The sequence below is a fragment of the Podarcis bocagei genome (assembly GCF_964188305.1).
Source record: "Podarcis bocagei genome assembly, chromosome: 5".
Taxonomy (NCBI): Eukaryota; Metazoa; Chordata; class Lepidosauria; order Squamata; family Lacertidae; genus Podarcis; species Podarcis bocagei.
In genome coordinates, this window is record NC_138129.1 from 48,855,315 (window position 1) to 48,969,686 (window position 114,372).

The window sequence follows — 114,372 nt, forward strand, 5'->3', positions numbered from 1 at the left end:
CGTATTTTTTAAATGAAAATTCACAAGATGCAGTCTGCTAAAACAAAACTAAGAGCCTTGTGACACCTTAAAGACTAACAAGTGCCATAATGCATACGTTACTTTAAGATGCAATGAGATCTTTTTGGTATATGTGTAAAGGTACTTTTAATTAAGGGACACGGGTGGCACTGTGGTCTAAACCAGTGTTTCCCAACCACTGTTCCGCGGCACACTAGTGTGCCGCGAGATGTTGCCTGGTGTGCCGCGAGATGTTGCCTGGAGGGAGGCGGGGGAGTCGGGCGGCGAGAGGCGGGGCGGCGGCGGCGAGGAGAGGCCGCCCAGCGCGGGGCTCTCGCCGTCTGCCTGCCTGGCTGCCTGCGAGCTCGGTGGGCAGCGCCTCCGTCTGCAGCGCCCGCCTCGCGGCTCTCATTCCCTGCCCCTGCCAAAGCTCACCCAGCCAAGCCGAGCTCTCCTTCCTGCCTCGCTTTGCTGCCTCCCCCCCCCCACCCCCAAAGCTTGGAGGTTCCCCGGCAAGGGGGAGGGAAAAAAATTGAAACTTACACTTTCGTGCGTCCCTCCCGGCGTGACGCTGCGCGCTGACGTCACGGGGCTGTAATGGTGGTGTGCCTCGAATTTTTTTTCATCAAACAAGTGTGCCTTTGCCCAAAAAAGGTTGGGAAACACTGGTCTAAACCACAGAGCCTAGAACTTGCCGATCAGAAGGTCGGTGGTTTGATGACTGGGGTGAGCTCTCGTTGCTCGGTCCCTGCTCCTGCCCACCTAGCAGTTCGAAAGCACGTCAAAGTGCAAGTAAATAAATAGGTATCGCTCCGGCAGGAAGGTAAACGGCGTTTCTGTGCGCTGCTCTGGTTCGCCAGAAGCGGCTTAGTCATGCTGGCCACATGAACCAGAAGCTGTACGCCGGCTCCCTCGGCCAATAAAGTGAAATGAGTGTCGCAACCCCAGAGTCGTCCATGACTGGACCTAACAGTCAAGGGTCCCTTTACCTTTACCGTTACTTTTAATTAGGCCTGGCACTGAGCACAGTCAGCCCATCCACTAGAAAAATGTGTGCCTCTCAGAATGATGCTCTGCAGCTGACATCAATCAAGCTCGTGTCTCTTAAGCCTATACCTGTTTCACAATCACAGCTCCAGCCTAGTTTGATTGGTGCTTTTGCTGAACTTAAGGTAGGAGGAATATTTTTTTTTTGTAGGTGGCATCATCAATCTACATAAAAACAACAGACTCCTGTGGCACTTGGAGCTTTAATACTTTCCTCTTTACTTTCTGAACACCATGCTGTTGTTGTTGTTTAGTCGATTAGTCGTGTCCGACTCTTCATGACCCCATGGACCAGAGCACGCCAGGCACTCCTGTCTTCCACTGCCTCCCGCAGTTTGGTCAAACTCATGTTTGTAGCTTCAAGAACACTATCCAACCATCTTGTCCTCTGCCGTCCCCTTCTCCTTGTGCCCTCCATCTTTCCCAACATCAGGGTCTTTTCCAGGGAGTCTTCTCTTCTCATGAGGTGGCCAAAGTATTGGAGCCTCAGCTTCAGGATCTGTCCTTCCAGTGAGCACTCAGAGAGAGACCTTAGACCTAAAAACTAATGAGGAGGAATGACTGCTGGGAGGAGCACAGAGAGAAGATACACCATGGTGCATCTGCAGCATCACAACCAGATGCCTTTATCTGCCCTAGCTTCAAGAAAACATGTCTCTCCCATATTGGTCTCTACAGCCACAGCAGGCGCTGTAAGCTTCCCACAGTTTGACTTCACCACCAAAGGCACACCCCTCCATTGTTTCCTGAGGCAGATGGATAATGGCAGATGGATAAGGGTCACTGGATGCATTACCTGGCTAGTCTGGGCCATTCTTATGAGAAGGGAAATACCTTAGTTCTTGAATCCAGGTCACAGGCCTACCCTGTTCATACACTAAATATGCTCATTTGGAGAGGTTTTTCCAAGATATTCCCTTCTGCAGAGGAGTATTTGGGATCATTAAGAGTAAAGATGGTTTCAGGATTGCTCTCCTGTACTATTTCAGACATGTGGTTCATATACTTATGTATGTGTTTTTACCTTATGCACTTATGAAAATTCATTTCATGACACCTTAGAATTCTTATAAAACACCTATTGCACACCATCAAATATTTATTTCATCCTATCTTGAAAGATGGCCCATTCCTTCCTATGTATTGAGATTTACTGTACTGTGATTTGTTTGCAGAGAGGTTATACATTGTTGCATGAAGCAATTGTTATCTAACACTTTCCAGTGCATTTTCTATCACTCCATCCTTATTGCCTAAAGCCCAGTTTTCTGGGGAAGCAAGTTTGTCACACAAGAGACCCAAATCAATGCTAATGGTACAATGTGAATTTGCCAGAATGTGATTGGATCCTACCTAAAAATGTCAACAGTCTTGAAGTGCCCTTGGAGTCCTTGCAGGGAATGTTTGTTCTTGCTAACAGACAAACACCCTCCTCGCCCCATCTGAAGCAACTCCACACCAAAAGTGGCCCACTTCACAGAGATAGGAAGCTAAAACTCCAGAACCAGCCTCTGCAAAAAAACTCTGATGCAAACTCGGAACGCCATATCTATCTGAGTAATAGCACCATTATGGAACCAAACAACACCAATCATACCATCAAGGGTTCATTTGCCTGCACATCTCCATTCAAACTGAACTGCCTCTACACAATGGGCACAAAACAGATGTTAAAATGATAAAATCATTTCAATCCCCCTAGTCATTCAGTAAGAAACAGATTTGCAAGCCGCCGTACTTCACCATGATGAATGAGATTTCAGTGGGAAACTACCAAGTTGGGATTCATATGCAGATTTGACACTATCAGATCTGGACTGAATAGAAACTGGGAGTGGCTAGCTCATGATGTGTTTATGTATACTATTCATCTTGCTTTAGCTTTCCCTTATCACTTGGGGGTGCGTCACTCCCACTCTTACTGAACCTTTTCTCCTTTTCAGTTGGCCTTGATTGCATTTAACTCTGCATCAGAAATGGGGCACACTCTTGCATTGCTGGCCTGGTCTCAGGGATTTATTTCCTAAAACTCTTCGCCCTTCTCTTCTTTAGACTCTGCTCATGTAACCACCACTCATGTATGTACTGTAAAAGTGACCTGTGAAAGCTAAAGCTACAAAACCAAGGCTACATACACACAAAAATCTGCTGCAAGTGTCACTCTACATTCTCCATAGGACAAACCTCCCAGTCACTATGGAGGACAATAAACATCTACAAATCTGCCATTAGAAATGACATGTAGGAAAACATCTCAAGCACTCAGTACACTGTCCTTCTGATCTGAAGGTGACAATACCTGAGCAAAGGAATGTCAAAGGGAGGCTCCAATGCGAAACTGCAAGACAGCTCATCAAGATCTTTTAATTCTATTTAATTAGGCCTGAAGAGCAACAATGAGTTCACATCACACACTACAGATACTAATTAGCACAACCTTTTAAAGTTGATTACTCCATCATCTGTCACTTGTTGTCAAAGGTTACTGTGTTTATTTTGTATACATTCCAAGCTTAATTCAATTGTCACTGGATACTTCTTGCCTTTTATTTTGTTCTTATTTCACTGCTTACTGTCACACACACCCATACCTGTAAACTGAGTACTTCATGTATCTGATGAAACTGGAAGCTATTACATAGTTTAATTTCTTCTAGCTCTTTTTATATTTTTTTGTAAACCACTTTGTGAGGCTCGCCTGAAAAGCAGCATATAAATATCTCAAATAAATAATAACGAAACAAACCGTGCACTCCTATGCATGCCTTATTCCCAGGCAAGTGAGTATAGGATTGCTGTCAAAGCCTGCAAGTCTAGATGCTTTACTTGGATGCAATTCTTATAATTAGCACACAGTTAATAGGATGTGATTGGGTGATACTGAGCTCTGACTGGGCAAATCCAATATTGCACAAGCAGATGTCCACTCATGTCCTGGGACTTCCCCTTCTTCTCTTGCCACCCCTTGCTCCCCTCAAAACTACTCTGGAGGGTCCCTGACCCCTTGGAGTAGATTTAGAGGACATGCAAGGGGAGGGGAGGGAAAGGGAAAGTCCCATTGCATGAGTGGACATCTGCTTGTGCAATATTGGACTGCTTGTGCAATCTGTTCTTCTTCTGCATGGACACGACTGGATATAACCCCAAACCTATAGTCATTTGGTTAGGGCTGGGGTTGATGGGAGTTGGCACTGAGTTGGCAAAGGAGAAATACATAGATGGAGGGTGTGTGTGTGTGTGTGTGTGTGTACAAACACACGTATATGATACAAATAGGTACCTATGGGTGTAAACACACAGATCCCATTCATTATCATCATATGGGTTTCATGTACAAATCGCACAAGTATGTGTGCCTCTTCCACACCCAGCCAGACCTCTCTTTCCTCACCAGGCTGCAGGAGGTTTTGCTTGTAAACAGCAGTCACTTAGTAACACTCTTAATCGGTTGCCGCTGGACGATTATTCATCCCAGGCTAACCTTAAACCCTGCCCCTTCTCTGCAAGGCACCCTTAGAACAGAGGAAATTCCACAGCTCTGAGGTGATGTGAAACAAAACATGAGCTGCCATCCCAAATCCCAGCCAAACTCTCTCTCTCCTCCCTGCCCCCCCCTCTCTGACACTTTCCAATAAAGCAGGGCTCTCCCTCTGCATATCCACCCCTTCCCCCCTTCTTCATCCTTTTCTGGTTTAGGCATTGTAACCCGATAGGCTGGAAATGCAGTTTCTTTCATCTTCCATTTCCCACATCCTGAGAGTCTGGAGAGAAGGAGCCCACCCAGAGAAAGGAATTCCAGGCATGTGGCTTCCTTTCCATCCCCCAACCCCCCATGTGGCTCCATTCACAAAGCAGATTAGCAATGGCAAGAAGGCCTCCATTGAGCCTCTCCCCACAACTCTTCCCTTCCCCCCTCCCCCTCCCCCCCCAAAAAAAGAGGAGAGGGGAAAAGCACTCTATAGGAAATATCCCAGGTACAAACTATGCCTTTTCTGCAGCGTCAGGGCAAAACTTCTCTGTGGTCCTTCTTCCATCCCCGAACAGGAAACTTGGCTTTTAAACTGGGCTTCCCCTTTTATCACAAGGAATGGAATTCAGAATTCTTCCTTGGTATGAATCTAGAAGGAAGAATCCTGAAAGGCAAATAACAAGCATTCTTACACACCCAACAAATAATATAGTGGTGGCATCATGATCTATGGGAGATCTCAAGGCATGCAAAAGGGTGGACAACTACAAAAAAGTGCAAGTCCAGAAAGTTCAAAGCACAGCAGCAGTACCAGCAGATAATCACTCTCATTAAAAGCACATTGGTTTTTAAGAGCTCAAGCTTAATGCTTGCGCCCCCCCTCGCCCCCCTGTCGCAAAAGAAAAAAAGTAAAAAAGTGCTGTGTATCCATAACTCATGCTGGCCATAGGGAGTTCTGTGTTACCAGCACCGAAAGTGAAAATATGTGGTGGAGAATCTGTGAGTGATTAAGTATGAAGTCTTTAGCATATCATCTCCTTGAACTCAACTTCCAAACAAACATGCCAGATTGGGAGACGGATATTCATCTCCTCATGCTCCACAGACAGAAGCTGAGGAGTAATTACATTTAATGGCTTCAAAAAGTTTTAGTGGTGGTGTTGGGTTCCTGGTCGCTTGCTTTCCTTCCCCTGGGCAGCCCACATCTCCTTGATGTCAGTTGCAGATTGGAAGACTGAATTCAAAGTCTAATATAGGGATGAGGAACATGCAAACACTCCAGGTGTGGAGTTACCAACTCGCATCAGCCCCAGCTGACATGAGCCGTGGTCAGGGATGAAGGGAGATGAAGTCCAGCAACAACGGGAAGGCAATAAGTTCCATATGACTGCTCAAGTCTGACAATTGCCCATTCATGAACAGAGCTAATTGAAGCAGGAAAGGAACTAGGATGTGGGGGAACTTGGTGTTCTTCCATGTTCTCCTGCAGATGTATTGTGCCACCTTTAGCCAGCTGCTGCTCAAGAACAGCTCACACATTACTCTTGCATTCACTCCCAGGCAAGTGCATGGTGTTCACTCTGTTCTGACACTGCTCCAGAACACCCTGAACACAATCTGTTGACATGAAGGCCGGTTGTTCTAAGTCTAAGGCAGAGATGGCCAGAGTCTGTGGTTTTGAGAGGCTAGTCTACCCACCAGAGCATGGTATATTTTGCTGCACCATCTAGTTCTTCTCTGGATGATCAAACTGTATAATAACGTTATGCTAACCAAAGTGTTACATATAAGCCAGCAACATGCAGTGGAAAGAGCTGGGCTAGGACTGGGGACCTCTAGGTTCAAACTCCCATTTAGCCATGAGGCTCTCTCAGTGACCTTGGGCTGGTTGCTCTCTCTCAGCATAGCAGAGTTGTTTTGAAAGCAAAATAGGAAGGGAGGGAGCCAGACATGCTGTCCTGACTTCTTTGGAGAAGTGGAATAGATAACGAAAATCAAACACAAATTTGAAAAACAACTTCCTTTTTTCTGACAGGTTTAAATGGTGGGCAAAACTTTTACCTAGCTTTGGGTCATCTCCAATTAAGTTCTACTCAGAGTAACCCATTTAAGTTAATGGACCTAAGTTAACCGTGTCCATTAATTTCAGTGGATCTATTATGAATTTAACTATTGTTGGATACAGTTTGGGAAGCCTGCAGAGGTTTGGATGGCCTTTATGTAGCCACCACTGTTCTAGGGCAATAGCAATAATTTGCTTGCCTCTATCTGGCAAACTGACAACCTCCAAGTTAGTACCATTCTAATACCTGAATATATGGTCTCAGAACAGAGTACAGTGCAGCAATTACCCCACATAAAGGTGCTGTTAAAGCGGCTTCAGACTTTACCTTTGATATTTAGAAACCAGCTACCCAGTTCAAAATATACATGTGTGTAGATATGCAAATGATGTGCAGAGACATACATTGTGGTTTTAGCCCACGATCAAACTTGAGCAGGGGCTCAGCCCCATTCAGGCAGCTTGTTGATGTGAATCATGTGAGCTGCAAATTATGTGGATGGATGCCTTTCATCAATGATGTGTTTATTTTGCCAGCCTACAAAATTGTGGGATGTGTTCAGCTAAGCCCTACTCAGTATACCCACTGAAATGAATAAACCTAAGTTAGTCATGTTCATGAACTACTCTGAGTAGGACTAGCATTGCATACCACCCATAATGTCTGAAACAGGCTTAACCTCTGTCTCTGTTTCCTGTGTACAAGCAGAGGGGGGGGGGGAGCATATTGCCTTTCATTCAGGAACAGCCCAAAATAAACATACATATGTGTTGATATTTCAGCAGCTTCAAACAAATGCTGTGTTATGTACTCACAGTCTCCTAGGAGATACAGAAGCATTAACTGATTTTGCTGATGAATGCAATACTCCGGATATCGCAAAAGGTACAGTGACATATGACAGATCACAGAGCAATCAATGATAGTCTGGGGATAAAACATGGATCTTATGGCTTCAGAGAGGATGCACCGACCCTTAGCATGTCCTTCCTCATTTCTATGTGTCTAGCATTTTGGGGGCTCTCAGCCTTGTACTTCAGCTACAATTAACTTCCTTCCTTTGCAAGAGTAAATTAGAAGGAATGATACCCTTGATTGCCTGGCCATGGAAAATCATTTAGAACACATCTAACATGTATTGACTTTTGCTGAATCCAAGGCTCAAGTTTTTATAATGTTATGGTACCAGACAGAATGCTCATATTTTATAGCATGCACGAGCCTGCTTGAATTATTTTTGTTTTAACGCAGAATTTAGTAACGAACCCAGCAAGCTCCCAGGACAGAATGCATTCCAAGCCCAGTACTGACAGCCAAGGAAAGACACTCCAGTTATTTGTGCTCAGTGAATTGAAACCACAAGCTGGTTTTGATACCAACCGTTAAAAAAAACAAAAAACACCCCACAAAAAAACACCCTGATTCACTAATTATAATAGTAGAATCCCAAGAGAAAGAAGGATCTAAATAAGAGGAGGGTGAGAGAAAGTTGGGGAAGAAAGAAATATGCATGTAAGCTGAGTAAGGGACACTGCAGTTCCAAAGGCCCAGCACAACAATCAAGGGATAAAGCAGTAATTAGGCCTGATTATCATGCAAGGCAGCTCTGGTTGGATTGGAATGCAGCTGAAGAGACTGAAAAACTGGATGGATTGTTTGCAGTGCTGGGGACTGACCCTTTGTGCGGAGGCTGCTTCTCAGCCAGCAGAGCACACTCTGGGCCCCTCCAGAGGTCCTCTTTTATTGTGGATTTATGGTTATTTGTTTTCATGATGGTATTGGGGTGGTTATACATGATTCCACTTTCAATACCATTTGCCCCTGCAGACGTTTTAGGGTGGCCAAGCCGCATCACTTTCAATCAGTGCATGCGCCTTAGCTTCCTGCTGAAATCTATGACTTTGTATACAACCAATGTTCTGGGTGTGTGTGTCCTGCTTTTGCTGCACAATAGTGCAGGAGTGCGCCTCCAGACAGCAACGATGTGGTAACACTGGGGATTGCAGAACTAATCCAGCAGAACGAAGTGTGTACCGCCCATTATAAACCCACCACTAATGCACTATTACTGCATCAATTACATGTTGCAAAAGGCACCCACAAAAATAACACCAGTCTAGAGGAATCCAGACAGAAAAATTAGTTGCAAATGCAAAATGTGATCTTATACGAACACAACATATTGCTAACAGAGCAGGGAGAGGATGCTGGCTTCTGGAATAGAAAAATGTTTTTTCACATGCCCCAGAACCTAACTTTTCTTTTTATCTTTCATTCTACTCTCTTTCTTTACAGGTTATTTTGTGCTTCTTCTGCCAGTCTCAAAGTGAGAAGGGTTCCAGTTTGCACCAGCGTGAAATCAGTTTCCATTGGCAGAGCTCTAGATGCTTGCTCCAGGTATGAGTCTGAGAGAGCAAAAACTACAAGCAAACTTTATGCACAAGCAAATGAAAGGATTCCTACTGGCAGAAGTGCTGATCTTCAGCAAAGCAGGAAACACTTGCAGGGGTTACAACAAAGTGGTGTGGCTCCTTCCTGCACAACTAGTTCATTCTTTAAAGAGAAACCAGAAGTGAGCAACACTGGATATCTTGCACTACCGACACTGCACTTCCCCATGTGTGGACCAGGGGATCCATTACAAAGCCTGAGGTTCCGCAGGTGTGCTCTGTGGACAAACAGAGAATCAAGGCAGATTAAGCATGAGCACTATGTGGCTTCCATCTCTCAAGTGCATTGAATGAATGCACACGAGAGCCAAAAATATAACTGCAAAGAAGCACTCTGCAGAAGAAGGTGCTAAAGTGAACTACAATAACTAATGAGGAACTGATATCCTTGGCAGCTTGTACTGTAACTTGAGGTGATAGTGGGAGGAGGGGTATTTGATATCAACTGGGAAAGTAGGTTACTCTAAACAAGCACAAGAAAGGAAGCAAGCTGGAACCCCCCCCCCTTCTTTCTTTTTTTACATCTGGAGTATTCTAATTGTTTAAACAAGGGAACCATGAAACCCAAAGTGAAACGAGGGAAATATTCAATGAAATCAAATATGCTTTGATTTCTGTAGAAGGAGACATTTACGCACAATTGATTCCATGTGGGGAATAAAAATACTTTTTTCTGGTAACAACTCTGAAGAAAAGCCATTGTATCAGGGACAAGAGACATGTAACAGTGTGATTTTGCTAGGCCTGTGCCTCCCATTCCTCATGGATGTCAAGACAACAGAACTTCCCCTGGGTCGCTGACCAATTTGCAATCATTTTTCTATAGTAGCTACTGGGATCAAATTTCAGCGGAGAGCTTTGCTGTCTACCTGGCTAGATGTGGTGTCACAAGCAAGAATGAGTGCTCACTCAGCGTCTTCGTGGGGCGGGGAATATCACCATTTGGTGCCTGTGTGAAAATTGACTTCCTCGAGAGCTTGTTTATGCAACCAGGGATATATCTGTCAGTGTTTCACAGCTTATTGATTTAGGGGGGTTATTTTTTCTGGGATAAGCAATGCTGTATCATGTTTATGGCTGTGGCAGTGAATCCTCACCGCAAACAGTGCTTGGGTCCTGGAGGAGATTGTGGCAGGGCAGGGGTAGGGAAGAGAGGGGGGGGAGAGAGAAAGGATGAGAAGAAGGTAGACAGAGATGAGGAGGAGAGAAAGGGATGAGCAAGAATGTGTGTGTATATAAGTATGTGTGCAAGAGACCGAGTCAGTGAGATAAGACAAGACACAAGAGATGGATGGGAGAAAAAGATTGAAGGGAAAAAGTGGCAAGGGAGACACCAAGATGAGGAAGGTGTTGTGGGGGCAGAAAGCGCCACAGGAGAGGAAAAGAGTGCCTCTCATTGATTTGGAACTTAGATGGCAAATGGGGATAGATGCAGGAAGAGAGTCACACACCTCAGAATTTACTAGCCCAGCACACCCTTCAACACTTCTCTGATGAAAGTAGGGCCATCCTATTCCATGATGATGATGATGACGACGGCAACAACAACAACAACTTTATTATTTATACCCCGCCTATCCTCCTAGGTTGCCCCAGCCACTCTGGGTGGATTCCGACATATAACATACTAAAACATCAAACATTTAAAAACCTTCCCTATACAGGGCTGACTTCAGATGTCTTCTAAAGGTTGTATAGTTCAGTGTTTCCCAACCTTTTTTGGGCAAAGACACACTTGTTTGATGAAAAAAATCTCGAGGCACACCACCATTACAGCCCCGTGACGTCAGCGCGCAGCGTCACGCCGGGAGGGATGCACGAAAGTGTAAGTTTCAATTTTTTTCCCTCCCCTCCTGTGTAAAGGGGAATGCACTCTGCTAAGTAAAGGCACTTGCCACAGCAGCGTCAACGTCACAGCACCCACCGGCACCCAAGAGAGAAGGGGTCTCAGCAGCCCTTTTGCCAGGAAGAGGAGCAAGAACGAGAGGAGGAGGAGGAAGAGGAAGAGAGTCCCCCCCAAAAAAACATTCTCCTTTTGATCTTCCTTATTTGCAATTCCTCATTGCAAAGCAGCGGTTGATATACAGCTGATTTTTTTGTTATTACAGTCCCCACCCCCTCACCTAGAAAAACACCACCTGTCAATTTTTTTATTATTATTATTATTATTATTATTATTATTATTATTATTATTATTATTATTCCCCGCCACTCTGGGAGGCTGAAGCCCTTTAAGGCTTCCTTCTGTCCACTCTCTGTGAATTACCTGCCCGGAGCGGGTTTCGGGGGGGGGGCGCTGCTGCCGGTATCCTCCCCGTCGAGTCTCGCCTTGCCCGGCGCGTGGCGGCCGCCCTTTCCCACACTCTGCCGGCTGCGCTGCCAAGCCCCGCGGCTCGGCCTGTCAGCGTTACCGGGCTCGGCGGGCGGTAATTCCCGAAGAAAGCCGGCGGCGCTTGAAGAGCTGGCAAGCCCCCATTTGCATGTCTGTTTTCCGCAGCCCTTGGAGAGGATTAAGTTCCCTCCTTCCTGCCGGGGAACCTCCAAGCTTTGGGGGTGGGGGGGAGGAGGCAGCAAAGCGAGGCAGGAAGGAGAGCGCGGCTTGGCTCCTCGCCGTCGCCGCCCCGCCTCTCGCCGCCGGACTCGCCCGCCTCCCTCCAGGCAACATCTTGCGGCACACTAGTGTGCCGCGGAACAGTGGTTGGGAAACACTGGTATAGTTACTTATCTCTTTGGCTCAGAGGTCGCATAACTCCATACTCTTCAACATACCTCTGTTGAAAATAGGGTCGTCCTACCATACCCTCCAATATTTCTCCAGTGTAAATAGGGATGCCCAAAGGAAAAGTGGGACATTCCGAGATTATATCAGAAACCAGGACGGCTTCTGTAAATCTGGGACTGTCCCTGAAAAAAGGGACACTTGGAGGATCTGGCCCAGACCTTGAATGCAGGCCTCTAATCTTTATTTGCATGGGAACTCCATGCATTAATCTTGCAATCCTTGGGTAAGCACGTGGATTTTGATATGCTGAAGTCCTATAACCACCTCACCTGGGAGGAAGTTGGGACACCTGAGCAGAGTTATATAGGATTGTGCTGACAGCGTATTAGCTGCATTAATCTCCCAATAAGAAACCACTGATTTATATAGTCACATAACCCACAGAAACAGAGGAAATTTTGAAAACCATAGATATCCAGGTATTCTTTCTCTTGCTGCATTCTCTGATCAATCCATCAAACACCTCAAACAAATCTGAGTCTTAAATTATTGTTCTCCCTCAGGACAATTATGTATGTGAACAAGCCCTGGGAAATAAAAGCCTGGTGTGAGCAGCTAACCACAGAAAACCTGGCCTTCAGTGAATGGTGGGAATTAAATGCACAATTTGCAGTTACTTCCTTCAAGCCGGGGATCAGGAACCTGTGGTCCTTCAGATTTTGTTGGATTATAAATTCCATAATCTCCTACTATTGGCCAAAATAGCTGGGGTTGATGGGAGTTCAATAACATTTGGATGGGCAAAGGTTAGAAACTTCCTGCTTTAAGTGCTGAATTTCAGATTCATTCTGATCTTTGTGCAAACAAGATGCAAAGGCTAACATGCTGGGCAACTGCTAGCATTGTCTGTTAATAACAAGCTTCTGTACAGCTGCATCTGAAACTAGTGGCTGCAGCTGGGTCAATGCCCAGAGGCAATAAGGCCTTGGGGTACACAGACTTCTGCTCTGCCTGTTGCAAGATCAGTCTAACTGCATGTCCTTCAGCACACCAAAGCCCAATGATACCAGCCACAAATTCATTCTAATCACTTGTCTTATTGAAATCACCACTCCATGTTGACACAAATCAGTTTCGACATATAGATCATGGAAAGAGTCAGACAGCTTTCGGTTGATTGTATATCCCTGCAGGTTAGACGATGCATGTTAATAGGGCAGCTTTGTCCAGTGTTTGTAAACAGAGAAGATTAGATCTAGGGCTGCCAGCTTGGCACCTTATGCCATCAGTTTAAAGAATTCAGCGATAATCCATTCAGAACAGAATGCAGGCTTCTTAGTACTAATTCACATGACTGCTGAGTGCAGCGCTGGACACTTTAAATAGCAGATTGAGGTTTGCTTGAGGTGAACGGGTCATGTGAGGCCCAAATCTCCAGAAAGAGTGTGGAGACATGCGTAACTGTGGTGTGGACTAACAGCTGAAACCCTTCTCACAACCCCATTCACCAAGGAGAAAGCTAGAATCTAAGCAGAACTCAAAACAACCAAATCATTCTCGTTGGTAATCAGCTAACAGGGGAGGAAATCTCAGTCAGCAGGACAGGTCATTTAAGGAAATAAATGTTTATCATTTATGGTTGTACCTTTTCACTTAAGAAAATGGAAGGGGGAATTTGTCAGGATTGAATGACTTTAGCTTTCAGGTTAATTAGTTCTGATCCATTCTTGCTGGGGGTTTTTAACCAGACCATAATGAAAGAAGGGGACGAGACAGAACATCTGCTTCCAAAATGTGTCTGGGGAGACGGTTCCTTTCTCTGTAGAGGCCATGCACGGTCTCTTCTTCCCCTTGTTTTCTGTATGTCATGCTCCCACACATTAAAAATAATGTTAGAAGTGGGCACTCTGGACCAGGGGAGAAACTAGCTGCCTGGATCTGTCAGAGCTCCTTTGTCTTTAGCAGTTTTTGCCTGTGTCAGGCAGCTGGTGGCAACAGAAATGGAGCCGCTACTGGTAAACACCAAGGTGCAAAATGAACCTGAGAAAACAGAATATTTTCAATTCTTTCATTTACCATTCAGATAGGATCACTAGCCCCCAAACATGCTAGGGACTGTATACAAGCAAGTGAAATTCTGAGAAGATTGAATGAACGCTGCTGCTGAATAATACTTTGGGTATTATTCAACTAAATATGTGCAATAAAACTTTCCCTGCTCTCCTCTCCGCGTGCATTCCCATATCTGCTCTATAGGGTTGGGGAAACCCGAAGACATACTTGGCAGTGGGAGCAGAGAGAGATAACATTCCATTGTGCAAGGAGGAATGCTTGCTCTCACAGAATGCTCTCCTTAGAACTGCACTGAATACAACCCTCGTATATTATTGCGTTGGTGTTTTCTACAGAGAGTATGAAAATCAACAGTCACTGCTATCTCAGAATATACATTTACATTGACAACCAAATTTTTATATTTTTAGAAAAAGACTTGGAAGTGATAACAATAAAGCTTGGGAGTGGGATCAACTACCGGTATTCCCTTTTAAACTAGGTTGATGGGCCAAGTTCAGGCAGGGGAAACAGTTCTCTCTAATCTGAAATGGGGACTCAGCTGAGGTGAGGAGGAAAGATTGACCCCTGGCTGAGCAGGGCTGTCTTCCCATCCATCCTTTCCAGACTAGAAACGCATACATATCATAACTGAGCCTACATACCAGACACAAACCCATTTCTGCCATTTATCCATTGAGAATAGTAATGATGATAATAATAATAATAATAATAATAATAATAATAATAATAATAATAATTTATTATTATTTATACCCCACCCATTTGGCTGGGTTTCCTTCTTATTACCTTTAGGGTCATTTTCAGACATCTCATTTACAGTTTTGCTAGGGCATGTAATAGATCTCTTTAAAAGAGTCTTTTCCCACCCATTCCAAGGCTTTTGATAGACATACTGATCAACGCATTGAGCACTGATTGAGTCATGTCTCTTGCACCTCATTCACACCCTCAAATTGATTAGATTAGAGTTGGGGCAGGCCAACATTTTAGTATGCCTGGGGCCCCTTTAATTCCTGGATCCAGCAAGGGTTGAATTCTAATGGAGGATTCAATTGTTGGTATAGTCAGGCCAGCTTGAGTTAATGGCCCACTAAATTTGGGTCCTTAGGGTAACAAAGAAAGTGGCTTTGTGCCAGAGGGCAAATGGGTGGGTGGGCCTCCCTCCCAAGCTGTTGGTGAGAAGGGTCAGAGTTGGGTTAAAAGCAGATTGCAGGCAGAAACCTGAGAGGGAGAGAAATATTTGATTTCTGCTTGACTCCAAGGCTGTGGCTACAGGAGAAGCCAGACCTTCTTGGGGTGTTAATGCTGTGAGACCCTCCACCATAGGCTCAGGTTGTATATATGTGTAAATAAACCATATATCCTAAAGACACCACAGTCTCCACTGCCCCTCATTCAAGCACCTGGACCCCTTGGGGTCTTGCACCATTTGAAGAGTGGGGTGGCATGCAACAGTATGTACCTTTGGCCACAATCATAGAATGAGTTGCTGGAATTGTCATTCTGCTTGTTCAGTGTCCTTCCCTTATATGTCCTCAAGTTAAATCTCCTCTCCCCCCCCCCTTTATTCTGTCCTTCCTCCATGGAGCTCTGGAAAGTGTATATGACAGCCACTTCCAAATTATCCCGTGATGTATTTTAAACAGAGAGGCAGTGAGATTGGCCCAAGATGACACAGCAACCGACACAGCTACATGAGGGCCTGAAGTCCTAGGTCAGATATTCTAACCATTACCCCACATTGATGCTCAAATCTCTGGCAGACTGGAGGTAGGGTTTGTCGGGATGCATGTATAACCTGCTCTTTCATGTCCTACAGTGAGATTCTTTGGAATAGTGGATATTACAGGAGAATTATGTTTTCCAAGTACATAATTTAACCACAGTTACAAATGACCTCTTTGCTCTTGAATGATTCCAGGAGAGGTTGCTATAAACTAAAGAAATAGTGCATGAAGCACTATGCCACTGTTTTCCAATGTTGGAGAATATGGAATCAGTTCTCTTTGCTCTAAGAATTCATATAAATGAGTTGTCCATACATAAACCAAGGTACAGTACACAACTTCCCAGGCCACCCTTTTATAGTTGCCATATTTCTTTCCACTAAGAACAAAAAAGCCGATTGTGTTTTTTAAAGAACTTTTCAGCTAAAAAGGAATATGTTTCCAGAAATCAGGAGTGCACTGAAAGTTATTGGAGTTAAATTTGGCATATGCAGGGCGGGGATCCCTGACGAAATGTAGTGTGAGATGTATGTATCTTAATTAATGGAAAGAGCACTTCTTCCATTATCTACCTATCACATGTTTTCTCCATTCATCCTATCAGAATATGAGTCACCTTTTATAGTTGCAAATGTTCCAAGAGGGATTATATACACAACAACTCCCAGGAATGACTCTTTTGTTATCTGTGTTCTTGATGACTTCAAAATTATATATAGACGGATTTAAACATTTGCTTCTCTGCTGTACGTAATAGTATATTGATTAGAGACAGAGTGTGGAAAACATGACATCTCCATTGTATGTGTGTTTTTTTTCACTGTTTCTCCTGAAATCTCTTATGGAACAACAGTGGTGTCTGAGGTTTGAATGCCAAGTTCTGTGTGAATTTGGAAAAATGGTTAGATACTTTCAGTTCACAAGCAGTCTGAACAGCTGTGTGGGCACAACTTAAACATTGAAACTACAATCACTAGAATTTCCAGTAAGATCCATTAATTCCAAAGCAATTCACCTCCCAAGTGTGTGGGATGCTGGGAGCTCCCAGTCTGTTTGGGAGGAGAAAAGAAGAGAACACAGATTGGCGTCTTCTGTAATAATTTAGAGGCTACTGGCTGTAGTTCTTTGCTCTAAATGTTAATAGACTTGAGTAATCAGAACCCACTACTGGTAAATTATTTATAATATCTTTGGAACTCAGGAAAGCAACTCATCCAGCAACTTCTATAGAAACATACTGTTGAAAGGTACTTTGGTCAAGAATTCCCGGCTGGAATTTTTACTTTTACCAAGGAAAGAGGGTGTGTGTGTGTTTGGGAGCATGTGCAGATGTAGCTGCCAATGCACATGTTTTCAGGAAGAGATGAAGTCATGACAAGATTAGCAGAAAAATTCAATTAGGGCTGACTTCACCATGGCAGCCAAACAGGTCAAGTTTGGGACGGTGACGAAGGCGTTTGTTATTATCAGAAAGCCTCTAGTGCTTGCCAAAAGTAATGTAACTTCTTGCATTGAAGCCTGGATTTGAGCCAATGAAACGTCAATCTACTTTTAACAGAAGAACTTCTTCGGAGAAGCTGTCAGCCATTTCTAACAGAGAAATCCTATACGGCCACTGTGCTGGGGGCAGAGACAGGCTGCTGCTCTGCAGGCAACACAGACATTGTACGGAGCATCTTTTGCAAGATGGGGGCAAGTTGCAGTACTTGTCTTTACATATGTATGTTGCAATGTGCAGACACACAGTCACATGCATATATGTATTCTATACATTTAATAAACTTTGAGTAAGAAAGAATTCAGTTTTTGAAGCATAACTGTGCTTTGAAAAAGTTGTGGGACAGAGACTCAGTGGTAGAGCTTATGCAAAAGCCCACATTCAATTCCCACCTTTTCCAGGTACGAATGGGAGTGACTCTGTCTCAAATCACTACCAGTCAAATGTAGACAATACTGAGCAAGGTGGACCAGTGGTCTGACTCAGTATATAAAGCAGTTTCTTTACATGGGCGTACCCAGGATTTTTGTTGGGGGGCAGGACTTTGGGGGGGGGCAGAACCTACACGATTGGTCAGTTAGTTAAGTATCTCTATTGTTTTACTTGATGGGGGGGGGGGAGCTGCCTCCCTGCCTCCCCTTGACTACAAGCCCATGGTTTCTTATGTTCTTATGTAGAATGTGGAGCTCTCTGGGTCATAGAAAAAACACTTGTCATTCAAGAACGTGTTTTTATGGGTCCAGAGAAGGACAGCATCGCCTACAATATTAGCCCCAAGGGAAGCTGCATGTGATTCGTAGCCTATCAATACTACTTGAGGGTAGCAACCTATATCACACTGGGCAATTGTAATCACCCTGCTTCATTCTGTCATTTTTTTCTTAGATGCCTTCTGATAAATTTAATTCAGAAGTAAAGAGACAATAAGTATCCCAGCTATGTTCCTTTTACAAATATTGTCACTTGCCTATTTTGGATTGTTTTATTCCTTTTGGGTATGGATATACCCATCCTGGAGAAGAGTGACTAGTGGGGTGCCACAGGGTTCTGTCTTGGGCCCGGTCTTATTCAACATCTTTATCAATGACTTGGATGATGGACTCAAGGGCATCCTGATCAAATTTGCAGATGACACCAAACTGGGAGGGGTGGCTAACACCCCAGAGGACAGGATCACACTTCAAAACAACCTTGACAAATTAGAGAACTGGGCAAAAACAAACAAGATGAATTTTAACAGGGAGAAATGTAAAGTATTGCACTTGGGCAAAAAAAATGAGAGGCACAAATACAAGATGGGTGACACCTGGCTTGAGAGCAGTACATGTGAAAAGGATCTAGGAGTCTTGGTTGACCACAAACTTGACATGAGCCAACAGTGTGACGCGGCAGCTAAAAAAGCCAATGCAATTCTGGGCTGCATCAATAGGAGTATAGCATCTAGATCAAGGGAAGTAATAGTGCCGCTGTATTCTGCTCTGGTCAGACCTCACCTGGAGTACTGTGTCCAGTTCTGGGCACCACAATTCAAGAAGGACACTGACAAACTGGAACGTGTCCAGAGGAGGGCAACCAAAATGGTCAAAGGCCTGGAAACGATGCCTTATGAGGAACGGCTAAGGGAGCTGGGCATGTTTAGCCTGGAGAAGAGGAGGTTAAGGGGTGATATGATAGCCATGTTCAAATATATAAAAGGATGTCACATAGAGGAGGGAGAAAGGTTGTTTTCTGCTGCTCCAGAGAAGCGGACACGGAGCAATGGATCCAAACTACAAGAAAGAAGATTCCACCTAAACATTAGGAAGAACTTCCTGACAGTAAGAGCTGTTCGACAGTGGAATTTGCTGCCAAGGAGTGTGGTGGAGTCTCCTTCTTTGGAGGTCTTTAAGCAGAGGCTTGACAACCATATGTCAGGAGTGCTCTGATGGTGTTTCCTGCTTGGCAGGGGGTTGGACTCGATGGCCCTTGTGGTCTCTTCCAACTCTATGATTCTATGATTCTATGATTCTATGATTCTATATACAGTTTTATGGCTACAGAATAATAGAAGCACTGAAAATGGAAACATAAAAACAATATTATGCTATGCCCTCATCTTGCACATTAATTTATCTTTCTTGATAATAGCAAGGTTTGAGGACATTTTATGCACTTCTGACTAAAATGTTTAAATAACTGAAGATACAAACCAGGAGTAAGTATTTGCTCTTTTTCTAAGTCAAGCTGCATTTTCTCTTTGAGTTTCATTTACATGACAAAAATCTGTCTGTTTCACTTGTATTTATAGAGAGTTTCACTTTCAGATTACAATTGTTGGCTTCCGAGGAAGTTAGTGTTTGCTTGTTTTTTAAACAGCTGCTCCCTTCCACTTCACAGGAAAGAAAAATGTTGCAAAATGATTTGCTGTTTTTAATCATTTCTGCAAGCTTACTTATGGAGAATAAAAACAAGGGCAAAACTTGTTCTGACAGTCACCCTTTAACAGGTTGCATTTTTTTTTACCTTTGTACCACAATATACACATATCATCCTCTGCCAGAACAGGACAAAGGTTGCAAAAATCTTTACTGGGAACAGTGTCAGCTGTTAAAAGCAGTCAATAAAAGGAACTTCATGAGATTTTCTGCCAGGTGCAATTACAAAATATTGCATACAATTACATTCCAACAGAATTGGAATTCACGCAATATAGCATAGGAATTTATGAAACTTTTACACTTGTACACTTCCAGTGTCACCACAGTGCAAAGTGTATCTAAACAGTTGCTATGCTCTTGTTATGCTAGTTTCTCCAAAATGAAAGATCAAATTTAAACAAACTTCTGTTGACAATGTGACTCGTCCTTCTTGAAGTATAGTAATTCCTTTCCTATGGGACATACAGCCAGTATCAGATGAGATGTTAATACTCTGCTGCTTTAAACAGAACACCTCATGGCCTAATTGGCTGCTGTAAGCATGTGTTCTAATCTTACCTTTATCTCTACTATCATTTAGCACTTTCTATTCCAGAGACAAGTGCTTGAGCTCAACTGATAGTGTATCAGGAGTTACCTGAGAAAATAAGAACATAAGACCAGCCCTATCAGATCAGTTCAAAGGAGTCCAGCATTCTGGTCTCACTGTCCAGCCAGATGCCTATAGGTCCTGCCCACAAGCACCCTCATGTTCCCCAATGACTGACATTCAGAGTCATGGTGCCTCTGCTCTGGCAAGTAGTACATACAGCCAACATGATCAGTAGTCACTGATAGCACTGTCCCTCCATGAATTTGTCCAATGGCCTTTAAAGCCAGCTGCAGCCATCCCTACACCTTGCAAATTCCATCATGAGCTGTGTATAATAGTACAGTGGTACCTCGGGTTAAGTACTTAATTAGTTCCGGAGGTCCGTACTTAACCTGAAATTGTTCTTAACCTGAAGCACCACTTTAGCTAATGGGGCCTCCTGCTGCTGCCGCGCTGCCGGAGCAGGAGTTCTGTTCTCATCCTAAAGCAAAGTTCTTAACCTGAAGCACTATTTCTGGGTTAGTGGAGTCTGTAACCTGAAGCGTCTGTAACCTGAAGCATATGTAATCTGAGGTACCACTGTACTTCCTTTTTGTCTGTCCTGAATACCCCACATACAGCTTTTTCGAAGGTCCCTCCAACTGAATTCCATTCTGCATATTTGGTAATTTATGTCGGAAGGGTTTGATCACTGGTAAGGGCCGATATTTGAACTCAAAACCTCCCGTGCCTCATCAGTATCCATGTCCTGTTGGCTGTTGTTGTTTTTAATTAATTGCTGGACCAATTATCTTGCAAATGGCCCTGTAATTGTTGTTCATAATGTATCTATCAGTCTCGTGCTGGAATCTCTCTCTCTCTGCTACATTCTTGTGTAACCAAGAAATGAACCTGGGAAAGGCTTATGCAAATACAGGACCATTGTTCCATTCATTTCGATGGCAAAAAGTACATGTGTAGCAATGCGGAACATGGAACAATTTTCATTCCTCCCCAGGCCTCGGAGTAACCAGGAGCTGGTTTGGCCACCACGCCACTCTCTCCAAATGCACACCCTAAGCCCATCACATGGCTGCCATTCACTCCCCAGCAGCGGGGGAAGCGGGCGAGGGGGAAATCCTGCACTTGAGCACGCTACTTATTTATTTCGCAGCTTTTTTTGAACAACTTAATCATGAAAAAACTGTAGCGGTGGCAACATGATTGGCAGTCGCCATGCTTCCCGCCCCCGTGAAGAGGCATTTGTGCTTGAACGGGCTGCACGACAGGCAGATATTGAAAAGGCTGCCAATGAAAATATTGCAACGATAGGGAAATCAGCACCTGCTGAATTTCTGCCTACCATGCAGCGAATGAATGAATGAATGGCGCAGGTGGCAGTGGGGAATTATTTCCTTGAAGGAGACCAACGCATGGGAGATGGAGGGCATATTATATCTGTGGCGAGCAGCGAGTGCCTAAGAGAGGAGGACTGCCCTTTGCCAGAGCGGAGCAGCCCCCGGGGAGCCTGTCTGGCTCATTGTCTTCTCCCTTTTTCCCGCCACAGGTCCCGAGCAAGCCTCGCGCCCCCCTCCGCCGCCCCCTCCTCCTTCCCCCCTCTCTTTGGCGCCTTTTCCTTCCCGCCACGTCGAGTCTCTTTCCATTCTGACGGAGAGCCGAGGCGCGGGCTGGCGGCTGCGGCGCCGATTGGCCGGCTCGGCGCCGGTGGGCGGAGCTTCGCCGCTGTTGGAGACCTGCCCGCCGGCTCTCCCCGGCTCCGCCCCAGCGCTGCTCCCTCCCACTTTACTACAGGCGGCTGAGGCCGGGGCCGTCGCGCCACACGGGAGGGAGCAGGCTGGCCCGGCACGACCCCGCCCGCAGCTCCCGCCCGTGCCTCGGAGACGCCAACCCCGCAGCAGCAGCAGCTGCCTCAGAGACGCCGCCGCCGGTCCCGGCCTGCTTGGAACACGCGGACGGGGCGGGAATGTTGCTCTCCAAGATCAACTCCCTGGCCCACCTGTGCTCCGCGCCCGGAGGGGACCTGCACCCGGTCAAGCCCCTGCCAGGTCAGCCACACCGGAGGGGCAGAGGATGGATGGGGGGGGGGGTCGGGCGGCCTGCAGGCGCCCCTCACGATCGGTCGGGGTCGTGAGGCGAAGGCGGGGCTGGGGTGGCGGCCAGGGGTTTGTTTTGTTTGGGGAGCGGCTGATGCGGAGAGATCGGGCGGGAGGGAGAACAGCGTTGCTGAGGAGGCGCAATGGACTGACCTCCCCCCCCTCTCCCCATCCCTCGTTTTCTCTCCCTTCGCAGGAAAAGAAAAGGAACCCCTGGAGAAGTTGTACCAGGTGGGCCCGCTGCTCGGTAGTGGCGGCTTCGGCTCGGTCTACTCGGGGACCCGGCTGGCGGATGGAGCCCCGGTGAGTGCTTGGCCGCGGGTGGATTGTGCCCCCATTTGCTCCCCATCGCTCTCCCAATTCGTTTTCCCCTCGCCCCAATTTTCTCCAAAAAAATACCCCTTCCATTCATTCCAGTCCCCCCTCCCTCCCCGCCACCCATGGCATTTCTTTCTACCGGTCCTGTTCGCTCACTCCATATTTTTTTTTAAATCTTCGTAGGTGGCGATCAAGCATGTGTCCCGCGACCGGGTTTCGGAATGGGGGGAATTGGTAAGTGTTTGGGCGGAGGAATGCCCCCGTGATGCTCAAGAGAATCTCTTTCAGCTTTCAGTGATCTGCCACAATGCAGGTCGATTGATTCTCCTATTCATGAATCCTGTTTTCTCTCTCTCTCCCCCCCCCTCAAAAAAACCCCACATTGCAGCCTGGTGGAACGAGGGTACCGATGGAGATCTTGCTCTTGAAGAAGGTTGGCTCTGGCTTTCGGGGCGTAATCCGGCTCCTGGATTGGTTTGAGAGGCCAGACAGTTTTATTTTGGTTTTGGAACGGCCTGACCCCGTGCAGGATCTCTTTGATTTCATCACGGAGCGGGGTGCTCTGCCCGAAGACTTGGCTCGCAGCTTTTTCCGTCAGGTTTTGGAGGCGGTTCGACATTGTCACAGCTGTGGGGTTCTGCATCGGGATATCAAGGACGAGAATATCCTGATTGACCTGAGCAGTGGAGAGCTCAAACTTATAGACTTTGGATCTGGAGCGCTGCTCAAGGACACAGTGTACACTGACTTTGATGGTGAGTCTTGTCAATTTCCATTCACTGCTTCGAGCCAGGGAATTTCCTCTTTGAAACACTGTGTTCCCGGGGTTTGAGTGCTTTGCAGCAATGGAACATGTTCTTCCTCTGAGCTGTAGGACTTGTTCTTCTTATGAAATACATTTTATCCTGATTGCCTATTGCCTACACAGTGTCTGTTGATAGGCGATTTAACTCCAATCAACTGCTAGACTTTGCTAATGGTTTTTTTATGAGCCTGAACCTACTGTCTTATTTGTGGTGTGAAAATAGAAAGTGAAGGAACCAGGCAGTAAATATGTTGTAAATCTGAGTGGCTACTAATTCACTTGTAAGGGAGTGCAGAAGTGCAAGGCTGAATGTAAACATGTTTGCAGGCATGCTGTTCAAAACCTTGAATGCTAATCAAAATCTGTAACTAAAGGGAAAATCTTAAAGTACGTGGATTTCTATCTTTCTAAAACTGATAGATGACTGAAAGGGTTTTGTAGTTTGTCCCTACGAAGAGCAGAGTACAAAAAAGCGGAGGAGGTAGTTACTAAGATCTGCTGCCTCTGCCACCTCACTAAATTAATCATTTTAAATGGAAAGTTGCTTTTCGTCATGGCATGAATGTTGTGAAATCTAATCTGGAAGAGATCTGTTTACATTCATCTCACTTTACCTTCCCTGCTAAGAAGCACAAATCAATAATTTGTTTAACAAAATGTGCATGTGGGGGAAAGGAGATTCAAGTATTGAAGATTTGAATAGAAATGCGAGCTGCTTACAGACATTGTTTCCAGAAAACAAACCAAGCTTCTAGCCGTTGCTAACGACTCTTTTCATGAGCTGTTGACTTTCAAAAAATCACGGCTGGCTTTCAGTTTGGTTTGTTTGTGTGTTTTTTTGCCTCTGGGTTCCTGAGGGGCATGAGCTGCCTTGCATTTTTTGTTTTGTTTTTAATTTAACGGTTAATGACCAGGGGTGGGTTTGCTCCTCCCTCCGTAGCCCTCTTTCTTGCACAATTACTCAAGCTTCTGGTGCCCCCTGGTGGATCATGAGGATTTTTTTTACAACCCAAAGTTTGTAAACAAGAGTCACGTGGCTGGAAACCAGACTAGCAGCTCTGACCTCAGTATCCTTGCTTCCTGCCAGCAAGGAGGTGGGTGGGGGAGAGAGATCAGATACTGCAACAAAGGGTGCCAAGAGCTACTGCAGTGGTGCAAGTAAGCTGCATCTCAGCATCACCACATGCAGAACTAAAAGATAAAGCCACCCCATCATACTGTACATTCAATCTTTGTCAACATCTTAAGCAGCTTGTCTTCAGAAGTCCATGCCTGGTTTTTACTAACTGCATTGTCATAGTTGAAAACTAGTTCACTTGATGTTCCTGGTCCTTTGATCAGTGTGTCCAAGCGCTGAAAAAAATCAGCTCTGAGGTGATTTGTAGGAATTTTAAACCTCATGATGAGACCTTCCTCTTCTTTCTCTTCTAGGGACTCGTGTATATAGTCCTCCAGAATGGATTCGCTACCACAGGTACCATGGTAGATCTGCTGCCGTCTGGTCGCTTGGAGTACTGCTCTATGACATGGTCTGTGGTGATATCCCCTTTGAACATGATGAGGAGATCGTAAGAGGTCAAGTTTATTTTCGGCAAAGGATTTCTCCTGGTAAGTGTCTGCTGCTCTTATGAGATAGGGGATAACTTAGCGGACAGGGCTCATCCACTCTCTGCTTTGAGGGACAGTACTTGGAAGTATTTCTGATGATCCCCAACATCTTTTATATTAGATGTTACTGCTATATGCTAAAGCATGCAAGTAGCACTTCAGCTGCTGAGGGGGGGAAACCTAGAATTTGAAATTAAGTGGTGTGTTACCATCTAAATTGCAGAAGCAAGTGTTCCCAAAACACTGTTATTGGGCTTACAGTCAGATTTTGAATCATTCCCTTGATGTCAAACTTGAAGCCAACACACCCTGGTATGAATAGCAAAGCAAACATTAGTTAACCATTGTTTCAGCCATGTAAAACAGTCTTGTTTTATAAGCAGGTTGAGATTTTGTTGCATCATCAGTGTCCTGTTTTGTAGATTCTCCTCAGCAATGCACCTATTTCAACTTTGTCCCTTCTTTTTGCAGAGTGCCAGCATCTTATTAAGTGGTGTTTAGCTCTGAGGCCTTCTGACCGGCCATCCTTTGAAGACATTCTGAACCATTCTTGGATGCAAGAAGTTCTCCTGTCTCAGGAAACAGCCGAGATCCACCTGCACAGTCTACTGCACGAGTCTAGAAAATAGCAGTGTGTCTCATCCTTTTGGGGTGCAAAACAGAATTCTGCCCTACTGATTCTGGCTGAGTGGGGATTTTTACAGGAATACCATCATCTCATTGCAGACACAGGCTGCCTGGAGACATTTCCAAGCCTGAAAAAACCATCTCTCCTGGTTGAGTGGATTTAAACTCTTTGGGTCCCGCTTTGCAAACCTCCTTGCCACTAGATGACTTGAGCAACTCCATGCGTGTTCATAACCTGCTGAATCCTAGAATATGAAACAAGTGGAGCAGACAACTAGAGCAGACTCTCAATTGGGGGAATCTGGGATGGGGAAACACCGATTTGGACTGGCCCCTGTCTTCACTGTGTCACCATGTTCTGAGTGCCTTCAGTTGCAACTGAGCTGTGCTGGGGGAAAGAAAAAACTTGAGCGTTCCTTCCTTGCTGCTGCCTCAAGATTTACCTGGGTTTTGGTTTGTTCCACCTTCTAAAAGAACTGCTTGAAAAGAGGCTGTGGGTGATCCACTGGCAAACCCTAGCTCTGTGCTGTCCAATATGAACTCTGAGTTGGCTCTTGCCACCTCTCACGTGAAGGCATCCTCAAGTGCACAAACAATGCAACCCAATTAACTGTAAATTTGTACAGATCAATACAGGAACAAAGCTTGGTGTACAGAAGATTGCAGTTTATAATGTTTTTACTCCTGTTTTTTTAATTTATTTCTAGGGTTTTTTAATGGAATATCCTAACTTTAGGATCTTATTTATTTTATTTATGAATCATGTGGGTTCTTAGCCTACACTTCACCGCTACAGCTGCTGACCTGATATCCTGTCACATTGCCCCTCTCCTCCCCTTTCCCAACTTCCTTCCTCCTTTGGGTTATTTTCTGCCTATTCTGCTCTGTTTGATGTCTTGCCACTGTATGGAGTAGCTGACCTGCCACTCAGCCATCTGTAAATAGTTCCAGCTGTGGCTGTTCAGCCTCCCCGAATGTTTGAGACATGTTTTCACAGGTATTGGTGGGGGGAGGGCATATGTACATAGTACTCTTCTTACTTAAAGTGGAGCGAGATACCCTGGACTTCAACATTGTCAAGCTTCTATAAGTAATTTGGTGTGTAGTCTGCTGGTTTTGTTAATAGCTAATACTGTACAGGGAATTCAGAATTGCTATTTTTTTTATACATGCAGTTTTAAATAAAAATTAAAACTTGATTTTAATCGGATGTCTGGCTCTTCAATGGGCAGTACTAGACTTTGGATGTGCAGTTTGTTTCATATTCACACTGTTACTGCAAAATGTTTAACTCAAATTTTTTGTAGCCCTATTTCCGGCTAGAAAATGTCAGCAGAAAAAAGCCACAGAAGGTTGCATTAACTTGCAAATGCTGGGTTAATGGTACCAATAAACTACATTGGGTATGGATGTTTCAGTTATATTGCAACATAAATTCTCCAACCTAGAATGTGGATTCTAGTCTTGGGAGAAGGTGGGGGTAGTTAATGAGTCAGAAGAGAAAGTTGGGGAATGCCTTGCCTATTTAACCCTACATTTTCCTCACTTTCCCATATCTGACGATTTCTGCTCTGCCACTACAATGGCCAAACCCATTGGACTGTCCCATTTTTGTTACTGCATGCATGCATGTGTGACTGGAGTTTTTCACATGGGTTATGTGTTAGTTACACCAGCAGTTGGTGTTCTATTTAAGTTGCAACCTTAACTCCATTTCGGCTTAGTGAAGTCCCCTGATTTCCAGGGGCCTTACTCCAAGGCAAATATTCACAGGCTTATATCCTGAAGGGTGTTTCTGTACCACAGTTACCATTTGTTTTGTGAAGAGGCAAAGCTCATTAAAAAAAAGAGCACACAATCTTTTGCTCTCCAAAATATTGATAGTTTTAGCTGCAATTCTTTTTTAATACATTGACTGCAGGAGGTGCAGATACAGGTTCAAATACAGATACTGAGCTTCCAGTGCTTCCTAATTCTCTTGTGAACACCAAATTGGTTTTCACCAAATCTTACAGCAGGGTAAATGGCCTTTATATACCACTTTTCTTCGGAGGCAAACTTTGCAAAATGCAAAGTTATTTGTGGGCTTTTAAAAAATTCAATTAAATACTTACTGAGCAGTTGCCTTCTGAATAAGAAGGGGTTTTAACCCTCTCCCGGTGCCATTTTTCCAAAAGGATGACCTTGCAGTTTCAGTGGGACAATTTTGGGAAAATGGCACAGGGGAAAAGGGCTACTTACACATAATACCATGGCTCTGAAATAAGCTGCAATCCACTGCAGTTATGCAGTACTCCACTTCTTAAAATGTCAGAAGATCTGATCATAGAAATCTCACATACCATGTAGGGTGGCCCTTAAATTAGTTCAGCTATCAACACCAGCCTGCTTGCCTTCAAACATTTGCCTCCTAAATGCAATTCGTGGAAGCAGGTCCTATGAATTTCAATTAAATTTGTGCTTATGTGTGTGAGTGAGACTGCCATAGGCCCACCCTTATTCCCGTAAGGGTTGGTTGACTGTTACTTATTCTGAGAAAAACTTCCCACAACGGAGACAAAGTGACCAGAAAGTCAAGCTGCACAGAGGCTGATCCAGTGATAGAAACAAGCCACAGTAGGAAGTTGCTATCTTCCCCCACCCTTTGCTATGTCAGTAAGGGAAATGACATGAGTCTCCTCACTCAGCAAGGATCCCATGGAAAATGAAATATGAAAATTACAGCACATTGGGCCCTGCACTGCATATGTAAGTAAGTACATACACATTATTTTCAAAAGCTGAGGCCCATAGAAGAGCATGGAAGAAAGCAGGAGGTTTGAAGTGGATTTAACTTTGTGGGTGGTGAACTATGAAACCTTATTTGACAAGTCAATATACACTTGTGGGAGCAGCACAAAACATGACATTTGGCTCAAAACTTTGCCACAGGTTTTAGGGGGGAATCTGGGATCTTTGGTGCAGTGACCTGACAGCATTCAGCACATCCTGTCTCCCAGCCACAGACAGCAATGTGGTTGCAGTGTGTGTATGTGTGTAGATGTCAGGGAAACACAGGACCGTGACACAACCTGAATGTTAAAGTCGGGGAAAGTAGACATGCAGCATCTGCCGTCAGCCACCATCATGCAGTTAATGTACCGCCATCTTTGGCTCAGTGAACATAACAATCCTACGAGCCACCAGCCACCTTCCATGCACCCAACCTGCACTCTGGGTTGCAGAATGCTCATTGTTTTTTAGTCAGAATTGTCTATCACAAGCACAAATCACAAGTTTGCATGGAAACAAAATAAAAAAATTCCTTCCAGTGGCTCCTTAAGACAGTGGTGTAGCGTGGGTTGTCAGCACCCGGGGCAAGGCAAGTAATTTGCGCCCCCTAACCCGTGGATTTGCGCCCCCTAACCCTAACCCCCAGATGTTGCGGCCGGCCCCCCCTGCACCCCCCACGCAACGCCACTGCCTTAAGAGACCAGCTAAGTTTGTTATAGGTATGAGCTTTCATGTACCACTAACAAACTTTGTTGGTCTCTATTTTGTTTCGACTACGGCAGACCAACATGGCTACCTACCTGTAACTAAGTTTGCATGGGTTTGTTCACTTATGGAGGTAGGCATACAACACTATAACTATGATGGCATGGGCAACCCTGTTGCTATGATTATCAAGCACACCAGAAAATATGGTGTATGAATTAAAGTTGGCCTAAAGTACGAAAGGTTTCCACAACACAAACACTTGACTGACTTACTCATCTTGTCTAGATCATGTGGGCATTCACAGAAACTTCCCAAAATTGTAGTCTTTGCGCTCCAGACTGCAGTGCCTCTATTGCTGTTTACTACCTTCAAATATCTTAAGGGCTGTCACATGGAAGAGGGAACATGCTTGTTTTCTCCTGCTCTGGAGGACAGGACTCAAACCAATGGCTTTAAGTTACAAGAAAGGAGATTCCGACTAAACATTTGGAAAAACTTTCTGACAGTAGGGGCTGTTCGGCAGTGGAACAGACTCCCACGAGAGGTGGTGGTCTCTTCTTCCTTGGAGGTTTTTAAGCAGAGGTTGGAAGGCCACCTGTCATGGACGCTTTAGCTGAGATTCCTGCATTGCAGGGGGTTGGACTAGATGCCCCTCGGGGGTCCCTTCCAACTCTAAGCTTCAATGTTTCTATTCTACTTTCTGTGTTGGAGAGAAAAGCTTTGAATAATAATCTGAAGGAGACTTTAACAGGCAGTTATAAGCAGGACTAAGGAGGGGAATTGCCCTCTCATTCTTTCTCCATGTATGGCAATCAAGGACCAATGACCATTGCGTTTGCGTAGGATGACACAATGAACTTGGTTTCTAATTACTTATATGTAGTTCACATCCATATTCAATTCAAATTCAGATTATTTTTGTATCTCTGAATTGAATGAACAAGTTGGAATAAAGCAGCACCCTTTAACACGGCATATAGAACCTTAGCACTGCTTGCATTTTCTCCCTGGGCATCATTGCATGTGTGTATTAGTTCTAACAACGCATTTTGATGTGGCAGAAGCAACACTTCCTAAACTGCCCCACTGTCAAATCTAAAAATATGGCTGCTTGCTAGTGTGTGACTTTTAATCATTTTGGGGGGGGGGGGAGAATTATGCTCATCCAAAGGCTGGGGCATCTCTTCACTGGTCCAGATAGATGATTCCTGACTCACCTTGTAGCAGTGGGGTGGCTAAGGCAGATGTTGATAGGATGGGATGCTAAAGCCCCTCTCCAACTCTTGAGTGTTCCTGCCACTCTTATAAGACTCATGGAGAAATAGCCCCTCTCAGCAAGCATACTGCCAAACACCACCAGATGCAACTGCTATCGCTATGCCTATGAGATGAATGCACTTTGTGTTGACAAGCATGTACAGGAAATAGAAGGACCAACATTAGCACCATGCAAGGTGTTTGCTTACTGTTACATAGCAACTGGTGTTAGGAGTCCTGACATTCCCAAGGTGTTTTGTGAGACATACTCCCATATGTATCATTTTGCTAAGGGCAGGTACCTCATGAAAGGATGTTTGATCTCACAGAGTAAGGGAGGGCCTATGTTCAAAGAAATGCAGTATCTCCTGCTTTGCTTGGGATATTCTTTCAGCAGGGAAGAAATGCATGAGCCCAACACCGACTCCTACTCCTCCCCAGATCTCTGTCATTTGAACACTGTTATGTATCATTTGAACAGGCAAAGAGTTATCTGCAACTCTATACAACAACTAACTCAACTTATTTTCTCAATGAATTGGGAATGGAGAGTGTTACCCTTTCCCATCTTTGCTAGTAATCAATCTAGGATGATCAGTGCTGGCTTTATAGAAGAGTGGCAGCTGTATATCCATTAAACGAACAAAATTTAAAGAGGACAGGGTCTTAAAATGCCTTTCAAACAAGAAAAATAAGTGCTGTATGAGTACTGGGGTCCCACAGGGGCATGAAACAATATATGAAAATTAATTGCAGGTAATGTTTCCAAAACTACATTTCTCATCAGTCAGCACAGCAACGAACCTACTCTTCTCAAAGCAGCTTCCCAAATAGGCAGTGTGTCAAATTATATGTGAGAGTTGCATGATTGGACCACCTAATACTTTTTTAAAATATATATATATGTAAATGCCGCTGTGGCTTGCTTGTCAGCTTGAAATAAGCCACAGCACTGGGGGAGGTGATGTCTAACCCTGTGTCATTTTCCTGATCAAATTCCCTCCTCTGTTGCTATTTCCACTTTCCATAGCTGCTTTTAAAACAAAACAAAACGAAACGAAAACTAGACCCATTTTAACTTTTTACATGGAAACAGCACCATCTGCTGGCTTGTTATGGAAGCATAATGTAACCAACTTTGGTGCTGTGTGGTGTTTCGCATTACTGTATATAGGAAACTTCATAGACAACCATTATAGAGTTACCTTGTGAAGAGAATGCTAGAGACTTGTGTTTTTATGTATCTGTTTGCTACAAATTTGTAGGCTGAGCTGGAGTGGGTGGGTGGGAGCAGGCTAGTACCCAGACAGACACAGTTTTAAAATCATCACCCCACAATGCAAACAGCATGCATGCATTTGAATTCCTTCATGTTTCTTCTTGCCAGCCAGCTGCAGTGTTTCAAACTGCCAGATCAGTTTCAGTTGTTGCAGCCTGTTCACATAGACAGAACACTCCAGTGAGGCCAGCTACCTGTTCTCTCCAACTCTGTCCATGATGGCTAAAACTTTTTGTAGGGGAAGGGATTGATTGGATGAATCCAGGTATTGGTTAATGTTTCATTATGAGAGGGATTTATGTCCACCACCCAAGGAAAGGTAGTGGTAAGGCTTGTACTTGAAGAGACAAGGGTTTTAAGAAAACTACTATTCAGTCTCTAATAGTCCCTTCTTGAGCAAGGTGGCTGACAGGGTGGCCACTGGCAGGTGCAGTTATGCTTGGACGAAGCAATTATCTAGATTCATTTCAATCTGGCTTCAGCCTCCTTTTACCACTAAAACACCCGGTTCCCCCGACTAATGACAGAATATCAGGAGACAATTGGGACCATAGCCTTGTTGGTTCTCCTCAGTCTCTCAAGACTTTTGACACCATTGACCATGGTCTCCTTCTGAACCCAGGGGGATGGAAGTTGCAGGCATTGTATTACAGTGGTTTAACCCCTACCTGCAGAGTCATGACCAGAAAGTAGTACGAGGGGGGTCCTACAAGGTCCATTTTATGTCCTATGCTATCGGACACCTATCTGAAACATCATCATCATCATTTTATTTGTATGCCGCCTTTCCATTGTTGAAACTATGCTCAAGGTGGCTTACAACATGACAAGATTTAGACAATTAGAAACATAACAGAAGTCATAAACAATAAATAAAACACATCAAAAAGTACACAACCAAATGGAAACAATTTCCACATAAATGGTAAGATCTAAAACTAAAGATACAACAATAATATCAATAACAGCAACAGCTCTCTCAACCCCCTGTAAACAATACTCCAGCCCAAGAATCTGTTCAACGGCTTCAGCTTTTGTAGTTGGAGTCAGTCAGCACTCCACTCTCCCAGGCCAGATGGGAAAGGGCCAGCAAGGCAGGGTGCAGGTCTTCCAGTTGAGAGCTGTGTTGTCTAGGCATTTGTAGTACGGTGCCATCAGTGTGCAAATGACACAGTTGTACCTCTCTGTCTTGTTTTGATGTAAAGGAACCTTCCACAACCTGATCATTGGCTGTGCTTGATGGGGCTAAGGCGAGTTGTAGTACCTCTGGCCTTTGTATAGTGGGCAACATTCAAGTCATGCACAATTCAGAGGTTTCTATACCCACTTCTCTCCATCCAGGTAAGAAGCATTACTGCAGTTCGAGGACACATTCCAGCCAGGTGAGAACACACAAGGAGTTAATGGAGTAGGGCCAGTGAGGAGTGGGGCCTGGGAAGGGATGTGGTCTGGTGACAATCCTGGAGGACTGCAGTTGGCCCCCCAGGGCTGAGATTTCCTAGCCATACACTAGAGAGTAGTAACTAATAGAGAAACATGTCCCTTGTGGTTTTTTGAATTATGCTCTAATTTCCACAACTGTTAAGATGAATTATTTGGGTATGAAACCAAGTTGAACTGTCACCTTCCTATTTTTCAGTGCCAATTACAATATTGTTTTTTTAAACACTGTTGCTAAAATGTTGCCAAATAAAACGGCAGTTGTTAAGAGGCAAGTGGACCTGACTGCCCAAAAACATCATTTGATAACAAAACCATGTCTATGAAAAAGATGGGGAAAATCTATACCTCCAGAGATTGCACCACTGTTCCGCTCCTTCCCCAGACAGACACACACACACACACACACACACACACACACACACACATCCGCTTTGGTTAAGGAAATGAAAGAAGCTCAAGAAAAACAACTACTTGACTTACACCAAACTTTGCCAAAGTGTGTTTGCTGAAAAACGTGAGTGTGGGATTGTGAGGTAGGCATTGCCAGGGAAGGAGTGTGTGTGTGTGTGTGTGTGTGTGTGTGTGTGTGAATGCTCTATCCTTCCTCTTCCTGCCACTTTCTCCCTGAACTCTCCCTAGGCTGACTTTTCTGCTTCACCAGGATTCTTTTAAATCTTGGGACCAGCTACTGGGGAAGAGTTGTGAGTGGTTAAACACTACCAACTGCTTTCCTCCTGCAAAGTCCCCATCTCTGCATTTGTATTACCGTATTTTTCGCCCTATAGGATGCACCGGCCCATAGGACGCACCTAGGTTTTTTTTGGGGGGGGGGAATAAAGGAAAAAATATATATTCCCCCCCCAGCCACGGATATCTGCCCGAAGCACGGGGCGCTCTGCTTCAGCGCACCTTGCGCTCCGTGCAGCAGGCTGCGGATGTCTGCCCGAAGCGCGGGGCACTCTGCTTCAGCGCGCCCCGCGCAGCATGCTGCTATCCACAGCCTAGGGAGCCCTGCGGGAACTAGGCTCTCTAGGCTGCGGATGTCTGCCCAAAGCACGGGGCACTCTGCTTTGGCACGCCCCGTGCTCCGGGCAAGCAGGCTGCTACCCGCAGCCTAGGGAGCCCTGCGGGAACTCCCCCAAGTCATAGGTTTGCTGATAGCTTCCTGAAGCTTGGAGAGCGAGAGGGGTTGGTGCGCACACTTCAGCGAAAGCCTGCATTCGCCCCATAGGACGCACACAGATTTCCCCTTCATTTTTGGAGGGGAAAAAGTGCGTCCTATAGGGTGAAAAATACGGTATTTAGTAACCTTGAGGCAGTGTGTCATTCTGGCCAAAGAAAGGGAGCAAACACTACTTTAAAAATAATAATCTAGCAATAAATAATCTTCACTGTGACATTTCACATCCAAGCACATATGTTGTTAGAGACATCAGCTTTTTCCACGGAATTTCATGATCCCAGTTTTCCACAGCCATATCATTGTGATTATATGAGTTAGAAAGGAAACTATTGCCTTGCCCAAATATTCTGATGATAGTTCACATGTCTTCATAACTCAATCAGGCAAAACAAGATTGTGTGTATGTGTGGGGGGGGAATAATACAAAATACAATGGAGAGGAAATATATGTTTATTAAGGACATCAGGTCAATCCAATAAGGTAATAAGAATTTTAAAAAAACCAAAACAAAAGTCAAACCACATGCAGCACCACTTAGAATGCATGAATTTATACACCAGATTTGCAACTCTGGCAAGACAAACCCATGTTTTGCGGCCCTGCTGAGTGTTTGACAATCCCTCTGTTCTTGCAGTTCCAGGCAGGCAACAATAACCAGAGGCTTTTAAAGCTCCCAGTGGCCAGCAATACAAGGTTGATGAACTGTACTCATCTTGCTATGTCCCAAGCATTGCAAGCCTGCTAGTTTGCACAAATTACCTGACAACTCTTATTGAACTCTCCTAGCATTGATACCCAGCCTAAACTTGGGAGGCTCTGACACACGTCTTGATATCCGCCTTGTCTTCAGTGACATCCTCCCTGTGCTTCTGCCTTCAATAATCATCAGAAGATATGTTATGATAAAGAGAAGCCAAAAGCAGTCTGTGGGGATTCTGGTGGCCAATCCAAACCATTCCAAGTCACTTATTGAATAAAGAGCTGCCCTTGCTGTTAGAACTACGAGGACAATGTTGGCTAGATCATAGAAGATGATCCAAACAATGTAGATAAACAATCCTACAGTGTCTCGCCTCTGGATGGATAAGAGGAAGTAGAAACATATAGGATAAGTTATAACAGCCAAGCCGATTGCAGTGTAATAGTAATATGGGATGACCCACATAATTCCAATTGAATAATTTTCTTCCTGATGCAGTTGTATCAGAGCTAGGGAGCGATTTAGGTGGCCAGCCTCAAAGATCAGGTACATATTGGTTGTCAGAATCATGTAGACACCAGCTAGAAGGGATCCTGCTTTTGGAGCTACACCACAGATACCACCTGCAAACAGGATGATCATCTGCTCACTTCCAAAAATCCCCTGAAAGGCAAGTAAAACTGAATTAGTAGTGCAGGATATGGAAAATGTTTCCAGAATTCTCTGAGAAAGCTTAAAGATATGTTCAAACTAGAGATGAATACAAAACATCAGAGTAGGAGAGAATGCAAATATACTGATGCACACCTAGGTTGCTTCCAGACTGTCCTGTCTTGTGGGCGGGATTCAGTTGTTTACCAGAAATACATGTTACACAATTTAAGTACATTATGCACTCTTTGTCAACAAATCCACTTACACACTCACCCCTTTTGCTATAAGGAAAGTGATGGGAACATGTAGGATAACAGCAGTTGCTTAACACAATGTTGTATAACCTTCCAGCAAAGAAATCAGAATGAATGCGCAACAAACAGTGGATGATTTATAACTACCTCACAAAAATTGTGCAAACAAATCAGGATGAAGGCTCAGAAAGCAGGTCACATGAAGGTGACCTTGGATGCACAAGCAACAGGAACATATGAAATTGCATGTTTGCAGCATGACTTCAAGAATCCAAAAGAGTGCATAGATATCTGCAGAGGCAGAACCATCCCACCAAGTGTTATGTAGCACCTCTAAAAATATCCAGGTATTGCTATGATAGCCTGCAACTCAGAAATAAGTTTGGCCTGGAAAGGTCTTCCTTACAGAAAGTCACAATCTCAAAAGATTCCTGGAAGTGTAAGGTTTAATTTTCCTGTTTCTTCTGTGTGATTTTTAATTCTCTTCTCTATTTCTGTAAATCTAGGTTCTAATTGTTTTACTGAATTTGACAGACTTACTGTTTTATTGATAATCTCCTTGTCTCTTTCCTTCAATGAATTTCTTACAAAGTATTCTACAGCAATCCATTTTCCTCTATAGTTTTTAAAATAGTTTTGTGCTTTTTAAAATAATCACCTTCAAATTCTTTAGTAAAAAAATGTTTTAATTGTTCTAGTACTGAGCATGCCACCTTCTCTATTTTAAAATCTGTTTTACCCATTTTGAAAGCCTGTATTTCCCCCAGTCTTAAAATGTGCTTCCATCTCATTTGTACATTTTCTGCTTGCTTTTCCAGCACAATTGATTATAATATCCAGAAAAGTAACTAATGCAAGCTTGCTGATATCATTTAGTTATTAGCAAAGAATGTTGAACCCAATAAAAGTTAGAAAGGGAGAAGAAAAAAGGTAAGGGGGGGGGGGAAAGAAATCACTAAGAAATTCATTAGTCAAATAGGAATTAATTATTAATTATTTAAGCAATTTCATTACTATATTGTTCTTGACAGACTGAAATCTTACTGTTTCTAAGAAGAAGTTCTAGCAGAAAAATAAAAAGGGGACAAGCACAAGGAATACAGCTGAAGAAATGAAAAGGTGCCAGACACTGTGATAGGATTCTATTGACCTCTGGTGGTGACTGATGCTCTCTTTAGTTCAATTCATTGAACCTTATTTTCTAAATGGTTGGTTATGTGTTACTGCCTCAGTGCTATTATTATTATTAGTCCTTAAAAATAGTGTTGCAGTTGCACAGAACAGCTATCAATCACTCTCAGTGGTGCAGCTAGGACTGTGTCTCAAGGCTGAGGTTCAGTGCGGCCCAGCCCCACTGTGCCCAGTGGCAGATTGCTAGTGTGGTGACAGACAGGCCTTGTATAATCATCCTTTATTTTTCATTTTTAAAAGCACATTTTATGGCCACAGGATAGGCCGGTGGTCATGTACATGTTTTGAGGTTAATGGGAGATACAGTTCAAAACATTTGAATGGCTTGTGGTTGCAAAGCATAGAATAGCAGCATTGATGGGGAAGAAGATAAATGCTAAAAATGTGTTTCCCAACTGAAGTAATACACATGACTGAATTGTGGCAATGTGGTCACCACTTCCCTCTCTGACAAGCAGTAGAAGTGCACTGGATGAAGAGCACAAGGGAGCAAGCAGCCTTGGTATGTTCTGTACTTGCTTTGTACTTGCACTTGTATTGATGTTAACTGCTGCCAAAGGTAAATCATACTGCACATTTCTTCTCACCATTTTGAATCTGTTCACTTGATCTCTTGTGACCCCAGTTGTTTATCTCTTCCAAGGATTACTGCTGCATCAGAAAACAATGCCACTTATAGCAAGCTTCCTGTGAAGAAACATTAGAGGAGTAACACACTTGAAATATCCGTATGCTGATACCTTATCTGTCCAAGTGGATAGATAGCTGCCTCCCCCCTCAAGTAAATAAATACAAATACTTAACTAAAAATAGAAATTGTAGAAAGATTTTGACAGATTTTTCGGAGCACTTGGGGGCAAAAGGAAGTAATTTAAAACAACTTGTCGTTGTGACATTTCATTCCGAATCTGCTAGACAGAGCCAGGAAGATGACAGGTGGATGTCCTGCCACGCGCCAACATAAATCCTGACTGTGCCCACAACATTAAAGGAACGAACATGCCAAAGTTAAATAAGTTCTTGCATTCTCTCTCTCTCTATTGAATAAGCCGGACTCATTTTGATCTGATGGGTGTTCTGTTCGCACCAATGTGCAGTTTAAAATCTATCCTTGTGAAGAACAGCATACCTACATTAAAAGGGAGGGCAATCTGAGGGCTTCTGAGGAGTTTCAGGTAGGAGCTGAAGGTGACTTTGCTGAAGAAAGCACATAAAAGTAGCGCCTCTGCAAAAATTGTCCTCTTTTTAATGGAAGATTCGAACCATCAGTCTCCCAATAATTAATGAATTTTTAAAAAAGTCTGCCTAGATATGAAAGTGTTGCTTACTATTTTCCTCCCTGAGAGAGGGGGCAGCCCCCAGCCTGCCTTGGTTTCCCCCACTGGCTTTCCGCTCCCGCTTCTCCGCGAGGACGGCCACTTTTGACAGTTAAACCGCCTCCCGCTTCGACCAAACTGCACGTGGCTCCCCCCGCCCCCTCGCCGCAGCCTTCCTCCTCCCCCGCCCCCTCCTCTGTGCATCACTAGGTGAATCGCCCCGCCTCTCGCGCGTTGCGCGCGGCTCCTGGTCCCGCCCTCCCTTCGGCGGCGCCCCCCCCACCTCGCTTATGCTTCACGTTGCTTTAGGAATCTGACTCAGGATTGGCCAGCTAGGGGGAGTCTGGCTCAGGCAACCAATGGCTGGGCTGCGCCCGCCCGACTCCAAGATGTCGGCGCTGAGGCCTGGCAACGGGGCTCCCGGAGGGAGGCGGTGAAGCGGCCTCGGCCGGAGGCTTTGGGCCCCACCGCTCCGGCTCGTCCCCTCCCTCCCGGAGCCGGCGGGGTGCTCGGCCTCTGCCCCCCCCCAAGCCATGGCCGCGGAAAGCAGCAAGCAGTTCTGGAAGCGGAGCGCGAAGCTGCCGGGCAGGTGAGCGGCCGCATGAGGCTCGGTCTCCGGGGTGGGCGCCCACCAAGCAGCCGTGCCCCGGGAAGGCGGGAGCCGGTTGGCGGCGCCGGTTCCAGCGGGTGCTTCCCCGCCGCCATTCATCGCAGGGAGGTGCTTCGTGGGGGCTCGCGGCTCTCGTCCTGAAGCCGGTTAGCAGCCTCCTCGCATCTAGAGGGAGCAGGGCAATTGGGGAGAGGACCTCTGTGGGTCCCCCGATGCCCGTGAGGTGAAGCTCGGGATTGCGGTCGCGCCACGATTGCTCTCCGCTGCAGCGCCGGCTGGCCCAGTTAGTCAGCAGCAGCTGCAGTCAGAAGCCCATCGCCAGCCGGAGAGGCGAGGCTGGCAATCGCGGGGCAAATGGGCTTTGCTAGGCTCCCATCTTCCTAAACCCGCCGTGGGGAACGACGAGACTCGCCGGTGCCTCCGTCCTCCCTTGTCCCGGGGCCGTTTGTATTTCGGAGCCAGCCAGGTTGCTCAGCGGACAGGTGCATTGGGTTGCTACTTTGCCCAGGAGCAGAAGTCACTTCCTCATTTGCATAGGTTAATCGGCGTGGGTCCGTATGGGCTTCCTTATCGTGCTGGCGCTTAAACGCTCTGATAGGAGTGAACTTCTAAACCGGGTGGCGAAGAGAATCAACCAGGCTTTAAAAAGCAAACACCAACTAATTACGCCTATTGCAACTCGGCAACTGAGAATCTTTGCTTTGTTATACCAAGAAAACTCTCTGGAGAACTTCAGGACACACAAGGCTGGCTTTCTAAATATGAAAGCAGAAGTCCTAGACTTCATATTCCGGAGACGATTTCTCCTTAATGTGCCCACCCCCAAAGCTGGTGAACAGGGAGTTTGCAGTGCTTAAATTACAAAGGGGTGATGTGGAGCATGGTGGGATGCTTCCCATATTTATTCCTTTTAGCATTGTTTGGGGATGTGTGTGATTTGGCTAAAATGGATGAAGTTAGAGGTAAGGTGTGTGGATTTTATAAAAGCCCCCCCCCCATTTCTTCCATAGTTTAAACCATGGTGGTGTGTGCATCCTTTTGATAAGTCTATCAGTGATGGCTATAACTTATCTCCAGTATCCGAAGGACCATGCGTCATATTCTACTTGTTTTGGAAGACAAATGTTAGAGTATCTTTGCCCTCTTGTCCTGTGAGAGCCAGTGTGGTGTAGTGGTTAAGAGTGATAGACTCGTAATCTGGGGAACCAGGTTCGTGTCTCCGCTCCTCCACATGCAGCTGCTGGGTGACCTTGGGCCAGTCACACTTCTTTGAAGTCTCTCAGCCCTACTCACCTCACAGAGTGTTTGTTGTGGGGGAGGAAGGGAAAGGAGAATGTTAGCCTCTTTGAGACTCCTTAGGGTAGTGATAAAGCAGGATATCAAATCCAAACTCCTCCTCTTCTTCCTTGGGCTTCCCATAGGCATCTGATTGGCCACCAGGAACAGAATGCAGGACTAGATAGGTCTGACCCTGAAAGGCTCATATGTTTCTCTTCAGCACCGCTCCAATCACTTTATTATTTGGAAACATGGCTGCTGGGGAAACTGTTGTTGGCGGAGGGTTCTGGCTATTGTTGGACAGGGCCAAGCTGGGATGATCTGCTATCAGCCTTGAAGAGAGATTTCACATCCCACCCATGTGCAAACTCTTATACTTTTAACACTAATTATATTGGAATACATTCTTTCTCTATATACTTAGTGTTCAATTCTGATTAGGTTTCCTTCCTCACTCATTAAGAAGGCACTTGAAAGCTTGAGGAAACTCTGAACAATTGTTTGACCACTCTGAATGAGATTGAGCGATAACTCTCCTCTTTTGATGATTCAGGAGCATGTGCCCCTGAAGAAAGTGAGGTAAGACCTAAGAGATGATCTTGGCCTCAGGTTTGGGATAAAGGCTGTAGAATTCATGAGGCTATTGCATTAGACTTCAAGCTTTCTAGAATACCAAGGTTCGCAACCAGAGTTAAGTGCACTTGGGATTAAATAACTCTGAGCTGAGGAATTTGTTTGGAATACCATCCTTCCACACAAAAATCCACTTGTGGTTACCCCCCACCCCACCCTTCAGCAGTGCAATGCAGAATCATTTTGCTGTTCCCACTGTTAAACAATTGGGAGTCATAAATCCTTGCTGATCTACTTCAGATCTCTCAGTAGATCCTAATTTATCTTCTGCTCACCCCTGTGTTATATTGTTCACATGCTCTCTAACCTCATATTGACCCTGCTGTCCCAAGCCAGTTCACCACTGCAAGGCCTCTGGAATGCTTAGCTGGCTTTAAATCCTGCCAGGCTAGTTAATTCTCTGTTTCTCCCTCTAATGTCATCCATCTCTCCGCCTGTCAAACTCTACCAACTTTCTGGGGTAGTTTGGATGTGTGGGAAAAGTACAGCTAAAGGTCTTATAATACGTACTTGGGAAGAAAAGAAATAACAAACATTATTTCTGCAAGTGTGCTTGTGCCTCACTATCTTAGCTTTCTTATCTCATTGCCACATCCTGCTTGCTCACTTGTGTGTTTCTGCCTCTCTAAATCAAGATGTTGTTTCCATCTATAGCTAATTTAAACAGTGAAGTTGACTAAACCAGGTAAACCGGTTTTGGGAAAAGAATAGATCCAACTTGAACTTCAGCCCAACCAATGAACTTAAGCTTTATTCACTGATGTGTACGTTGCCTGCCAGTCAGTAGGCTGCTGTGATAGCTCAGGCCAATGGAAGGGGGAGGTGTGTGCACATGCTCTTTTATTTAAATAGTCTGTAGCCTATGTCTTGCCCTCTACCTATTTCTCTGTTCTGAAGCACATGTAGCTAGAAGATGAGTGAAATGAGGGCTAACTCCTGGGGCCCCCTCCACATAACTCCCCCCCCAGCTCAGTTGTCTGAATTGTTTGTTAGGAGTACAGTTTTCCTAACCTGTGCAAGTAAAGTTGTCCTTGTGACCAATAGCCCTTACTACCCGTTCTTCACCCCATGTGCTGTATAATCCATGCTGAGAAGAACAAGCACTAAGATTGTATGTAGTCATGTGGCTTGGCCTCTGTTAAGTCTGCAAAGAATGATGGAGATATTTTGACTGGGGCCAGAGGGCAGAGGAAACTCTCAAAGAGCTGCTTATCGAAATGGGAAATCTTTCTCATGTGTGTTCTTTGGACTGGCCAAAGGGGATGCCAAGAAAAGAATTAGGAGGGTGGGTTGTCAACATTGTTTTTGCTTTTCTAGGTAGCAGATTGTGTTTGTTCCTGTGGTTTTGATACCTAGGAGTCATTGACGTTGCTTGTATGTGGCCCTTGATACATTCACTGCTGAGGCTAGAATACTTGCTCACAAATCACTTGAGTCTCTTGTTTCCCCTTCAGCATTCAACCTGTCTATGGAGCTCAGCATCCTCCACTGGATCCCCGGCTTACTAAAAAGTGAGTAGCTTCCCTGGTTCTCAGACCTTTAGAACTCATCACCACATGGTGCTGCTTTGCCCTGGAAAGAAGTCCGTTTCGTTCGTCCAGTTATTTTGCTCACTCCTGTGGATTACCAGCCTCCAAGGCCTCGGTTTAGTTGGTGATCACAGGAGCTATTGCAAAAGGAGAAAAGTGGGATGGAGAGAAAGGGAGCAGCACCAAAAATGCTGAAAGTGAAATTTAATGGCTTAACATACACTGCTGTGTTGTTGGAATTTTACTAAGTTTTACTTACAGTAGACCCACTGAAATTAACAGACTTAGTCAGGGGAATGATGGCACCTTGTACACCTCCTTCCAGCCAAGCTGGTGTCAAACGTATTGCTTTGTGGAGTCTTGTCATCTGGGCAGCCCAGGATCTCCATACACACTGCCCAGGCTTGCACCCCAGGGAGGTCACTTAGGTGCTGCAAATGCAACGGTTTGACATCACCCATGGAGGTGCACTCCATTGTCTCTCGAGACAGACAGATGCCAACAACAAGTCATGTTCATTAATTTCAGTTGGTTTACTCTGAGCAAAACTTAATTACCGTATTTTTCGCTCTATAACACGCACCAGACCATAACACGCACATAGTTTTTAGAGGAGGAAAACAAGAAAAAAATATTCTGCATGAAATAGTGGATATATGATTTTTGTGGTTCATGCTGTGGCCACAGACATGTGATCTGACAGTGAGTTCGGAGTAGCCCAATGCAAAAATCCTGAGGATCCATGTGGATCCATGCTTTGTAACCACGGAGGAGGGAAGGAAGGAGAACCATGGATCCTCTGCTCACGACTGCAGCAGATCCCCACCACCACCCGCAGGCATTCGCTCCATAACACGCACAGACATTTCCCCTTACTTTCTAGGAGGAAAAAAGTGAGTGTTATGGTGCAAAAAATACGGTAACTACCACCTAATGTGTTTGAGCTAAACACAGGCATTGGGACCAAGAATTACAAACTACACGATGTCCTTTGTGAACTAAAACTCTAAGGAAGAACTTTTTAGAGTAGGAGAACTTGCAAGTATTGCCTCAATGAGGGATGTTTTGTTTAAATGCCTTGGATGCCATTTGTACCAATAAATTCCCCATCAGGCACCAATTTGAGCTTTACCTGTTTTTTGGCCCTTGAGTACTGGGCATGTAATGAGTTGGTGGCCCCATTATTAAGTCACTATGGGAAGACATTCCCATCACAATTGTTGCTGTTATATCCCAAGGGATTCATGAGTCATGGAGTCTAACCTCCTTGTCAGTCTCTAGAGGGGATTCTCCAAGGGAAAAAAAGGAGGGCAAAGACTTTAATGCTGCTATCCAAGCTATGCAGAGCCACCCTAGTTTATATGTTGCTTATCTTTATATATAAGCGATTGTGGCAGTTTACGATTATAAATCTAACATGTGCCTTCCCCTGTGCTGAACATCTTGCTCTCGTCATGCTATTGTGGAGTTTATAAATACATTGTTCCCTAAATCACAATGTTTGCTAATACTGATGCATTTTGATAGCGGTTTTTAACTGTTGACTATCACAACCCTATATTCATTCGAATCAATGACACTCTAGCCCAGTCTGTTTGTTTTTGAAGGGGGCCATTGCAAGATGAATATAAAATTATAGAACAACTTTGGAGCCATTTGTCTATCATAGATTCTTCTTAGTTAGTGCCAATTAAGAGGGAGGGATATCTTGGGAGTGAAGACCACTTCTCTGGATATCTTGACTAAAAACCTTTGATAAGAATATGCTAGATTAATTGAGTCTGATCTTAAATTTCTGTTGTTTTAAAGAGTGTATCCCCTTCCTACCTTGGGAGGTGGAGAAGGGGTTTTTGCAATCTGCCAGTGAAGCCCTGTTCCAGGTGCCATCTCTTTCAGACATTAGATTGTTGTCAGCTAGAAGCAGAGTTTATTTTGTGGTGGCCCCTGAATTCTGGAACACTCTCTCCCTTGAGGCCTTGTTTTTAATTTGACTGCTGTTGATTTTAGTGATCAGCTAGGGTAGGCTTAGTATTGTTGCATCTGAGTTCATTCAAGCCTCTTATGCAAACAGATTATGTCCTGATCCCCTTCATCAGAAACATTACTTTGTGAAAGTTTTACCATTTTCAAAGCATATCTCATGGGTCTGAAGATCTCACTGCTCTTTCTGCATTTGAATGTGTGGCTTATACTCATTAATCTCTTTTCAGTGCCTATTTGGACTGACTATATAAATCTGTAAATTTAAATGAATGAAACATTGTTAATGTCAGTTTCTGCTGATGATATTTTCTTATTTTTGACACATTTGCAAATAAAAATTCTAAGAAAAGGTGTAACTTGGATGTAAGTGGTCCCCTTCAACAAAGACATCTTCAAGGAATAGCATTAGTTTTTCTGTATTGCCTTTGTCTGGCTTACCTCTTGAACATGCTGTTCTTGACCAGGCTTTCTGAAGTAGTTTTGAGACATTTCCATTTTCTTTGTTCTCAGCTTCTCTCTTGGTCTCCTTAACCTTGCTGGAGTTCATGTGCTTTCTGAGTTTCTTGTTCGGACATGAACTTTCTCTTTATAGCACAAGGACTTTGACTCATTTAACTGAGAACAAAGCAAATGCAGCTTATGAAAGAATAGTTGTGCCTGATTATGCCTCTCTTCTATGTATATGTTAACCTGATAGCAAAGCAGTATGTTATTGTGGCTACTTTCAAATTGTATGCCTGCACTTTTACTGTTCTCCAGGATTCCATATGTGCTCCCTGAAGTTGAATCCAGTCTCCTCCTTTGCTTTGCTTGCCAAGCAATACTTCAGACTGGCAACCTTTCTTCATCGAGGCATTTGGCAGAAGCATTTCTCCTCACTGTCCCATGTGCCAAGACTGCAAAGTTCACTGGTTCAGACATTGAACTTTGCACTTGGTGGAGAGCTTATAGGAAGACTTTGCATTCCTTCTCTTTACCCTGACCAGACGAGAAAGGAACTGTACCATGGGATGGAGAAGTGGCAGTGGGGGCTTGACCTGCAGAGGAAATGGAATCAAGTAGGGCAAATTAGGCTATAGGCAGGGGAAGGTGCGATGCAGAGTTTGACCACATTGCATTAATGCCAGCTTCCTTTATTTTGTAGCTTCATCAAGGAACGGTCAAAGATCAGCGCGCTACCCATGAAGAATAAGAAGGCCAGCAGTTTTCACGAGTTTGCCCGCGACACCAGTGACGCCTGGGACATTGGGGATGATGAAGATGAGGACTTCCCATCTTTCCAGACTTTGAACTCTAAGGTGGCCAAGGCCACAGCAGCCCAGGTGCTGGAGAACCACAGCAGGCTGCGTGTGAAACCCGAGTGGCCCCAGGTGGCTCTGAATGAAGCACCAACCAATTGTAAGGTCATCAAGTCCAATAGTGAGGCCCAGCTGTCCAGAGCGCCTGGTAAGGGCCCCCTGGCCTTTTTACCCTATGTGATCTTGTCAAAGGTGTGTGGGTTCTACAGGTCTGCACAAGGGTCACTTTGGGAGTCAAGTGCAGAACTTAGCATTCTGAGGATCTTGAATTCTAGCCAAGGAATGTGGATGATCTCTCTCTTATGGCTGAAAAAATAGATTTGAATATGCATGGTCAATTCCTGTTGACACCTTGAAAGCTGGTGAGGGGTTGAGTTAGTGCTTTATGGAGCTCCCTGTTTGCCTCATTTTAGCAGGAGCAGAATAAATTAATGCTGATAATATGTGACTTCTCTTGATTTTCATAACTCTCATTAGTGGACACTGTTGGTTGGTTTCTGGGATAGGTGAATCCTTCGTCTGATCCAGTAGCATCCTTCTTATTCAGCTAGTAGAAATTTGCTTTCGTTGGCACAGACTATATAGGTTACCTTGGTGTAGTTTTACAACACAAATACTTTTGCAGAGTATGCACAGATCTGGTATACTTCCATGGGATAAAAGCCTAGTGTCCTGTCAAATCAGGCCCACTATTGGGCACAGTTCTTGTGTTACTCCTTTTGCAAGTGATTGGGGCAAGCTTTCTATGAGTAAGCCTTCTTAGTTAACAATGAACCAATCTGAATAGGGTTTACTGGATGGGGGTGGGTGGGACCTAGAGCTTTGCACTAAGGACTTTGGAACAGGCATGCAAGACATACTCAAAATAGTTTAGATAATATGGACCAGACCTTTTTGTGATGGTGCTAGTGGAGTAAGCAAAGCATACTCTACTTTTTAGCTCTGAGAATGAGCCTTCCTATCACAGAACCACCACCAGATGGCTCCAGAGTCCATGTCTCACCTCCAGTTATCTGCTGGAAACTGACTGGCCACTTGGCATAGAGGTGTCAGTGGAATTTGGGATAGTAAACTGCCTTTGTGTTTTTCTGCTTCCTCCCATATGTGTTGAGTTGTCTGTCCAGCATGTTAGAAGAGGAAGGAAGGAAGGAGAGCATGAAAATTGGAGCAAAAGGATTGACCTTGAGGAGATGATGGATGGAGAGCAGTGAGAGCCTAGCTGTGTTTATTGTTGGAGGACAGGTCAGATGAATCTTTGCCTCAGTAATTATGCAACAAAAATGCAAACCACTGAGTGATGCCTATTGTGGATAATGTGGTATTTTCTTTCACCACTGCTTATTAGCCCAGAAAAAGTGAGCAGGACTCCGAGATCACTACTGTCCTGTGCTGCTAAAGCATTGTTCCAGTTGAACTGAAACTCCAAATATTACATTAAAGGGATTCCTTCTGTTGCACAGAACGTGCAGTTGAAGCAGAGTAGCTGCCCAGCAGGAGTGCATGAGTTTATATTTCCTGCTCGTTGAGGTTGCGTTTGTATCTTTTTAATAATAGCGTGGCAGGAAAAAATTCAGTTGGTGGAGCTTCTGTCCCCATTCAGTGATGGGGGGCAAACTTCACAAGTGTGAAGCCTTTCTTCGTCGTGCATGTTTGTGAAGGTGTGCAGACCTTTTTGGGAATGGTAGTGGATTCTGGAAGCTCCAGACAGTGCTTGCTGCTGCCCAGTATGCTCATGGCCTGATGGACCTCTTTAAACTCTTTTAGAGGATGCCTGTGTGCGCAACCCCCTCCACAAACAGCAATCCCTCCCACTCCGACCCATCATTCCGCTTGTTGCTCGCATCTCTGACCAAAACGCTTCAGGGGCTCCTCCCATGACGGTGCGTGAGAAAACTCGCTTGGAGAAATTCCGGCAGCTTCTGTCTAGCCACAACACAGATCTAGGTGAGTCCAGGCAATAACCTCAGAGGGTCCTGTTAGTTTCAGGGATATCACCAGAGGGGAGAGAAGTGTGCTCCCCGTTTGGTTCCTTTCTCTTGTTTAGAAGTAGTTTTGCGTTGAAACTGTACTAAGTAACTGAGATAAGTGTGACACTGATGTCTTGTTTTGTTGAGCGGCTAATAAGCACTGCCTAAATTGGGAAGTCATCCCAGGCATTGCGGAATACAACTCCCATAATCTTTAGTAAGTATGGCTAGTTGTCAAGGATTATGGGAGTTAGGTATCATGGCATCTGCAGGGCACCATATTGGCTGCCCCTGGTTTAAAGAGCGGTGTGCGACTCAGAATCAATGGAATATATTTATTTTAAAAAAACCTTTTCCAGTGCTCCAGGCTGCTTATGCCATGTATTTGAGCCACAATTCTACACCCCTTTATCTGGGAGAAAGCTGTATTGTAATCAATGAGACTTACTTCTGGGTAGACACGTATGGAATTGCAGTGCAAGTTACATAAATGTTTGATAAAAATACAATTAAAAACCTATAATTACAAAAAAAGAAAGAAAAAAGGAATCATAGGCACCATCACCATAGAAACCTACATATCTAGCAAAAAAGTCTTTCTCGTGGTTCTGGAACCTGCCAAGCTGACAGGAGTTGCTTTTCCTCCCTAGTGTAGAAATGCCAGCCAAGATACTGCGTGTGAATAAACTTAACTGCTCTCCATTTGCAGATGAATTGAGGAAATGCAGCTGGCCTGGGGTCCCCAGAGAGGTCCGGCCTGTGACGTGGCGACTTCTATCAGTGAGTGCTGCTTCCCTAAGCTAAGGCAACTTGCGTACATTTGTAATCTATAGAATACATACAAACGACAGAGCTGGACTCTAGGGAAACATGTCAGCTATACTAGGCCCCGGTTGAGTTCTTCAGGTCTTTTTCAGCCTAGACACCTGGGATCCTTTAACGGGAGAGGAACGTCTCCCTCCCATAAACATGAGAGAATATTACCTTTTAAAAACTAGGCATCAAAGCAATGGAGACTTAGAAATAAGATTTGCCTGACTTAGAAATAAGATTTGCCTGACTTAGAAATAAGAGTTGCCTGTACGTTGTGTTGGTTATACCTGGAAAAAACAAACATGCTGCTGGATTCCAGAAAGCCACTTCTGCAAAAAGTGAGATATGATGATTAGCTTCAGAAACTTTTTTTTTGTAGCATCAAGTGTTAAAACTAAGTTTGTTGGATTCTATGCAAGGTAGCCTTGAATGCCCGTAAGAGTGATGGGGGGGATTCTGGCAGTTGCCACTTCTTCCACCACACTTGGATAGAAGGAGTTGCCTTTGCTTAACCTTCTATGAGATTCTTACATGGCTCCATCTTTTCTTTTACTGAATCCTGCACTCCTGGTTAGAACAGTTCCCCTGCAAACTACTTTCAGGCATGCATTTGTGTAGGGAAGTTGAGGACTTTGAGCACAGCAGAGGAAAAGGAGACTTGCCTTGACAGGCTTTTCTTTCTCCTACAGGGTTACCTCCCTGCCAGCATGGAGCGAAGGAAGCTGACTTTGCAGCGCAAACGAGAAGAGTATTTTGGTTTCATTGAGCAGTATTACGACTCCAGAAATGAGGAGCACCATCAAGATACATACCGGCAGGTACCCAAACCCCCTACTTCCTGCTGCCTGCCATTTCTTTCGCTTAGCATCTGGGGTACATTAGGATTGCATGGCACAGGGCTTAGTCATTCCACTAACAGTGGCAACAGTGTGCTTTTTACCTGTAACCTTGCCTCTTACCGTGGCAGACCCATCCTACACAAAACAGTGTTTGTGGGTATTAGTGGTCAGAAGTGAGCAGATGTTAACTCTTGGACCTGCCAAGAGATCCTAGAGAAGAAATACTTTAAAAATTTACCCAGGTATTTGAAGTGGCCTTTAAAAGGTGTTCTGCTTTCAAGCATTCCAGATACTCTGCTTTGTGTTCTAAATGCAGCCTCTGTTGAAAGGATTTTGGATGATAGGCTAGCATGTTCTTTTTTATTAAAGAAGGAGGAGCAAAACAGTTCTTCGGGATTTCTGAATGAGTCAATATCACCTCTTCCACCTTAAGTCATAGTTCTGCTTTGGCTTGAGCCAGAGAAATATTGCCTCTAGTGCTGATCAGCTTGGCAACCATTAATGTTCTCTGATACATATATATTTTACAATTGTCTTTCAGATCCATATAGACATTCCACGGACGAACCCCCTCATCCCTCTGTTCCAGCAGCCACTAGTACAGGAGGTAAAAGGGGCCTTTTCTTTTTAGCTTTCCTGCAGTGTGAGTTGCCAGCCTGTGTTGATGGGCAGGAAGTTTCTCCTGCCCCCCAAAAAAATAACTAGCATTTTTTCCCAGTCAGCTGCTTTCTGCTGTATGCATGGGCTTTTCTAAAAAAGAAAGTCATAGCTGATTTCAACCCTAGCAGTGAAATTTTGTACATTTCATTCCAAAAGCAGAGTTGCCACCCATTTCTTAATTTGGTATCTTGTGCAAATTCTGTGCTCAAGCTGAACTCTCAGCTGAAATGCAAGGTTTTTTTTGCAGGAGCAACCTCAGTTTGCATTCTTTACTTACAGTTCCCTAGGGGTGGCAGGAACTGCCCTTTCCTTCAAGATCCACACCTATCTGGAAACGATAGAACTAGACGTTAGAGGTGATGTGTGGCTGTCCCTGAGATTCAGCCTTGAATCTCATTTTCCCTCTCTTTGGTAATATCTGGTAATAAAAAATATGTGACAAGACTTCACCCCATTATTTTTCCTTATCCCCCTACACATCATTGGATGCTGGTTGCAGGGATGTAGAAACTCATAACATGGTGACAGCATGTCCTATATTTTGTGTTACTAGATGATGCAGGGAACAGAGGCGGGAAAAATGTGGGACTGCTGTTTCCATCTGCAGGTATGCAGTAGCCATAATGTGTAATTCTGGGCTCAGTTTCATAAGACTCCACAATTTGAGTTGATGTCTCCTAGGAACAGAGACTGCCAGCCTGTTACGCCAAGTGTGCTTATGGCAAGATATCATCTCAATCCCAAAGGCACACTATCAGTGTGTGTGTTGCAGAGTTGTGCATGAAGTTTCGCAGCAACAATGTGACTTGCCAGAGGCTAAATAGTTTGTTAGTGGCAGAGCCAGGAATGAGCTACAGCTTCTGTCTGAACCAGACAGAATTGCAGGAATTAATAATGAAAACTGACTTTTGCAGTATAGCTCAAAATCCTTTGACCGACCTAATCCTGTTGAATATTTACTGATGCTTGCAGAGCATGCCAGTTCAGTCAAGTCTGAGTGGACTTAATCCAAGTCCCTTCTGCATAGCGGAGAGGCAGGGTTTGCAAAGAACCGGTAATTGACTGATGTTGGAGTTTATGAAAATTGATGTCTAAAGCCACAGGCCCTGCTATCATGCAAGCTTGATTCACATTTTCTGGTTTTTGGAGCACAGAAGCCCACAGTGTGTCCCATTGGGGGGGGGGGGGACTCAACAAAGTCCTGTGCTGTTGTCTTGAAATTAATAGGTTCATGACTGTTCTGAGCTACATTGTCATTGCTACTGTAATATGGCTTGTTTGCTGGTGTATGCCTCCTTTCTCCTTCTAGCGGACAATGGCTCATAGATTGGGGGTTAAAGCATTGTTCAGCCTGTGGCTTAAAGCATTGTTCAGCCTGAAACCTAGAATACTTCATTGTTAACGTAGGTGGTAGTGCTGTAAAGCAAACTGTCATGCTCAGAGTATGATTAACGAGAGCTGTCTATTGTAATTGTGCTGAACGCCATTGCAGACCAATCTGCTAAACTGTAAAATGAATATATGCAGGCTCCTTAAAGGAATTTCCCCCCAAGAAATGTATGTCCAAGGTAATGAGGATGGCACCCGTCTTTATAACAGTTTTGCAAGGGTTTTTTGCAAATAGCGGCAAATGCCCTCCGGATCTGTTCTCTTGTGTTTTGTTAGAGGACAAGTCTTTAAATCTGACATTTTGCTTGCCTGCAAATTTTGATCCTAGTGGATGCAAATGGAATGAGGTGCTCCAGCCAGCAGCCCACCAGTGTTCTGAAGGCAGGGCTCCTCATCTTTTGGAAGTGCACATGTAGGAACTGTATGAAACTTCAACCATAGCTTAGGTTCTTGTGGATTTCAGCTTTCTTAAGTGAAGAACAGCATGTTCCTTGCCCATGGTTGTGGACATAGCATTTCAAAAACATGCAAGCCAAGGCAACTAAAAACAAGAAGAAAACAAAATCCCACCCCATTCCAGTGTTCAGAATGCACACCTTGTATGGCTGCTAGTTCCCCATTGCCCGTTCCCCACTGTACTTTCTTATGTTCCATTATCCATAACAATTACTGCCCCTTAGCCATGCCTGATTCCTGCCGTTATAGCCTTTTGCATTCAGGTAGCCAGCTCAGAATAAAACATACAAAAAGAACATCTTCAGGTGTAATTTTTGTAACTTTGCTGTGATTTGTTCTCACTCAAAGGATCTGTTTTCTTTGAAGAACTTGGACTTGTGTTTCTTGACACGTGTGGTAGCAGATGACTAAGGGTTGTATTCATCATAGTGCCAATGAGATAACTCCACCAGTACAACAAATTACTGCTTACCCAACAAAACAATCTCCCCTCTCCTCTCCCTCTGCACTGTCTTGGGGGTTCTCCTGAAGTCCCACTGTGGTGGCTTCTGCTAACAAAGCAAATTAGCTAAATACAGTATGGCCCTAAATATATTGGCAGCGATTTGGTAAGGCTGACTTGCATGCTAGAGGGGGGTGTAGTATGTCGAACTGGGAACACTGGGCTATTACCAGGGCAGACTTTTTATTCATTGGGCATTATTTCTCTGATAGCAGCTCTCCAGGGTTTCAGGCAGAGGTATTTCCTACTACTTGCTTACCTGATCCTTTTTTAAACTGGAGGTGCCAGTGACTGACTCAATGGCAGATCACAGTGGCATGTAGTCATTTCTCTAGTTTAACCATCTCTCAAGATATTTTCTGCAACAGAGTGGTTTGAATTATAGAAAAATGTGGCATGTTATGTTTAGCAAAATCAGAGGGAGGAAGCCTAGGTAGTGGGTGGATTCAGCTCTTGAATCTCTAAGTGGAAACCGGAATGAGGGCTCCCACTAGCGCAACAGGGTTTCCCCCCCCCCTCCTCCTGTGTCCCCAGCAGCCCCTGAGATTGGCTCTGTGGGTGTCAGGAGAACCCCAGAGCAACATGCAGGGGGAAAGGGGAGGGGACCATTCCATCTGGCAAGCTGTTGCACTGATGGAACACTTGCCGTGATGCTGTGTTGATTTCCTCCCAGTTCCACCTACTAGAAGCACCCTTTAACTAGTTTTGGCAAAGCATATTTAGCAAGCTAATCCATCCAAAAGCTGTAAGGTCTGGCAGCTAAAAGCTGCTCCAGTTGCTGGGCTACGAATAAAACTGCACTTTGAAATCCTGTTTATCCATGGCATTTTTCCTTATGCAAACGGGGATAAACCTGTTGCAAGCACTTCCAGCTGGAGCATGAGGTCTCAAATAGCCCGTAATTTGGGTAACATCTCACTTGTTCCCTTCAAGCAAGACCACAGATATGAAGGAGATCTTGAAGAAAATCAAATAAATGAAAGCTGGCAAAAAAACTGTGTGGCATTGTGTCAGGGCAACACTGGATAAATTTTTATTCTACATATGCTTGTCACCCTGGGATCCTATGGGATAAAGGGTAGCTTATGAATATAAATAAATAGAAGCTCCCTTTTTACTCTGTGCTTGGATGAACTGCTGTCTGTATGTTTCTCTTTCTTTTTTGTTTAAGAGATGGAAACTTACAATGCTTTCTTTATGCAGAACTGAAAATTTAAATCTCTGGGAGGGCACAGGGCTTCCCTTTCCTCCCTGTGGCTACAGTTATTTTGGGGAGAAAGGGAAGGAAAAAAACTTCTGGCCTACCATCTGCCACTATGTGAACATGGTGAAAGCAAAGTTAGATAATACTCAGACTGCATCTCGTTCCCCTCTGTTTTGATGGCAGAGCAGTAAACGGAAACATCTTTCTGCAGTTGTTTTCAGGGCAGAGAGCTCTCATGGAAAGGATGGTAATTCTGACTTCCCACTGGCCTACATGCAGCATCTTATGCTGGTTCATGTATATCCTGGCTGGCAAACCCCCAACATGAAGGTGTTATCTAGCTACCCAAGCAATCTTTCTGCCCCCCCTCCAAAGATCCCAGCAGTTTGAGTGGCAGTGGCAAAAAAAGAAGCAACAACCCTGTGTCCTCTGTGTGTGCATGCATGTGGGAGTTTAAGGTGGTCATACCCAACACTGGTATGTGGTTTTTGGAGAGTTCACCCAAGAGTACATGTGGTTCTTGGGCCCCAAAAGTGTAGCCACTCTGGTTGTAGTCTATACTTCATACTGGGTCTCTCTGCACCTTAAGCTGTGTGCATTTCTAACTCTTTATCGCACACTCTTCCCCCCTTGTGCTTGTCAGCCTTTCCACTTCTGTCTTTCCCCTGGGCATGGCTAACTCGAGCACCTGGCTTTCCTTCTCCCTCTCTAGATCTTTGAACGAATCCTGTTTATCTGGGCCATCCGACACCCAGCCAGCGGCTACGTGCAGGGGATTAATGACCTGGTCACTCCATTTTTTGTCGTGTTCCTCTCTGAATACGTTGGTAAGCGATGCTGGATGGCTGCAATGTGCTCTTAGTGCTTGCTGATGAATACTCAAATTGTCATCATTGGGTAAGCTCTGTCATGCCAGAACTGCTTTGCTGTTGGCTGCTGTAGAAGCTAGTAGTGCATATTAATCTGTTCTCACTTCTGCCCTGGATTAGCTTTCGTCAGTTGCATACTGTGCTTAACAGTGAAAACAGGTATGGTTTTGAATGCATCTCTAACTGGGATTTCTAGAAGGGCAAAACAAGCCATTAGTGTCCGAAATGCCACTAAGAGAAATAGCTAAGCTGTGTCAAAAATATTTAAATACTTTGCCAAGGATGCCGGCATCTTTCAATCAGGATGCTTTATGCATTGAAACGCCTGCATTTCTGTGGTCCAAGGCAAGCCGTTCTCATTCTCCTGTAATTTTTAGAAAGCTGACAAAATGACATAATGGCCAAGATTATTTTCCATACTTATGCACCTCTCATACTTTTATCCCAGGCATTTTTGTGTTGTGACACCTGTAGATGTTAACTCATTTTGTCTTGTACAACGGCCTCATATGGTAAGCCAGTTACCATGATCTGTCTTAGGAGCAGAATGTGTTGTCTGCCCCCTCCCCCCAAAACCCAATTAAAGCCATGTTTTTCAAATGTTTTGAAGGGGGGCCTTCCTATACACTTAACCTTCAGGACCCACTTGTGTACTACTAACGCCGCCTTTGAACCTTGCCTTCACATTCTGTTGCAGAAGCAACAAAAGAACATCATAATGTTTGTAGTTAACATCCATTTTCAATGCTAAAATCATTTTTAATGTTAAATCTAGAGATGTAGGTATTTGAATAGAATTTATACATTTCAACCACCAACAGGATCCTAATACATAAAAGTGTGTGCATTAGTAAATATTTGGGTTTTGTTGGTGATGGAGTTATTTTGTGGGGACCCTTATTGTGTTAAGAATTGTATCCTAAAATTTAAGCATGACATGAAGGAAAGGAGTGAATGAGCCTGTCTCGTAACATGTCTTGCCCCATACATGCCCATTCGACTGCTTTGATCAGTGAAACTTGGACTTTTACAAGTGCGACAGAATGTTCGTTCAGCATTTATGAGGATTCTTTAATTTTTAGCATGGAGCAGCTGTGCTTTGGGACTCCCTGCCTATTGACATTAGGCAGGCATCCTTGCTATATTGTCTTTGATGCCTACTGAAAACGTCCTTATTTCAGCAAGTCTACCCAAACATATAATCGAATTACCTATATTTGTTTTGAAAAATTTACTGGTTTTACCTCTCTGTAGCAGTGATAATTAGTTTATATCTATTTGCTTTTTCAGTTTTGTGAGTTTTAGCTGGGTTTTATCTAAAATTTTATTGTGTACACCATTTAAAGAACTCTTTGATTATGTGGTACGTGAAGCTTTCCAAATACAGTTTAGAAATAAGTTAAAGAGGTTGCATAGCAGTAATAATTTTTGGGATGGGGTAAGCCTCTGAAAATGAAGGAGAACCTCCATGTTGTGTGACCCACCTACAACCCATCAGAACCTACCTACCTGTGGCTTGGGCTTCTGAGTTTGAGAATTTCTGCTTTAAAGGCTTGAAGGTAGGAACGCTAGATTGGGTTTTGCATCTGAAGCAAGGAGCTGGCTAAGAAATATTGGGACAACAAAGCCATGCTAGACCGGTACTCTTGCCCCTTTTGGGCTCAACTGCATGCCATTCCCTGTACTTTTGCTTGTGGATGCTCCTACTTGACCTGCTCCTGCTAGTCTTGATAGCTGTCATGAACCACCTTCTGCTGCACACGAAAGACTAGCTTTTTATAACCTGGAAATTTCTGTAGCTTCACGGTGAGAGCAATAAATTATGTATTTTGCAAATATTGTGCAAACATCTGAGCACAAATGAGGCCATTGAATATTGGTAGAGATGAGGATTTGAGGCCATGTTAGATACTCCACCCTAGTTGTAATCAGAGGAGAATATGAAATGGAACTTCACAAATTGCTGGTTGGTAAGTAAGTAAGGGCAGGGGAGTTGGTAACTACGGCAAAAACCAAGTTCCATGGTTATTGGTGCAGTTGGCCATACAGTAAATAGGCATCCTTGTTGATTGCTAATGCTATAAATGTGGATACTAAAAACATCTTCAGGTTTTCATTATGTTCTTTCCTCCCTGTTTTTTATATTGTCATGCTGACTTCACTCATCCCAAATTCAGGGATGAGGAACTCATAACTAGCCAGATATTGTTTGACTCCCATCAGCTCCAGCAAACATGACCAGTTGTTAGGATTGATGGGAGTTGTAGCCCAGCAATCTCTTTAGAGCCACAGGTTCCTCATCCCTGATATAGATGTTGAGAAGCATGGGAGACAAGATAGAACAGTATGGAACCCCATAGCATTAATGCTATAGGTCCAAGCAGTATCCCCTCATCACCACCTTCTGGAATCAGCATTCCATATATAAATTGAACCAGTGGAACACTACACTGCCAGGACCCAACCTGGAGAGCCTGTCTAGAAGGATATCCAGCTGCCAAGAGGCCCAGAAGAATTAGCAGTCACATTCTCTTTGTCTCTCTCCCAATTTGGTCATCAATAAGCAGCCCAAGCCTTTCTGTGCCTGATCCGGGCCTGAAACCAGATTGATTCTATTGATCCATTTTATTCTCATCTAGAGTTGCATCCATAGCATCAGAATTCAAACTGGTGCTCCTCAGTTCTAAATACCAGCCGCTTCCCTGGCAGCTCACAGTAGCAACTTTTTCATTTCTTTTTTTTCTTTTGGCTACTCTTGCCTGTAACAGGCTTCCTTAAATAGCTGCTTCTTATCTGTGGTTTGAGCTGTTTCTGTACACATCCATCCCCTAATGGCACAGCCTGTAGCATAGATGGCTGAGTCAGCAAGCCAGCAGGATCTCCCCGGGGAAGCATTTTGTGTGGGAAATGACTGCTTTGTTTGGAGGCAGGAGTTCTTAAGCCCTTATCTCCAAATAAACTCTTGCTTATGCATTTGTGCTGACACCTGTGCCTCTTAATATTGGATTTACTGGTCTCTCGTAGCATCTGTCCTCAGCAATGCATTAACCTTGGTCTGCCCAGGTCACTGCCACTCATTAACCCCCCACTGCTGGGGGTAAGTGTTGTGTTCCCAGCTGATGCCCTCAGCCAATTTTTGCGATGGATTGAGAAGTGTCTCACGGAAAGGTCTGCTTCTCAATACATGTGTATGGCCAACTGTTGCTTTTTGGTGGGGGGACAGTCATTCAAGAGCCATACAAGGAGTTTGAAGCACACACAGCTGGGCAACACGGTTCAGTTGACAGAAGATGGCATTTTGGAAAGCACCCAAAGATATTGGTTGTTGTGGAGCTTTTATCTTTTTTTATATATATATAAAATATTTATTAAAGTTTCACAAATTATACAAACAAACACAACAATACACACAAACACAAAAAAAGAACAAGTATAATTTCAGACCCTTGTTTTCTTATAACTTATTTCTCCGACCTCCTCATACCTCCCCTTTCTGCATTCCAATTTCAAATTTTAGTTCAGCAAATCCTCACCTTTAAATTTATCTAATTTTTAACCTTTCTTTTAACTTAATCCTTACAACTGTAATCTACTTAATTTCTAAACCAGCATCATTCTAACATTCATTAATTTTACAATGTTTCTTAAGATAGTTCTTAAATTTCTTCCAATCTTCTTCCGCCGTCTCTTTTCCCTGGTCTCGGATTCTGCCGGTCATTTCTGCCGTTGTGGAGCTTTTATCTTTTTTTTAAAAAAAATATTTTATTCAAATTTCAAACATAAAATAGAAAATCACATAGCAAACACACAAAATCCCTTCACCAAAGAAATAACAAACGAAAAAACCAATTATACCAACAAACAATATAGAAAAGAAAAGAAAAAAAAAACACAACTGTTCATAACATTTTTGTATGACTAACTGGACTTCCTCACATCTCCCTACCCTGCATTCTCTGTAATAAAAATGCCAGCAAATTATTACCTTCTTTCATTTCTTATTTTATACCTCTCAAATGTTATACTTCTAGACTTAAAGTAATTTTTATCAATTAGTTGTAACTTAGATTAAACATAATATTACTTTAAGTTTCGACCTTTTCTTACATATCACTTAATTTTCTATATCTTTCAGTCGAGTTACTGGAACCATATTTTTCTGAATCGTGCAATTTCTTAACATTCATACAATTTATACTGTTTTTGTAGATAGTCCTTAAACTTTTTCCAATCCTCTTCCATTGTTTCTTCTCCCAAATCTCGGATTCTGCCAGTCATTTCGGCCAGTTCCATATAGTCCATCAGTTGCGTCTGCCACTCTTCCAGTGTGGGCAAATCTTGTGTCTTCCAGTGTTTTGCGATGAGTATTCTTGCTGCTGTAGTTGCATACATAAAAAAAGTTCTGTCCTTCTTTAACATTTTCTGGCCGACAATGCCCAAGAGGAAGGCCTCTGGTTTCTTAGTAAAGGTATATTTAAATGCCTTTTTTAGCTCATTGTAGATCATTTCCCAGAAGGCCTTCACTCTTGGACAAGTCCACCAGAGGTGAAAGAATGTCCCTTCAGCCTCCTTACATTTCCAACATTTATTATCAGACAGGTGGTATATTTTTGCAAGTTTGACTGGGGTCATGTACCACCTGTATATCATTTTCATAATATTTTCCTTCAAGGCATTACATGCCGTAAATTTCATACCGGTGGTCCATAACCTTTCCCAGTCCTCAAACATAATGTTGTACCCAATATCCTGAGCCCATTTTATCATGGCTGATTTAACTGTCTCATCCTGAGTGTTCCATTTAAGCAGCAAATTATACATTCTTGAAAGTACCTTGGTCTTTGGTTCTAACAATTCTGTTTCTAATTTCGATTTTTCCACCTGGAACATTGTGGAGCTTTTATCAATGAGATATTCTGCGTTGTGAACTGGGCACATCTGGATGCCCTCTTCCAAAAAGCACCGGAGAAGATTCGGAACAAGGCAATGGAGCCATTGTCCTTAGACACAACACACGGAAAGGATTCTAGGAAGTTCTGCCCTACAATATAGACAAGTGGTCATGGCTGCTTTCACCTTTCTGAAATTGTGTTTCCATGATTCCTGGTGAGTTGCCTGACCGCTGACCTGCAGCAAACTCTGTCCCCTGTGCATTTCCTCTTTCTCTTGTATGCTGCCTCTTCCAAAGGAGAACACCATTTGCTTGCTGCACAAGCCCAGCTGTCTTTGTGAGATGGCAGAACACTTCTGGGCCTCTGCCAGGGACAGATCTATATATGGAGTGTCTGATGCTCCCATCAGATCAATGGTTTTAGCCGGAGATTGCTGAGCACTGCTTGTTTTAGCTAGTGCTGTCTGACAGGATGGCTTATGGGAGTTGTCAGGGCTGCAGCTGCAGAGGATATTTAGCATCCTACAGGTTGAGCTAGTGCAGGCTGCCAAAGGTCCTAAACTGGCAGGATAGTGGTCATTTGGAAGAGATTTTAGGGTTGCCTTAAAGAGGCATATATAAGTGATCTCCAGCACAGACAGCATCTTGCCCAGCAAAAGCAAGGTAGGCCTGCTGGGATATGTGTGTGTTGGTGGGAATCAAGGACTTGAGTTAATGGGCATTAAAATGGCAAATGGTAATTCACTATAAGCAAGTGTAAAGTAATGCACATGGGGGGACCCCACCCTTATTTTGCATATATACTAATGGAGTCTGAAGTGGCAGTGACTAACCAAGAACAAGACCTTGGGTTTGCAGTAGATAGTTCAGTTAAGATGTCAACCCATTGTGAAACCCATTATGAAAAAGGCAAATTCCATATTAGGGATTGTTTAAAAAGCAATTTAAAACAAAAGCGGCAATGTCACTATGCAAACCTATGTTGAGGCCACACTTTAAATGCTGTGTGCAGTTCTGATTTCCTTATCTCAAAAAGGATCATGCAGCATAGGAAAGGGGGCACAGGAAAATGAGCAAGGGGTTGGAGCAATTCCCTTTTGACGAAAGGGTTACAGCATTTGGGGCTTCTTAATTTAGAGAAAAGGCGACTAAGAGTCAACATGGTAGAGGTGCCTAAGATTAGGCATGGTGTGGAGAAAATGGATAGGGAGATGTTTTTCTCCCTCTCTCTTAATACTGGATGCCAGGGTCATTCAGTAAAGCCAAATCTTGGAGGATTCAGGACCAAAATATAGGAAGTGCATAGTTAAACTATGACATTCGTTCCCACAAGATGCAGTGACCGCCACCAACTTTTATGGCTTTGAAATGGATACCAGCCATAACTGTTTTGCCTCTGTTGTTGGAGGCAGAATGCATCTGAATAACAAATCTGGAGAGTGCTATTGCACTCTGCTCCTGCTTGTGGGCTTCCCATAGGCATCTTGTTGACCATTGTGAGAACAGGATGCTGAACTATAAATGACTCTTGGGCCTGATCCAGCAGGGCTCTTTGTATGTCTTAAAATGTGCCTAAATGTAACACTCACTTAATTCAGCTGTCTGATCCTTGGGGAAGAGTACAAAATGTCCAGGTTTTCTTCCCCCAAAGCAACAATTCAAAGAATCAGGACTCTCTTAATGCCCTTTTAAATTACAATAATTAAATGCCAGTGCAGCTGAGAATTAATGGCTTTTTGTGTGTGGTCCATGTTCCGCCAACTCCAGATCCCATAAATTCTCCAATGTCTCTATAAAAAAAGGAATATTTGTGACCGCGCAAGATGCGAGAATGTAAAAGAGAAGAAGAAATAAAATAAAATAAATTCCCCAATCAAAGTACTATAAAGAAGAGAATGTTGCATTGATTCGATCTTTTGTTTTTGGGTGGAGTGGGGGAAAGCTGAGGGACACTGTAGTGTATGGAAACTACTTCCTATTATGCATTTCTGCCCTCACTGTTACTTCCAGTTTGCTCTAACCACCTAATTGTGTCTATAATTAGAAACTGAACACTCTTAAATTACATTTGAAAAGTCAAATTCTATTGTCCTTTCCTTCTTTCTGGTAGGCACAACTATCTGCTGCTGGTGTACAGGACAGGTATTAATACTAGAATGACAGCTTGCCTGCCTGTATCGCTGTCTCGGTTCCTGCCCATCTGGCAGCATCCTGAGCCATCACTTTTGTTCAGCACTTTTGTGCTGAACTGAAAGTAAACAAAGCCAGCTGAATCGATGCCTTCAAAATGCAAAGATCATTTTAAAAACAACATACGTATCTGTGGCGATGTCATAGTCTAAATGAGCAGTGGAGCGTTCCCAGTAAGGCAGGAAGAAATACAGTACAACCTTTCTTTGGCAATGCCCTGTATGTTTTAGAAAGCTGGGCTCTGGTTCTGGTGTCAGTTAACTCCACTTGCTAGTTCCCAGCATGATCTTTGGGCTTGTTGGTTGAATCTGAGTCCAAAGAGCTTTCCTCACCCTGGCAGCCACGTACATTGTGAGCCAGAGATGCGGATACTAATTTACTCCTAACCTGGCTGCAGCGTGCCCTGTGATGTGCTGTCAATCATAGCCCCATTAGACACTTCTTCATGCCAGCCTCGAGTGACTGCTGCAAAGCTGTTGGCTGCCTTTCAGCTCCTGTCGGAGCCATATGTTGGATATCCAGGTTCTTTATGTGGGACCTGTCGAAGGGTCTTACAGAACAGATGTTCGTGTTGAGCAATATGCTTGAGAGAATTTTCCAAAGCTCCTCATTTGCCAGGACTCTTGGCTCAGGTTTTTCAATGCTGATTGTGCTCTTTGCACTGATGGCCTCTGTTGGGGAGTGGGGAGCTCAGATGGAAGTGAACTGCAGCATTTGTCTGTCTTCCATAAACACCACTGTCACTACTTTCAGATTTCACACCAAACCATGGTGGTATATCATGAATAAGGCATCTAAGTGCTGGGTGGAGATTGGAAGGTAAAGACAGTCCCTGCCTGCAGACTTGCAATCTAAAAGACACAATACAAAAGAGTTAGAAGCAAGCAAATTGAGGCAACCTGTTCTGAAAGTAACAAACATTAGCCAGTAGCATCCATTCTGGACAGGTAGACCTCCCTGCCTTTATACTCACATGCACAAACAAGTAGCCCTTGAACCCCTAGCAGATGATAAAGGTCCAAGTTGGCTTCGGCTCTCAAACCAAGGTTTGCAAATGGCTACCAATTTAAGATATCAAGTCATGTTTTGAAGCTGGTTTGCATGAACTGTGGTTTTCCATTCTATTTGAATTCACAAAGCGTTGACAAACCACATTTATGACCCATGCTCTGTCTCAAGAGGCTACCGCATCATGTGGAGAGAGGTGTGAACTGAACAAAGATGCATTCTGAGCAGAGAAAATGAAACCAGACAAGGAGCTCTCCAAGTAATGGTTTGCCTATTGTAGGTTTAGAAGCTCAACCCATGAAGTGGGTTTTTAACCACCATAGGTGTAGTACAGCTATGTACCTCCTTGTTTTGCTGACTACCTCTTTGTACTGATAACTGGCCCATTTATGTTTTTTTGATAGATGTTTCCATTGATTAAGATGAAGAAGATGATACCGGCCATGTTTGAATAAGATAGGCACAATGTTTTTGCTTACATATGCAGCCCCACCTCTCCTCCCCTTGATGCTTGTAGGAATCAAACTGGGAAGTAATTTGAATCAAGAAGCCCTGGTTACCGGATTTGGAACAAACCAGGATATTAAATCTCCAGGGCACAGTTTGACTACAACTCCCTTCATCCCTGACCATTGGCCATGGTGGGTGGAGGTCTGTGGAGTTGGAGTCCAACAACATCTGGAGGGCCACCTCTGATCTAATGGTTCATTTTCACACTACACGTCCCAGTTTCTTTTGTCCTGTTCAACACATTCTTAGATTTAGCTTCTGGGCAGGCATCTTCTAAACTGATACAGAGGATCTTTCTTTACCTACTACCATGAGGAATTTTGAATTTAACAGGTGATCCATTAAATCGGGGGTGGCCCTCTAGATGTTGGGAGTTGAAGTCAAACCCCTTTCTTTGAGACGTAATATTTTGTGTTTGATACAGCTCTGAAAAGTCTGGAAGAAAGGGATTCCACATTCCCTGGGAATTTTAATTCATTGCAGAGCTCTCCTTAACAGTTAAGAAGGTTATATGCATACATGCATATCTTTATCTATCTATGTAAATCTGCTTTGTCATTTACTCATTTTCTCCTGTTCACTAGAGCAGTGTTTCCCAACCACTGTTCCGCGGCACACTAGTGTGCCACGAGATGTTGCCTGGTGTGCCGCGGGAAAAATTAAAAAATTCGAAAGATTTTTTTTTTAAGTCAAATTTTCGATTGGGGCGCCGTCACTAGATGACCCCTGGGGTTCCCTCCCTCCCTCCCTGCGCCTCCCTCCTCCTCCTCCTCCTCCGGGGAGGCCCTTCCTGGCTCTCGGCCAAGGCTTGGCTGCTGCCACTCACTCACTCGCTCGCCCACCCGTCCCTCCATCCCTGCACCCGGCCTCTCCCCCTCCGTCCCCGGCGCGGGGGCTGCCGGGATCCGTAGTCCCCTCGCCCTTGGGCTCCGCGCCCGCGCGGGGTGCACAAACTACGTTTCCCAGCGTGGCCTGGCGGGCCGGGCGTTTTGTTTGAAGCGCTCTTCTCCCGGCCATGGAATGAGCGCAGCAGCGGCAGCGGCCAGGCAGGGGCTCTTCTGCGCAGACCCCGCGCAGCCTGCCTGCGCCCCCGCGGAGATCGGGCGGCAGGATGGAGCCCGGGGATCCCCACGGAGGCGGAGCGGCGGAGGCGGAGGCTGCCCCCCAGGTAGGGCTGCGTCGGGGGGTTTTAATTTTTGCAATGCTGCATCCGCGCCGGAGGGGACGCATCGGACCGCGGGGAGACCCCTTGGCGGGCGTGCAAGGCAATGCATGCGTGCAGGCGTTGCATGGAGTGCAGTGCAATGCAATGGCAACGCGGCGCCCTGCATGCATGCATGCAACTTCCACCGGCGCTCCGGACTTGGCAGGTGAGGGGGGTCCCCAGTGGGCGGCAGAGAGAGCCGGGAGGGCGAAGGGGAGCCGGGGGGGAGCAGCGCTGCTCCCCGAGCCGAGCCCGGGGGGAAACTTCGGCGTCGTTGCGCCGGGTGTTGGAAGCGGAGGCTGGCGGGGGCCCCTCACCTGCAAAACCTGGTCGCCTCTCATATATTTCGTGCATTGCATTCATCGCCCGCTTTCTCCTCCAAGGAGCTCCCGGGGGCGCGCGTGGCTCTCCCAGTGTTATCCTCGCAACAACAGCCCTGCGAGGTGGGTCAGGCGAGTGGCCCAAGGGAGCACCCAGGAATTGTCCTGGCCAGGTGGGGTGATTTGAACCCTGCTCTCTGCCCGGTCTTCGTCCTCATTTAGCCCCCACATGTGCATGACTGTGCATGACTGAGGTTTTCCCCCCTCGTCTTGGCTATGGTGTGAGTCTGTCCTGTTAATTAATGGGGTTCTGCCTTCGGAGAAGATGAGCCAGCCCTCAAGGAGGTGATTATGTAATTTGCTAGCAATTCATGTCCCTCCCGGCGTGACGCCGCGCGCTGACGTCACGGGGCTGTAATGGTGGTGTGCCTCGAGATTTTTTTCATGAAACAAGTGTGCCTTTGCCCAAAAAAGGTTGGGAAACACTGCACTAGAGCAACATTTGAGAACAATTGTTACCCCTCTTCCTCTGAGATTCTTAAATACTGAACACCCAAGCCACTTTCCTTAACCTTCTTTTGTGTTCTCAGGCTTTCTGCTTAAGTAGTCTGAAAAGACTGTAAAAGGAAAATGGCTTCATTTCTTTTCAGTGTTCTTTCTAGCGCTTTTTCGTAGCTGAAACATTTTCAAGTTCTCAACGCCTTTGTTAAACTGTGATCCATTATGGTGAACACAGCACTCCAAATGAAGCCTTAACAGTGACAAATGGAGTGAAGCTGATTTCTTGAGGTGTGGAAACCATGTTCCTGTTAATGCAGGCTAGCATAGCCTTGGCCTTTTGAGCCAATGCACCATATTGTTGGCTTGTGTCTCTGTGCAAGTTTTTGTTTCCAGGAAAGTATAAAATGCAAAGTAGTAACAAAGAAATCAGTATGTCTTAACCATTTGCAGCTGGAATGAAAATAAATAAAAATGCTTCTTCTGCTCCTGTTTAAGATGTTATTCTGAGTTCTGAAACCAAAGTTTCTAAGATACTGAACATTTTTTATTTATAGTCACCTCTATAGCTGTATTCTTTGTGTACAAATTCTTAAATAAGGCAGTTCTCTATTTAGAATTAATAAACTGTTGCGTAAACCATAGTGCAGAATATTATAAACCTTGAACATTATTGGGTTTTAAAAATAGTGATTTAGAATGCTCTTAGTGCTCCCTACAACTGCAGCTCAGTTATATTATCCCCATATTTCATATTGGGGATGGTAGTGGTTAAAACTAATCATGGAATTCAAAGTAGCACTAAGGAGATCACTCATTCCATGCTAGCATTTCTGCTTGTCTGATGGAACTGTCACCACCTCCTCCCTCCACAACCTGTTCTACCAGTTCCGCAAACACTCCAGAGCTGATCTGGTGGGCAGGGGAATCCCTGCTGCACTGTTGGGACTCATTGTGCTGGCTCCTGCTAGCACAACGATTTAATTTAATCTGGTCCAAAGAGACTGGTTTACCTGAGATCACCTGGAAAGTTTGTGGCCGGGCTATGATTTGAACCAGGGCATCCTGTTTCATGCTTTGCTACTATTTTACACTGGCAGGCAACTTTTGTTCGCTTGAAGAAGATTTCATATGATCCAAGCTTCCACCAGAGCTGGACCCTAAAACTCATGAAGAAACAAGCGAATGCGCAGAAACCCTTTTCCTTACTAAATGCAGAGCCAATAAATCCGTTAATTAACCACTGCCTCCACTTTTTAAATTAAGGGAAAGAGATTCTGGATAGGGGTGGACTCTTAAGATTAAGGGCTGCTCCACTTGTGTGTGCATCTCTATGTATGTAACGTGTGTATAAAGTGTTAAGGAATGTGGCACACATCCCCTGCACACTTGGAGATGCAGTAGACACGCACTAGGGAACCGGGAGCATCCGTGGCTCCCTGTCAAGTGTTCATGGAGCGTTTGGAGATGCACAGCATCACTTCCCACCTCCTATGTGTTACTTGTTTCCATGACAAATGCTGCTATACTGCAGTAGCCAAATAGGGCATGTGAAGCCTATCTAAGCTTTACAGTCCTACTGCCATGGGGCTTGTTAATTCAGGATTGTTACCTTCACTCAGGTTATTGATATGCTGCACCCCAGCTTTGGGGGTCCCAGAGTAATGTAGCAAGTGTAGGTCCACAGAGCACAGGGGACTTGGAGACATACCGTGTGATTTATTTGCACTCCTGGGGGTCTTTCTCCCCATAGATTGTCAGGACATTCTTCCATACATCACGCCAGATGTCTAGATGAGAGATGGGACCCCAGAGCGCTGGGTGCATATTGCACAAAGTGCCATGTGGTCCCTGTCTCATGGATTAATGGAATAAGCTATGAGTGTCCATCATCTGTTCACCAATGTCATTCCTTGGCCAATGATGCTGCAGTAAGAAAACAGCCCTTGATTATTTTGTGGCCCAGTTCTTACAGACAATAAATGTGGCAGTAAAGCTTTCAGTGGACTGAACTACTTCAGGCTACAGTTGGGCTCACATTATGAAATGCTTGATCCTTCATTTTTTTTAAAAAAAGTTAATACATGTCAATCAGACATAGCATGTTGGAGGTAATATTCCTGGGCATGCTAGCTTTCTCTGTGTAAGGTTTTACCATTTTATTTTGCATAGAGGGAGCATCCCATCATTTGATTTTCTTGTCTGCAGTCTGAAATAGTACTGACATAGTTTCCCTCTTTGCCTACGGTTTGCCAGAGCCCACGACTTAACTTTAACCTTGGATTTGCCTGTATAAACAGTTGTGATTAAGTGTATTATTTATTAATTAAATTTATGCACTGCCCTTCATCCAAGGATTATATAACATAATAACAAACAAAACAATAATGCGCCCCAAACACACACAGTTTAAAAGGCCATAGAAAGGTTTCAGAGAAGAGGAATGTTTTTGCCTGGCTCCTAAAGATATGTGAAGAAGGTGCCAGGCGAGCCTTCCTAGGGAGAGTATGCCACAAACCAGCAGCCACTGCAGAAAAGGCCCAGACCTCTTGTGGTCATCAGATGATTGCCGGATCTGGGTCAGTTTGTATGGGAAGAGGTGGTCCTTGAAGTATTGCGGCCCTGACCCTTTTAAATGATGCTGAATGCCTGAAGGATGGTGGTACAACCTTTTCCTCCTCTGAAGCCCCATTTAGAAGTTATACTCAATGCAAAAGAGCAATGCACGAGAGTGAGGTTGCACTGAATAGCCTTGGCTCCTATGTTGCACACCCGCTAGTTCCTACCTCTTGGTATCCATGCACGCAGCACAGATATTTGAAGAAGGGAGCCTCCTCTGCAAAGAGGGGGATGCCAGGGGTGTGTGGATGCCATGTCAGTGTTGGTGTGTATTATGTCAGGCAGTGGGGCTCCTTAGCATAGTCCTACTTACGCATTAGTCCCACAAGTGAGTGTAACTGCTGAGCAGTGCTTGGAAAGTTCGTTTTAAAAATAAATTGGTTCCACTTTACCTCCTCTAAAAAGGAATTAGTTCCCATTCCAGTTCCCATCCTCCAGAAAGGAACTAGCTTCATTCCCACCCATTTCATAGATAGTCCGTTTGGTCCTTTGCAATTTCTTTTTCAGCCTATGGAATTTTACAAACTGTTCTGCTAAAGTCTAAAATATACTTCAGACAAGTAAGAAAAATACTCTGTAATGCGATCAATTGTTTTATTTATTCCCCCCAACAATTAGGATTTTTAAGCTTAAACAGTAGCATCACTTTTCAGAGAGGTATACAAATGGTAATAGCAATGAGAAGGCAATGAAACCCTTACATATCTAGATTTACAGTACATAAAATTATTTACTCTCTAGGCTCAGTGCTTTTTTTCTGGGGGGTTTGCATACCCCTAAACATTTTGTGAATCTTTGTACTTTTGTCCATTTACTGTATTTATTTCCCCCGATTTGAACTATAAAATGGTGATTTTCTTGAGTCAAAATGAGAGTGCCCCTAAACATTTTTTTAAAGAAAAAAGCACCGTCTAATTACAAAATTTATCAAATGCATACCTAATATACCACCTTATCAGTCATTTTTAAGCCACTCTACAGGGAGGCTTACCAGAAATAGACCACAAGGCAACTGAGAATCTACTCCAACCTTAAAGGGCTAGAAACAGCAGTCACATCTGTACCATACATTGAAAGCCACTTATATCACTTTAACAGTCATGGTTTCCCCTCAAAGAATCCTGGGAAATGTAGTTCATTAAGGGTGCTAGGAATTGCATTCAGTACCCTTAACAAACATCTTTTCCCAGGTTTCTTTGGGAGGAAGCTATGACTCTTAAAGTGGTATTAGAGTGTGTTCAGTGTGCTGCTGGCATAGAATGATCATTTGCTTCTTAGCCACTGCACTAACTACTAACCTGAGTCTGGCTTCATTCTGCAGGAACATCTGACCAGCAACAGCCAAAGGTTTTGGTCCCAGACTCAACAAGGTGCCCTTAAACCACTGTGGGGTCCTGCCCATTGAAATAATTGAACCAAATTTTAAGATGCCTGAAGTTCTACTTGATAATTAAGTGTGCAAACTTGAAAATTGCAAACACAGAGATCTGTGTAAATTAAAAGCTTTTGTATGATTTCCATAAGACATTTCAGTCTGAAATAGGGCATCACATCAATTTTCTCTCTCTCATTCACCATGACAGCTCTCTTTATTTCACAAATAAACAGAGAGGAAACAGAATGAGCTAAGTACAGTAGAGTATAGAGTGTAAACCAAGAATGAGAAACAAAGAAGTTTGTGATTTGCTTGAGATCAGCACATACCGTATTTTTCGCCCTATAGGACGCACCGTCCCATAAGGCGCACCTAGTTTTTTTTGGGGGGGGGGAATAAAGGGGGAAAATTATTTTTTCCCCAGGCGCGGGGCTGGGGCAGGGGAAGCCTGAGCTTCCCCCGACCCCAGCCCCCAAACAGGCAGCTCTCTGCAAGCCGTGGGAGCCCAGCGCTGGCTCCCGCTGCTTGCTGAGAGGTCCGCGAAGCCTGGACGCGCTGAGCTCGGCGCGCGCAGGCTTCAGCATGCAGGCAACTCTCCGCAAGCAGCGGGAGCGCTCCCGCTGCTTGCGGAGAGGCCCGCAAAGCCTGGAGAGCAGAGGGGTCGGTGCGCACCGACCCCTCTCACTCTCCAGGCTTCAGCGAAAGCCTGCATTCGCCCCATAGGACGCACACACATTTCCCCTTCATTTTTGGAGGGGGAAAAGTGCGTCCTATAGGGCGAAAAATACGGTAATCATCCAGTGGGGAAGTTCAGCTTTCAATAACATCCTGCCCAGAATCCTTCTCTGTTAGGTTTTACTACCATCTCCAGCCTTTTTTCAAAAGAATAGGACAGTTTTCCTAAATACTGTTGGTCATTCCCTGTGTTACATATTTAAGAGTCTCCAGTCTTTTAGCTGATTAAAATAAACCTTGTAGTGTGAAGTTGCCAAAGTTTGTTCCACCCTAGAATTTTTTTTTTTAATATATATTTTTCCACCCTAGAATTTTGATTTAAATGGGAGCTTTTTTTATTATTCAGAGGGCGTCGATATTAATTAGAGTAGATTTTTAATCCATGGAACTGTAAGCAAAGGGTGCACTTTTTAATTTTGTGAGACCACTTTGATTCAGGTATGTTACTGTATTAGGTGATGGAAAAGAAAATATGAAAAAGGGCCTTCCCTCCTAACTGTGAGTAGTAGGCTTTTTGAATGAAATCATAGTGTATGTTCTCTCTCAAGTGCTTCGGCTTTCAAAATGGCACCTATAGTGCTGTATTGATAATATTAAAAGGCAGTCAACTGATCAAGTGCATTGCTGAATGGCAGGCAGCCGCAAGTTAAACCATCCCACCTACCTCACAGCAGACATGCATTTAGCCACACTCCTTTCTTGAGCTAGCGCTGCTCCCTTTGACTCTGCAAAAAGGGCTCTCCTCTCCTGCTGGGGTCCAAAATTAACTGGAGCTGAAAAGACTTGGAAGAGCCTGTTTCAGTGAGATTCCTTTAATGCCGCTAGGCTGGTTGCGGTGAATGGCGCGTTCCTTTCAGGTTTGATGGGGGAAGCGGAGGGGTCTCTTTATGTGAAGACAGTCCATCATCACTGCCGACACTAATTGCTTAGAGCTAGATTTAACTTTCAGACCTTTGATGGGTAAGAAACTGTTTAAGAGCTGTTACGCTTTTGAGAGTCTGCAGAGTCTTTTCGTGAAGCTGCAATTAGTGTTGATGACAATGTGCGTTTCAAAGACTCAGGGTGGGCTGCCTGGGAGAATCTCCCATCTCTTCTTCCCTGACTGCCATTGCCAGTTAGTCGCCTGCTGCCATCTCCATTACCCTAATGTGACTCATACGCTGCTTGCTACTGGGCTGCCACAGGGTTGGTGCCTTCCTGCTGTTCAGTGATGGCTCCCACCCCCACTCCCACCCTGAAGCTGGAATGGTGGTGTCTGGGAGAGGTATTGGCCTGAGGGTAAAGATGAAAGCTTGTGGCCCTCCATCTACAGCAATTAATACTTTAAGCTCCAAATAGGTGGCAGGGCTATTACACATTATTGCCATAGAGCATCTCTGTGCAGAAGACTCCAGGTTTAATCCCAGACATCTTCAGATAGGGCTAGTTAGAGGTCCCTGTCTGAAATCTTGGAGAGCTGCTGCCATTCAGTGCGGACATTACTGAACTTGATTGACTTCTATATAAGGCAGCTTCTGACACTCCTATGTTGCTTCTTGAATCAATAATACCGTTGCTCCTTCACGCCATACCAAACTTATTCCAGTTTTACTCATTGTTCCAGGGCCAGTTCTACCGTTAGGCAAGGCAACCTCCTTTGGTGCTTTCCTCAGCTATTCGCATAGCTGTCAACCGTCCCTTATTTGGTGGGAAACACCCTTATCCCAGCGCCGTGTCCCACTGCTGTCCCTTATTGATGATGTCCCTTAAGTTTCCTGGGTTTCAAATGAAGCAGCTCCTCGCCCTCCCTCCCTGCCGGCCAGGGAGGAGGGGAGCTCCAACTGTGTTTCTTGGCTGCACTGCTCACCCAATAAGGAGTCTAAGAACGACTGGAAGGTGGAGCTTGCATGCCTTGTGCCGATCAAATCGGCCGCGTTGCCTGGGGACTCGCCTTTGGTCAGCGCTTCCCAGCGGGGAGGTGACGGTGGTTTTCCTTGCTGCATCCCCTTTGCTGGGTTACTGCGCTGTGGGAACTACCGCTTGAGACTTCATTTGGCTGCTGGCTGGGCTTTCTGCCTTTGGCTTGGAGGGGCTCAGAAGTTGAACATACCTGTGCTTTGAAAATCCCTTATTTGGGCTGCTGGTCCCTTATTTTTGAGGCTGCTGGTCCCTTATTTTCAAATCTGTAAGTTGACAGCTATGGCTATGGCTATTCGCCCTGAACCCCCTCCCCAGCCATATTCTTCTGTAGCCGCACACCCTGTCCTGACCTTCAAGTGCAGTGAACTATGCTATCCAAATTGCCAGTGTTGGAAGGAAAAATTATTTGCCCACCCAGTCGATTTCTGTATATGGAATGGGAAGCTGGCACCATCTTGCCTTTCACAACAGGTAACAAAATACCTTGGCCCAGCCCTGTAAATTAGGTTGTAGGACCTCACCACAGTGGCCTCACTGACAGCTGCAGGAAAGAGTGTTCAGCCCTTTCCTTCATCATTGTTTTCCTGTTTGCCCTACAGCAGGGGGAAACAGAAGTAGTGTATCTATTTTTTCCTAAGAAAGGCAAAAGGTGGCTGGGGCCGGAGCTGATTTAGATAAGCAAAACAGCACAGGAGGGCAAAATTGAACTTCCCTTCTTCCTACACCACTGCGTAGATCAAATTTGAAGATCCCTATGTGGTTGCAAATAAGTAAAAATAAAATGGAAGATCCTATCATGGCTCTCCCATCTAACCGCTTGGAAAGTGTGAAAATTATGGGTGTCTAGAAATCTTACATTTTAGCTACTGAAACTTGCTTTCTGAGAAACATTTTATCCTAATGGACTTTCCAGATTAAAATGCCTTCTTCTTAGGTAGAGGGTAACTAAGACTATGGAGGAGGGCAGCTTATTTAAACGAATAAAGGTAAAGGACCCCTGACAGTTAAGTCCAGTCGCAAACGACTCTGGGGTTGCAGCGCTCATCTCGCTCTATAGGCCGTGGGAGCCGACGTTTGTCCACAGACAGTTTTTCCAGGTCACATGACCAGCATGACTAAGTCTCTTCTGGTGAAACCAGAGCAGCACACAGAAACACGGTTTACCTTTCCGGCGGAGCGTACCTATTTATCTACTTGCACTTTGATGTGCTTTCGAACTGCTAGGTTGGCAGGAGTTGGGACCGAACAACGGGAGCTCACCCCGTCGCGGGGATTTAAACTGCTCAGTGGTTTACACCACAGCACCACCCACGTCCCATTTAAAGGAATAGCTCAATGCATTTCCTCTTGCAAGGATTTTATTTTTTGAAATGGAGGCTAATCTATTCCAAAACTAACTCCCATGGGGCTGCGAACTCTAATGGAAGGTACCAGAGCCCAAAGCCGACTTTCACAAATCCTGCTCTGAATACAGCTTGTAGAGTTCGGTGCCTGCCTATCTGCATCCCAAAGCAGCTGCCCTTCCTGGGCTCAGAGCCCTCAATTCCTTGAACCAGAGAACTAGGCCAGTTGCTCAGCAGTAGCTCTTAACACTGTAGGAGGTTTGAATGGCTTGTCCTTGGCTTTTCAAAAGAATCATGGGTGAAGCGTAACCTCCTGTTCAATGCTGCCAGCCAAAGCATCTCTTGCTAGGGACGTTCTGTGATATCCATTAGCAAGGCAGCCACCACTAAGGCAGAGAGTGGCCAGTTTTGTATTCCTCTGCTGCCTTTTAATGGATTTGACAACTGTATCCTGGCATCAGAGAAACCACGGAACTCTTGCACAGATGGATGGAGCAAGAGGGGGCTGGGGGTGGGGAGCAATAGGTCTTGATTGACAAGGAATATCAATTTCTGGCTTGAATCCTGCCCTTAAAAAGTAGGAAGAATTTGGAAGTGTATTTTAAGAAACAATTCCAATTCTGTAACTGCAAAATCAACTGCTATTAAAAATGTACATATAAGGATGCAGTATCGTTTCACTATGGCGTTTCAACATATTGGTTTGTTTGGATATATTTTTTGGGAGAAGGGGGTACTATAGAATTTGGTTTCAGCTACCATTGGCCTACATTCCCACCCCACTCCCAGGCATGAAATGGAAAATTGGAACTTAGAATGTGGAAGGGAAAGGGACCAGCCCTGTTGAGAATCAGAACTGGGCAGTGCTGCTGAATATAATATCTGTCTTTAGAACCATAACATGAGAAGGGTTTATATAGAAAGAGAAATGGGGCAAAAAGGAGGATTATACCTGCCTCATTCATCTCCAAAGACCTATGCACTCCAGAGTTATTTCTGTAAAACTTGATCTATGTACAGCTCTTTGTCTTTTATCAGGTACATGCAGCTTTTATCAGGTACTTCCAGAAACTTATGTAACTCCAGGAGTTCTCATGAGCCTTAAAAAAATAATAATCACATGAGATTAGACTTTATGCCTTTAGCAGGAACTGACCGTAGCATTTCAGATTTTGCTTTGTAATCATGACTCATCAAGGCTCAGGCTGGAAACCTTTCATAAATGCCATTCTACAATCCTGGAATATGTGAAGTAATAAAAAACAGAGCCCCTGAACACCTACAGTGTGTTTCCCCAATAACATTAAGCCCAGCCCATATACACCTGAAATTTAGGAGGATCAGGTGGTGAGAGTTGTAGGTTCAATTTCTCTGTCTTTTATTGGAAATAAAAGTTCAGATTCTCCGGATTCCATGGCTGTTGTTTGAAAGAGTGAATATACACAGATGCCATCCTGACCCTTGGTCCATATTTCCCCTATCAGCAGCCCAGGCTTGTCTCACTTTTCTTCATTACCAGTGTGGGAGAGATGACAAGTGCAGAATTAGTGTGCTAAAGAGCTGGCAGCAGAGCTGTCCCTGTGAACTTGTTGTGCACTCCATTCTGTCCACCTTTTGAGTTGAAGCTTCCATCATGGTGATGATGGAATTGGTTTGACCATTGCTGGTACAAAATGCTCTAGGAAGCCATATTGTTGTGTGCCTTAGGGCGACCTTGGTCACAGGTAGGACCGTGTGAGTTCTGCGTGTCACAGTGAACCTGGACCTGGAGGGTACATGTTTGAGGAGGTGGCATTTCAACATCACAGAGCTCCATATCTGGGGTCCCTGTAAAAAGGGTGAAAAACCGTTTGGGCTCCACAGGCCAGATCCCCATCAGGCTTGGTCTGGTGAACCCACCTGTCAATCACCTGACATCACAACAACATCAGGTGTAAGATGCTTTGGAGTTAGGGCTTTATAAATGCCCCCCCCCCATTTTATCAGGGGATTCCAGTGCAAACCAGTTCTTGATTCAAGAATCCCTTGCTAAAAGAGAAGAAAAACCACCTTCATTTTAGTAGGGGTTTCCCTGCCTGAGCTTAGTTAATGGATGCAGAAAGATTGGTTCAGCCCAGCAACTGAACAGAGGTATTCCAATAAACAGGAATGCAGGCACATTTCAAGTGAGACTGAGTCCAGTTAACATCTTGCAGCCCTTGTGTGCCCCACTTTAAGTTCCTGCAAGACTTCTAGTTGTGCCTCTCCCAGGGGCATTAAGTGCCATTTTTGCTGTCTCACCTAGTCAGGATGCAGTTAAAATGGTCTCTGCCTGTTCAGCCTCCAGCTCTGACCTTGGGATTAGCCAATTATAGCTGCAGCACTCGGATACCACCTGAGTCTCAGCCCTCCCTTTTCAAAATCTCCTCCCTTTTGCTCCTCCCTTTCCCTATATACACTGACTCCACCCCACTTCCAGCTCACACCTAGCTTTTAACCCTCTCTTAGCCTCCTAACTGGCCTGTGTCCACCACCTTTCCCTTGTTTTCCTTCAGGATCATGCTGTAACTCTGGATCAAACTTCTGGGTGGCTCTCTCAGCTGGCAGCTCATATATGCTTTTTTAAAAAGCAAAGAGGACAGATATTCCGCACTTGGCATTAAGCATTTCATCAGGCTGTGGCAAAAGCAGAGATGGGAAGCAGGGAACCTCATTGCTCTTCTGAGAGACCAGCTCCTTTTGGCTCCTCTCCCAGAACTGTTTCCATCCCAGCTGGTCAGTTGCAATGATTATCCCCCCCCCCCCAAGTTTGTATACTGTCCTTTATCCAAAGATCCCAGGGTGGTTCTATGTAACTTAAAACATAAGCACCCGAGTTTGCTTTCCCCCTGCATATATTCTTTAAGCCACTCCTCAAGCCTTTGCAGCTGAAGAGAGCCAGTGTGGTGTAGCCTTTCTCAACCTTGCATCCCCAGGTGTTGTTGGACTACAATTCCCACCACCCCTAACCATTGGCCTTGCCAGCTAGGCATGATGGGAATTGTAGTGTAACAACATCTGGGGACCTCAGGTACAGAACGGTTAGAGCAGGCTTCCTCAACCTCGGCCCTCCAGATGTTTTTGGTCTACAACTCCCATGATCCCTAACTAGCAGGACCAGTGGTCAGGGATGATGGGAATTGTAGTCTCAAAACATCTGGAGGGCCAAGGTTGAAGAAGCCTGGATTAGAGTGTCAGACTAGGACCTGAGAGAAACTAGGGTCTGAATCTCCACTCGGCCATGAAGCTCACTGGGGGGCTTTGAGCCAGTTACTCTCAGCCTAGCGTACCTCGCAGGGTCATTGTGGGGATTCAATGAGGCGTGCGGGGAGAACCATGTAAGACACCTTGAACTCCTTGGAGGAAAAGGTGAGATGTAAATAAATAAGAGTGGGGTAGCTATTAAAAAATAAATAAATCCCTAGGCCTTGCTCTCTCCCCAAAGCCTGCCGCCCTTTGTTTTTCAGAAGAAGACGTGGAAAATTTTGATGTAACAAACCTGTCTCAGGATGTGATGCGGAGCATTGAAGCAGACAGCTTTTGGTGTATGAGCAAACTGCTAGATGGGATACAGGTAAGGAGTTTCCTCTTATGCACCACTTATTTTGCCTCTCTGCATCTCTCTATACTTTTGATAACTCCATCTTTGCATTCCCTATCATCTTAGTACTAATCATCCCGATCATGTTTCCTTCTCCCACACTTCAGGAGCAGCATCCAAACATGACTTTTACCTTTGTATAGTAAGCTAGTTTCTATACACACTCACACAACCCCCCATCCTCCATCCAGGGAAGCAACAAGTATTATTGCTTAGGGATGATTAGGGATGCATCCAGGCCAGACAAAAACACTCAAAGAGGGTCCGCCATAGGGCCAGTGAGGGATGTGGTCTAGGGAGAACCTCAAGGGCCTCATAGAGGTCTGAAGGGCCATATTTGAGCCCTGATCCTGAGATTCCCCATCCCTGTTTTAAACCTTCCTTCCTCAGCCTACTTCTCAGTAGTGCCCAAGACACCTCCCTTTATTTCTCCTTTATTTTCATTGAGGATCTCCCCTTCCCAGTAAGCTTCAAGCTAAAGGCTCCTGCTTCCTTTTCCTATTTATGCATTCATCCAAATGAAATTTTGCTCTGTGAGCTCTGTGTCGTTTTCCTCAAGCTCTCACAAACGTTGGCATAGATTTCCTCCATATGATTGGGCATGTTTCCACCTCAAAATGGCTTTTTCTGAAGCTGTAATGGTTCCCTTTCTTTGTAGATCTAGAGGTCGCTTGCCAACAGAAAAGAGCTTCCTCACTTTCTGATGAGGAATGGAGCTTTTCAGGCAGACTTGCCCCCAAACCAAATCAGCCTTGCCTCTCTCATTCTCCTTGCTTTTATCTTGCTGTATTACTTCAACAAACTCCTGAGAAAATGGGCTTGTTACTGGAGAGAAAAATGGTTATCACTGCCCCCCTTTTATTTTTTCTCCTTCAGGAACCACTGCTACCATCCAAATGGTTCTTTCACCCTGCAGGAGATTTATAGCACCTGTGTTTCCTAGCTGAGGAAAAGTTGCATGTCTAAGGTCCCAGGTTCCACCTCTTGGCATTTCTTGTTGCCCTCAGAAGGCATTTCCACCGTGTACGACACTGGGCTAAGAGAAACAATGGCACATGTATCTGCTGGACTTGCTCCTCTTAAACTCACCCTGTGTTTTGCTGCAGGACAATTACACGTTTGCACAGCCGGGGATTCAAAAGAAAGTCAAAGCACTGGAGGAACTTGTCAGCCGTATCGATGGTAGGTGAAATTCAAGCTACCAGAGGGGAAGTCGAACTTGCCAAGTTCTTAATTGTTCACATCTCCAGCCGAGTTGCAACGATTGTGGGCTCACCTTGGCGTTGAGGGTGGAATGCACGAAGCGGAAAGCAGGCTTCTGGAAGCTTCTTTAGCCTGACGGCAGTGCTAGGTGGTAGTCAGACCAGGGGGTCAAATCTGTTAGCTTGATGCCATTAAGGGATGTTGGAAATGGGACACTGCTGGGGAAAGGAGGTGGGTGAGAGGCCATGAGCCGAGAGGCACACAAGAGAATATGTGATTCATCAGAAGAAGGGGGCTGAAGCATCTGAACGGTGCCTGTGGGAGGCATTTGGCTTGGGCTTGTTATGTGGGAGGGATTTGGTTGGATGGAACAGAGACTGTGGCTGAAAGTGGAGCTTCCTGAGACGCAGCCTATGAGCCACACTCCATATTCAGCCGTGTAAATGGCATGTGCTGTTTCAGAGCAGGTACACAATCACTTTAGGAAGTATGAAGTGGAATACCTGCAGTTCGCCTTCCGCTGGATGAACAACTTACTGATGCGGGAGCTTCCTCTTCGCTGCACCATCCGCCTTTGGGACACTTACCAGGTACGGGTGGGTTGGCTTGTTTACTGTCCAGCCTTGTGGTTGGAGAATGGTGCTCAGTAGGGATTCTCCCAGAAAAAGTTATACGGGAGCAGGCACTACAAACCAGCTTTTGCGTGGCAGCATACTCATGTGAAGACATAAAAGAGTTCTTTCACATCCATACAGCCCCATAAAGCTGAGGAGAAGCCGTGATAAAAATAAATAAACCCATGCTAATTCCATTCTTTTTAACCCCAAGTGTCTTTTTTCCAGTCTGAGCCAGAGGGATTCTCTCATTTCCATTTATATGTCTGCGCTGCATTCTTGATTAAGTGGAGGAAAGAGATCTTGGATGAAGAGGACTTCCAGGTAAATCTTCAGAAGGCAGCTACATTTGGGAAAGGATGCCGCATAATTATCCTGCTTGAGGATGTATCTGTCTAGAGTAAGGCAACAGATGGCAGCATGAGCAACGATATCTCTGGCATGTGATTAGGGGCATGAAATTCCCCAATCCAGAGATCCAGGCTTTTTTAAAAAAATGCTTTCCCTGACTGGGGGATCTAGTAAACTTAGTGCGTCACCTGTTAGAGGAAGACCCAAGTATTCTGTGTTTGGATATTTGAAATATACTACATTCTCCCTTGCCTGTTGTCAAAATCACCACTTTTTCTTTCCCCCTAAAGTGAAAATCAGTAAATCAGTAGCTGTAATTCATATTTAATTGAAACAAGACTGCACAGATATAGGTTTCTGCCATAGCTGTAGAGATCTCAACACGTGAAACCACAACAGAACAAAAAGGGCTTTTGCTTTTTTAAAAAAAAACAAAGACAAAAAACCAAGAGCCACATCTTGCTTCTCTCTGGGTACCCACGTTTCTGTCTTAATTTCAGGGCCTTCTAATGTTGCTACAAAACCTTCCCACAATACACTGGGGCAACGAAGAGATTGGACTCCTCCTCGCCGAAGCCTACAGACTCAAGTACATGTTTGCAGATGCGCCCAATCACTACCGCCGATAGGGGCCAGGGATCCGCCTCTGCTCCCCATCATGCTGGCCCGATCCCAATCACTGTGGCAATGCATCACCCGAGTCCTCGGAGCCACTGACAAGGAGCCACTCTGCTGTAAAAAGCTCACATTGGACCTCTGTCTTAACTTTTGCGTGTGCCTGCCTACCACTCTGTGCGTGGATGTGCCACTCAAACTACCATTTGTGTCCTGTGCTGTGACGGTGACCTGAGCCCAGGGTGCAGGGTGGGCGGGCAGGGGCTGTAAGAATAAACTGAGCCTCTGACTGCCTTTCCAAGCTCCAGCGTGGGTCATCTAAGCCTTGCAGCCTCTTGTTAACCCGCCTAAGCACAGACACACTCACACACTCCCAGCTGGGCCTGTGTTCTTCTTCTCCTTCTTCAGATGCTGTTCAATCAAAGTCCCCAATGAAGATGCCTTACAAAGAGTCCTGCCCAGGGGATGGCAGTGCCGTTGGACACAAGAAGCTCTCAGGGCTTAGCTTCACTCCACATGTCTGAAGAAGTGCACCGTTTCAAAAGGTTAACAAGAGACACACACACACACACACTCGCGTAACACTCCACTCCTGCGCAATCGCGCCCCTCTGCATACGGGGGCTCGTATGTGTTCCAAGGCTGTCTTGTCCACGCACAGTTGGGAATGACACAAGTGATAGGACGCCTCCTGTGATTGACTTGATTGATTGACTTGATTGATTGACTGATTGATTGATTGATTGATTGACTGATCTACTGTGTGTGTTGAACCGGAGGGCGTCAGGGTGTGGGAGCTGTGCTTCGAAAAGGAAATCCTTTCTGTGACAATGACATTCCTCCAAGGCATTATGTGTATATTGTGTTCTTGTGTATATGGGTAAAAGATGTACAATATAAGTCTTCTGTTTGTAGCAGATATGATTTTATATTTATAACGTGCGTCCCAAGCGTATAAAGGCTGCCTAGGTTGCAAATAACAGTGGGCCTGCTGCGTCCCCCGGTCACCAGGGTGTCAGAGCTGTCAGCACATCTGCACTAGCTCATTTCCACCCCCAACCCCCGATATAAGCATTTTGTTTCTGTCCAGAAAACTTGACTCCAAAGCGAAGCAGCATTGCACGACCTCCAGGGCCAAGGAAGTGAAGGGTTTGAAGAGAGAGGCACATTCTGCTGGAACAGGCACCTTGGACCAGGTGGAAGTTGACCTGAAAGACACCCACCTTACCCCCTCCACACTCCAGCATGCCCTTATAACAAGCATGGCAGCCCTCTGCTCTCAAGTAGTGCAGCAGCAGCAGCAGCAGCAGCGGAGACCAGTCTTGTACATTGCTGTAGCAAGTCTCCCTTGCACATTGCTGTAGCGAGGAAAAGGGTCCTCGCCAGCACCTCCTGGCTTTCCTTCTTCCAGCCCTAGCGAGAATCTAGTCCTTTGCTTGAGCAGCGGGGAAGACAGATGGGCATCTTGCTGCAAGGCTTCCGAACTGTTCAGAGGAGGTAGGAGATGGCTTCTCTCCTAAGCTCCCTTCCTCTATCTCTCCCCCACCATTGTCTCAATGTGATTTTCATTGGGGAAATGGAGAATGTTTTTCATTTTAACCGTTTCTTCCAGCCAGCAGGCGCAGCCTCATTAGTGCCAAGCCTTGACCTCTCGGGGCAGATCTGCTCCCTTAGGCTGAGGTCCTCTCCTTGTGTTGGGCCAACCTTTGCTGTTCTTCTCATCAGGCTTCAGACTGCGCCCACCTCCGTTTGTTTTGTTTTGTTTTTTCCTCCTGGGGCCGAGAAAGAGAAGCCGTCCAGTGAAGGCACCAGAAGGCATGAGAAGGGTGAGGGCCTTTCCACCATTCAAATCCCCAGCAGTGTCTCTCATGTTGCTTCCCTAACCTGGAATTGTTTTCTCAGGCATTCTGATTTGATTTTTTTTCTTTTGTGTGTGTGCCTTTTGTTGTTTCCTCCGAGACAGCGACCTGGTGGTCATTAGTTTAACATGACTAATTAAAAGAGAAAACCATCCCTTGTTGCTGTTCTTTATTCTTGGTGGGTTTGTGGATGAGGAGCGATGAGGCTTTTGAGGACTTCCTCGCATTCCTGAATCAATCTCCCATTGCTTTCCTCTTTCTTTTTGAGAGGTTCCAGTCTAATTCTGCCCTTTCTCCTGAAGCAGGAATTCCCCAATTTATGATGCTTAATTCTGTCACCTTTTAGAACATGGGTAGGCAAACTAAGATCCGGGGGCCGGATCCAGCCCAGTCGCCTTCTAAATCCAGCCTGTGGACGGTCCGGGAGTCAGCATGTTTTTACATGAGTAGAATGTGTCCTTTTATTTAAAATGCATCTCTGGGTTATTTGTGGGGCCTGCTGGGTGTTTTTACGTGAGTAGAATGTGTGCTTTTATTTAAAATGCATCTCTGGGTTATTTGTGGGGCATAGGAATTCATTCATTCCCCCCCCTCAAAATATAGACCAGCCCCCCCACAACGTCTGAGGGACAGTGGACCGGCCCCCTGCTGAAAAAGTTTGCTGACCCCTGTTTTAGAATTACCACTTTGAGCTCAAATTTTGGGCACTCCAAAAGCACAGTCTGGATGTGGGACATAATTAGGGAGAGAATTGCGAGGAGAGTAGAAATTCAAATTGTCTTCCCTCATGGGTGTCTTGCCAGGGCAATTTACATGCGAAGATAGCATCTTTTGGGGCCAGAGGGAAGTCTGGTTTCTCTGTCTTTGCATTAGGTCAGCATAAATTATGCCAATGAGGTGGCTATGTTGCAAAGAAGTACTCAGTATAGCCTGGGGGTTTCCAAGGTGTTATCTGACACTTCCCTGAGCCAGTGCTTGGTCTTCTCAAGTGATCCTGGACCACAGCCTAGTTTCAATAATGTTGCAGCAGCAAAAGGCCAACTGGCTCCTCAGGCAGGTCTGAGACGTTAATGCAGCACGTAAAAGTGTTCTTACTAAAGACAGTTCTGGGGCACTGGCGGCCTGACTGTGGCCTCATTCAATAGGGTCTCCAAAGGGCATCTGATGGGAAGGATGAACCCACTGATGGGTTGCCTCTTTAGCATAGCAGTTGGTAATGGTTCATTTCACCGTGGATTTCCTTGCTCAGAATAGCAGTTGCCATTGATCTCATTTGTTGTCAGAGATGACACAAAGTATGATTCAGCCAAACAAGAGATCTAAACATCCTTGAACAGATGAACCAGGCAAGTCATTGTTACACTGTGGCAAACCCTTCTGATTTATCACCGTTTAAAAGCCAAAAAGGCATTAGTTTCCTCCTTTGCCCAAGAGGTCTATTCCGATGAGTTCACAGCTAGAATTGGCCATCCTTCCATTTTTCATGTGTGCTGGGGCCGGGCACAGCAGGTCACTCAAACTTTCTCTCCCCCACCCTAAGTTAATTACTATTAAAATAAAAAGTTCAGTGGAGTGGAACAAACATAATTACTTTTTGGGAGCCTAATTATCTGCATTTATTGCCAGTGCTTTGTTGTAATTGATTGCTAATGGTCTGCTTCACTCTGGAATTATCTAATTAATACCCCCACAGAAAAAATCAGGCTCCACTTTGAAATGGCTCTCCCCGCCCCCCAGCAGCCCTGATTGCAATTGTCGCTGGTCGGGTGCCTCTGTTGGGATCTTTTTGTGTATACCTGGATGTATCCTTGGAGTGTTCTGAGTTTGCAGGCTTGATTGCCTTGCCAGCCTAATGGTGGTGTGTTCTATTTTCTCCTGCAAAGCAGATCCTTCTCACTTTCAACCCATTTCATTCCATATCTGTGTCATCTGTCTGCTCTTATCTTTGGTCTCACAAATTGCATTGTCTGGCGATGACTGCCTACTCTCCTCTTTTAGCCTATCACTGTTTTGTTCCATCTTTAAGGTTGGTCTTCCCAAACATTCAGTTTTGCTGTTCGAAGAGAAAGGAATTAGGTAAGATTGTGCGCTGCTGTTCACCTACTGAATTTCACCTAATCTGTGACCCTCCCCCAGGCACTACCAGGTCTGCCAGCTATGGGTAGTTCACATGTTTATGTATATAACTTGATTCTTCATCACTCAATGTGCAGCTGAATCCGTGAGCTGACGCCATTGTGTTTGAGCAACGATGTGAATCTGGTTGGCAGCATCTGTGCTCATACATCTTTTCAAGCTTCCACTTGATGCTGCAATTGTCAAGTGTTGGTCATGCATGTGGGGGAAAGGGCCCACTGGATGCTGAGAAATCCCTTGCTCCTGAGTAGCAAACCATTTAATCTGAAAAATGTGTGGGTGCTTTCTGTCCCTTTTGTCTTACTACAGAGACAGCTATTCTGGGAAATAACTAAGAGGTTGCTTTCCCTCCAGAATAATCTTTTTCACATTGAGCCTAGAAAGGAACACTCTGTAACTTGGAAGAGAACACTGTGTAACTCGAAAACTTGCTCACCTCATTGTGAACTCTGGTTGATCCTAAAAAATATATAGAACTTTCATTAGGAGTGTTCCATCTAAACACCCATCACACACTGAGGCAGAGTTGCGTCTCCCCTGACTGCCATCTGTCCCCCATCAGCTGTACATTTGATGAGTGTGAGATACCTAATAAGGTATGCACATAGAGCTATTTAGAGAGAAAATGGAAGACCAGTCAAATCATGTTCTTTTAATCTCATAACTGATTAGCTGTCTGCCACTGCTTTCCTTTGGCATAGCGGAGCTCATTTTATAAAGAAAGGATTATTTGTACAAGGCCAGTGTCAGATAAAGAGGAAGTGAGATGAATGCTTTAGAGAGAACAATGTAATATTAATTGTTTATTTGAGAGAGTCAAAGTAGGAGCAAAGACACAGTGACAATTTAAATTGAGTCGCTTCAGAGGAAAGAAGCACAAAGTGGGTTAAGTGTTACTAGGAAAGATCATCATAGCAGATGACATTAGTTGTGGGTTTGACAACTCTGTATAGAGAAGAAAAGGGATTGTACCATGCAGCAGAATCGTGAGCTGAGCTGCGTAGACTGGCCAAGGGCCTGTTGTCTAACACCTAATTTATCATGTTCCTATGTGGTATGCCCAAGAATGAGTTGGCCATTTCTCAAGGATCACCTCACTTAATGCCTCAGGTAATGTAAGCAGATCTGGGGCTAATTCGTGTGATGTGAATAATGTATGGCGAATACAAGTTGAGTAGATTTTTTGTAGAGTTCAGCAGTTGGTATTTGCTTCAGTACAGAGATCTACACCTAGATCAATACTCAGCCCATGTTTGTCTGGAAGCCGTGCCTTATGAGGAACAGTTGATGGAATTGCGTATGTTTAGCTTGGAGAAGAGGAGACTGAGAGGAGATATGATAGTCATCTTCAAATATCTCAAGGGCTGTCACATAGAAGATGGAGCAAGCTTGTTTTCTCCTGCTCCAGAAGGTAGCACCCGAACCACTGATTTCAAGTTATTGGTTCTGACTAAACATCATAAAGAACTTTCTGGTGGTAATAGCTGTTTGACAGGGGAACAGACTCCCTTGAAAGTTGGTGGATTCTCCTTCCTTGGGGATTTTTAAGAAGTTGGATGGCCATCTGTCATGTATGATCTACTTGGGATCCCCATATTGCAGAGGGTTGGACTGGATGACCCTTGGGGTCCTTTACAACTCTACAATTCTATGATTCTCTCTCGTTCTCTCCCCCCCCCCGCAAAAAAGTATTATGGGAGTGCAACGGAGTAGTCTCCACCTTACAACATGTTCATATTTCTCCTGAAGGACACAGTTAGGTACAAAACACATGGTGATCTTTTTGTTTTATATAATACTTATTTGTGAGTTTGTGGGGTCACACGGAAAGTGCTGAACAATGTACCATGTTGCAAGAAGCCTCCAGGTGATGGTAGCCCCCTAGCAGTTGAGTCTCTGGGTGACGGTAGCAGCTACCAGTTCTGACAACTGCTGGAGGTACCTGCAGAAAACTTCCTCCAAAACCATTTTCATGCCCCATTCTCACAAAATGCAGAAAAGGTGGTGAACCTCTGCTTGGACTGTAGAATTTCAGATTGCAAATGGGGCAATGCAACTCCATGGGGGGGCAGGACATAGAAAGCTAGTATGACAAGGAGAAGGCTCCACTATATCCATGGCTATAACCCCATGGTGGTTTGCAGTGGGGAGTTGGAAAGGGAATAAGGTCCCCTGTCCTTTTACTCCTTCACTCTGAATTCTCCCAAAGCAACTTCAATGGCATTAGGGCTCTCCTACACATAACTGCTTGTAATATGCAGTTATTCCCCTTAGGCTCCTGTTGATGCAGCGGTTAGAATGTTAGGATCTGGGAGACCAGGGTTCAAATCCCCACTTGGGCCAGTCACTGCCTCTCAGCCTAACCTACCTCTCAGGGTTGTTGGGATTAAATGAGGAGCTCATTGGAGTAAAGGGTGTGATCGAAATGCAATAAATAAATGCAATAAATAAATCAGCCCAGGGTTTAACAATCACACAGCCACTTCAGTATATTTTTGGTGAACAACAACAACAACAACTCAGCCTCTATCGATCTAGTTTTGCGCATTAGCTGCCATTCTGCTTATTGCCAAGAAGAAAAACCTGGAGGCTGCTAGGAGATGGAACAAATTCTCCCCACTAAATTAATTCCCCCTACTCACTGCTCCCCAAAACAGTTGTCAATGGATGAAACATAGCCAGTAATGGAAATTTTATTGCCATCACATTGGGATTGCATAGCCATTGATTCTCATTGAGAAAAACATGATGCAATGCATGGTATAAAACAAAATAAAAATCTAATAAGGCAGTTTAAATCCTGTTGAAATGAACAAAATAAGGCAGAAAAGAAAGCAAATCTGCATTACCCTTCAGCTTAATGTAGCCCAAGTAGCACTCTCATTCCAGCTAATGAGACTTGATAGGATGTCATATGTATCCAACTTTATTTTTAATCTCCATTGCCCAGGGAGAAAAACTCACTGTCCTCTTTGCTTGCTGTCAGGCAATGGTCCAGGCTTTGAGTGCTCTCTGTCTTTGGCCCACAGGGGGCAGACTTAAGAAGACAGGTTGGTCCTGAGCTTGAGAAACGAGAGGAAACCTTATATATCCATTCTCCAAATACAGGTCTGTATGTAACCAAAAGCAGAACTATCAATGCACAAGAGAAAGCTATGGGCAGGGCTGGAGGTTCTTCTAACCTTACAAAAGAACAGTACTGTATTATGGACCACAGGTATGAAGTTTACGGCATGTAATGCCTTAAGAGAGAATTTAATGAAAATGATTTACAGGTAGTACATGACCCCAGTCAACCTTGCAAAAATTTACCATTTGCCTGATAATAAATGTTGGAAATGTAATGAGACTGAAGGTACATTCTTCCACCTTTGGTGGACATGACCAAGGATTAAGAACTTCTGGGAGATGATTTATAATGAAATGAAAAAGGTATTTAAATATACCTTCCTGAAGAAACCAGAGGCCTTTCTCCTGGGCATGGTTGGCCAATTGGTGCCAAAGAAGGATAGAACCTTTTTTATGTATGCTACAACAGCAGCAAGAATACTTATTGCAAAGTACCGGAAGACACAAGATCTACCCACCCTGGAAGAATGGCAGATGAAGGTGATGGACTATATGGAATTGGCGGAAATGACTGGCAGAATCCGAGACCAGGGAGAAGAGTTGGTGGAAGAAGATTGGAAAAAAAATAAAGTATATTTACAGAAATATTGCAAAATTAATGAATGTTAGAAGGATGCTGGAATGAAGTTATATGGCTTTAGCAGAAATGTTATAAAGAATTAAGTAAAAATAGATTGTTAATGGACCAAAGTGGAAAATTTAAAGTTAGACTGTCTTAAGTTAAATTTTAGAACGAAAATTGAGAAAGATGGAAAGGACTTGCTGAAATAGCTAATTGAACTAGAATACAAAAAAGGGAGGTGTGAGGAGGTCGATGAAACAAGTATTTTTAAATGTTTTTGTTCTTTTTTCTTCATTGTTTTACTGTATTGTTTTTTTGTTTTTTGTTTTTGTTTTGTTTTTTTGATATATTGTAAGGTATTGTTTTGTTTAATTTTCTATTGTTCTCTTTCTTTTTCTGTAACCTTTAAACTCTTAATAAATATCATGTAAAAAAACAACAACAACAAAAGAACAGTACTGTAAATCTTTAGACAATAAAACCTTAAAGGAGAGCAACTCTCCAGAATTGCCCAATAAGGCCAGCATGGTCAGTGACTACTGTTGGTTGCCTGTTGGAGGGGTGGGGGAACGGAAGAATGAGGGAGAGGAGAAATGGAGTTTCCTGGAAGATGCCACGGCTGGTTGGCTGGAACCTGGAACGGGAGTACTCCACGCCACAACATTTTGTTGTAGCTGCCTCTTGTTGCAGCCTGCCTCCAAGAAGCTCAGGGTCATGTGCCTAGTCCTCCCCTCTGCCTTTATCTTCAGTATAACCCTGTGAGGTAGGTTAGGCTGACAGTGAACGGTCCACCCAGTGAGTTTCATGGCTGGTATCGCAATCCAGCACCAACAGGGCATTTCGTGCCTTTCCACTCAGCTCCGCCAGCTAAGCCAGACTCCAGAAAAAAAGTCCTTGCTGTAAATTCATGGAAGATAAAAGGCTACCAGCCATGATGGCTGTGCTCTGCCTCCGCAGCCAGAGGCAGTCTGTTTGTGAAAGCCAGTTGCTGGACACTGCAGGAGGGGACAACACTCTTGTGCTCACATCCTTCTTGCAGGTTCTCCGCAGGTATCTGGTTGGCCATGGTGACAACAGGAAGCTGGACTGGATGGGCCATTGGCTCTCTTACAAAACCGGGTATTCTGGTGGAGGTGCCAAACCAGCCCAGTATCTGCTGGATCTTGAGCTGGTTTTGTTGCCGTCACCTGCCGTTTACCAGCAATCGGGCCAGTCATCCTCTTCCACCCCACCTCCTGCTGCTGCTGCTGCCATGGAAGGTTGGTCTGTGGATGTGGCTTGCTAGCTGGGAGTGGTGCTTTAGAGATGGCGCCCTAAGTAGACTTTGAACTCTGGTCTTCTGAGACCATCGCTGTAAACATGTACTGGCTCTGTTGCTTGGCTTTTCTGTGATCTTGTTATAAACTGCATTCTAACAGCGGGTTTTTCTTTTTCCTTTTAACCATCATCCGACAAAGGAATTTTATATTCAAAAGCAAGAGGCATCAAAGCGACTTACAGGGGCCAGGAAGGCCATCCACGGACAGATCGATGGGCATTTATCCTGAATGCTGGCTCTGAGATGCTTCTTTGTCCCTCACCAGTTGGTGTCTCATTGGTGTCCTGCTGCTGTGCATTGCTTGTGCTGCTGAACGCGGCTAAAATGCCTGTTTGTCAGCTTCCAGATGACCTGTTTATTGAACACCCATCCTGATTTGGTTCACACAAAGCCTGTCCAGAGGTTATGTGACATCTGTTGTTTACTGGGCATGCATCCTGATTTGTTGGTGTGGTGGCTATATGATCCTGAACTTTTTAGAGCATTTGCCTGCCATTTTCCTTACCATGCAAACTCCCTAAAAAATTAAAAGGTCAACTTGTTGTGCCCAAATACTTTAATATACATGAATTTTCCAGTATGTGATGGCAGACCCACCAAGCGTCTCTATATTCGAGGGTCAGTCCCAGATTTACAGAAGCCATCCTGGTTTCTGATTTGATCCCAGAATGTCCCATTTTTCCTTAGGACGCCCCTATTTTCTGCAGAGAAATGTTGGAGGGTATGCTGGGCTAGACAGACCTGTGGCCTCATCCACCAGGACTCTTCTTTTGCTCTTACAATCTGCACGTAGGTAGGTTCTGTGCTGTTTTCTACATGGGAGTGTTTTGCGTGCAGGAAATCCATATTGTGAGAGGGAAGGGAATCCCTCAGGGAAACTGGCATTATCCTGAGCCAGCCCTGCCACCTACCCAGGTGTCATCACAGGACAAACGAGCACTTCAGGGCAGAATGAGACATTCGGCAGAAGGTTACTCCGATCAAATCAGAAATAAATAAGCACAAGGGGACCCAGGGTGAGCCTGCTCATACTATATCAAACACTTGTCTTCAGACCGCTGCAGAACACAGGATCAGAGCCCACTTACATGGCACCAGAAGTCATAATAGCCTTGAAATTCCCTGCTGTGTAAGCTAATGCTCATCTTCCGGGCCTGAAGATGGCAGGTGCCCACCCGTTTCATTCTCCATTCCCATAGCATCACTTCTTTTGCCATTTCGGCCCGCGTCTTCCCCGCCTGCACTTAGTCAAGCAGGCTTGATATCTTCTGACATGCTAAAAATGTCAGCCTTGCTCTCTATTAAAGGTCAGATCCTGATGGGTGGGTTTCCAAATGCCATCCCTTCTATCCGGCACCCTCCCAGGGTGATGCTGGCATCTACCTGATGTTTCCATGGAGGGGGGTGGGGCTGCGTAAATGCCTTGGACCCTCACCGGGTCATCAGGGCCTTAGTGGGTTGGCTGAGAGTGCCTGATCTCACTCTTGACAGAGCACAGCAGGGAGGACCATATTCTGTCTGCTCAGCAAACTGCTGGCCATCTTCACGCTCTTCCCTCCCTGAAGGCTCCTGCTACAATTTCAGCGGGCTTCAGTAGACAGCTCAGTCTTGGCTTGTAGCCACTGCCAAGGGCTTCACACCCAACTTATGCCTTCCTCCCATGCTACTTTTCCCAGCAAAAGCGTTTACAATTGAATGTGCAAATGGATTGCGTGTGAATGATAATGGCAGCCGCACACGTGTCTCTTTTGCGCCTTGGCTTTCTGGCAATGCATTACCAGCAGGATCCAGTCAAAGTGAAGCATTTTGTCAGATTGTGCCCAGTGAGATTTTCTTCCCCCTTTAATGACATGAGTGCTAATTTTCTTCATTGGAAAATTGAATATATGAAAAGACCAGGAGGGAAAAGCAGTGCTAGCGGAAGAAGGCTATGAAAGATAATACTGATTAAAATAAGCTAATCACTTACCAGGGGAGAAAATGATTGAGATCTCATGATTAGACCTCACAGCAAGCAGTGGGGGTCCAGGGATTGCAGGTCTGTGGCTTGAGAGAAGGCAGTTGCCCAAATGGCCAGAGAATTGTTCCTTAAAAACATTTAATGTTTATTTTAAATCATGCGTTCATATATATATATATATATATATATAGAGAGAGAGAGAGAGAGAGAGAGAGAGAGAGAGAGAGAGTGTGTACTGGTGGGGGGAGTGAGTGTCCAGGCTGCAATGCAACAAGCAAATACAGTGGTACCTCAGGTTACATACACTTCAGGTTACATACGCTTCAGGTTACAGACTCCGCTAACCCAGAAATATTACCTCACGTTAAGAACTTTGCTTCAGGATGAGAACAGAAATCGTGCTCCAGCGGTGCGGCAGCAGCAGGAGGCCCCATTAGCTAAAGTGGTGCTTCATGTTAAGAACAGTTTCAGGTTAAGTACGGACCTCCGGAACAAATTAAGTACTTAACCTGAGGTACCACTGTAGCTTCGTACTTTTAGTGATAATCAGAAGGCCTTACATGTGCATTTCAATGCATAAATGGTTCTGCTTAGACCTGAGACACACCTGACTCTGAAAGCTACCCTCCACAAATGTTGCCATTGTGTGGTCTGAGACTGGCTGTAGCCTAATGATAAGGGATCTGCTTTTCATGGAGAACCCCTGGCATCTCCAAGCAGGACTAGGAAAGACTCCCTGCCTGAAACCCCAGAGATGCATTGCCAGTTAGTGCAGACCATTCTGAACTAGGTGGACCAATGGTCAGACTCAGCACAAGGCAGCTTCCTGCGTTCCTTTGGTCACCATCCCCGAGCCTTATTTTCCTATCTGTGAAATGGGAATGATACTTCACAGGATTCTCATGAAGATAGGAAGATAGTTAACTTGAAAACCATGGTTAGCTTTCAAAGCACTTGCAAGCTAACCATGGTTTTCAAGTTAACCATGTTGTCTAAACAAGGTAACTGGATTTTTAGTAGTAGAATGAAATGAAACATTATTTTCTGGCAACTTTGGAGTTGCTTTAGAAACAGGACGGGCCCTCCAGATGTTGCTCCTATCAGTGCCAACTGGCCTGGCTAGTGCCCAGGGACGATGGGAACTGGGGCAATCTCTGAAGGGGCAGTGGTTGCCCACCGCTGCTTTAAAACAAGAGTTACACCTTTGTTGTGTGTGGAGGTAGCATTATGCACAGGCAGTGATGTTTCCATGGGAACACCACAACTGTCCAGGTTCTCCCCATTTTGCAGCTTCCTTGCATGCAAAAAAAGCTCCCGCAATCCTCCTGGGCAGGAAGGTCAGGCTGCTTCATTAGCCCTTGCCCAGCTGTGTTAAGTGGTGCCAGAGATGCTATGAAGCAGGGACCATTTTTTGTATGGAGGCGAGTCAAGTCAATTATTCCTGAAAGAGACAAGCTGAGAAAATAACTGTTCACACCTATTAATCCCCTGGTCCGCCCCTCTGCGCAGAGTCCGACCCTGTCAAGCAAAGGATAGAGCTCTAGCCTGGGAGCGGTGCCAACATGTGTTTTACAGCCACTGCATCAGAGTCAGGCTGTGTTAGGCTCACAGCAACACTGCGGATTAAGTGTCTGGTCAGCACAAATTAGTGTAACGCAGCGCAGAGCCGGGTTGCGCTCCTGCCGCAGGGAGCTCCAGCCCTGGAAGCTGCTTGTTTTTACTAATGAGAGATGGGGCAGGTAGTTGGAGATCTTGTTTGTTTATTTATTTAGTGTAATCTTTTCTCCCGCTTTGCAGGCAATTATTGTCTCCCAAAGTGGCCCGGATCCATTAGGAGAAAGAGACGCACAAAGGGAGGAGAATAGAGAGTATAGGTAGAGGAAGGAGATCAGTCCAACTCAGGCCAGAATGCATTGGTGAGCTATAAATGGGCATTTAAATCCATCTTGGGATTCAAGGCAAGGCTAATCTTCCCTTGGCAGTGCTCATGCCTGAATAGCCTTTGTTGTTCCTGGTTCATTTGGCTGATCAGAGTGTCCCAGCATAGTTCTCCTCTATCTCCCTTAATCCCTACAACGACCCTGTCAGGTAGGCTGGGCTGAGAGGCAGTGACTGGCCCAAGATCACCCAAATTCTCACATTTGTCTTTTGTTGGGAGCAGGGATTCTTTAACACCCACCCACATTTGTTGTATGTAGCATTTGCAGAAGAGAATATCTACTGTAGGGAGTAGCTGATCTCAGAGGAACCCAACTCAGGTCGCTAGGGGGAAATGGAGGGCAAACTACAAAGATCCCACTAGAAAAGTGTGTGGCATTGCAAGTCTCAAGATCCACTACAGATAGACCTGCAGTTTTGAAAATTACGCTATGGGCATTTCCAGACTGCTGGTGGTTTGGGGTGGAATTCCATCACATACCAGCAAATTCAGGCTGTGCAATTCTAGTTCAGGGGAGAACTTGCTCAACAAACTTACTCCCCAATGAAGATCAGACTTTTTGCTGTAAGGAAAGTGACAGGGAAATATGCTGGAAAGTGTGGAATGCTGTTGGCTAACTTCCCTTCAAACAAATCAGAAGGAAGTCTCAATAAAGAAGTTGTCTGGAAGCACCCCGGCGAGCCAAATTGGCAAAGAGCTCCTATCTCATTTCTGTGCTCAACTCGGAACAAAGCAGTTTCTAATGGGAAATGCTGCCTAAATGGGTGTTTGTCATATTTCTCTTTATCTCTGACTCACATTTACAGGGAAATGAGTGATGTGAAGGCCTTTGGCAACCCCGGAACTGAGGAGTGCTATAGAAAGCTGACGGCTACACAACAGAATTCAACATGCATTCAATCGACATAGTTGACAGGACCCCATTTTTGTTGTTGCATGTATGTACGTGTGTTCGTGTGTTTAGTGGAATACTTTGATTCACTCCCCCTCACTCTTCCTCCCTCAGATATTTCCACTCTCCTCTGGTAGCAATTTTATCTTGTTTTGTTGTCATTTGAAACCATCCTCTGCTTGGGTTGTCATGGAAACTGGCTTGTTTGTTTTCCTGCACTACGAAGAAAGCTTAACTAACTCTGACACTCCCTAAGACTCAGCGTGTGGCCACCTTGGGGGGGGTGAGGGGGTCATTCTGCTTGCAGACCTGGCCCACGGCCTGTCGCCGGACATGCAAGAAGCTTCTCATCTCCCCTCACAAGTTATGCCATTTCATCCCCACACCTCGATTTCTCGGAGTCCCAAAGGCTAGAGCTGTGAACTTTTCATCTCTTGATGGGCTCCTGTTGAGTAATACTTGCTCATGGCTTTTGAATCTTACCTCCCTCTTCACAAAGATGTTCTGGGTCATATCATTTCCATCAGAAGTGCTCCCAAATGTGTCTGTTCCTCATTTACACGCCCTAAAGTTTAGGATCTAAACAGTGTTATACACCCCTGGTTTCTGAGTGGTGAGAAGTCACAGAGCAGGAAGGGATGTGGGATCTATGGCCTTCCAGATGTTTTTGGACTCCAGTTCTTATCATGCCTCACTATTGGCCCTTTTGACTGGGGTTGGTGATGAGTTGGAGTCCATCAACATCTGGATGGCAACAGGTTCTGCCAGGGCTGGATTTAGGTTTGATGAGGCCCTAAGCTACTGAGGGTAATGGAGCCCTGTCACGGCTAAAATGGCCGCTGTTTCTTTAATGCGAATAAATCTGGGTCAGCATGAGTCAGCGGCCTGCACCAGGTTGTATATATAGAGTGAGAAATGTTAGTTTGTTGGTTAGTTAGTGAAAGCTGGTAGTGTTGAGGTGTGTACAGTTGGTCAGTCGCTTTTGCACAAAGACTTTTAAGAATAAAAGCATGAAGCACTCTGCAAGTATATTCTTGTGGACTCTTTTTTGCCGACAAGGGTCTGAGGACCAGGATGAGGAGACAAAGGGAAGTCAGAACCCTTTCCTTTTTTTTTTTTTACAAACACTTACAGGCCCTTTATATGTCCAGCTGTCCTTTGTCAACAACAAATTCAAAATTAAAAAATTCCTTCCAGTAGCACCTTAAAGACCAACTAAGTTAGTTCTTGGTATGAGCTTTCGTGTGCATGCACACTTCTTCAGATACAGATGACTATGGCAGACCAACACGGCTACCTATCTGTAACAACAACAAATTGTCACTGTTTTTTTGTGTTGAATATATGCCATATGGTAATTTAAGGACCTAATAGGTATCTAAAGCCATTTGCACATAACAAAATATGTATTTTATCAAAGTAATTGTTGAACTTTAAATTTTTGGGGGGCCCCCAAGAGAGTGGGGCCCTAAGCTATAGCTTGTTTAGCTTATACGTAAATCCGGCACTGGGTTCTGCACCCCTGTGCTGGTGACATGCTGCAGGGTTTGGATTCTTTTGGGTGACTGAGTGCTAGAGAGAGAGAGAGTATATTTTGTTTACTTCTAGAGAAGCACAACACAGTGGAGGCAAGCAGGCAGTCCTTCAGGCACTCCTTCAGCAGGCAGCAGATCTCCATGGAACAACATAAGCAGCCACATACACAGATGCACACACATACAACCCCCCCTCTTAGCTCTGTCCCTGTTCATATTCCAAACTGTACTTCCTTACCTGCTCAACTGCAGAGCACTAGTCTCAAGCACCACTCCTGCAGGTAAACTGCCCATTCCTAGGACTGCCTACAGCCGTCAAGAAAATGGACATTATTTTGTCAAGAAAGTTGACATTATTTTGTCATGTCCTTAATTGAGCTGGCCCAGTTCACCAGCAGTAATACTGACGGTGAAGATATAAAAAGCTGAGTTTAAATCAAACCTCCCTTATCTATTATGTAATAACAGCCTTCCATGTCTGCAGGGTGTGATTCTAAAGTACTTGTCAGAGACAGTTCAGGGATCAAACAAGCCCACATACTTCCTCGATATGCACAAAGGTAGCCGTTGGGTCAAATGTGCTCCGCATTGCACAAAAAAACCAAAAGATTTCCTATTAAGGTTCAATCACAACGGGATTAAATGGGTTTGTGTGAACTTGGACGATACCCAATTGAAGGAAACTTGGAAAGTTCCAGGGTCTGTTGGAGGAAAAGCAGAATCTGAAATGATGTTTAGAGAGGAGAGAGAGTTTGTGCAAGTGTCATGAAAAAATACGGGGAGGGCAAACCCTTGAGAAAAGCCTTGCGTTTCCAAGCAATTGTTGGAAGGCTGGAAGCCTTTTGCACCCAGGGATGTCTCCAGTATTACATGCGATAGTTTCAATAACATACAAAAATGTTAGGTTTGCACAGTTAAGGTGGATTAAAGGGCTCGGTCGCTTTGGCACATAAAATCCACATTTTAAAAAACAGACTGTTTGCAGTTAGGAAAGTGACATCAAAATACATTGAAAAACGGAAAACGAAAATCAGAATACATTCTCGATAAAGGTCAGATGGAATCTAACCCTTGTGTAGCTTTGTGCAACCAAATCAAGATGAATGTTCAACAAATGCATTATCTGGAGAAGACTCAGGTTTGTTTCGTTAGTTCTGGGAAGCACAACAATTCTCTGGCAACATAGGAGGTCAACAATGAACTTTAAAATATTTGTGGGCTCCAAATGCTTATAGCAGGGGGTTTCCCCCCCTGAAGATACTAAGGGTATGTACCGACACACCATGTTATGTGCTGTTGGTGCCGTAAGGGTGCATGCTTGCCCTTCACAATATGGATCTAGCTTTCTTGGAAAGGGTACGACCTGTTATGGACCCCCCTGCCCAAGTCATTTCACCTGAAAGTGATTTAGATGTATCTTCACCATGAAGACATAGATCAGAAAAAGTCACAAGTGGACCTCACACACAATCTCATTGCAGATTTGGCTTTAAAGGGGGATTAGAAAAAATCATGGATAAGACCGTGGATAATGGCCATGAATCATCAAGGCTATACCTGTAGGATCAGAGACTGTAGACTTCTGAAAGCCAGTTGCAGGGAACAACAACAGGAAGAGGGGGCTATTGCTCTCATGCCCTTTCCAGAGGTATCTGGCTGAGCACTATTGGAAACAGGACGTTGGACTAGATGACCCTTGGGCTCCCTTCCAACTCTACAGTTCTATGATGCTGTGACAAGAGAAGACTTTGGTCTGATCCATCAGGGCGCTTTTTATGTGCAGATTCCATGCTAATACCTGCCTGGGATAATTTGTAACATTAGAAGCAGCTTGCAAAAGTTGTGCCGCTGGGTTAATGGGTGCTTTGTTTGTTCCCCAGATGTGCCCTGATCTGTTTACAGGAGGTAATGAAGTTGACCTCCCACTGAACAGATCATTATGTGCTCTGGGGAACAGAATGGAAATACTTCCATGCTGTGGGCATGCTGTCCCTGGCTGGGTTGCAAATATAAGGCAAATGGTTAAGTTGCACTTGGTCAGGTGTCCTGCTTCAATATCTATCAAGGAGATCTTACTCATTCTGCCTATTCAGTGAAAAGCACCCCTGCTTTGTTCACCTTTTCAAGTCATTGAAATGTTAATCTTTGCCTCATATCACAACATCCTCCTCATGATTAGCTTACCCATATGATCTTGGAAAGAGCTTTGGCCACTGTTTTGCAGGATCCTTCCAGGACACACACACACACACACACACACACACACACACACACACCCCAGTTCCAGATGCAGCTCTGTCTGTCTGCACAGTTTGGGATATTGATGGGGAAGGAGGAATATCTGGCTTGGAGGGACTTCCTTCACTGGGATTGCGTGGCGAGTTCCCGCCCCCCACCAAGTTAAATAAACACACGAGACACCATAATTAAGGTTAATTGGGCGAATTAGGCCACAACTTTATTGAATTCAGGAATGAGAGGCATTGGCTTAGGCATTGGTCCTAACGACTATCCGGCTCCAGCCCATTTGCTGGAGACACGGTGAAGGGTTAACACTGATCGGGGGAGTCTCCCGCCGAGGCACGTCGACTAGGAGCTCCCCCGGGTCACCGCTCTGGGGCGGGCCTTTGGCCCACACCTCCATAGGCTTCGGACAGGGCCACGCCCCCTGGAGTCCTTTAACGGACCACCCTTCGTTCACTGGGGGGAGGTGATGGCGTTCCTCCCCCACACACATCCTCTTAACCCCTTCTTACCAATGCCTACCGCCACCGAGCAATCGCTCGCCGCCAATACTCTCATGCCTGAATCCACTCCCTTATCCCCTTAGCAATATCCATCAGCCAAACATCGTTACCAGCATCCGAAAGATGCACGCCATCATACCGGTAGAGGGCCTCAAGGTTGAAACGAATGCCCGGGTGGCCAATGACCAACCCCCCCAGGGCTGCCACTCTACGCACCACCGCCCGATCCAAGGCTTTCCTAGCCCTATTCATAGCTATCGGGCACCTGCAATCTCCCCAAACCCGCCTCTCCATCAGCGAGGCCCAAATAATTGTGACCTTCGGGTAAGCTGCCTTCAGCTCCTCGAAGTCGCTAAAAATGTGCCACTGCAAATCAACTGCCTTCCTGTAGGCTAGGTCGTTTTCCCCTAATTGTATCAGTAACGCGTCTGGGGGGCCCTCCACTGCTGCTCTGGCCTTAAATGCCGGCAGCATCTCGGCCCAGCGCATTCCCCTCCGGGAGACCCAGGAAATGGTGATGTCAGGTGGAAAGCCCAAGCGTGGCCCGAGACCGGAATTAATGGCGTGGACCCTGGCCCAATGCACAATACTGTGCCCGATAATCCAGACGCGCACCCCCATGTCACCTGTAGGAAATTGAGAGAAAAGGCCATGGTCAATCACCATCACAAATTCTTCCTCAAATAACGTTTGTACGCATCAGACTTCCAGCGACCCAAGTCCCTAATCCTTTCTGTTGTAAGACCCAGGTGCATTGCCGTGGTGGCTGCTCCAATCCTGAAAGAGTGTGCTGCAAAATCTGCTGTGGGGATGCCGCATGCTGCTAGCGCTAAACGCATGACCCGAGTGAACTGGTGGCGTGTCAAAGGTAAACCATCTGCGTGGATCAATAGAGGCCCTGCCGAGCTGACCCTCAGGGATAAGAAGCGCCTCGTGTCTTTAACTGGACATGGGCCAGGCATGCCGGTGGCCATCAGCTGAACCAGAGCCCCCCTCCCGTACTGGTCTGTCTTGGAGCTGCGTATCCGTATTACCAGGTCCTCCCGTGACAGGGTAACATCAAAGCAAGCCCCGGGAAAAACCATGCCGACCCGCTTCATAAACTACCTCACCCACGCGCAGAGCTCCAAAAAAGGCAATGGAGTACGCCGCTGAAAATAGGCGTGCCTCGTACTTTGACCAGCATACTGCACGCAATTTTTTATGGATTTGGGAAAGGATGTCAAATGATATCGGCCTTCTCCTATCGCGGTTTGGGGGTTGTAGCCTGCGCCAACCCTCTAACGTCCTTCGTATAACAAAATCGTCATAAGGATCTGTGGAAAATACCGCCTTGCAAAAGAATGAAATTGCTGCGGCTTGAAGGTTGAGGGTTCTGGGGGCGCGGCCCAAGCGTCTTAGGTAAACTAGGTAAGATAGCACCTCTGGCTTGACGGGAGGGGCATTGCTCTTGATGGCTCGGACGTGGGGCTAGCCGGCCCTAAATAGGGCAGGCCACGCCCCCTCCAGCCAGCCGATTGGCTGGCCGGGAGGCGTGGCCGGACGGGATTCCCCTGCTCTTGCGGGGGCTGAGACCAGCCCCCGCTCACGTGGGGAAGGGCGTGATGCCCGCAACCCCACCTCCTGGGGCAGGCCCGGAAGTGGCTTTGCCCTGCTGCTGTGCCCGCTTTTATTCCCAAAACGGAGCTTTGTCAGCTTAACTTGTGCTAAGGAAGGCAAGGGAGTGTGAAATTGACAAGATCCTCTTCAAATCAGTGGAAATGGATTAGGAAGTGATGGAGTGGGCAGCATGAAAAGAACTTAACTATAACAATGGAAACAATTAACAAAGATCTTGAGCATCAGAGTTTTGTTGCAAGTGGAAACTCAGTGTTGCTGGTGCCTATCTCTGTCTGTCTCTCTTTCTTTCTTTCTTTCTTTCTTTCTTTCTTTCTTTCTTTCTTTCTTTCTTTCTTTGGGCTGCTTGATATGGAAGGAAAGCTCTTGTGGGGCCCTTAGACCATCACTATTTTGCAGGATGGATTCAAATGTATACCAGAACTTTAGGTTTGCTCATTTAAAATGGATGAAAGGACCTTGCCACCATATAGCACAACAAATCCACTTTAACAAAGAGCTGGACATCACTTTCTTAAGTGAGGAGGAAATACATTCAAAAGTGTGGGGTGAATTAATGACTTTCAGGAAGATGTATAAACATGTCACAAGCAAATCAGAATGACTGTTCAATAAAGACCAGGTGTAATCTAGCCCCTGCAAAAGCTTGATCAAGTTGAATGCTGAATAAACTGCCCGTCTGGAGGAGCCATCAGGCTCAAATAGGTGGAGACACATAGAGCATAACTTAGGAAATTGACCTGTTTGAAAACACAATTAGGAAAAAGCTTCAATCACTCACCATTGATAATGGCATAGGCACTAGCCAATAGGTGCTCTTCCCATGATACACTAGCTGTCAGGAAGAGAACTGCCTTTTCCCAGGGTCAATTTAATGTGGCTGGGAGAAAGGAAAATGCAGTTTCCCTGTGAGAAATTCCAAAGGGGTTCTTTTTTGGGTGGGGGGACAATGGATTCCTGACAGCTACCAAGTGTAAAGGTAAAGGTACCCCTGCCCGAACGGGCCAGTCTTGACAGACTCTGGGGTTTGTGCGCCCATCTCACATCTATTGGCCGGGGGCCAGCGCTGTCCGGAGACACTTCCGGGTCACGTGGCCAGCGTGACAAAGCTGCATCTGGCGAGCCAGCGCAGCACACGGAACGCCGTTTACCTTCCCGCTGGTACGCGGTACCTATTTATCTACTTGCCCCCGGGGGTGCTTTCGAACTGCTAGGTTGGCAGGCGCTGGGACCGAGCAGCGGGAGCGCACCCCGCCGCGGGGATTCGAACCGCCGACCTTTCGATCGGCAAGCCCTAGGCGCTGAGGCTTTAGCCCACAGCGCCACCCGCGTCCCTAGGTAAAGGTACCCCTGCCCGAACGGGCCAGTCTTGACAGACTCTGGGGTTTGTGCGCCCATCTCACATCTATTGGCCGGGGGCCAGCGCTGTCCGGAGACACTTCCGGGTCACGTGGCCAGCATGACAAAGCTGCATCTGGCGAGCCAGCGCAGCACACGGAACGCCGTTTACCTTCCCGCTGGTAAGCGGTACCTATTTATTGACAAGTGACAAGAGTGCAATTAATATGCTGTTGAAAATCATCTGGAAATGCCCCTAGGTGGTGAAGCCCTGGGAAGCTAGCCATGGGAAAATCACATTAGGTGAGTCTATGGAAACTGCTCTTCATGCTGAACAGGTCTTTGCAGTGTTGATTTATTCCTGACAATAACCGATGCTTCACTGAGTTGAGAGATATGAACGCCTGCAGCATCACTGCTCTCATCCAAGCGTCTCTTACACCATTTGGAAAAGGTCAGCCCTGAAGTTGGAGCCCATCCTCCCAGATTCCCCTGTCATGAAACAAGCACCTGAAAGAATGAGTGTGTGTCTCATGAATGGGCCTACAGGTACGCACGCACAAAAGAAGACTTAGAAAGGGAGAGTTCTTTGGCACAGGCAAATGTCATCTCGTCCTGACAAATAGTGAGGAGACCTGGCAAAGGCTTAAGGAGAGAGGAGTGCAATAGTTTAAGGGGAGCAAAGCAGCTCTCAGTGAGGGCAGCTGCAGAAATCGAATGGCTGGCCCCAGGTGAGTAGGAGCAGGAGCAGGAGCAGGAGCAGGAGCAGGAGCAGGAGCAGGAGCAGGAGCAGGAGCAGTGTTGTCTGCAGGGCAGCCACGCAGGAGCATGTCAATCACTTGCTGCGTTATGGGAACAAGCGGAACTGCTTGTTTGATTCAGCACCTTTCAGTACTGAGAAAACAAGATGGAACTTTGAAAATGCATGGCTGACTCCAGATTGTCCTTATTTTGTGGGAGGCATCCACATCCAGACCAGGTTCGTGGAATTAAAGTGGTTTCCCTACCAGGACAAATCCATTTTTAAAAACAACTTTAAGAAAAATGATGTGAAGTGCGCTGAAATGTGTGGGATTAACAAATAATGAATGGGAAGATGTGTAAACGCCCCACAAGCAAATCAGAACAAATGCTCATGAGTGTTGTATAACCGCCCCATTAACAAATCAGAATAAATGCTCATAGTCTAACCACCCTGTAAACTTTGTGTAAGCAAATCAGGATGGATGCTGAATAAACATGACATCTAGAGAAGTCCTGTGACTCAGAGTAATAACAAAAAATGTCCTTAGTGTCCTCCCTCCATCCTGACATTTGAACAGTAGCTGCATTTAATCCTCTACAGCCTCGTAAGTCTTTAAGGCTGCGATCATACATTCACTTACCTGGGCGTAAGCCCCGCTGAACGCAATAGGAATTATTCTTGAGTAGGCATGTAGAGGATTAATCTGTGAGTGTCTATTCTGCCCCCAACACGAAAGCTGGGGATAGGTTCATTTAGGATTACTACTTTCTCCAAAGAATGTGACTGAACTAACCAGCCACCGATCACTTGCGCAAGTCATTGTTATGAATGCTGCGCAAATCTGTCAGCAAAGCCTGGTCATACCTTTGTCAGGCAAACTGCTTGGCTACTGTCCCAGAATGGCTGAAGGGCATTTTTTCAGGAGCCAGGAAATAGCTGGGTTTTCTTTGAATGCAGTAGGGGCATAACTCTCTCCAGCTAGGATGACGTAAGCCAGATCTCTGTATGAGAGGAGCAGGTTGGGGGACAGTGAGAGAAGCCACAATTTTTGAAACAGAGGATGCTGCAGTGGGAGATAGAGAGATAAATCTTTGAGCTCTTGGAAGATACTTTGGGGCTGTCTCTCTGGGGAAATATAATGTGGGATAGTGGGTTTGCTGTTTGTAGGAGTGTTATGTTGCCTGTCACCCCCTATAGTCCTTGTAAATAAACTCAGATGTAACACATAAATGCCCTGAATTGTCAGTCTCTTATGATTCCTTGGCTAAAGGAAACCAAACCAAATTAAACCCTGCCCTGGAAACACTAATAAAACAACAACAACAGCTAGTCAGCTAGAGGAATGGCAAGTTAAACTGATGGACTATGTTGAGATGGTGAAAATGACTGGAAAACTCAGAAACCAAGAAGACCAAGATTTTAATAAAGACTGGAATAAATTTTTATCAAATTTGGGAGACCTCAAACAGCTGAGCTCTGTAACAGGACTAAAATAACACTTGTGAGCTAACAGAGACTTAAGAAATAAAGGTTAAATGGAATAAATGGAGGGCATAAAATATGCAGCAGGAAATGTTAAATGTGGAACCCATGGAAGGGTAGAGGGAGGTATAGGGATGCAAGGGAATCTTGTTTTTTCTTTTGTTTATTGTACTTGATTGAGAATGTTAAAAATTAATTGGAAAATCAATAAAATTTTGTTAAAAACAAAAACAAAATGCACAACTGTGTCTCTGTTGGGATGAAATAGGACAGAAAAGAATATTCCCTATGAAGACATTGCCTAACGCTTGACAAACAGCTACAACTGTCCGAGTCTCTGTTTCACATTCCAGTTTATACAAAGGCTCTGGGGCAAAGGAGTCTCCTCTGCCCCCCAAAATCTCTTAAATTTGCAGTAGATTAAAAATATAGGACACAGGCACTGTTTCTGCAAGAGCGACAGGAAGTGCACCTCCAGACTGTCACAATTTTAAAATGTTCAAGTGCATACTGGAAAGTCAGGCTTGCACAGGTACAGCAAATTGAAGTGTTCTGTTGGCCAAAAAGTGTGGGATGAACAAATGATTAGTGGGGAGACATAAACACACCCCGCAAAGCAAATCAGAATGAATGTTCAATATGGATTGGGCATCATCAAAGCTTTGCATTACTTTATTATTTTGTGGTAAGGATAGCAGACCCTCCAAGTGTCTCTATTTTCCAGGGACGTCCCTGATTTACAGAAGACGTCCCCGTTTCTGATTTGATCCTGGAATGTCCCACTTTTCCTTAGGATGTCCTTATTTCCATTGGAAAAATGTTGGAAGGTATGGAGTTATCGGAACCCTGAGCCAACTGAAGGCAATCCTGTATAGGGAAGTTTTAAAAATATTTAATGTTTTATTACATTTTTATATATGTTGGAAGCTGCCAAGAGTGGCTGGGGCAACATAGTAAGATGTGTGGGGCATAAATAGTAAAATTATCATCATGGAACGGGACGTCCCTATTTTCATTGGAGAAATGTTGGAGGGTATGGGATAGCTGCGATGTCTTTTGAGAGGGGAATGTGGGGTTGTAAAATGACAGCAAAACCCCCAAATGCTGAGGGATGACAAAACAATGAATTAGATTTCAATAAGTTTTTAAGAAGACACACAAATTATACGTATTTCAATATATTAATGTTGTTTTGAATGCTGGCCAAGCTGTGGTAGGCATGCAGGACATGCCCTCGTTTAGGGAATTGTCAAGCAATTTGCTTGACGAACAGTGTGGCCAGCATGGCTGAATCTCACCAGCTCGGGAAGCAGTGCTGCTGCTGTTGGCATATAACAATATTCTGCTTTGTGATATTTAGCACATTCGCAGTGCCTAACAACCTCATTAAAAATAATTGCCTATAAAATATAAAACATTAACATTATTAATACCTCTCAACAAACAATAACTCTAAAAGAAATTTGAAAAGCACAGAGCAGCCATCAATTGATCATAAACCATTCAAAAAGCAGGATCCACTGCTTGGGAGGTCTGTGGACATACCATACGTCTCAAGTACAGCCTTCCCCTCTCAATAATCCTGCAAACAGAGCTGCAATTCCCAGCACACTTAATAAACGACAGAGCCCAGGACTCTTTGGGGAGAAGGCATGTGCTTGAAATGTGTGTTGTAGGGGCTTTAAATGTATGGAGTGGATCTGCCATCAGAAAAGTCCTTGTCTCCTGTGTGCAACAGCTACCATGACTCTAATGCCAGGATGGGGAAGGTGTCGCCTTCCAGATGTTACTGGACTCCACCTCCCATTAGCTGCACCCACCCAGCCAACACGGTCAAGAATGTTGAGACCTGTAGTCCAGCAACACCTTCTAGAGCAGGTTTCCTCAAACTCAGCCCTCCAGATGTTTTGAGACTACAATCCCCATCATCCCTGACCACTGGTCCTGCTAGCTAGGGATCATGGGAGTTGTAGGCCAAAAACATATGGAGGGCCGAGTTTGAGGAAGCCTGTTCTAGAGAGTCCCAGGTTCCCCACGTCTGTTTCATAGAATTCATCTCAGCTTCGCTATGGCTGCAAACACACCTTGCACTTGAAACACATCACTTCCCCCAAAGAATCCTGGGAACTGTAGTTTATTAAAGGTGCTGAGAACTTTAAACTACAGTGCCCCGGGTTTTTTGCATGGAAACCATGTGCTTTAAATGTATGGTGTGTACGCAGCCTCTGCTAGTTCCTTCGGTTTTCCAAGGCTCAGCACAACATCGCTTCCACACTCTGTGTGCAGAGAATGGAGAAGCAGCAAGCAAACAGCTGCTGAACTCCCCCTCCTCTCCCCCTCCTACAACCCTATAGAGTGCCAGATTGAATTATGGGCCTGAAATTAGAGAAGGAAATGATAAAAGAATCTCCTAATCGCAACTGGGAACCCACTTCCCAAAGTACTTAACATTTGTTGCATGCCTTTCTCTTTGTACTGTCCTTCACCCTGATGCAGTCTGGCTGGGTTTAAAGATCTGCTACTTAGTGGGAGAGAGAGAGAGAGAGAGAGAGAGAGAGAGAGAGAGAGAGAGAGAGAACATATAAATTATCTCCAGAAAGGAATCTGCTTTTATTCATTGCCTCTTCAACAAAACAGAGCACAAAACTATCTTTGATTATTTTCTAATGTAGGCTTGCTGGATTTTATGAGGACTGATTCACCATTATATCAGCAGCACAATGTTTGCAGCACTTAAAGCCCATTCAGAACTTAATTGTTCCGAGAACAAAAGCAAAAGCACCCCACCCCCCAATGTGCAGGGTCCTAAAGGGCCTCAGAGAATTTTTTAAAAGTCTTACCTGGGTGTCATAAAGAGTATAGTGTGGTGGTGACATCACCAAGGCACGATGGCATTTTGATCCGCTGTTCTTTCCTTCCCCAGAAGCAAAAAAAGCCTAGCTTGCTCCAAAATGAAGCCTTTCTCAGACTTTTAACAGCTCAAAGCATACCATGAGCTACAGAATCAGAGGGTCACAAAGCAGCACAGAGTGTACAGAAAAGTCTGAAGAAAAAGAGCAGAACTTTGATCTCTAGAAATCCCACAGATACTTATCTAGCTGGCATCCACCAGTCTCAGAAGACAATGGAGGAGTGCATCTTTGAACTCTTGGACGGTTGCAATGCCTGCTGTGGCTTAGAGAACAACAGAGGAGAGAGGTGTTTTGTTGCAGCTGGGGCAGATGAAGGCGTCCAGTTGTGCTGCTGCCGATGCACCATGGAGTTTCTTCTCACTGCCCTCCTCCCAGCAATCATTTCTCCCCTTGTGACTGCTAAGGATACATGACTTGACTGCCTGTCTCCAGGCTCTGCGGTCGTCTGCAAGGGAGTCCCACATAGCAGGGTTGATGTTGCCAGCCTTCATGTCTCGTTTGCAGACATCTTTGTCATGCAGAGTTGGTCTGATGCATACACAAGGGCAGCTTGCAAAGTTTTGTGGCATGAAGTGAATGACAAGATGGTGCTTCACCCACTATTCCACGCTGCCCACGGCAAAGGATGCAACACCACCCCCATTCCACACAGAAAGTTACTTCAGCACTGGCAATGGGACAGCAGCCATCACAGCACCTGAGGGCAGCAGGCTAGTTTAGGGGGTGCAGGATAAGCTGTGTGGCACAGCTAGATCAGTCTTCCAATAGAGGAGCCTCCTGGCCCCAGCATCAGCCACCTGAGAAGTTAACTCACTCTGTGGTCGAACTGGCTTTGGAAGGCCAGCTAGACTGCACACACCAGTCCCTTCAAAGAGCCCAGGGAACTTGAGTTTGTTTAGAGTGTAGGAATTGTAGTTCTGTTAGGGGTATGCTAAAATCCCAGGATTGTTTGGGGTAAACCATGTGCTTTAAATGTAAGGTGTGTACACAGCCTTACTTCAAGACTAGAGATGGGCTAGGACAGGCATAGGCAAACTTGGCCCTCCAGATGTTTTGGGACTACAATTCCCATCATCCCTGACCACTGGTCCTGTTAGATAGGGATCATGGGAGTTGTAGTCCCAAAAAATCTGTAGGGCCGAGTTTGACTATGCCTGGGCTAGTATCTTCCACTACACCCAAGGCACCCAAGGGAACACAACTGAATGGAGGGCAGCATAAGAGGAACAGCCAAGAAGCTTCTACTACTGCCCTCCAATAATCTGTTGTCTAAGGCAACCATCTCACATTTCCAAATGATAGTGCAGCAGAGATCCCAAGAGCTCACACTTTCCCTGCCAGGAACAGGAGTAACCCATGTTTCCAAATAAGAGGGATGCTGCCATCAGCCTTTCCCTCCAGCCTTGAGACAAGGACAATTCTCGAGGCGACCTTAGTCAGGGAGATGAGGGAGCATCCAGTCTGACACCTCTCGCTCTCTGGGGAGCAGGGCAGCTTTCTCTTCTCCAATTCTCCATAGACCTAAATGACTAGTGTGGGTCCCAAGGATCAAGGCGCAGTGGGGAGAAGAAAACCACTTGTCACAAATGCACATCAAACCCCAGCAGCAAATTTTAAGAATTTATTAAGAGTAAGTTTTAAGAGAGCAAAATGGAAAAGACAAAATGGTGCATGTAAGAAAATAAAGAAACACTTCAAGTCTGCCTGCTTTATGCAGCTACCTACAAATAGGCTTCTGGTCTCAACATGAGTATCGTGGCAACTTGGATGGAGGATGAGGAACAAAGTCATGTAGGCAGCACTCTATTTTTAAGGGCTTTTAACCCAGGTGACCGCTGATTGACAGGTGGCTTGAGCAGCCAATCACAGCACTTACACCTAGCCTGGCCGTAACACCATTTTGTGGAGCTAGAGAATCTGAAGTGATCCAGGTGTCAATGAGAGAGAGATGGAGGCCATCAGAAAGTTAACTACGGCTGGAGTGGTCCAGAGAAATCTGCATCCTGTGTATTCCAGTCTGGTAGAGGAGAGATCTGACCTCATTTATACATAACAGAGGACCAGAGAAACTGGGTTATCTCAAAGGGACAGGGTGGAACAGGATAGAGGAGGACTGTGCCACAGGTAGCACTGTTTATACATGCAGCAAGCTCAAATTAGTGCAACTTCCAACGGGTAGCCATGGTGGTCTGTAACAGTAAATCTACCAGATATTAGAATGCTCAAAATTTCAAAGCTTAGGATATACCAGCAAAGGTGTTAGATCAGTCACTGACCAAATTGTCCTACTGGTCAAACTAATCTACTTTGAAGATATACTCCAATATTAGGTTCAAATTAAGTACATGTTTCTTTGCCCAGTGATAAGAGGTACTTAAGCTACTTTGAAAATGCATTATTTGAACTCATTTAAAGTTTACCATATATATATATATATATATATATATATATATATATATATATATATATATATATATGCTTTCGTAGATTTTCACGGGTACAGGAATGCAGGTTTTGGTGTCTTCGGGTGTCTTCCCGTGTAAGAGTTGGGGTGTCTAGGCGACGTTTCGACGAGGTCTCACTCGTCATCTTCAGGCTGGTGCTTTCGGCTTCTTGTTACTGGAACAGAGCAGGATCTCAGTGTTTGAGTTCCTATAAATATTGTTGAGGGGGTGTGGTGTATAGCCTCCAACGTTCTGGTCAGAGAGGAAGTTCCCAGGTTAGTGTGCCTTTTCTTCTTTTGTTCATTAATTACTTGAGGGATATCTTGAGTGATTTCTTGAGTGATATTCTGAGTACCACTTAGGAGGGTCATTAGGTGTGGATTAGTTGCTAAAGCTTTCGTGTCTTGACCTCTTGAGCTTGTGAAGAGTTGTGAAGCCAAGCCAGAGCTTGTGAAGAACTTGTGAAGCCAAGCCAGAGCACAACTATTTGCAGTACAGCCATCTTCTCAGAAAAACTCTTCACAAGCTCAAGAGGTCAAGACACGAAAGCTTTAGCAACTAATCCACACCTAATGACCCTCCTAAGTGGTACTCAGAATATCACTCAAGAAATCACTCAAGATATCCCTCAAGTAATTAATGAACAAAAGAAGAAAAGGCACACTAACCTGGGAACTTCCTCTCTGACCAGAACGTTGGAGGCTATACACCACACCCCCTCAACAATATTTATAGGAACTCAAACACTGAGATCCTGCTCTGTTCCAGTAACAAGAAGCCGAAAGCACCAGCCTGAAGATGACGAGTGAGACCTCGTCGAAACGTCGCCTAGACACCCCAACTCTTACACGGGAAGACACCCGAAGACACCAAAACCTGCATATATATATATATATATATATATATATATATATATATATATAGCGCAACATAAGGGACATATGTTTTCCTCTTTAACTAAAAGAGTAGAGGTACAATTGGAATTTGTATCATTGATATCAATTGTAACCCTACACTTTCCTGAGCTTTTTTATATTCCAATAATTTATATTTTTTCCCCTAGTTCTCCAAAAGAAAATTGTACAGCTACCATTTCCTACTTCCTAAATCTGATTATGGCTGTTAATTTACTCATTAGCATCACATTCCACATTCTTTTATCTAAACCTTTCCTTAATCAATGGCCTCTTATTACGCTCCTGGTTTTTATCTCTTAAAATTTTAGCATCTACAAATAAATTGTCAAGCAATCTGCTCTGTTCTTTACTTACCCAATTTCTTAGGTCATTAAATAACATCCCTGCAGACTAAATATAACAACATCACCTGCAATTTCTTGGCTGTTAAGACCGTCTGCTGAAAACATTACATTGCCGTCATATGCTGGCATGTGTATACTGCCAGTGTCAACTATACATTTCCCTTATTCTAGTCAGTTTATAGTACCACACCACTAAAGTAGAATCTTATTGACATTTTCTACAAAACAGTGCTTACAACTCACAAATGTCTTCACTGTTCCCTACCTAGTTAATAAAGCCTTTCCCCATTGTCTTCAGTATTTGTCATCCCTGAAAACGACCAATATCAAACTGTAATAAATCTTTGAAAAGGCATCCTCTTATGTTTTCATATTCAATAGTAGTTGGTAAAAAGTAGTCAGATTTCCATTTATCCCATATCACCTCTGTATTTCCAGATTTTTATTAGCAAATACTGACACAACCATGATGAATGGTCCTACATCTTAATTCATTGTTATGCCAACGTCACCCTCCCCAGTTACTGTGTTTCAGAGGTAACAGATATGGTGATCTCAATAATTTTTTGGATTACAGTGGTACCTTGGTTGTCAAACAGCTTGGCTCCCGAACAAATCGGGTCCCGAACACTGCAAACCCAGAAATAAGTGTTCTGATTTGTGAACGTTCTTTGGAACCCAAACGCCTGACAGGGCTTCTAAGGCTTCCGATTGAGTGCAGGAAGCTCTTGCAGCCACTCGGAAGCTGCACCTTGGTTTTCAGATGGTTCCAGAAGTCAAACAGACTTCCGGAACGGATTAAGTTCAACAACCGAGGTACCACTGTACACTCATTCCTGTCCATTGGGCATGCTAGCTGGCATTGATGGGAGTTGGACTCCAAAAACGTCTGGAGAGTAGCACATTGTCTGCCCCTGCAGAGTTATTAAATACTGGGTAGGTACTGTTAAAGGTTTTGCAGCACAAACCCCTGTCTCTGGCAGTACAGCCACAACCACTCTTACCTGCTTTTTGAGTTCTGAGTTTGTGTTTTCCAATAGTCTTAGAGGTGTCGACATGGTGGAACTACAGCTGTTGGACTCTTAACTTTTGAAATAATAAATATTAATCCCTAAACGTGCTTGTCCTTAGTGGATATGTTTGGAATTGCTTATGTTTTGAAGGTGTCCTCAGAAGATGAGGCCAAGAGTAATTAACCAGCTTCCTATGATTGTTTGAAGACATGGTTTGTTTAGCTGTTGCACCCAATATTAGTTAATTAAATTTTATTTTCTCTGCTGTTTTATTTACAACAATGCAGCCCGGGAGGAAGATCCGCACTGGAAATATGAAGTATGTTTCTAGCTAAAAGTTGTCTGCCCCAAATGCGGCTGCACATCAGGGCAATTTGAGTCTGCAAAAAGAAATGAGAACATCCATTAACAACTACAGGCTTTCTCTCTAAACAAATTCATTTCTGCCTATGATACTATAAAGCATATGCTATGTTACACAAGCCACTCTCTTTATTTTCCAGAATGGTTAGCTATTTGGCTGATGATTCATCACAGGGTTAAGAAATAGCGGGGGAACTGTGGCTGCTGCATTACTGGATGTTTTTAAGTATTGAATAGCTGTGCTTTGTTCACTCACCTTTTTTAACAGGGCATGACATCATAAACAAAACATGCTCCACCCATGTTTCCTCTGTTCAGCTTCCATCCTCCCTGAGAACACTTTGATAACTACAATGCAAAATTCAGAGAAGTGCAAGTTTCAAAAGATGCCTGCCTTTTGGTTCATGTATTGCTTTGGAAAGTGTGCATCAAGTAGGTTCATCTCCAAACATGAACTGAATTTCTTCCCTAAAGCCTACCAACAATCCAGGCCACCTTTGGGTCTGCTCCAAACATTGTCTATCCAGTTTAGTAGCTCAGTTGGTAGAGCATGAGACTCTTAAACTTAGGGTCATGGCTTTGAGCCCCACATTGACCAAAATATTCCTTCATTGCATTGGGTTGGGCTGAATGACCCTGGTGGTTGCTTCTACATTTCTATGAGTCTATGATTCTGTGCTACTCTTGGCCAAAGAAGTAGACAGCTGTTCAGGATAATAATAATAATAATAATAATAATAATAATAATAATAATAATAACAACAACAACAACAACAACAACAACAACAACAACAACAATTATTTATTTGTACCCCACCCATCTGGCTGGGTTTCCCCAGCCACTCTGGGCAGCTTCCACAAAGACCAAAAATACACTAAGATGTCACACATTAAAAACTTTCCTGAACAGGCTGCCTTAAGATGTCTTCTGAATGTCAGATAGTTGTTTATCTCTTTGACATCTGATGGGAGGGCGTTCCACAGGGCGGGGACCACTACCGAGAAGGCCCTCTGCCTGGTTCCCTGTAGCTTTGCTTCTTGCAATGAGAGAACTGCCAGAAGGCCCTCGGCGCTGGACTGCAGTGTCTGGGCAGAATGATGGGGGTGGAGACGCTCCTTCAGGTATACTGGAGAAGGGCTCTGACAAGTAGCAATTTCTGAAAATCACTCTGTCATGAGCACATCTTATCGATTTATACTATCCCCTAAAAAGAGGTACAAAATCTTCACAAGTAACAATTTATAACAGCCACTCAGTAAAAGCAAACAGCACACAAACCACTACATGTCAAGCCCTTCATGCCACCAGAGTCTTTGCCATTTTCATATGTTACTGCTGTATGCCAGAAGAGCTGATAGTCGTCTGGGTCGAAGGTCCTGACAAACAGCAGCTCCAAACAGCCCTTCCAAGACAATCACTTACCTATGGAAAAAGAAGATAGTGGTTCAGGCAGCAGATCTTGACACGCAGCAATTTCTGAGAGCCAGTGTATCAAAAATAAAAATACTAGCCATTAGATTTTTTAAAAAAGCAGACAGAAGCAGATAGACACCCACATGAGACGCCCAAGAAAGAATCAATTCCTGCCATTCTGCCCACTTAGGCACAGCTTGTCTATTTGGCAACTTCTGGGTTGTGGATCTCCAGAAGGGCTGTAGCCCAGCAGTAGAGCATCTGCTTTTCCTGCAGAAGGTATTGGGTTCAATCCTCAACATCTCCAGGTCAGGCTGGGAGAGTTTTGCTTGAGATCCTGGAGAGCTGCTACCAGTCAGTATAGCCAATAACTAGTTAGATGGATCAATGATTTGATTCAGTATATAAGGAAGCTTCCTCTGTTTCTGTATTATTGGAGACTGAAACTCCCATAATTCCAGGCCATTGCCCATGGAACTGATGGGCATTGGCGTCCATCAAATTCTGGAGGGCCCAGGTTTTTTCTAGAGTTTGCAGTTGTGTCATCTGTGTGGTGTTCTTAAGCAATAGTCTGTTGGATTCAATGAGTCCACAAATAGGTGAGCATCTTCCAAGTGGACACAGGTGGCGGGGTGGGTTAAACCACAGAGCCTAGGACTTGCCGATCAGAAGGTTGGCGGTTCGAATCCCTGCGACGGGGTGAGCTCCCGTTGCTCGGTCCCTGCTCCTGCCAACCTAGCAGTTCAAAAGCATGTCAAAGTGCAAGTAGATAAATAGGTACCGCTCGGGCGGGAAGGTAAACGGCGTTTCCATGCGCTGCTCTGGTTTCACCAGAAGCAGCTTAGTCATGCTGGCCACATGACCCGGAAGCTGCACGCCGGCTCCCTTGGCCAATAAAGCAAGATGAGCGCCACAACCCCAGAGTCGGTCACGACTGGACCTAAGGGTCAGGGTCTCTTTACCTTTACCTTTATTCTAAGTGGAAACATGCAAAGTGGGCATAGAACCATAGTGTGAGCAAATCATTTGCAGACTCTGCCTGTATTGTGAGAAGGATTTTACTGTGCCATTGTTCCCTGGTTTTCAGATTGGGCATGGATGTCAGGCAAAACTATCCTCATCAGCTGAGATAGATGCTGCAAACGAACAGGGGCACTTCCAGATTGTTGCTATTTTGAAGTGGGATTCAATTACAGTTTTGCAAATTTAGGTTGCACAAGGATAGTTGACAAGGAGGTCTTGCACAGCAAACCCACTTCCTCAGAAGACTTGAATGTTTGTGATAAGGAGGGTGATGACAAAACACACTGGAAAGTGTGGGATAGCATTTGCTTTGATGCAACACCATCTAACATCCCTGCAAACAAATTGGGCTGAATGCTCAGTAACCTGGAAGGGCCCTATCTCCCTGCATATCACTTGGTAAATGGTTGCCTGTGTTCATTTATAGTTTCAAGTATTGTTATGAGTTGGGGTGGGTGGGAAGAGTAGGCTGTATGCCAAGACCCTTCTAATACCTGAACCCCCTTTTTTAAAAAATTCTTGGAATAGCCAGACTAGCTTCCCATTGAGGAGATAGGCTAGGCCATTAGGAGAACAAAAAAAAGGAACTCTGTGCGAAACGGGAAATGGGTAAGGCTCCCTCCCCCAACTAATAGATAGTTAGAAGGACAAACCCAGAGTTGAGAGCAGAGAGTTTGGATTGCTGGGAGCTAGAAGCAAAGCAGCAAACTGGGAAATGAGAGAGGCACAGTGATGATTGATTTCTGTTTGAATCCAAGGCTGCGGCTATGGGGGAAGCAAGACCTCTTGGGATATTATCGCTGTGAAGCCCTCCACCGTGGACTCAGGTTATATATGTGTGTGTAAATAAACCACGTATCATAAAGACACCACGGTCTCTGCTGTGCCTCATTCCGAAGGAAGCACAAAGCCTGGAACCCCTGAAATCTTACACCACTCGGAGATTCTGAATACAACACTATGTTTTGGACTGGATCCCAGTCTCTTTCTGGAAGTTGAGCAGAGTCAGGATTTAAACCTATTTTGCTGCCATCCTCTTGCTTTCATTTCACCATTGAATACTGAATTACACACCCCCCCAACACACAAACACACTTTATAAAATTAAAGACCGTTTAAAACACCCAGCCTCTCCTGCTTGTCTTCAAAAAGCTTTGAAGAGGATTCAGGTTCACTTCAGGGCACCAGCACCCACCACAGGCTTTCCAGCTGGGGCACTTGGCATTTTCAATCTGCCCCTTCAGGTGTTTACATCATTTGCCAGCAGGTTCAGTTCAATAACTCTCATTGAGGGCCCTTCACAACATTTCCCTCCCTCTGCACTCCACAATTATTTTGAATGGCTTCCCGTGCGGCCTTGTAAAAAAAGCACTTTAATGGGAGAAATTCA

At 44.9% G+C, this 114,372-nt stretch overlaps 3 protein-coding genes across 7 annotated transcripts; 2 read left to right on the forward strand and 1 right to left on the reverse strand.

Moving 5' to 3' along the window:
* Nucleotides 1-21,842: 21,842 nt before the first annotated feature.
* PIM1 (Pim-1 proto-oncogene, serine/threonine kinase) lies at nucleotides 21,843-26,717 on the forward strand. The gene is made up of 6 exons (XM_081194873.1): nucleotides 21,843-22,106; nucleotides 22,351-22,457; nucleotides 22,656-22,706; nucleotides 22,861-23,227; nucleotides 24,709-24,885; nucleotides 25,357-26,717. The coding sequence occupies exons 1-6, from the start codon at nucleotides 22,025-22,027 to the stop codon at nucleotides 25,512-25,514; spliced, it is 942 nt and encodes a 313-aa protein (XP_081050999.1). The 5' UTR covers nucleotides 21,843-22,024; the 3' UTR covers nucleotides 25,515-26,717.
* A 7,870-nt stretch (nucleotides 26,718-34,587) lies between these two features.
* On the reverse strand, nucleotides 34,588-38,428 carry TMEM217 (transmembrane protein 217). Of its 4 annotated transcripts, none has more exons than XM_081194613.1 (3): nucleotides 38,088-38,427; nucleotides 37,542-37,641; nucleotides 34,588-35,518 (listed from the first exon to the last, which is right to left on the reverse strand). In XM_081194613.1, the coding sequence occupies exons 2-3, from the start codon at nucleotides 37,542-37,544 to the stop codon at nucleotides 34,925-34,927; spliced, it is 597 nt and encodes a 198-aa protein (XP_081050739.1). In that variant the 5' UTR covers nucleotides 37,545-37,641; nucleotides 38,088-38,427; the 3' UTR covers nucleotides 34,588-34,924. The 4 variants fall into 4 exon arrangements, with proteins under 4 accessions (XP_081050739.1, XP_081050740.1, XP_081050742.1 ...); XM_081194614.1 differs by lacking the exon at nucleotides 38,088-38,427 and adding an exon at nucleotides 37,759-38,067; XM_081194616.1 differs by lacking the exon at nucleotides 37,542-37,641 and having other exon boundaries at nucleotides 38,088-38,428.
* A 157-nt stretch (nucleotides 38,429-38,585) lies between these two features.
* Nucleotides 38,586-81,306, forward strand: TBC1D22B (TBC1 domain family member 22B). 2 transcript variants are annotated; one of them, XM_081194595.1, is made up of 13 exons: nucleotides 38,586-38,859; nucleotides 42,246-42,302; nucleotides 45,448-45,749; nucleotides 47,366-47,545; nucleotides 48,278-48,348; nucleotides 49,071-49,199; nucleotides 49,762-49,827; nucleotides 54,144-54,258; nucleotides 76,378-76,484; nucleotides 77,618-77,693; nucleotides 78,177-78,304; nucleotides 78,557-78,652; nucleotides 79,180-81,306. In XM_081194595.1, exons 1-13 carry the CDS (start codon nucleotides 38,804-38,806, stop codon nucleotides 79,306-79,308), a joined length of 1,512 nt encoding a protein of 503 aa, XP_081050721.1. In that variant the 5' UTR covers nucleotides 38,586-38,803; the 3' UTR covers nucleotides 79,309-81,306. The 2 variants fall into 2 exon arrangements, with proteins under 2 accessions (XP_081050721.1, XP_081050720.1); XM_081194594.1 differs by lacking the exon at nucleotides 38,586-38,859 and adding an exon at nucleotides 40,658-40,737.
* Nucleotides 81,307-114,372: the final 33,066 nt, after the last annotated feature.

Excerpts from the sequence above, each read along its gene's own strand:
- PIM1 (XM_081194873.1), top strand. The coding sequence starts at position 22,025 with ATGTTGCTCTCCAAGATCAACTCCCTGGCCCACCTGTGCTCCGCGCCC. Across the intron at positions 22,458-22,655 it reads GGCTGGCGGATGGAGCCCCG|GTGGCGATCAAGCATGTGTC; the intron begins GTGAGTGCTTGG and ends AAATCTTCGTAG. Across the intron at positions 23,228-24,708 it reads AGTGTACACTGACTTTGATG|GGACTCGTGTATATAGTCCT; the intron begins GTGAGTCTTGTC and ends TTTCTCTTCTAG.
- TBC1D22B (XM_081194594.1), top strand. The coding sequence starts at position 40,673 with ATGAGATTGAGCGATAACTCTCCTCTTTTGATGATTCAGGAGCATGTG. Across the intron at positions 49,200-49,761 it reads ATCAAGATACATACCGGCAG|ATCCATATAGACATTCCACG; the intron begins GTACCCAAACCC and ends ATTGTCTTTCAG. Across the intron at positions 78,653-79,179 it reads TGGATGAAGAGGACTTCCAG|GGCCTTCTAATGTTGCTACA; the intron begins GTAAATCTTCAG and ends TCTTAATTTCAG.